The 120,099-nt window shown below is 39.2% G+C and overlaps 5 protein-coding genes and 1 long non-coding RNA gene across 9 annotated transcripts; 4 read left to right on the forward strand and 2 right to left on the reverse strand.

The window, feature by feature from the left end:
- Window positions 1-27,282: 27,282 nt before the first annotated feature.
- LOC128362101 (uncharacterized) lies at window positions 27,283-28,010 on the forward strand. The gene is made up of 3 exons (XR_008321618.1): window positions 27,283-27,297; window positions 27,393-27,518; window positions 27,901-28,010. It is a non-coding gene; the product is annotated as an uncharacterized LOC128362101 (long non-coding RNA).
- Window positions 28,011-30,282: 2,272 nt separating this feature from the next.
- Window positions 30,283-39,797, forward strand: ptprc (protein tyrosine phosphatase receptor type C). The gene is made up of 21 exons (XM_053323004.1): window positions 30,283-30,322; window positions 30,619-30,833; window positions 30,939-31,002; window positions 31,135-31,243; window positions 31,431-31,468; window positions 31,900-32,009; window positions 32,252-32,342; window positions 32,834-32,910; window positions 33,076-33,112; window positions 33,226-33,323; window positions 33,499-33,624; window positions 33,769-33,926; window positions 34,344-34,479; window positions 35,728-35,877; window positions 36,206-36,296; window positions 36,453-36,589; window positions 36,842-36,976; window positions 37,101-37,217; window positions 37,376-37,536; window positions 38,033-38,168; window positions 38,850-39,797. Exons 1-21 carry the CDS (start codon window positions 30,283-30,285, stop codon window positions 39,234-39,236), a joined length of 2,613 nt encoding a protein of 870 aa, XP_053178979.1. The 3' UTR covers window positions 39,237-39,797.
- A 2,315-nt stretch (window positions 39,798-42,112) lies between these two features.
- On the reverse strand, window positions 42,113-45,869 carry abhd8b (abhydrolase domain containing 8b). Its single transcript, XM_053323005.1, has 4 exons — window positions 45,073-45,869; window positions 44,061-44,231; window positions 43,668-43,884; window positions 42,113-42,397 (listed from the first exon to the last, which is right to left on the reverse strand). The coding sequence occupies exons 1-4, from the start codon at window positions 45,867-45,869 to the stop codon at window positions 42,113-42,115; spliced, it is 1,470 nt and encodes a 489-aa protein (XP_053178980.1).
- A 5,988-nt stretch (window positions 45,870-51,857) lies between these two features.
- dda1 (DET1 and DDB1 associated 1) lies at window positions 51,858-57,285 on the forward strand. 4 transcript variants are annotated; one of them, XM_053322749.1, is made up of 6 exons: window positions 51,858-52,163; window positions 53,875-53,955; window positions 54,592-54,643; window positions 54,846-54,907; window positions 55,075-55,702; window positions 55,755-57,285. In XM_053322749.1, the coding sequence occupies exons 1-5, from the start codon at window positions 52,155-52,157 to the stop codon at window positions 55,177-55,179; spliced, it is 309 nt and encodes a 102-aa protein (XP_053178724.1). In that variant the 5' UTR covers window positions 51,858-52,154; the 3' UTR covers window positions 55,180-55,702; window positions 55,755-57,285. The 4 variants fall into 4 exon arrangements, with proteins under 4 accessions (XP_053178724.1, XP_053178725.1, XP_053178726.1 ...); XM_053322750.1 differs by having other exon boundaries at window positions 55,075-55,698; XM_053322751.1 differs by having other exon boundaries at window positions 55,075-55,694; window positions 55,746-57,285.
- Window positions 57,286-59,550: 2,265 nt separating this feature from the next.
- On the reverse strand, window positions 59,551-98,566 carry ano8b (anoctamin 8b). The gene is made up of 19 exons (XM_053322741.1): window positions 98,237-98,566; window positions 81,008-81,118; window positions 79,796-79,928; window positions 70,853-70,991; window positions 70,671-70,767; window positions 70,307-70,423; window positions 70,034-70,161; window positions 69,388-69,549; window positions 69,153-69,305; window positions 68,755-68,881; window positions 68,458-68,513; window positions 68,253-68,327; window positions 65,305-65,552; window positions 64,875-65,034; window positions 64,256-64,693; window positions 63,560-63,751; window positions 63,111-63,242; window positions 62,004-62,114; window positions 59,551-61,567 (listed from the first exon to the last, which is right to left on the reverse strand). Exons 1-19 carry the CDS (start codon window positions 98,388-98,390, stop codon window positions 60,830-60,832), a joined length of 3,471 nt encoding a protein of 1,156 aa, XP_053178716.1. The 5' UTR covers window positions 98,391-98,566; the 3' UTR covers window positions 59,551-60,829.
- Window positions 98,567-101,995: 3,429 nt separating this feature from the next.
- On the forward strand, window positions 101,996-117,874 carry gtpbp3 (GTP binding protein 3, mitochondrial). Its single transcript, XM_053322742.1, has 11 exons — window positions 101,996-102,155; window positions 103,618-103,877; window positions 104,677-104,763; window positions 105,799-105,881; window positions 106,587-106,706; window positions 110,970-111,042; window positions 112,471-112,614; window positions 114,044-114,209; window positions 115,940-116,070; window positions 116,220-116,394; window positions 116,854-117,874. The coding sequence occupies exons 1-11, from the start codon at window positions 102,091-102,093 to the stop codon at window positions 117,083-117,085; spliced, it is 1,536 nt and encodes a 511-aa protein (XP_053178717.1). The 5' UTR covers window positions 101,996-102,090; the 3' UTR covers window positions 117,086-117,874.
- The last annotated feature ends 2,225 nt before the right edge of the window (window positions 117,875-120,099 follow it).

The following is a 120,099-nucleotide window of genomic DNA, read 5'->3' on the forward strand; positions in this document are numbered from 1 at the left end:
GAATGGAAGCAGCTTACTGTAAACGCAAGAGACAGTGCAAGACCAGACAAATAAAGAATCTCCAGACTGAACCACACCAGCTGCGAAGACACCCTCAACACATGCAGTGGTAAAGCACCTGATAGGCTCTTCAAAGCAAAGAAAGCTTTATTACAGCTTTCTTGCCAACCAAATACTAGAGGAATGGTTTGTTTGTATTTTGCTTACATCTAAAGAAAAGCGACATAGTGATGGGAATTCTGAATACTTCTCACCACCAGAGGGCAGCAACAACTAAAATCCCTACCTGTAAGCTACACTTGAATTGTTTTGATTATATTTAATAGAAGAGGACACCACACAATGCATGTTAACTGGGTTTTGCAGCAGTAAATACATACTGTAATCATACTTGATGAACCTCAAGTTTCTTCAGTTTATATTAGAAACATTGCACTCTCCCAAACTTTTTTCTCCATATTATTCTCTGAGTCTAAAGAAAGAAAACATTATGCCATTTGCTCCAGAAGTGAATCTCTCAATTTTTGCCATTCCATTAATTTCTGCTGTGTTGTTAGTTTGTTTGAGGTCATTAGCTGAGTGTTTATGGTCTTCTTTCTCCTTGCTTCCCCTGAGTACCCCCCTCCCGCCACTCCCTCACTCCGTTCTGTGGGTTCCCTCCTCTCCTCCCACCAAACTAACCCATCCCTCTGGGCCTGCAAATCCCAGTTGGCTGTGGAGCAGTGGGGGTGGGCACTGGCTCTCTCCCTGTAATGAACTCCACAGGGACTGCTTTTCAGTTTCATCACAGCAAAAATTGCTCCCATGGAGCCCTGAACACAGTGAAAACAAACAAAAGTAAATAACAAATTAATACAAGAGTTGTTAGGTGCTTCACATCATATATAGCCCCACCCTCATGGACTCCTGTAGTTAAAAGTATAGAGATATTTATATGTTGCCAGAAACTGGCTCTGCATTTTTGGTGAAATCATAAAAAAAATGATAAAAAGTTAGGCAGCATTCAGCTTTCTCTGTTTATATTTTTTGTTTTGTTTTGTTTTTTCTTGTCATACAGTACAGCCCAAATCCATGCATCCCTAAGTCCATCTTGTGGTGAAAAGTCTTCACTGCACCTTTGTTCCGTTCTGTAGAAGATTGGATCTTTGTTAAACGTACATTGAAATAATTTGGCCACTAGTGCTCATGAAGTCAGATATTTAGAGTTGATCAGAGAAAATTAAAATATATGATTACAGAAAGAAACATTTCACATGTACTGTTTTTAGCATGTCTATGTACATTTAATGGTGCTCACACTGCATGAGAGCAAGAATACAGAAAAAAGAGGAAGACATGCACTGCTTTTAAAATACAGTGTGTGTTTTGTGGTACTTCATAAGCATGGTTTGCATGTGTCTGTGTATGTGTAGATTAAAGAAAGAGAGTGAAAGAAATAGCAGAATAATCTCTCAGCTCATCATTTGTCCCAGGTGATCTCTGAGTGTTTTGAGGCAGAAAAATAGGGCCGTTCCAGAGGACATTGACTTGGATTTTTTTTTCTCCCCGTTTGTTTGTTTTGTTTTTAGAAGCCTGGAATATCAATATTTTTTGCACATTTGGAATAGCTTGTGGCGTATGCTTTGCAATGGCAGCCTGAGCTTCAAACATATTAGTTTGCTGGGAGAGGAGAATCACCAGGGACAGTCTCCAAACACAACCGGGAACAGCAGCACAGTCCTGTTCATCATTTGAAAGCTGCTATTGTTTGAACTTGAGTAACTTTAAACAGGTTAAACTCATATTTAGGATGAAACGGTTGTCTTGTAGGCTAGCTTGGTTTTTCAGGTTAGAATATTTGTCAGCAGCTGCTCTCCAGGGAGGGAAAGACTGTCCCTGCAGTCATTTATCAGTTGATAGCTACACCCAGCAGGCCACAACTGGCGTCACTCGTCAGCACTGTTCCTGACACACTAACATGTGAAGACACACACACACACACACACACACACACACACACACACACACACACACACACACACACTAACGCATACACACACAGACACAGACACACACTAAACACCACATATAATAAGCATGTGTACACACACATACGCTGGTGTAATGAGTGACTCTTGCTCTGCATGTCCTTAATCTGCAACCACCAGGCCAGCACAGAGGGGGCACAGTAAAGTACAAGCAGCCTGCAGTGAGCTGAGCCAAAATAAAAAGCCAAGTGGCTCACTAAACCGGTCAGGGGCTCTTAAAAGGCACGCACTGCTTCTCCCTCGTCCGTCCAGCAGCCCTACAGGAGGTTTATAAAACGCCAGCCAGCAAAACTAAACTCGGAAGCATCGGTCCAGCCTTCCGGAACGGGCGTTTTCACAAACTGTAAACTATTGGAAACAAATGCTGTCTTAAATGTGTTCAAAAGAAACCTGATCCTCTGAGAGAGGCTTTACAGGTGGCTGTGGGTGTGTCAAATGTAGACAGCCCTCCCCAACACACACACACACACACACACACACACACACACACACACACACACACACACACACTCATGCACTATTGCTTGTTTTCACTTCCTATGTGAGACTCTAGTCACCCACCTCCTCCCCTCTGTGTTGACCGGACTGCAGCCTGTAAATAGAGAAAGTGGTCAGGTCTGGTCTGAGTATTTAATCATATTCACAAAACGTACAGTACTGTGCAAAAGTCTTAGGCCACCACCATCATACAAACAGAAAATACAGGAACTATGTACACAAAATGTAACATTAATTATTAATTATTATTATTAATTAAGGTTCCATTCCATTAAGGTTGAAGAGAGCCAGGTTCCTGCTATTTCTCATGTGTATGGGAGGTCACACTAAATACTTGCCACTTGAGCCAAAAGAAGCTGTGACTTTTGCAAAGTACTGTTTATTAAATATAATCGCAATTATTTACTGTCTAATATATGCAGTATGAAAATATGTGAGCACACATGCCCACAACACCACAACGATAGCACCAGTTTATCCAAAATTACAATGGCTTCATAGTTTTGGTTGTCTAAAAAAATATTACTGCATTGATAATAGCACTCAGCTCCCAGTAAATTTCAATAAAATTCATGTGCATCTTTAAATTAATTAATGTATTAATACTGAGTGCACTGGGGGAGTTAGTTAATTTGCACAATACAAATTGGATCTAATCATTTAATGAAAATCAAATATTTAGATCCTGCTGACATTATTAAAATGGGGCTTATTTTGGATAAATACAGTCAAACTTTATCATCTCTGTTTTTTTTTCTTTTTGGTGATAAACATCAGGAGGTTTTATGTCCTCCTAAGTCTCCTATATTCCAACCTTATGCCAGACTTCCGAAAGGATTTCCCTCACTGTCACAAGCACATGTGCTTGGCTCTAGTAAAATAAGCACTCTGGCCATAAACTTGCCAATGAGCTGTCCCCAAATAACCACATCTGTCAGCTCAACTTAAACAGGCCCTAAAGAGTCACTTTTAAAGATGAAGGGACATCGCTGGCTACACATAGACCCAGTCTGACAAAATTATTTTCTCGGCCATTAAATAAACTAGATATCATGAGAAACATTCAAGTTTGTCTGTGATAGGTAAAGTTATTCTGCTCATGCTCAAAAAAACAGTTTAGAGAATTCTGTTTTCAAAATTAAACTGTTCTTTCTCTAAGAAATATGTCTTAAGTCCACTAGTTTATGGCACTTTCTGAATTGATCTATTGTCTTTTAATTTTTGTTAAACCATACACTCATACAGTATTATGCAATACTGCAGTTCCTCTCTAATTACCATGGTACTAGAACTGACTGGACTTTTATTACCAGCCAAGTTAAATTTAAACCATCACACACTTGCACACAACTTGAGCTCATAGGCAGTTCTGCATCTCACCTCATAACCGTAAACCCTGGGACAATAAACTGGTTGCTGGTCTCAAATTTAGGCCATGCAGTTTGAGTCTCAGGAGTGATTTAAGCACAGCTGCCGCTGGAGCCAAGACATTCGTGAGATGAGCTGAGGCCCTGTACGCAGGGGAGAAAAGCTTTGTATGAGTGTGTGTGCTGTGAGAGGGAAAAGGGGGGTTTGTAGTACCTGGCCACGCTGTATTTCCTCGTTCCCACGGTCCTTTCTGCGCTGCAGCCAACCCCTCCGCCCCCTGTGCCCGATCCCCCGTCTCCTGAGTACACTGACTGTACCTCCTCTGATATTATGAAACAAAATGTCCTCCTAAAACTCAGCTTTAAAGGTTGGTGGGGATAGATGAAAGAGCACACAGGGAATTAGGGATGCTGTCAGCATATCCCAGATAAGTTTTGGACGTCAACTTTAAGAAGCAGCTTAAAAATTAGCCTTAAGACGAGGCATTGTCTGGTAAAATAATGGTAGTCAGTACATCACTAGCTGTACCTGAAAGACAGGCAAGGAGCCAGACACACTTTTTCATGGTAAAAAAAAAAAAACAGGATAAAATAAAAACTTGGATCATTGTGAAATGCCGTCTGTTCTGGATATAATCAATAGCTAAAGAAGAATCCAGTTCAGGGTTGTCTCTCATATTTCAATCCCTGCTCTTCTGTGATCAATAAAAGTGAGCTGAAATCAAAGCGGGCCCTCTTTACTATTGTCTATTCAACGTTAGCAGACAAAGACTGAGGAGCCTTTGATCGCCCTGTCTGCAGGGCCCACAGCTAAACACAGACCCCATCCTCCCACTCCCACCCACCACCTCCAGGTGACTAGTATGTGTATGTGTGTGAATGTGTGAATGTGTGTGTGTGTAGGCTAACCAAATGTTTTTTTGCAAACACACACACAAAAACAAAAGCACTTTTTATAGGAATCACAGAGAGAAGAGCTATAAGGTTGTACTGTCAGCTGGCAGGTCATCACACGTGCTGCTGCACACAGTCTCACACTGTCTTCCACTGCATTACACTGCCTCACATTGTCTCAACCTGTCTTCCACTGCATTACACTGTCTCACAGTATCAATCTGTTTTACACTCTCACATTGTTCTCCACTGCCTCAATCAGTCTTACAGTGTCTCATACTGTCTCAACCTGTCTTCCACTCTCTTCCACTGCAGTGCACTGCCTCACACTGTCTCAACCTGTGATACATAGTCTCAACCTGTCTTACACAGTCTTTCATTGTCTCACAGGCTTACATTGTCTTACACTGTTTCACACTGTCTTACAGTGTCCCATGCTGTCTTATACTATCTTGTGTGGTCTCACACTATCTGACGCTGTCTTACACAGTGTTATTATTCATGTCTTTATTCTTGTCCCCTTATGTTTTGTTACTTAATATAGTGCTTTCTCTGTCATGTTGTCTTTTTTGTCCTCTTCAGGCTTCTTCCGTCCTGTTTTTTGTCCATTTGTCTCTATCATTTCCCATTTGATTTTTTTCCCTCTTTTGTCCTTTTTATCTTATTTTGTCCTCTTCTGGCTTCTTCTGTCCTGTCCCCTTCATTTATTCTCCTTGTTCTGGTCCTGTTCTCTTCTGACCTTTTTTTTCTTTTAATTTTAAAATAGTTTGGACTCTCCTGTCTTATGATTTGTCAACTTTTCTTCAGTTGTTTCCTCTTCCATCTCCTTTTGTAGTCCAGTCCTGTTCTCCTCTGTTGTCTCCTGCTCTGTCTTACTCCTTCCTTCCTTTTTTTAAAAAAAAATGTTGTTTTGGTTCCTTGTTTCTGTCATTCCCCCTTTTGATTTGTCTTCTTCTGTCCCCCCTTGCTGCACAGTTGTGTATTATCTGACAGCTCAAGGAGACACCAAAGCAGCCGGACCCTTTGACTCACAACATGCACCTTGTTCATGAGTCCTAAACGGCAGTCCAACTGGAGCCTCTTGTGTTAGAGGAAGGGAGTGGAGGATCTGGTCGCCCTGCTTGGGTTTACCATACACAAACAATCTTATGATGAGAGCCATGAGTTTCTTCAAGACAAGCTTATTATATCAAGGTGCACCAATGCACACAGGTGCAGGTGAAAACGGATGCTCTCTCCATCTGGCTACATTAGTACCACACCACTGACTTTACAGAGCAAAATGAAGGCATGCTGTATGTGTTGACACAAACGATCCCTGAGAAATTAAAACACCACCAAGTTAATTTTAGAGATAAGACACATGAGGAAGTTAGAAGTCCATGTATGTGTATGTGTATGTGTTTGCAATGTGCATTTGCATGCTTGTGTACTATTCCATGTAAAACACGACACACATTTATCCCAAACTCTTAATGAACAGCTTTGTCACTGCTCCTGCACCATGACTGGAAAAACTCTGCATCTTTTTCCGACCAGCCTTTTCTCACTAGTCTGCTTGCTTGCTTGCTTGCTACTTGTTCTCTAACTTGCTTATCTGCCACATAGGCGTGTTTTTATGGGAACCCACAGTGCATAGTGCGAGTGTGGTTTAACTCGCTCTGCTTGTTAAATGTGTTGTCATTGAGGAATTGAGAACACGAATGGACAGAAAGCCAAATTAAAATTGTGTACATTTCTCTCCACAACCTGGTTTAGAAAAGGTGGAACATAGTGGTGATTTATCAAAGAAACTCTGACTTTTAAACACAAATGTTTAAAAACTCACGTCCACAAAGCGAGAGGGGATTGTTTTATTCATTATTTATGAAGCGTGCCGCCAGGTCTAATAAACACCGAGATGTTATTCAGATGCCTCAAAATTAATAGACGTTGTGAACTTTATAACATTCTTCTGTCGCGTTGTTGTCTAAGGCAGAGTAGATGTACCCCACAGAATAAGAATCATATGCATTTATGCAAGTGAACAAACATGAGGCTGGAAGTGTGTTTGGTGAATTTGTTTAAAGGCCAATATTAGCATATAGCGACAGACAGGCAGAGTCCTGACTTCCATTCAAAATCTTTGGTCCACACTGGGTTCTCTGGTGCCAGTCAATCACCCCACACCTCTAAAAAGAACGGAGGCAGACATGAGGTGAATCTGTTCAAATCCGGGTGGAAGGTTATAACCTTTTAGTCACCAGTTCTTCCTGTATTGTGGCAGTGGAGGGGCCTTGGTGAGCAAAAACAGGGAAGTGAGAGTAGAAAAAAAGTTAAGAAGCAAGTTTTCTTCTCTCTATACACATAACCTTTAAGCTGATGCCCCCCTGTGACTCCTGGATTCCTGATTAGTTTACAGTATACTCCCAAATCAGCATAATAAAGCGTGTGATGAGGCTGATGAGATCTAACAGTCTGCTCTTGTTTACCCCGCCGCAGCCCCAGCTCTTTCTCTGCATGTGTGTGTCTGACCCCGAGGCACCGAGTCACTTGATGCGTCTTGCATCTATCTCCTAACACACATTTATACGCACACACGTACACACACACCCACACAACCCCCCCACTGGTAGAAATCCTAGTAGTGCTGCCGGATCTCATCGGAGGCCAGGAATCCACAACCCCTTTAGGCTAGTCCTGGGGTGCATTTACTCCACACACATGCAGAAACAAACACAAGACCATAAATATTGAATGTGCACGTACACACACACACATGCACACACACACACACACATACATAGACACACGTTGTATCTTAATGAGAGAAAGAGATGGTACTATGAAGGCGACAGCAGAATGAAACCTACTCACCAAGGACTGACCTGTGGTTCAGGGGCGGCAGCAGCTCAGCGGGGAGCTCCTCTCCCAGCACTGATCAGAGGGCTGCACCACCGAGGCTGCTCACGCTGACGGTTCTGGAAAAACCAACTGATTAAACGCCACTGTCGCCTCAGCTCAGCTGCTATATGGAAAGAAAGCTTCCTCTCTTTTATATTTTTTTTCACTCACTGTTTGTTTGTCAGTCTCCTTTGTTTTCTTTGTCCTCTGCCGAGACAGCGGTGCCGGTGGATTGGAGCTGTGAGCGTGAGGGATTTGTGCGTAATTAGCTGAAACGCTCACCCAAGCAAGCACAAAAAGTTAAATTTTAAACTTTTTGAACTATACTCCTTTTTAACGGTATTTCACTGACACTCTGCTTCACTTCCTAGATCAAAACCTTGCTTCATGGTAGAAAATATATTTTATTTGAATCTTTGAGTACATGGACAGCAAAACAGCTGCCAACTTGCAAGTCCTATTAATAAGTTGTGCAAACTTAAAATTGTGCAAAGTATGTGCATGAAAAAAGTCATGACTGTAGGAATATATGAATAAATACTGACAAAATGTTAACAGAGTGACAGACAAGAGTAATTGGAGCCACTGACCGCAGTTTTAAGATTGTGTGCTCTAAGTGCTATTTTGACTGTTTATTCAACAGAGAAGCTCAATGGGGGAGGGTGAGGGGGGAGGGGGGTAAAAAATCTGCTGTATTTGTGCAGAGTTTGGGCCACATGAAGGGTTTAAGGATACTGTTAAGTAATTTTGCAAGGCACCACTTTCTACAAAATTGCAGATATTACTAATTATTAAGTTTATTGGAACTTCCAGCAGAACACAATGAGCCAGTTTATGACTTAAAAACCTCAAATAAAAAGGTGATTAGAGGTGGTCCACAGGAGATGTAGCTGATGATAAAGCTTTGGGTCAGAGGTTGAGGGCAGCCTGGCTTGGCCTGTGCACCACACCTCTCCATCTGTCGCCAATTCCTCAGACCACAGAATAGGGATTGCCTGTCTCCGCCTGCCCATATAAGGTGCGGATGTAACAATGTTGAGTGTGGAGACATTCTGGCACAAATAAAGGGTTATAAGATTCTGCCCATTATCTGTGCCCTCTGGCCTAGTTGGGCAAGTCATCCAAGGATGGGCAGCGATTTGCCAGCCCGGGGCCAGACTTCACTGACTGCCAGCCCCCTCGTGCCACATTTACAGTGCTAGCAAGCCTTTGTTGGTTGGTCTTAACAAAGCTGTGTGATATAATGCAATACAAGTGAGATTATTTTGCAACAGAAATATCGGACTCATTTTAGTAGTTCAAGTGAAAAAGTTTTTAAAAGTATGTAATATTGAGGTAGAACTGCGTGCTGAGGCCAGTGTTCACTCAACTGACCTCTACCCTACTGTACTTCTCGCCCTTGACTGCCACAGTTTGGCCGGGGGATTCTCTGGCCAGAGTCGACAGATCATGGTCGGGCTGGAAGAAAGACAGGACGGGGGCAAACAAAGGAGGAAGGTCACTGCCATGCCCTTGAATGACAGAGAGCTGGTCTAACAGACACACAATAGCTACCCTTGATATCTAGCTAAGTTATCTTTTCATTTATCTTCCCAATAGTTTTGTCTGCGTTTTTTTATAATTTGAAAGTTTGTCCCTCTCATTTCAAAGTCACTGTCCACCCTTTGCCCCCACCGTGACAGCCAGGAAAGGAGTGAATATCTCTAGGCAAAAGAAAAAGATTGAGGCTGAGCATTATCTCATCTCAGCCAAGAGGCAGCAGAAGGAAGGAAAGGAAGAATAACGAGGGAATAGGGAAGGTAAAAAGGGGGCGTTCAGGCAGGGCCAGCTTCAGCAGGGTAGGGAAGCAATGGCTGGCAGCACAATGGATGGTTCTCCTTCTGTTTTTCAGCTCCATTAATATCTGAGCTCCAGCCTGCATATATGCTCATTCATTATTCATGAACCAACCAGGAAAGATCGCAAGCGGGGAGGAAGGTGGGAAAGCAAAGGGCAGAGATAGTTCCAATCAGTCCTGGTTTAAATGACACTGAGTGACAGAGCCTGGGGTTTTATGGCTCGCTGTTCAAATGAGACACTGCGCCACGGTAAAAGTTCCAGGTTTGCCTACCGTTAATGACCAGCAGGACATATTAGAGGCCACACCACTCGTAAAGCTAGCTACCACACTGAGTAGCAAATTTGCCCAAACTAACTTATCATGGTTCTACATAGCAACACCATGTGAACACTACCACATACTGTACTAACCTGAACTTGAACCTGAACCTGATCTAACCTGAAAAGCAACTGAAGGCCTGCAAAAAAAACTGTACAAAAATCTGCATTTTTTGGTAAGTCTGACATAGCTACTCTACATGACTGTCAAGACAACTCCATTTCACATTGCAACACTTAAATGAATATAAATCCTGTAATATTCTCTATTGTTATCTAATGAAAAGACTAAAACCAACAATTAATTGATCCTAAATATTGCCTACTGTATGTAACCAAAGCCTGATTCAGTTTATGCTATTGTCTTCCATTGTTTTCCTACAAGCATTAAAAACACATCAATGAACTACACCATGGTAAAGATAACAGTGTCCTTTTTTGAGGGTTTTCTTTGTTAACAATAAGAAAAATATACATACATATATATCACAGGCTTTTCCTTTAAATACCAAGTGGATTATTAGTACAAAACACTGTATCATATCAGACATCACGTCTTCTGTAACTCTTCTGAAACTATTGTAATTTGCCAAGACACATTTTTTGAAATCATCCTTCATTTCCCTAAACTCTAATGCACAAATGCATAACTCCACACTCATTTTCACAAACTTCAAACTTCCATGTCAAAACCAAACTTTCCACACAAAATGTAATTTTACATCTAAACCAAACTTTGCCTTCAGACATCCCACATAAGCCATCAAAAACATACACTAGAAAATAGCTATCACACATTGGTGAGACAAATAAAGACCTATTACTGCAATGAATTATGATGCTTTTCCCCCAGAACAACCTCTTTAAATAATGAACACAATATGAAGACACATCATGTATACATTTTCAAATTCCACTGTAGTAAAATAATGTTCCACATATTTACCAATATAAACCATTGGGGAAAAAACTGTTTGTACATAAAGAAAGAAATCACATGTATTTTGCCTAAGGTCTTTGTGGATCCATTGTTCCAAAACAAGTGAGCTGACCCATGGCCCTTTTATCTATCCTGATGTTCAGATCAGTGTGTGTGAACAATTTTGATTCTTAGTATTTCCTGGGGAAATATGTGTTAATTGGGTTCCAGCTGTGATGACTTGAGTTAATGATATTGAATGCCAGTGCTTTCTAAATGAACACATTAGTGAAAACAGGGGAATAGTGTTTATAATTTTGAGGAAATGGGTCTGTCTGTTGGTACGGGCGTCATAGTTCGGAGTGCTTAGTTAATGGGTCCAGTTATAGTGTGTAAGCAATCAAGAAAAGCTGTAATAAAACCTGCAAATTCTCCAAAAATATATTCTATAGAAATATTCTTTTGAAAGATTTCAATATTTTAGTTTTAAAATGTGAATTCTTTTTTGTGAGTACTTATTTCATGCATTTTATTAATACATTTCCTTTCTGTCTCTGTGTGCATAAACATTCTTGAATTGAACTGAATGTGCTGCTGATCGGTTAAACCACTGTCCCCTCAGGCACTGTTGTCACTTTAAAAGTGCCACATGCCTACCAGGATCATTGTTCGGAGATTAGTGAACAAAACTGAAAACAAGCCTTCAATGAATACGTTATAGTACAAGGGAATTTTTGAGCAGAATGAATAGTAAGCATTTTGCAAAAGACTCAAAAATATTTTATCATCTCATGGGGCAACTGGTGAGTATGCCTTTACTGTACAGTGTATGTGTGTGTGTGTGTGTGTGTGTGTGTGTGTGTGTGTGTGTGTGTGTGTGTGTGTGTGTGTGTGTGTGTGTGTGTGTGTGTGTGTGTGTGTGTTGACTGTATGTGTGTGTGCGTGTGTGTCGACTGTATGTGTGTGTGTGTTTTTTCCTCAAGTCTCAGAAATGGTAATGCCCTTAACCCCAGTGCAGGGGAGACTTAACAGTTAGTATTGACTTTGTGAACATTTACCATTGAGAATTCAGACTATTCAATTCTATTTCAACTGAGGGCTGTAGACGGAGAGGGAGGAAGTCCCTAGGCTCCATGTTGCTCACACACACAAACATACACACTTGCATACACAGGCACACAGCCGCACACACACTCAGACTGCATGTTGAATGTGTTATTCTCCAGTGATATCGACTCAATCGGATTTTAACCCCTCTCTGCTGGAGCCGTACAGAGACAAACGCTCTCAACATAACAAAGGCTTGTGTGTGTGTGTGTGTGTGTGTGTGTGTGTGTGTGTGTGTGTGTGTGTGTTTTGTGTGTGTGTGTTTTGTGTACTTTTTATGTTGTTGTTTCAGATGTGCAGCCCTTTGCCGCCACACACAGGGGAGAACAAATGTGCCACTTCCATCAACGCAAATCAAAATAAAACTATAATTGACATTTTTACACGCTTGTCTCTTCATTTTTACACCTTGAAATCAACTATGTCCTTAATGCTTGACTCATTTCAGTGTTGAATTAATATAATTTTTTCGTTGTTATTTTTTTTTAAACATTTCTTTAACCTGTCTTTGTTTTTGTTTTTTTTAGCTACTTCACTTCTCTCAGAGTGGATTATGTGATTTTCTGTCCCTGACTATTTGTCAGTCTGGCCTGGTCTTAAACGCCACCCATGCTCTCAGAGGATTGATTCCACACAGCCACATCCTACCAGGCCATTCACCCCACCACCACCACTGCCACCCCATCCACCCACCCACATCATTTATACATGTGAGCATTAGGACTTGTCACAGCCTCTCAGTCAGGCCCTTTATCAGACCAGGCCATAGATTCTCATTAAACGGGTGAATCCCCTGTCCCTGACACTTTGGCCATCACATGTCCACTCTGCCATCTCTCTGTCCAATTCAACTGGACAGATAGTATTGGAGCAATTATGCTATTTTTTGCAAGTATGGCATTTCTGCACTGCTATCATACCATACTGGCAAGCACACACTTTTAAACCTGCTGCAAGCAAGATACCTTACATTCCACAATTAAGTCAAATGTATACCATCATGAGCCAAAAAAAGTACTGAATGTGGATCTCTGCTGTGTATCTCTGCTTATTGTAACTGTAACATAAACTTGATTGGACGACAGGCTAATCAGTTTAACCAGTGGTCAAACACGGTCAGGAGATAGCCAGCGCTGTGTGGTCACTAGATAAGAGGCGCTACTCCTCGAAGGCTGGGCTAGCTGCCTTGTTAGTGCTGGGTCAGTGAACTGCCGTCCAGATTTCTAAATGGCCACTCAAAGCCCAGAAATGGATCTGTGTGTGTGTGTGTGTGTGTGTGTGTCTTTGCTCTTTCACTGGACTTTTTCACCAAAAGCTCACTATTTACCACAGTTAACCAAGTCCTTTCACAGTGTCTTCAGGGGAGGAAATGTTTAATTGGTATATTTGTATACCTACGCTGTTGTTGACTTAGATTTGAGCTGTGGAGTTTTTTCACCTTCTGCTGGGGATGTAGACATACACATGCTCCTGATGGGCTTTGTTGTAATATTGAAGCAGGTAAATACACACTCTTCTAGCCTTTACACCCTGTGTCTCTGTACATACACACACCCACACTTATCTCCAGCCCCTGACCTCCACAACAGAGATGCAGTGAGGTCTGTACTGAGCTGCCGCTGGATTGACTGGCAGATCATGTGTCCGCATAGAGAGAAAAAGAGCCAGTGTGTGTGTGTGTGTGTGTGTGTGTGTGTGTGTGTGTGTGTGTGTGTGTGTGTGTGTGTGTGTGTGTTTGTTTGTGTGTGTGTGTGTGTGTGTGTGTGAGTGTGTGTGTGTGTGTGTGAGAGAGAGAGAGAGAGAGAGAGAGAGGGAGAGAGAGAGAGAGAGAGAGTGTGTGTGTGTATGTGCTGTACAGGCCCAGTCTGGCAGCAGAAAGTAGGATCTCCCGGGAGGGCCGGATGTTGGGTCAGGAAGAGAGGAAAACCAGAGTGAAGGAAAAGAAGAGGGGTAGAAGAGAAAGAAAGACATGAATCCATCTGCGTGCATGTGTGTGTGTGTGTTTGTGTGTGTGAAATGTAAAAAATGGATGCATCCTCCACCTCCTGCTGCATTACGTATTTGTTTGGCATGTGGGAATCAAACATATAGCATATGTATGTATGTGGCATAGACTTTGATTTATAAATTCATCTCCATGTGGTGTACTGTACATATATTTTTTATTCTTATTTTATTTTATATTATACATCAACATTTAATGGCAGCAGGAGGCGGGATCCTGCACATTTTTTCACCCCGGTTTGAGTGCACCAGATCTGTCACTACACGGGGGGTAGAGAGAATGTCATGGAGAAGGTATGTCTTTCTTCATCGTATCCATCCACATAGTATTTTAATTGGGTTTACTCTCAACAGAAAAAGAGAGGGAACAGAGGTGAGAGGACGGATGAATCATGAAGAGGTGGAGAAAACGTGCTGCTCTGGGTTTCCATCTTTACCTCCCCAGCTATGCCGTCTCATCATTGTGGCCCTCACAATAACTACACACCAACACACAGTCTTCAGCCAGCCCTTAGAGGCATTATGTGGTGCTGTAACGTGCTTGTATTCAGCCTTATTGGACAATGGTGCGGCTGACATTCCTTCTGTGTTGGATAAGGCTGCCTCATAGAAACATAATAATGCTGCTAAACCTGAACCATCTCCCAGTGACTGTCAAACACTCCCTGAGCAATGGACAAACTGATTGAGCCTGGGAAATGGGACAGAGAATGTCTGCAGAAAGAGGGAGAGAGTAGATGTGTGTGTATAAATATAGGAGTGAGTGTTGCATGCATGTGTGTGTTTGTGTGTAGGTGCGTGCATTGTATGTTGATGGTTGATGTACAGGCCTGGAGGGCAAACGCTCTAGGCTGCTCTCGTTAAGAAGCTGTCAGTCATCGGCAGAGAGGAACCAAAAGGAGTCCAAATCGCAACACTGAGCGTGTGTGTACACATGTTTGTGTGTGTGTATAAAATGCATTCAGCCACTTGGCTATTCCCAAAAACAAGTGAGGAGGGAGATACTGTATGTGTGAAAAGGGGAACGGCTGTGGCGCAACATGAACCCACACTGCCCTCCAGTGGTTTTCAGTTGCTTTACCACCACAGATTAGGTTTAACTCGTAGACATACTCTAAACTCTGGAGGTGCTTTTGTTGATTAAGTAAAGCAACATGAAGCCTACAAGTTAATTGTGTGGAGATTCAAGAACTTAAAGTATTTAAACTGAAAGTTATAGCTCAGTATAGACGGTATACACAGTAGATGCATAAATAATTAAATAAAGCTTACTGGTGCAACTGTGTGCAATGACACCAAGTGCAGACAGGAAGGAAAAAGAGGAAGTGTAAAAGAGGTTGTTCTGGCAATAATGTCTTATACTCCTCACTACTGATACATACAAGTTGTATCATGTTTCCATTTGGTTTAACTCTTTTGTAGAAGAAATCTGGAAAGAAGCAGAGATCAAAGATGTTTGTGTGGGAATGTTGTTTTTTTATCTTTATGAATGCATGTTTTAAGTGGATAGTTTTGATTATTATTTATTAACATTGAGAACTGATAAGACATTTTTATCATTCAGTCATATTTTCGAGGCTGAACCAGACTGGTTTCATTTTGGTGTTTGTTAGCATGTGTTTATGAATCAGTAGAGAAAGCCAGACATACACATCGCTCCTGGTAACCACAGTGTGTGCAGAAACTGTAACACCTTACTAGAACTAGTGTTGTAGTTTTATAGCTCAATGTTTGAAGAACATACAACACTAGCCATAGTAACAGTAACATAAACAGAAACAGAAACAGTAGTGTACAACATTTATCATTTTTACCATCCGTCACCCAAATGTGCTTGCATCATAGCTGCCCTCTTTTTAATGTCCCCAAAAGTACCATTAAATAGTGTGTGAAAACATCAGGGACAGTGATGGAAAAAAGACTAAGACTTTATATTCCTATGATTGAGAAAAATCTGATATGTTGTATTTTATAATATAATGTAGTCAATTAACTTAAACTCTAAGTTGTGAAAAGCATCTGTTGAGAAAACAGGCAGATGGTGAATAAGATGTATTGCAGACCTGACTATGTCTTGAAACCCTTAACCCACGCAAGAGTAGGTGCACCCTGCAAAGAGTGGTGAAAAAATTGCATGCACATGGGTGTAGTGCACACACAGATATACACTTGCATTGCCTGTAATCCATTTTTATCTCACCTCCCTGTGGTCACAGCTGTGAATGCACAGAGGAAATAACTGCAGCAGATTCAATAGTCTGTGGACTCCCTACTCCACTCTCCTCATTGCTATTGTAAGACGCTATCGACATTAACAATTATCGTGAGAGAACATTAAAGAAGAGGAACATAAAGGAAGTAAGATAAAACTTTTGAGTCACAACCCAAGATTTTAGAAATTAAAGGGACAAAAAAAAATGAAATTGGGGAAGCTGTGACACAGTTTCTCATCCAAACCACACCCCTTCCTCAACCCCTACATAAACATCCAGAGCTTAAAATAGAGGCCAGAGATACTTTTACTGTTAACACCAACTTCTATGTTAATTCTCGTCACACAGTAGCTGGAAATCAATGAGAACTGCTGAGCCACTGTCTCTGCTTGTGACATTCATTAAGTTGATTGATAACAAAAAGTTTCAGTTACTTTTAGACTTGTGATTTTCAGTTCTTTCTACACTTATAGTAGCATTGGGAATGTACCTAATCTGAGCTAAGATCAGTATTTCCCCTTGAAATCTTACCAAACAAGTAAAGTTCAGATATGTGGGAGGAAAGACATCATTTAGTTTCCCTTCACCTTGCAGCCAGGTTTTTCTCTATGGATGTGAAACAGGCAGGTTGCCAAAACATAACCTGGGTTAATAAACGTTAAACAAGAAAAATATAGTTTGTTGTACCATAGTGTACATTGTAATCATGGATATGCTTTCATGGGTTTTGACAACAGATACTGCTCATAGTCAGTAAACAGAAACATACTGTATTACAGTTTTAGGAGTTTTGTGAAGATGAAATACATTTAATATGTATACATTTATTCCACACATACACAGCAGTATTATATATCTCACTCTAAGTTATTTGTGACAGTGAACAATGAATATTTGACACTGTTGAATAGTTAATGAGTGTTAGGGTTTGGTTCAACATAGCTGTGTATAGCTGTAATGGAAATAGTAACTGGGCTGCAACTAACATTTACTGACATTATCTTGCGATCTGTGGATTGATAAAATGTCAGAAAATAGTGGAAAAACACACATTATATTTTGCCTTAGCCCAATGTTAAAGTCCTCCTCCACTCAAAAATGTGTTTTGCTTATTGATCCCTCACTTGGATGTTTGAACTTCACTGTACTGGCAATTGAAGGATGTTTTCACATTCATCTGCTCAAAGTTTAAAGATTCTCTGAGTTCACAGAAAATCTGATTTTAAGATGTACATGTACGAGAAGGGTTTGTGACATCACAATTACTTTAGAGCCAATCCTGCTCCAGTACACAACTTACACAAATATTATGTGCGATATATAATGGACTTCACAGTGAAGTAGGAGACTTCTGAAACATCTAATCTGAATCTATGTACATATTCATAGGTTCTGGAGTTGTGATGGGAATGAGTAAATCTAATTTAAAGAGTTTCTTACCTTGTAATAGAACTTCTTTTATGGAAAAACCATATCAGACACAAATTATTATTCAAAGCAAAGTATTTGTTGTCTTAAAACATGTCAAGAGGGGATCTTTAAGTCTTTTGTCTGACCAGCAGTCTAACACCCAAAGACATTCAGTTGCCTATTAATGTCAAAGAAAAGCATCAAATCTTCAGATATGAAAAGCCAGCAAACGTTATATACTGTTGCTCAAAAAATTACTAAAGCAATGAATTGATGATCAATAGAGCTTTGTTTTCTGTCGATCAACTAATCAAGTTTCAGCTCTGGCTAATTGTTTTCATTTAGTGTCACTAAAACTACATTAAATTATTTACAACTATAATAGACTGTGAATCAAACTCACAGTAATAAGCCTTGATGCTCTATACTATCTAAATTGATCTCTTTTTAATGGGTAACATGTTAGCAAACAAACTATTTACCCATCGGAAACAGAGCAACATGAGCAGTACTCGCCACCTGCCAACCCAAGATTTGTATGCATGTTCACTGTGTCTGCTGACTTGCTCTGTGATTGACTTTCACTAACACACATTCAGCATAGGTTCATATGACATGAACTCTACGTGTTTTCAACCCTTATATTAATATGATAAAACTAGTCACTGGTTGTCAGTCACCATGAACAGAAATAATCATGACTGGTCATGGAAACAGGGCAGCTTCTCACCCTCTGTTCACCACAGGAACACGATGGTGAAAAATTGAGTCAAAAACTAAAGTTAGAAAGTTAAAGATCGTTGCAAAACCACAACCTTTATCAGAACGTGGGAAGATTATGCTCATGGTTGATTCACATAAATGTCGACAGTGACTAGTATGAGACAAAATCCAAACCCCAAGCCATATGTGCTCAAATGCTTAGACTCTCACTGACATATGTGAACATCATATAATGCAGCTGTGTTGATGGTATTGATAAAATGTGTCAAATTGATACAAAGAAATTTGAGAGTTCCTGATAAAGCAGATATTGGTGTCATGTTGAAGTTCACACTAGCACTAGAGGCACCACTGTCTGCTTTTCTAGCAAGACTGCCAAGAGAATACATGAGTTCCAGCTGAGAGCCTATACGTTGTGTCATTTTGTTTCTAGTGGCTCTCCATGTAACTTTGCCAAAATCCTGTGAAGCTGCACTTCTCAGCTATTCTATTCTCAGCTAAAAAGTTGCATTGAAGAAGATGTCATCCAGATTGCATGAACGCAACTCTGCTTCTTAAGAGCTACTTCCTTATTACAAGAATCTATACTCTCAAGAAGTGGAAATAGCCTAATACAAAATGTTTCACCGGTCTAGGAGGAAATTCATATTTAGATCATCATACTAAAAGTGTGAGCCGTTTGACAGAAACAGAGTATGTTCCTATTCGGTTTCGTGTTTTAAGTTGTTTCCATATAAATATCACATGGCGTTGAAAGAAAGCAACTGACACACATAATGTGGACACACATAATTCAAATATTGTATGTGATCTATGTGTTTTTGTCTATGTTGTGTACTATAGAGATTTACATCACTCTGCCTCACCCTATGGATTTAAAGTTTCTCTCTTTCCCTCTCTCTTTCGGCTCAGTATCCCACTGCATCAGCTCAGTTGCATGTATTATTTCATTTAACTGCATGAAATAACTGACTGTGTTTCATCCAGATTCACATCAGCACCCAGTGTGTGAGTCTCACTCCCTAGAGAGATCTCTACTCCTTTCTTTCCTCTTTTATCCCCTATTTTCTTGTGTATGTAAACAGAAGTAAAGCATTTTGGGCTCCAAGGCAGAGCACGATGATCAAACACTGTGGACGATCAATGACTTTGAAGAGATCTAACATCCCTTATAAATGCATTTCACAGAAGGAACAGCAGAAATGAAGAAATGCACTTCTGGAGCCAGTGGCCACATGTTTTCTCTTTTTAGACTACTAGAAAAAAAAACAGAACAAAGTTTGAGAAAGGAAAGACAGCATTGCTTTTCTTGGGCGTTGTATTGTTAGCTGCTCTCATGCAATTTTTGACAACATGGCCGAGCTACAGTACTGTTACTCGGCCTGTAAGCTTTAGAGCAAGGGAGGAGTTAGTGTAAAAGAAGATGAGCGCGAAAGAAGTTTCACTACTGTATGTCTCATGTCTGAAATAAAAAAGTTGTGATGAAGAATCTGGTTTTGAACAGAAGTTTTACCAACTGGACAGAAGACTAACATGCACCTCTATGTGTGTTAAAATGACCAAAACTGCAATTCTTTCTATTACCGTGTCTGTTGAAATGGGATTAAAATGAAATTGAAAACAGTTGTGATTCAAACATGTATCTAGAAGGCTAATAATATTGGTAAAAAAAATACAATAAAAAATCTCCACCCCAAAAACTTGACAGTTTTCACAAGCAAGAGGGTTTTCACACTTGAGTAAAAAAGCAAAAGAGGATAAGTTTATAGATGAGAAGACTTCCTGTTCTTAGCGTTGCTGAAATGAACTTCCTGTCACTAAACGTTAAGGTAAAGGCACTTTTTTATTCTCTGGTGTGACATCACTCCTACTTGCTTGACTTGAACCTAGAGGCGAGGTTTAGGGTTTGGGGAACAAGTGCAGGAAGCTGCGTCAACTGATAAGACAGAAAACATATGTAGCTTAAAATAAGACATCGTTTTTTGGCTCTTTTCTGTCTTAGAACTGAGTGAAGAATTGGGAATATAGGTTCAATTTGGTGTGTGAACATCTGCCTGTTGGTCCCCACTAGGGCTAAACTGTATGGTGTGCGACTGTACACACCCTAAGTCCTGGACATGGCCCGTCTCTGTGGTCTCAAGATCCTGCTGTTCTGGGCTGGAATAATCTGTTTAGCCAACTGTAAGTAACCTTCTTCAACTTGGTGTTCTTCTGTTGGAAGTCGATGGTGTTTAATGAAGTTGTGCCCTTGTCTGTGTCGTCTTAAAGTTTTCAAGAAGTCGAAAAAACGTCTGTAAATGATGCAAAACATGAATGAGGATGAGATTTCTTTATCTAAATTTCTAACTTGACTGTATTTTAAATATCATTGTTTGTTGAGCAAGTGATCGTGTTCATGAGAAAAGGTGAAACACGTTCAACGCCTCAGATAGAGACATGAATCTGTCAGCGCAAACGCTTGACAATTTGCTTTTTTTGAAAAACCAGGAAACATCACCACACAGAACGTAATCATTTAAAGTAAAAACAGGGGGCAGAAATGACAAGCTACAGTACATCATATCTTTGAGTTATGTCTCCGTTTGTGCTACATTTCTTAAACTTTCCAAATCCAAGAACACGATACAGTACAGCGCACACTTGTGATGTGAGAAGTCAAAAAAGTGACAGGTTCATGAGCCCCTTTGGCAAAAGAATAAACAGTTGTGTTCAATCAAAGAATGCTGTTAATAAGACGATGCTCTTTAAACGTGTTATTTTATTCAGTACAAAGCTACGGGAATTTTTGCAATCATGTTCTGCTTTGACATTGTATGTGTGTGTGTGTGTATGTATGTGGGGAAGAGGGGTGGGGGTGGGGGGGTAATGTCTGTCAAAGATGAGAGAATTTTTTGGGGTGTGTCCTTGCAAGTTCTGCAATGCAACCCCAGTGGCTGTGGGTGTTTTATATGATACATTTCTGAGTGTGTGTGTGTGTGTGTGTGTGTGTGTGTGTGTGCGTGTGCGTGTGTATGTGTGTATGTGAGTGTGTGTGCGTGTGTAGCATGCATGTTCAGTCAGACCCACCTTAGCTAACCCTAACCCTCTAGCATCACTCGCAGTTTTGCTACTGTTCAACACATCAAACATTTTCTGATATTTTCAGCTTAGACGTCAGTACTCACCAGCTGAAACAAGCCTTCATTATTTATTTCAGTCTATTGTCTTTATCTTTAGTTGGGGTCAGTATTTGTCATTTGTCTATAATATACAATATGTGTCAACTAGTGTGCTAGGTGAGTCACTGTGGTACACCGCATCAACATACATTTTATTTATATAACCTCCCTTTTAGAGTCATCAACCACTTTTTTGTAAGCAAGAAACTGAAGAGTGTTGCAAAAGCTGCAATAGTGCTATGCTTTTAATCATTTTAAATTCAATAATTCAGTTGTTTAACACTTTTATTATATAACCAGTGGTGGAAATGTGCTACTTTACCCAAGTACTGTACTTAACTTCTACTCCACTACAGCTCAGAAGGACATATTGAACCTTTTTGCTATACTACATTACTACTATACTACTATACTACTATACTACATTCATCTTACAGTTGTAGTTATCTTTCAGATTACAATTTTTTTAAAACTCATAAAGAACATAAAAACATACAGTTCATCATTATAAGGTTAATTAAACCACCCAAAAGTACATAACGTAGTCAGAATCAAAGCTATGTGGCCCAACTACTACACTAAAATGATATTTAAATGTAAATGTATCATAGTGAGCCAAAATAGTTTGATGTAACAATATAACTTGGGCGGAGGCCATTTTGCTTTAATAGTAGGTACTTTAATTTCTATTCTTGAGGTACATTTTGTTACTTTTACCCAAGTTCATTTATGAATATGAGATTTTTAACTTGTCATTGAGTGTTTTATAGAGGGGAATGGCTACTTTTACCTGAGTAAAGCATCCCAACACTGCACATGGCATCAAATGTAATATATGTAGTTACTTTAAAGTTCAACATATTGTTCAAAATGATAGCTGTTAATAGGGGAAATATTTAAAACAGTGAATCTTAATCATGTATATACTGTATAATATTTTCATTTAATCATTTTATAGTTTAACCAAGCAAAAGTGACTTCAACATCAAAATCTCTTCAAAGAAGACCTTGAAAAAAAAGACAGTATTAAAATAAAAATGTATTCACACATATGTATCACGGTATGACGGTGTTTTACCATATAACATATACGGAAGACAGTAACAAATTGATCTTTCTCTCAAGAGACATGCTCTTTTCAATCTAATTCAAACTTTTCAAAACGTCTTTTATTTAGTTTCCTTAGTTTGCTAATAATTCTTGTTGGTTAAAGTGTCAAAGATCATATGAGCAATGTCAGTTTCTTAAACAAACTAGGTGGAGATGTGCCCCATTTGGATGCAGATTTTTTAGCTTGCTTTAGCTGCAGCAGGGCAGAGTAATGTGATCAAAAAGTTGACCACTTCCGTGTTCCATTCTGAGTTGCCTTCATTTCCTGGCAGAGCAGGGTAGCGTGGGCCAAGCAGACTGAGACAGTGCACGTAAATGACTTGAAAATTCATGAAGAAAAGGGGAAGTACAATGTCTAAAATGAAGAAGTTAGGTGTTAAAAATGTTGAGCACACTGCACGATTAAAGCAGTTTATGGGAGGAGGGGGAGTGCGCTTGTCAAAACCAGGGGACAGTGTTCTGCAGTGAGTGTGAAGTGTTAGAGGAAAGGCGAAGCAGAGGGTGGTGGTGGGGGGGGGGGGGGGGGGACTGATAGAGAATACTGATAGTGACAAAAAAAGATACATGAGATCAAGACTGTTCATCAGTGGCTTTGCTGTGTATGAGGCAAGTTAAATGAATTCAAGGTCAAACATTTGGAGGAATTCAAACTCTGATCATCACTAAACTGTGACTGCTATCAACTTTGCACAACTGAATTTTTTTCTATGGTCGCCCTGCCTCCCTTCCCCTACCTCTGTCTTTTTCTACTTCTGCTTCTTTGCATCAAAGTCATAAAACACATGTGACTTAAAACAGGCTGATGTAACATTGTGGATATTATTTTTGTCACATTCGGCTCTGAATAAACTGAATAAGAAAGTATCCAGAGCGCTAGTGAGGAGTAAAGAAAAGAGTTGCATTTTTTATGCTTTTCACTGAAGCTATTCAAACCAGTCATCACAGAACTATTAAGAGGCATAAAGAGGCTGTTTAAAGTGGTGAAACATCATTGCAGAGAGCGTGCACCTCTGCTCAATACAGTGGAACACAGACGCGCTAAACCACATCCTGAGACTCATTGTTCAACTGTCCCCCATCACCTCTTCACTCTCTGCTTTTATTGTAATGTGCACTGAGGAAGGGCAAACAAACTGCAAAGACATACAGTAAATTAGTTCCTAAGAACAAGGATGTAGTGAACCTATGGATAAACATCCCATGTTGTTGTACAAAGATGTGTGAAACTGATGTAATATTAAAATAGAGATACATTTTTTTTTTTAATTTAATGGGGTCTTCCAATAAAATGTTGTTGTTGTTGTTGTTGAAATTTCTATCGACCAAAAACAAGGTTATAACAGAAAAGGTTGTGTGCTTCAATATAAGCTGGTCGAGTTGGCCAAACAGAAACTAATGTTGTAAGTATGGGGAGGTTCTAGGTTTGAGCGCAAAGCAGGAAATAGCGGTTTGCTTTCTGAAAATGCAAATGTGGCTCTTCGCTGCATTGTCATAGCAATCAGGTTGTGCAGCGCTGCCTTAGACAGAACTCATGATGAAAATGGCGCTTTCCTCTTTTTGAACTGATAGCATTTGGAAGAGTTTTATCAGTCAGATGGAGGTGGACTTTCTGATTAAACTTAACAACAACAAGTATATTCATAATCTGCAGTGTTTATGCGTGTAACAGGGGTGGTCTTACATAGGTAATGCATAGGTCATCTGACATATAGCATTTAATTGTCATTACAAGGTTTAACATGTGTAATTTAATTATGTCGGCAACATGTGCCATATCTTTACCTAACCCTTCTTCTATTTCATACTCTGTTTGTCCTGTCTCATCTCTTCATGGCCACAGCAGCATCAAACTCAGCATCTCAATGACAAAATGTAATTAAATGAGCATCATATTCAAATGGGAATATTTTACTCTATGCATAGTGTGTTAAAGAAATATCTTTTGTCATGTGTTTTTTAATTGGCCTGCATTTTAATGTCCCTTCACAATTTCAAAGTAAACTATATGCAAAAATGTAAAAGTTAGCGACATAATCAACTGATGAAAAGTAACTCATGTGCTTTTCATGTAATCTCTTTATTGTAATTGTAGTGTATCTTTTACCTTAGTAATGTAATGCAAAATAAGTTCAATGTTTTCTTCTTTGTGCTCATTTCCGAAGATTTTGCTTTGCCAAAGCCTAATTAACATTAAGTGTTCATAATCTTTCTTGAACACGTCTTTATGTTCATAAAAAAAACAACTCTACAGCATGCTTGTTTATTTGGCGGGAACCACATCCCCTGTCCTGTATCTCTCACACCTCTGCTGATATTGCCGCAAAGCTACAGCCAGTTTAGATGGAATGGATGTTTTAATAAAACAATACAAAGAACCTACAAAATCCCTGTTTGTGATGTGTGTATATTTATGTTATTCTGCATGGTTGTAGTAAACACACCTTCATTACATGTGTGTAAATCTCTTTCTCTTTTTTATTTCAGGTCAAGCTCCAGGTGAGTGACTGCAAATACATTTTCCTAATATATAACATTCAATTGTAATTCTAATGTTTATAATGTGTACTTCTACCTTCAACTGTGCTTTACCATGTGCTATATCTTCACCTCAGCCTCCCTTTATCTCAAGCTCACTGTCTCATCTCTTCATGTTCATAGCAGCACCAAAGCCAACAACTTGTCCAAAATTATATGAAATGAACCTTCAGAAAGGAAATGATGTATTCTTTACACAAAAATTGGCATAAGTGTGTTTTCTCAATTTCACTAGTCTAGATACCCAAGTTCTGGGAAGTTTTAGTTGCATAAGTTAAACAACGTTCAACACCATAAAAAAACTGAAAACTCCACCAAGCAAACAAGGAAGTATTATTTTAACTAATACACAACCAACTACTAGTTCCTCTACTCTACCTTCATAGTCCTACTCAACTCTGATACTTCTGTTTTTAAAAAATAATTTCTTATCCTTATTTATCCTTATTTTCAAGGCAAATATACAGTTGACAATAATGAGGTTTAGAAGTTTAGAGAATAAGCAACAACAAAAGAAACAGTTGATCACCGTGAGAAGCAAACTGCTACATGACACATCTTCAGTAATGTAGGAGATGTTTTTGTGATATTGTGTCTGTGCTCATTTTTTGTATTCTTGGAATGCAGATGTTGTTCCCATCTCACCCGCACCCACAAACACAAGTTTGAACTCAACTCCAGTAGTCAGCTCACCTTCCAACTCCTCACATCCACTCACCACCTCACCCCCACTCAACTCCTCAACTCCACTCACCACCTCACCCCCACTCAACTCAACTCCACGCACCACGACAACTTCTGCCGTGCCTTCATCCACGCAAGCAACTACCCACATACCTTCTTCCACCTTGTCAAAAAATGTCTCAAACGATTCAAGTAAGGAATCAATTTCAACTAACATATCTGCTGGTTGGTAATGTATTCAGCCTCAGTTTACAGTTATATTTGCCAAATTAGCATTTAGCATATTTTCCTGATATAGAAGTTAGGCTTCATGTCTGGTAAGGCTGTTGCAAAATAGAGTATTTCTGCCAGAATGTGACCTCCATGCTCTGCATCCTCCAGCCATCACTCCTCCTGCAAGCACCTCAAAAGAGATCTCACCCACAACCACTCCAACCAACAATGTTATAGACTCTCAGACAACCAGCAATCTCACTCAGACCTCTCTTCCAATCACCCAGTCTACCACCAAAGAGAATCAAACCACTGCAGGTTGGAATTTTCTCATTTATGTAGGATTGTTATAAGATTGTGTTGTGTATACACTTGCACTGTGGATGAAAGGGTTACAAATACTCTAAAAGCAAATGGTTTACTTTTAGTGTGCTTTGGAAGTATTTAAATGACTGGAGTTGTTTAATGATATATTCAATGTTTCATGATACATTATGTTTTCTATTTTAATTTTGTATTTTTAATTCTTTTCTAATTTCATTTGAATGCGTCCTCCATCCCCACCAGGCCCTCCACTGTGTGAGTATCAGTTTAAAAGATAATCTAATGTGTTTTAATGTTTCTCTCTTACTTTACATTGAATATGTTGAAAGTGAAGTAAACAGAATGATTCTCAGCATACAGAGGAACATGTTCAACATCTACATGAACAAGATTAAAACAAATAGCAGGTGGATCATCTAACTAACAGGTTTTACTGTGTATTGTTTGTGCAGGTTCTTACATTGTTACACCTTTCAAGACTGGCTTCACGGTCAACATCACAAACTCTCCCCTTGGCAACTACAACATCCATGTTAAAGAAGAAGGACAAAATGAGACTAGGAACGAAGGTTTTCTGCGCACCAATCAAAAATCACTGCATTATATCAGCAACCTGAAGCCCTGTACTGTCTATGAGCATACTGTGACATTTAGTAATGCTAGCATAGAAACACCAACAACCTGTGTGCCGCTCAATAATGAAAATACAAAGACAACAAACCCAATGAGTGAGTAAAAATAATTCATATTGCTGTTTTGTATTTTTCTTCTGACTTTAGAAATGAATGACAATGTGAGAAACATTTGTGCATCACTTCTGTATTTCAGTTAAAGGCGACATTAAACCTGGCAGCTGTGACCCTGGATCTCTTTGTTTCGAGACTGACTGGAACATTGACTCCGTGCAAATAACAGCAAATAATATTACAGCCCCAGTGATGCGATGCCGAAGTGACAATAAAGTATTCTGTATCAGACCTGGTTTCAATGACATTTGCACAGATTTGACGACAATCTTCACTGCAGAAAAATGTGGGAACTCCTTTAGCTTTACCCATCACATCAGTGCTGGTATGTAAAACACAGTCTACCTGTATTGTTAAATGCATGTTATGTAGACCTTCTTTGATTATGTTTAATATATGTGCTTTTTCTCTCTATTACAGCTGAATTTTTAAATTCAAGAGAAATAAAGCTGACTCCTCCCACTGGACTTCCTGGAAACATAACAGCAAATTTACATCAGACTTACCCAAACTGCACCAATCTCACCATTGATTACATCTGTTCTGGTAAGTGATGAGAATGAAAGAAGAGAGACTTTGTTGTTTCAGCAGCATTTAAATTTACATAGAAAAAATATTATTCAAATCTACATTTCTATTGTTTTATAGTAATAGCGTAGTAAAAGAGATGAAGAGAAATGTAGAGTGAAGTAATTTATGTAGGGGTAGAAAACTAGATTTTCCTCTTCACTATATTGACATAAATTGTGTCTTCCTGTATTAGAGGAAGGTGGTGGAGAGTTTTTGCTTTGTGCACTCTGTGAATCAGTTTTGAAAATATTATTTTTTGCTTTTAATGTCTAAATCTAAACTATTAATAATTGATTTTAACTTCTGAGGTACAAATATTAGTTGATGTTGAAATGTTGTGATCATTCTGTCTCCTTAGATTCTTACAAGAACTTCAAGACTGTGTCTGAGCTGGAGCCTTTCACAGGCTACAGATGTATTGGTCAGATCAAGGAAAACAATGTGACCATAAAAAACACGACTGCTATCCATGTCTACGTTAAATGTGGTATGTTGTTGAAATGATAGCTTGTAATCTGAGATATTAATGATCAGATTAGTCGGCTCAGTGTTAAAGATGTGTGATGTGTTTCAACAGATCTTGGAATTGGAATTGTAGAAGAAGAACAAACCAATACCTCTATTAAGTTTAGCTGGACAACAACCAGTCAGAACTGTCATGAGGTCCTTCCTGAACTTGAGAAGCTTTCATACGACTGCAGATGTGATCAGAAATCTGGACAATGTAAGAATTTTCTTTTTTTTTAATTGTTTACATTTTAGACCAATGTGCATCTTGTAGTTATAACATATTAACTTGCACTCACATGACAAGTGAGACATACTATGTAGACATTTGAAACTTCCAGTGGCCTCAAGTACATACATTTTCTTCTGTGCTCATATTTTAGCATGTTGAGTGATAGTAGGTGTAAATAAGAGGACATGAGGAAATGAGAGGAAACAACAAGTCACATTTTGGTGTAAAATATTAATGACATTTCCATTAAATGATACAGAAATCACAATGAAATGTCTTTAATTATGAGCTTAATTACCAAAATTGTGATTACAGCTAAAATTGTTGTACTTAAAGATTAGCTGGTTATTTATTAGATATAGTTTTTATAAAGTGTGATATAAGTCAATTCTCTCTTATAGTTTATACAGAAGTGTTACACTGAAGGACCTACAGTCACAGTGACACATTGATGATTTGATATCTATGTTCTTGTTGTTAATGACAAGAACAAATGTCACAAATGTTTCTTAACTTTAGGTTCAGTCTTTTCACATCTCTTTATATGTTCCTGTTGTTATTAAATCAAATATCAAAAACATCTAATGAAAACTAAACTGTTACAGTCACACCTAACAAACAGCAACCAGGAGGAACATGTGAAGTTTCTGGACTGACACCATTCACCGTCTATACCTGTGTAGTCCAACCCACCTACAACAACAGTGAAGTGCCCCAATCATCTGCCTCTGAACAATATAAAACTGATGTTGGAGGTGAGTAAGCAGCAAACTGTCTTTGAAAAATATTAATCAACGCTTATATGTAGTTATATATAGTTCAAAAGTGGTTAAAAGGTGATTTATTATATAATGTACATAGTTGAATATTATGTCAAGATAACCATGAGCCAGTAAAAGTTTAATAACAGCACTGAAACTGTAAATATTTGGGGAGAAAACGGGTGTCACATATTTTACTACAGCTCCATTAAAATATGCTTAATATGGTTTCTAAATGTATCATGGCAATTTTGGGCATTGACTCAACACAAGATTTGCTGATTTGTTTTGTTGTTTTTATTTTTTATTTAATTTTATTAAAAGGAGATAAATACTGATAATTAAACATTTCATTCCCTGATAACAATATCAATACTAATGATAATACTAACATGTAGTAGACTGCATATTATCCAAACAATGTATTTTAAACATCACACACACATCCAAACCATTACAATTAACTTCATAATGTAACTCAGATCATAACTGAAATAGGAGCCATGTACAAAACATAAATATACAGTAATTATAGACCTCAATGACCAACAACAAACAACAACAGTGTTTATTCTCTGAGTTTTTTCACTGTGGCTCAGTGGGCAGAAATCTACAAGCTTTAGTTAGTCCTGAGCTGTTAATAAATGAAGTACATCTGCTGTGAAGTACAAACTCTGGTTCAGGGTCTAAGGACAGAGGACTTTATGTTGTACTGACTGTTGAGCCCCTTCAGGGAAATCTTTGATATTGGGTCATACAAATAAATTTACTTGATTTGAAATTGACACTGTAGTATTAATAAACATTCACATTTTAAATTATAATCAAATAATAATAAACAATCAAAGTAAAAATATAAAAATCATATATTAGCCAAATAATAATATGTTCCTTGTATTGTCTTAAATAGATAATATTTCATTGATTTGATTAATTTGAATGAAGTAATAACTGAATTTGAATGAACTAAGTTGATTATGTGTTGATATCAGTTCACAGGTACTTCTGGATATGATATGTTAAAACTATGTGATTTAAGTACTCCTACACCTTACAGTTATACCAACAGGCCACAACATACATTGATAAAGGATCTATATCACAGTCTCAACAGAAGCTATCCTCATGTGTTTATATCTCCGTCTTCTCTACTTTTTTCTCAATTTTTAAACTTCTGTCCTCTGACAGCCTCATAATAAGACTCACCTTCTTCATGTTTGACATTCAGTCAGTTGAACAAATGACAACCTGTGACTGTGACAGTCCAACAACCCCACTGAGTATCAGACACTCTGATTAACCAGACTCCTCACACAGCTCCAGTCAACAAATAACAGCTGTGTGGGATAAATGAAATAAGAAAAAGTTACATTTGAAAAGCATTTTAAAATTAAAATTCAGTTATTTATCATTTAAAGAAAGAATAAGGAAATACTGATGCTCATGACAATCAATACAGTAACACTAACGAGTTTAATCAGTGGTGAAACAGCTGCTACTTTAAACTCAACAATCACTTTAACTGTGAATAAGCATAAAGTGTTGCATCTGAAGTTTTTTTCTCTCTCTCTTACAGTACCAGAAGATGTTAAGAAGTTGACGGTGACTGTCCCAGAGCATAACGTGATCAAAGTAACCTGTCAAACTGTGACAAATTTCTTTGGGCCTGACAGGTTATACATTGCAAGTCTTACTTATGATCATGGGGTCATTCAGGGATCACCACCGAAGAAAGAAAAATGTGAATTTGTATTCAAAGATCTAAGCTACTTAACGGAGTATAAAGTGAAGGTTTGTATAATCTGACTTTTTGATTTAACAATGTTATTCAGTTTATTCCTCATACTTATATGAGTCACATAGTTCCTACGTTAAAGGGTTATTCTGTCTTTTCAGGTGGTCGCTTTCAACGGAAAATTTTCCAGCAAAATAATCAAGAAGGAAACAGTTAGCACTCACTGTATGTGTGGTTTTAATTAATTTCACAAGCTGCTCAGACATACCATACATGTAAATGTCTGCACATTTTAAACTTTGACATCAATCCTACCCTTTTAAATGTTTTTTTTTCTTCATAACCATCATTTTGCAGACAATGACAAAGCTGTTATTGGTTTTCTGGTCTTCCTCATCATCCTCACATCTGTGGCCCTCCTCGTGGTCATCTACAAAATCTACATTCTTCGACACAGGAAGTCTCAGTAAGTGTTGTCCAGCATCTGAACTCCTGCATCAGTTTGCCTGTCAGCTTGCTTCTGTTTGTTGTTGGGTTTTTATTGTTATCCTTTCATTTACTGTTCAGGTTATTGCATTTGAATTACATTTGAGTCAGCTATTGGTGTAGCCTTCCTTACTCTTTGAAACAAATCTTCACTATTTTCTTTACAGTGACATGACTGAAAACCTGATGCTTATTTCACAATCAAGTGAGTAGATTTTAGTTGAATATTTTAGATTGCCTGTTTTGTTTACAACAGCTGTATGAAAGTACTTAATAGATAAGAGAGTATACAAAATTCTACAAAGTACATCAGATTATACAAATATATTCTTTTAAATTTTGTTAGATAATGCAGAAGCAGGTTTGAAAATAAATCCTTTACAACAATTGAGAAAAAAAATCAAATATAACATTACACTTTAAAATGTAAACTTTGAATAATGTTTGTAATAAAATTGATTTATTATCATTTATTATAATTATAAAATAGATGTATTATAATTATTTATTGTTGTAAGATCAAATTGGGTCTTGTATAATTACTTAACTCAATGTGCGAACATTGAACTAGAAATTGCAGAATTTCCTATTTCCATTTGAAGTGTTTCTCATTTGCGGGCTGGTTTTCTGTTGCAGATGATGAGGACAACTTGCTGACTATCGAGCCAATCGCAGCAGAGGTCTTGTTGGACACTTACAAGAGGAAACTTGCTGATGAGGGAAGACTTTTTCTGGCTGAGTTTCAGGTAATTTTTCTTTCCGTGTTTGTGTTATATTTTATTTGTTTGTTTTTTTGTATGGTTTGCAATGGGAGGACATGGAAAAAAGGAGGAGATGACATACTGTATACTGTAATGTAATTGGTGAATCCAACCACTTGGCCACCTACAGTGTACAAAGAATATGAACAGTACTCTACAAATTCATATATTGTATAGTGTCTTTGTCTTTGGCACTAGCTCATAACATAATTTGTCTCTTTTTTCAGAGCATCCCCCGAATTTTCTCAAGGTACACCGTGAAAGAAGCCAAAAAGGCCTGCAATGCCCCCAAGAACCGCTACGTGGACATCCTACCATGTGAGTGATAGTCTGTCTTATGTTTACTGTTCTGGTGCTGAGAGCTTCAGATTCAGGCTCTTTAGATAAAAGCAGCAACCAGATGTGTGTTGTTTATTTTTATCTTCTCTTTTTGACCATTAAGATGCACCAACATCACATCACCTGAAATATACTACCTTGTAAATAGCTTTTGATAATATGACATTACTGTGATGCTATGAGATAATAGACTGTAGTAAGTAAATGTATATGTTATGGCAAGACTGGATTCATATATTTTTACTTGAGTATAATGAATTACCTTGTTTTTAAGGAAATACATTTATAAAAGCAGTTGAATTGGACATTTTACCACACTATATTGTGATGTACTGTGCTACATATTGTTATATAATTCATATACCAGCATACTGATTAGACTTACACATATGCATTCACAAAAACACATTCTTTCATTAAGGTTGGTTGAAGATAATATATGTGATGTTGTTTTGTCTGTCTTGAAACAGATGATTATAACCGTGTCGGGCTGACCACAGGAAATGGAGAGACAGGATGTGACTACATCAACGCCAGTTTCATTGATGTATGGAAAACAACCAGATCATACTACTTTTGCTCATAATACTGTTGTCACTGTCATAAAAAATATATGCATAATAGCAAGTACATTTTGTCTGAATAGTATATCTACACTAAATAGATACAAAGTTCATGACCTTATTGAACATGTTTCATTTCTAATTTGCAGGGATACAAGGAATCCAAGAAGTACATTGCAGCTCAAGGTAAAATAATGCTCTCTATTCTCTATCTCTATCTCTAGCTCACTCGGTGAACTTGCATTAGGTTTCTGGTCGATAAGTACATACGTATGTGTGTGTGTGTGTGTTTGTTTTAGGGCCGAAAGAAGAGACAGTGAGTGACTTCTGGAGGATGATCTGGGAGCAGCAGTCCTCTATCATTGTCATGGTAACACGCTGCGAAGAAGGAAACAGGGTAAGAACAGTAGTTTTGCCATTTTGTTGACTTTGGATAAGAAACCCTCACTATTGTGCAGGATGCCCTATGTATGATTGATACATTGGTATGTATTTTTTTAAATTACTAGTTAAAAACTGTGCTACTTGAATTTGTCACTGACTATCTGCACTTCTCACACATTGTGTCACAGGTCAAGTGTGCGCAGTACTGGCCGTCTCCAGACCGAGAGACAGAGATCTATGAGGAGTTTGTCGTGAAGCTGAACTCAGAGGACCACTGCCCTGATTACACCATCCGCCATCTCAGCCTGACTAATGTGAGTTAATGTCAAAGATAAAATGTTTTTAAAAAGGGCAGTATGTTATAGTTTAGGCCACAGTTTTATGTCTGTGTATATTTCGGGGGGGAAAGCATGTCCATGGATGCATAACCATCTAGGTGTGTGTGTTTGTATGTTCAGAGGAGAGAAAAAAATTCAGAGAGAGAGGTGACCCACATCCAGTTCATGAGTTGGCCAGACCACGGCGTCCCAGGAGAACCCCACCTTCTCCTGAAACTGAGACGGCGAGTCAACGCTTTTAAGAACTTCTTCAGTGGCCCCATCGTCGTCCATTGCAGGTACGTTCAAGATGATGTTGTGTGGTCAGTTTATCTTCACTTCCATGAGTTTAAGATATTAACATGAAGCAGAGCACTTCAAGGCCTTTAAAACCCACATAATGTCCTCATTATTTGACACCAATGCACGTGATATTCATGTAAAACAAGCTGGTTTCCTAGTTAGGAAAAGTATAAAAGGATGACTTGCTTTCTACTAATGACTACAGTACTTAGATTGTCTCATGCACTTGGTTGCAGGACAAAATATTTAAAAGATCCTTCTCTCCTACAGCCATCAGGCTGTCTAATTCTTCAATAATTTACAGAAAAGCTAACAGACTAATTGAATTTCCCCTCAGGGATAAATAAAGTAATTTTGAATTTGAATTTGAATTTCGAATAAGTGCCAACACATTCCTATTCTCTCATGTGTAGTGCTGGAGTGGGCAGAACAGGCACCTACATTTGTATTGATGCCATGATGGAAGGTCTGGAGGCAGAGGGCAGAGTGGACATCTACGGCTACGTTGTCAGACTCCGCAGACAGAGATGTCTCATGGTTCAAGTCGAGGTAAAATGTCTGCTTAGTTCATGCGTGTGTTTATGTGCCTGATTAGCATCAGAGTTAAGTTTGTCATCAAGTATGTTGAAACATACAAGGAACTGGACTGCAGTTCTCAGTAGTCCTCATGTGCTTACACACAGTTTGCAAAAAACACACAGGAAGGAAACCAATATGAACACACAGCTAAACAAAGATAGTACAGCTAGACAAGGATACAGAAGCATAGATACAACCACCATGCACAGAAAATGTACGTAAGGTATAAAAATAGTGAAGTAGCAACAGCAAAATAAACATAACAGTGTCTATATACAGCTTGAAACTTAATAACTTTGACTATAATGTAACTAATGTATAATACTATGTAATTATACAAGTAGTAGTAATTATACAAGTAGAGTGCATGGCAGTGCAAAGGACACTGCAATACATATTATTGGGAAGAACAATGAATTACTGTATATACATGGTGGCTTCATATGGAAATTAGTAAATGTCAAATCAGGAAACAAAGGAATTGTATCTACCATACAATTGTGTTATTCCATTTACTATGTGAAGATATTAGTGAATGAAATAGCAAAAAGCAATAGTTTTTTTTTAAAATATATTAAAGCAATTTTACTATTCCATTTTAAATAAAAAATAAATAAATAAATAAAATTGAATAATATATTGGCAAGTGTAATTATTTTGTTCTTTTATTCTGAGTTTATTGATGCATTATTTATTATGAGGCATGTTCCATTATAATTTGTAAGATATCAATATATGTTTGACATTCAGCATTGGAAGGTTATTTTACAGGAACTGTATAGAGACCTCATATATATATATAGTAGGCCTATATTTAACTGGACATGAGTGTGGCCGCATGTGGAAACAAACTGTTCTTGTGTGTGGTTGTTTTGGCGCACATTACTCTCTAGCGCCTACCAGAGGAGAGGAACTGAAATATGTTGTATAGGGTATGTGTATGATCATGTACTTCATTTTTTAAATTATTCTGAATATGTACACTGAGTGCAGAACACATTAAGGAATCTGTCCAAGAAGAACACAGATGATACAGTACATACACAATTCTGCACCAATCACATGGGAGCTGGCATAGATAACAGAAATGGATGATTTAGACTAATCTGAGATGTGGATTGTGCAGAAGTCACTGCAGCTCAATTGTCTTGTGTGTGCATTTGCTTTGTTTCCAATTGTACATCTGCTATATTTAGATAAATGTGTTTGTCCTCACAGGCCCAGTACATCCTGATTCACCAGGCACTGCTGGAGCACAACCAGTTTGGAGAAACTGAGATCCCCCTGTCTGAGCTCCACAGTACACTGAGCGTGCTGCAACAGAAAAACTCCGACAATGAATCCACCTTGATGGAAGAGGAGTTTGGGGTATGGCACTTTGTTATGTATAAAGTATTGTGTATGAAGTATATTATATTTTTCGGAAAATCAATGCTTTATGTGGATTAAAGGAGCCTCTATCAAGTAGTATTCGATTACATTTGATCAAAGTAAGCCAAATAACAATGATGTTTCCTACATTTGATTTTTGGAAAACTGGAAAACTGTGTATTTTACATGTATTTTGCACACTGTGTGAAAGGGATTATTGTAAAATATTTCAAAAGGTATTGCCATAGCTCTATCCTGTTACCGTTATATGTATCCCTATTAATTACTTGATTGATGATTTTTTTTTAATGTTGTCTTGCAACAGAGACTGCCAAACTTTAAAAACTGGAGGACATTCAACACAGGGATCACAGAAGAAAACAAGAGCAAGAATCGCTCCTCATCTGTTATCCCATGTAGGTATCTGCTCTAACACGAGACATATTATATTTAACACTATAGAAATCCAACTGTCAGTGTATGTGCAGTTTATATTCAGTGTTCATACATCTTATATCCCAGAAGAAGTGTGTTAATGTTTTCACTTGCGTCTCAACATATCAAACCTTCAGACGACTACAACAGAGTGTTGCTGAAGATGGATGAAGGACGCAGTCATGACAGTGAGCACGATGACGATGAAGAAGAAGAGTCATCGGACGAAGAGGATGACGAATCCACAAAATACATCAATGCGTCCCAACTTGAGGTATGTTATCTTACTGATATTTGACATTGAGATTTATTTCATAAATTGTTTCTGTTTAAAACCTTAACCTGGAAGACAGGACAAAAATAACAAAAGCACAACAAACTGTTTTCCTCTAACTATCCCTCTTGATGTAACATCCCATTAACTCTAGATACAGCCAGCTAAATGTTATTTTTTTAAACCTTTATTACACCTTATTTGTTTGGGCAGTGTGCACCAATAGATGGATGTGTTTTTTTGTTCACACAGGGCTACTGGAGCCCACGCGCCTTCATCGCAGCACAGACTCCACTGCCAGACACCATCGCTGACTTCTGGAGCATGATTCACCAGAAGAAAGCATCCACTGTCGTCATGCTCTCAGACAGCAGTGAGGGTGATGAGGTATGACAAATGTCTATATAGAAAGTTTCAGGTTTTATTCATGCCTTACAACTAGCTGATAAACCATACACACTGATAGTAGATATGTTGTGAGTAAATGTCTTGTGTATCTTCTTGTTCCTAGGACTCTGTGTATTGGGATAAAGAGAAGAAAACATTTGGGGAAATTGAGGTGGAGGTGACAAGCACTGACATCTCCCCAACTTTTGTCAAACGCAACATGCAGATCCGCCACGTCAAGGTAATGCAACAGCCACCTATTCGTATTCAAGAAGCTTTAAGTTGTAACAAAGCCTGCTCTGTTTGTATTTGTCACTATTGTCCTATAATGTGACTTATCATTTCACCAGGATTTTAACACCACAAGCTTTTTTAACCAAACAACACTTTTGTCAACAGAGGAAAGAGGGTCGGTCAGTGAAGCACTTCCAGTTCCTCAAGTGGGTGAACACAGACCTGCCAGAGAAATCTCAAGATCTGACAGACATGATCAAGGACATCAAGCAGAGTTTTGGCAGCGGCAAATCACAGGGAAGCGTGCCCATTGTGGTCCACTGCAAGTAAGACAACCACAGAGGAAATGTCCTCTGCCTCTCTCTGACTCTTTTCATTTCAGCATTTCATATTGTTCACATCAGCATATCCAGTTTTTAGCATAAGGATGACTCAGCTTTACCAGAAATCATTTTTGGGCCTACAACCTCTTTTGAATCCAAACATTCACTTAGTTTAGTTTCAAGACATTCCTAAGTTGTGATTCTAAAAGATCGTCTAAAATTGATTGATAAAGGTCACAGACTTTTTGAAAATCCTTTAACTTATATAATCGCACACGTGTAAATGTAATGTTTATGAAGAGAAAGACTTTGTGCATCAGAGTAATGGTAGATTTTTTTTGGAACCCTGAATTTAACAGAACTTTTTAAGGGGTGTTCTCTACCATGCCTCTTATTAATTTGAGCAGACTGTGGGTATAAGATATTGGGTAAAAGTTATTAGTAGAGTAATACTCAAAGAGAGTGTGTGTGTGTGTGTGTGTGTGCTCCTTTTCTTCAGTGATGGCTCGTCCCGTTCGGGGATTTTCTGTGCTCTGTGGACCCTGCTGGACAGCGCTGAGAGTGAAAAGCTACTGGATGTTTTCCAGGTGGTCAAAACCATACGCAAGGAGAGACAGGGCATGTTCAGCAGCATGGTAAGGAAGGAAAATGAACCTAACCTATGTCTACACACACAAGCACTCAGATTGAAAAGTATTATAGCTCTTGGTTGGTCAGTCAGACAATGCTCTGCACAGGTGGACATACTTAGCTTACAGGGCTTTTTTATGTCCCTTTAATATTTGTCCATAAATATGTTCTATGAGATCTTTCATAAAGACTCACAGACTGAAATTCTGTCAATATTGTGTGGTTAATTGGTTTGACTCCTGACTGATAAAAAACGTCTTGGAGGAAACAACCAGGGGGAAATGTCATCCCCACATGTTTGGTGCTTTTAGTAGTGTAGAAAGCTAATAATAGCTAAAAATAATAGCTGTCTGACAGATGGGTTCCATTCTGGGTATAGTTTTAGGGTTTGTTTTATATGTATTGTTTTTATAGTTAATATTCAATGTCTGTTGTATGGTTCCTGTTTTCAGGTTGAACGCTTATGGTCATAATTGTATTTACAGTGTGTAGATTTTCACACGCCAGAAAATTACATTTCCTCTTAAATTCAGTTTCTTTGCTTGTAACACAATTTAGAAAGAATGAAAGTTTTTTTTGGTGCTTTAATCTGTCTACGGTCACAAAGTGAATTGAAAGTGATTTTTTATTAGAAACTAGCACTGTATCGTTATTTGTCCACTCAAACCAGTCTGTGTCTTTAACAGGAGCAGTACAAGTATTTGTATGATGCAGTGAGGTTGGTCTACCCTGTCCAGAATGGGGAGGTGAAAGGAGTACAGACAACAGCACAGGCAACAGTACAGGCAACCTCCTCTGTCCAGATTGTAAATGAAACCGAAGCAACACAGCAATCAGCTGAGAAGGCTGAGAAGGCTGAGAAGGATGAGAAGGCTGAGAAGGATGAGAAGGCTGAGCAGTCAGCCAGCACTACCATCAGTGAGCAGCAGGGGGAAGCAGAGAACACTCCTCTGGTGGCTGATGGAGGGAAGGAAGACAAAAAACAGGAGCCTGAAAAAGGGTCCAGCGGTCCCACAGAGACAACACCACTGGAGGACACCAGCAACGGCACCACTGTCACTGTGGAGGTCTGAGGATGAGCAGGTGCTCTGCAGTCACTTATGAATAAGCGCTTTGGTACAATGCTTTCTGATTTTGAATGTATAAATGTAAAGCTTCAACAGTGTGGTTTTGGGTGTGATTTGATAAGAAAATTGATCAAATGTTTTCATGCCAATCTCCAAAAAAATATGATTTAAGTTATACTTACTTACTTATACTATATTTTGTGAGTTCACTAGAAATGCTGTTGTCAAACTTTGAGGTCCTTGATTCACATTTTGAATATATAAGTTTATTATAGAAGCTGTTCTGCATTCCACATTACATTACATTGCATTTTAGTTTTGAGTTAGCTTTTATATCATTATCTTTGCTTAAATAATGGATGCTAATTGGTGTTATATACTGTATTCAATTTATGTGGTTAAGTTTTGAATTTGTTACACTGTCAATTTATGAAATGAGAGTAAGATAGTCTTATCTATGCAGTAGCCTACTTGTTTATTTACTATTCACCATTTTACCTGATTCATGTAGTTAAGGTCTTAATTTGTAACACTGTAATTTCATTAAATAAGAGTAAGATAGCCTTATCTATGCAGTACTTGTTTATTTACCTTTACCATTTTGAACTTTTGTTTTTCATAATTCTCTGTTGAAGCTGCGTGTTTATGTTTATACTTAATCTGTATGTATCACGTTTATGGTCATTGGTCCTACTCTCAACAAAACACCAATGGTCATCAGAAGACACAGGAAGCTAAAGTTCAGAACAGAACACCTTAGATAAAGTTAGAATACGGTAAAACACAGTATAAAAGGCATAACAGTTGAAAATTCAGGATAATTTACTAAAAATAAAATAAAATAAACATTTTTTCATTTCTGAAGTCATAGTGAAAGGCAAGTAGTTACAAAATTTAAGACACACAAAATATAAACATGGATATTTTCCTGAAATTCAGGACAATCATATCTGCAAGCCATCCATGTCATTCCTCTGTCATGTGGGAAAGATTAGCTTTCATGAGCTTCAGTCTCAATTTAAAAAAAAAACACAGCTGTTGCATTTCTTTGACTAGACCTGCATCTTCAATTGATTGAGTGAATTCCCTGCTACAATTAATTAAGTCGATCAACAATTACTAAAGAGCCATCACAAATACAAGTACAATGTATAAAAAGTATAATTTACATTTTGTTTTTAAAAACAATCAAGTACTATTAAATCAGAGAGAAAAGAATGTAATCTGGACATTACCTCCAATTCTTACAGCACAAAACATGTCAGCTAATTTAAAGACATACAATTGCTGAGGTCAAATAACAGACAATTTAACAGTTTCTTGGTGCTGTTTGTCTGATCTGGTGTTGACAATAAACTGTTAACAAGTTAGGGTAAGGGTTATTTAGAGTGTAATAACACAATGATGCAATCACTGTTCTGCATGAGGACATTTATCTTAACTCTTTGCCTGTTGTGATTACACCCAACACAAAAATACTTAGAAAACAGAGAGCGGAAGGGAGGATGTGTCTAACTACAGTTTATATACTAATATATTAGTAATATACTAGAGCTTAACTTTCCTTTTCCTGAGTGTAAAAATGTCAGTTTAGCATAATTTCGGTGAGAAATAAATGCTTAATAGTTATTGATCATTTGAAATATTCATTAGGGCTAATCTTCTTGCAAAGACAGGCAGTTACCCTAAAAAAAATTAAACAAAGGTTTATGAAATATACAACATATTTTAAAGCTGCAAGGACAATGTGTCTTGCAGGAAATAGATGTACGAAACAATAAAAATAAGTATTTGAATACTGTATGGAAATTGTTAATAAAGTTCTGGGGATTTGAATAATAATAATAATAATCAAAGATACCACATACCACAGTTATAACTGAATATTTTCAGAAGGCATCAGTACAGTCATGCAGACAGTCTGGGTCCATTTCTGTTGTATAATCCTGCTTTTGCATTCACTTGTATGCAATTACAATATGCAATTGCAAAATATTTGGCCAATCCTGTCTATGAAAGGTCATAATTCATTGCTGACTGTTGCTAAATTTAGCATGACACACTTGACTGAACAAATATTTGAATTCTCCACAGACACCCCAATCACACCTCCTTGTTTTACTGTTAAATAGCAAAACCAGCTACATAAATCCCATAACTATAATGAGTCTGAGGAAATGCAATTAAAATGTGTGAATGTGTGAAAAATGTACTTTATAAAAAATGGCCAACATACTACATTTACATTTTCAGTGAAGAGATATCAACCCACACAACACAAGACAAACATAGAGAAACTCTGTGGTTCAACCCAGGTGTGTTATAGTTTTATATTACACCTATAATAATGATCAAGTCAGTTTCCAGAGATCTGTTTTACAAAAAAAATCATGCAAACTGAGTACATTGCTTTGCTCAGAAATGGCAAAGACAAATGACTGTCTGTATCTGAGGCATTCAATTGTTAATTTTTACTGTACATGGTTTGGTGCTTCCCAACTGCCTCACCATCTTGGCTGCATGTTTCAGTCTCTTGGTGCACTTACTCTCACGTCATGACCACACACCACCTCAAGGCACAATCTTCTCTAGTGTATGTTACAGACAGGAAGCTGTAAGCATCCTTGTCTGATGATGTTATTGGAGCTCCTTCTTCTCTGCAGCTGAAGTAGCCAGATTCAAAGTCCTTGTACAGCATTCCACCTTCACAACTCCAACCTTTAGCTGCACCAGTTCAGACAAACTGGCGTTTTTTGGCTCATCATCAGGTTCAACAGCTCAAACTAGCTCAGTTCCTCAGGACACACAGAGTGCATGGCCAGCCATGATATACTGTACAAACCATTGGAAGCTTCAGCTTTAACCTGAGTCAGCTTTAAGCTTCATTTTTTGGCCTGGCTGTCTGGCTTCTCCTCTGCAGCAGCATTTGATGAGGATTGCCTGGCAGTTGCAGGTCGGACGTTGTCAGGGTCAGATGTGGCCTTGGGGTTGTCAGATAGGGCCCTGGCAGTCTCTGGACGCGTTTTGGACTCTTTCTTCGGTGGTGGAGGGGCAGCGGGCTCCCAGAGGAAAAACTCATGCAGAAGTGTGTTGACAGGCTCGGGACATTCCATCATGACCATGTGACTGCCGTCCTCCAGAACCTTTAAGAAGGCCAGGAGGAGGATCTGAAAGGAAAGCAAAAGGAAAAAAAGAAGTTTGGAATCATCAACAAATCACTGCCTCTTTACATTTGGTTCAAAGTAGTTGTCTATTGCCAGACCTCTGAATCACTGCCCACATCAAAGAACAGTGAAATCAATCTAATTTTCAGGGTACCACGGGACTAATGTAGTGGAAGGAAATCAAATTCTAAAGTCCCCCTCAATTCAAAAATATGTTTTGCTTATGGTTACTTCACTTTGATGTTTAACCATTGCTGCGTAGAATGATGTACGCTCTGTTCCATTCATCATTCATCTACTAAAAGTAGAACATTTCTCTGAGCTCAACTTAAATCTGAGCTAAAGGCATTTAAGCATGATATGTGACATCACATCAATTTTGGAGTCAATTGTCATTCATTGTGCAAATGTGCAACTTACACATGTTTAATAACGGAAACCTGAAGTCTCCAGTGCACATACACTGAGAATGGACTTTACAGTTAAGTTGGAGATTACTTTTTCAATCAGGGTGAGAATAGATGTAATTTTAAGGATTTTTAAGTAACTGGACTTCTTTGTGGATAAATCCATATCAGACATTAACTCTAAGATTCAATATTAACTCAGCCAGGTTGCAACACAGCAGCGTCACGGGAGACAACTTTCAGAGAATCACAGAATATTTTTTATGTCTTTATATGTCTATAACTCTAATTTACACACACTTAGAAAGGACAATTCAGTGAAGTAAGAGACCCATAGTAAAACATCCCACAGTCAGATGTTTGTTGTAATCAACATTTCCATATTCATAGATTCTGAGATTTTTGATGAGGGAAAAGGAATAGATATGTAATGTGTAATATGTACTGTGGTTCAGGAGGTAGAGCGGTTGTCCACCAATTGGAAGAATGGCAGTTCGATTCCCGGCTCCTCCAGTCCACATGTCGATGTGTCCTTGGGCAAGACACTTAACCCCAAATTGAATGAATGTGTATGAATTGTTAGTTTTGCAGGTTGGCACCCTGCGTGGTAGCCCCTGCCATCAGACATATCAGACACAAATTATTATTCAAAGCAGAGTATTTTTATGTCTCAAAACATGTCAGGAGGGGACCTTTAAGCTTCTTGTCACATCGGTTTGGGTGGAGCACCAATAATTGTAGTAGGGTGCAGTCAACCGTGGTATGTTGTATTGTAGAGGGGAATCCTTTGGGAGTCTTTTTCCCCCCTTTAGTCTGTTTGCATTACAATATGACAAATATTTACTTCCCCACTTTGGATCCTTTACCTCTGCCATTCGTTGGTCTTCTTCAATGGGGACAAACTTGTCATGCATGCCATGAACCAGCAGGATGGGCACAGTGAGCTCAGCATGGTAGACCTCGTCCCCCTCAGGCCAGTACTGCCCACTCATCATGGCACGCAGCACAAAAGACGACACGTTGAAGGCATTGTTCTCTTTCAGCAGCTGCTTTTCCTTTGCACCCTGCCGAGCAAAACCAGCCCTGTAGAGTGCAGAGAAGAGGAGGCGTGGAAAAACGTCAAAAGTTACTGAAGGCATGAAACTGATTTAAAGGTAAGTTTGCTGTTAAATTTGCCCATGGTCTTTTTTTTTTACAGACCAAGTGAACCACAAAGTCAGTGTTGGTCTCTGTCTGTGTCACACTGCTGTCTATCTTACTTGAGAAAGCTCCAGGCTAGCAGCGGGGAGAGGCAGTGAAGCACACAGGTGGGCAGATTGAAGATGGAGCAAAGGCTGGGCTCCAGAGCTGTGGGACCACCTCCGTTGATCATCACCATCTTGTGGATCTGTTCTGGATACTCATGGGCCAGGAACGTACAGAACGACACACTAGGCAAGCAGAACAGAATCATGGTTAGAGCACAGGGTGTTGTTTATTTCCTGGTACTGATACAGAAAGTCTGTTGGGAGTCAAACATTTTTTATGTAGTATTTGGGGAACTTCAGAGTGTGAAATCAGACTGCAACAGTAAAAAAGCCTGTTATAAGTAACAAATTAGGGCTACAAGGCATGATTATTTTTATTTTTGTTAATCTGCTGATTTCATCTGATGTATCTTTCAGTCTTTATAATGTTTTAAAGTAGTGAAAATGCCCATCACAATTTTCTCAGAGCCCAAGGTAACATCTGCAATATGGCAGCAACTAACTATCAGAGAATCTACATAAACCAGAAAATATTTACATTTCAGACACTTGAGATGAATACTTAGATCATTAAAATAGTTGATACATTTTCTGTCAATGAACTAATTGACTAATTGTTGCCACTCTGCACTCCCTTAAGATGTTGAATTTAAAAGTCTGAACTTGACTAAACATAGACAAGGGATTGTTTCATAACAATTGCATGAATGTTTCCTTAATTGATAGTTAATGTAATTACTAATTACTAATTACTAATGTAAATGACAAACCCTGGCATGTTCACATTGTCTGTCTAATCTTCCCAGTCTACTTCTTAATATCATGGGAAACCAAAGCACAGACATGCACAGATGAAAACATAAGTTTTTGGCCTTGTATAATCTAAAATATCTCTCTAACTGAAGATTTTAGAAAGGTATGGTGACATTGAACCAGATCCCCTGATCCCCTGAACCCTCCTGGATGCTCTCCTTCAGTTCAAAAGTGTGTTGGTGAAATGTGAAGGATATGATCTTAAATTTACCCATAAGAATGTCCTATGAGAATATTCCTCTTGCGTGCGTATCTCTTGAAGATAAGTCTTATATCCTCAGCCAGGGCATAGAAAGTGTATGCTGCAGCTATATGTGGTGCTGAGCTGGCACCGTGACCTGCCAGGTCCGGAGCGATCACCTCATAGCCCAGACGAGAAAAGAAGTCCAACTGGCTTCCCCAGATATCCAGCGAGCCCCCCACTCCATGGATGAAGAACAGGGCCACATCTGCATGACTCCCTTTACAGGATGATATCCTCCTCTCACAGTCAATTATCACAGTGCGCTTGGGCTTCCGCCTGCGCTTCCTGAGTTGCTGTGACTGGTCCAGCTGTCCGGCAGCAGGTGCCTCTCCTCCTGCTCCTGTGTCAGATGCCCCATCTTTTCCTGCTGTGATAGAGTTAGATCTGGAATTAGGGATACTGACGGGCGGCGAGGAGTTGCCACAATCTGTCAGTTCGACCTCCAGAGTGCTGTTGGGTTCTGTCTCTCCATTCTGGCAGTTTTTCAGCTCTGGACTCGCCCTGTCACCTAAGTTCTCAATGTATAGCTGTCCATTACGATATACTGTGATCCTCCGCTTGCAACTGACACTTCCAGCCTGCCCTGTGGGTTCCTCCACCACTGGCCTGTCAGGGATGATATGTCGAACCCGTAATACCCGGCCTGGTTTCACCTCTACAAACTCATAGCCATCAGCAGGTTCTGAGGTGTCTACAGGAACCACAACGTTGACTGACTTTGTTGTTAGGCAGCAGAGAAGGCCCTCCATAAAGCTGGTCAGCATGGCTGCCAGTCTGTAGGGAATACATTCAAACAGAAAAACACATATTTATCAGCACACAAATACAAACATGAATGAAACGGTCAAAGAAAACGTTCCCTACACTCACACATTATATTATAGTAGTCAAAGGCACAGGAGTTATTCTACACACCATCTAACTTATGTTAAGTCCATTGTTTATTATTTTTTGTGTCTGCTAGGTCACCATGTCTCTATGTCAATCCTTGTTTGACATGTTATTTCACAATAAAGTTCAAAAAAGTTATGTAATGAACCCTATTCACTGGCAATTACTCTATTTAACTATACAGACTATTAAGATTGGTAAAAGTTGTTAGTTTGTAGTTGTAACAATCCAGTTTAACATGTCTCTGTCTGTTCATTATTAACTTTTTATCACGTTTTAATTTTCTTTTGATCTACTACTTAATTGTTACAGCTCTTAAAAATAGCAAACTTGGCATAATACTTATAATGTAACAAATGCGATATCAGCAAAGAATAAGGTGCATATAAAGGTGCATAAGAAAGAAAGAAAGAAAGAAAGAAAGAAAGAAAGAAAGAAAGAAAGAAAGAAAGAAAGAAAGAAAGAAAGAAAGAAAGAAAGAAATACATTAGTCAACATATTGTTATCAGAATTGTTATCTGCCCTGAAATCAGTTTTCCACCTTGTTAAAAAACACGTCTGTTTTCATTTATTTTCAGCAAATGAGCAACTGGGTAATGTTAAATGTACCGTTTTGAGAGGTAAACATGTTCTTGTGCCTTTACGATCTGGCGTCTAATTACAACTTTAAACCTTTCCACTTTGTGTCAGACGTAACTGAGCAGCGTCTTCCTTCAGCGTAGCCTTTGGGAGTATTTATAGCCGGGGACACTAATAGCTCGGTGAGTTAAATCTGCCAGCCATGTGATAACTCTGCACAGGGCTACACTGCTGCACAGACAGTCAAAACCTCACAACAGCCATTAGACAGTACTTAATGCTACTTTTAGAAGTTTGGTACAGTGAAGATTCATGTTCCTTAAATTGCATAACATAACATAAAGTTAGATTATTACAGTGTCATAGCACTCCTGGCATGTTATAATAAATGTGTAGGAATGATAAATGTGCACAACAACATGTAAGGATATTGATTTTAATGACTCCTTGCTTTTAAATGATCTGTTTATGCTGCACTTTTACAACCACCTACAGTAACAGCTTGAGCTCTAAACCGCCTCTTCTAAAACAATTTTTAAAAAAACATAAAAAGTCTTTCCCATCACAATATACTATCAGATAAATATTTTTTCTTCAGTATAGATGAGACTATGTCTAATGCAAGTCTCATTCACAAAACAGGTACAGTATACAATCTGTGTTGGGTTGTCAGTTAATTATCAGCCTTGGCAACAGCACTGCAGCCAAGCAGGGTCTGCAAGTCTCTGCTGGTGGCATTATCCTGCCTTCCTGTTGCTCCCCTCCCTACTAGAAGAGATTATACTTTCTAAGTCCACACAACACAATCTGTCTACAGTGTATCTCCTCTCTCGATTGAAACAGTCACACTGTACAGCAATGGTTTCCCCTCCTTTGTAACATCTTTTTCTATACTTGCAACCCATCAGCTTCTGCTTTCATCCAGGGATTATAGGCACAATGTAATAGAGCGTTCCTGCTTCGCTGGCTATTCTCGTGCCCTTTCTGCTTATACTTGCACATCCTCTATCCAAACAGCAGAGTTGTACAGTGCTGTGTGTTTATTGACTGGAGGAGGCTGAGCAGGCCATTTTGACATTACCGAGGGTGACACATTCACCCCTAATATTATCCTTGCATCAAAAGGCAATCACTGACACAAACAAAAATGCTTATTTTGAGGTCTATATCAATTTCAAAAGCCTTTAAATACCCCTAAAAAGTCCAATCCATTAATCAGCTGCCATGTTTAAGTGTTAAGTCATGTTGTCCTCATTCACCTCAAATGTTAGAATCGGAAAAGTCCTTGCAGGGAAACATAGAGACAGAAAAAGTGAACAAAACAGAAGACAGACTGTTGACCTAATTCTGTGATTGGCAAGTCACTGACCAAAAGGTTCTCTGATCTGACAACATAACCGTCCCACTCGTCTCTAAATCGAGGCTGAGAGAGTAGGCTGCACCATGCATGATGTGCCAACATGTTGATTCATATTGCATGTCATAATTCAGCCAGATGGGTGAAGTACACCGACTGTCTTTAACCATATCTGTAATGGTAGAGATTAGTTGACTAATTAATTCCATTTCTGTTGGCTGCTGGTCAGGTGTCGTCTGTCTTGTTTACCTTCGTCAGTGGGTAATGAGGGAAAGGCTTCTCATTTACATTCCAGCTCAGTTTAATAAAGCTCGTCCAGAGATGACCCAGAAATTAACCAATATCATCACAACCCAGCTACCCTTTAGTAGTATCCTAGTGTTACTGATGTGTTTCATACATTACACCTTTACATTACTGCTATCCTCTCTAAATGCTGTAAGTGTGTGTCTTATCGCAGTCTCTAAGTGACTTCTGTTGACAGTGGCTGCAGGAGGCTGTTATATAACAATCCCTGCAGGTCAGACACATCCACAGTGGGGACTGGTGCCCAGAAAAGACTAGAGACTGTCACAGGGATTAAAAACAATTAGCCTACAGTATAGTACAGTACAATCACTGTTGGTAGCACTAATGTGATCTACTATCTTCAAAATAAGTCTTTCTTAAGAACTGCTGCATGGACAGAAGACAAGATACAGCATGACTGAACTGCACATTTTAAGAAATAGATCATCACTGTCTGCATGTTGCTTTATATGACGACAAATGCTCCAAACACAACTGTTGAATGAAATTTAAAAGTTGTTTTGAAGCATTTAGCCACAGACTGTTGGGACAGATGCATCATTTATAATGTCAATATTCTAATGTATTCAAAAATAAACATATTTTGAGTAATTTCACGCATTATGATTGAAAATCTAGTAGTCTGAAATTAGACATTTTAGTGACCATTCAGCAAAAATGTAATGCTGACAGATAGGGCCTATAATTTAACACATATTAGCCAACAGAAAAAACAACTTTTCAAAAAAGGAAACGATATGAGGCCTGCATTGCTCACTATTATAACTTTGTTGTCCATTGTAGAAGAATAAAATATATTTTACCTCATGTTTTACACGAATCAGAAGGACCATCTATTCATAAATAACAATCCGAGGTGAATAGGCCACTCACTGGCGTCAGATGCTGCATAATGAGGCAAGTGCCAGAATGTCTTTCTCTTTTAGTTCAGATTCATTTCAGAATTGTACACTAGACACACTAAATAACCTGTTTACCTTGGATAATAAAGCGCAACTTGATATGTAGCGACGTACTCCTTGTTGTCAAACATTATACTGTAACCAAAATAAATGTAGTCCAATAAAAACAAAACTACATGGCAATGCAGCAAAAAACATACCTTTATATTTCCGAAATTCCGTTTGAAATATGATCAGATTGATACTGTTTTCTTATGAAGCACCGAGGAAGAAGGGGAGCTATAATCTGTTGCAGTCAATCCAATAATCTAATTTATCTCTTGTCCTGTAGGTAGCATCCACATGGCGGCCAGTATCCGCCTGATGACAACATATCTGTCTACTGCTCACAGGCTCCAGATATCTGCGCGTCCCGGTACTCCAGTTCCATGTTGGGATACTGGTGAAGGCGCATGGAGACGCGCCGGAGTTTAGCCGGATGTCATCGGTGTTTTTACTCCATGCATCAACTGGACTAGTTGGTGCGTCCGACCCACTGAAACGTCCTGGTTGAGTTTATGGATGTGTAGAGCTGCCCCCTGCTGCTGTGTGACGCAAGACAATCAGAGGATAAGCTCATGGAAAAATAATAATAAACACTGCCAGTGGTGTAATTTTTACCAATTAAAAAATTTAAGAGAGAAATGTGACAACAGCTTGTGTCTTATCTAAAATATCCTCACGATGAGTTAATTAAAGAACTATTCAAATGAGAATCTTTAAAAAATACTAACATTTTAAAAGTTTGCAAACCTCTCAACATTATAACTGATATATTGGGGGTCTATTAAGGCTAATGCAGTGTGTAAGTGTGTAGATGTTTTCACTAACTTCAGGAGCTGATTCTGTTGTCAGAGTTTGTGGGTTTAAATTATGACTGCACAGAAAAGTTTAGAGGAGATCAAGTTAGCTAAGTCACTGTCTTTTTTGTTTCTACTAGGCTATATATTGTGCTTAACAGTGTAGTTGTTCACTTTCAACCCATGCTTGAAAAAGTTCCTATTGACAGTTTTACTTGATTTGTCTCATTACAGCAAGACAACCCCCTTCAGTTATTAGTCATTTTGAATTTTAATCAATATTTTCAAGTTACTGTGGACAAATATTCCCTGACAGCAAAACATATTCACTCTGTCTCATTCACAAGGAGCTGGTGCTGTTGCAGTTGCCATGGCTGGTGTTGCTAGGTAACTACTGTATAAGGAGCCCGTGAAGGTAGGTGCTAGGGTGAGGTGAGAGAAGACCACAGACATCAAGACTCAGTAAATCTCTTCAGTGGCTGTAACAAATTAAGGTTAATTCAAGGGCAATCATGATATACTGTATGTTGGGATATATTGATACTAATATTGATAATGCTGCATGTTGTAGCTTGACATAGCTGAAACAAACATATTGAGGTATCAAAGAAGATCAAATAAAGGTAGAGTCACTCCCAAAAAAGGACAGAGGCATTGCTTCAAAACTGTTTTAAAGTAATGTCTGACCAAAAGCTTGAAACTGCAATGCCTCTGTACTGTTGTGTGTTTTAAATACCAGGGGCTTTCCATAAAGTGCAGTCTAGACCTGCTCTATGTGTAAAGTGCCTTGAGGTTACTTTTGTTGTGATTTGGTGCAACATTAAAAAAACGATTGATTGGTTTGACTCTTTGACTCTATTCAGTCATTTGAGATTTCTGCTGCTTTTCTTCACAGGATGTCCTGCACACATTCACAGATCGCTCATTAACTAACTCAAATCCAGAAGATATAATTATTGAATAAAATTTTATTAAATACCCCAAATTGTGTCTACCTCCAATTTGCCCATATATTACATCATTAATAGGCTACTGAAGCATCAATGTGTAAGCAACATGTAACTGTTGTAGCTGCTGGAGGTGGAGCTGGTGGGTCCTGTGGTTCCCACCTTAGAGATAAATCGGAGAGGTCATGAGATGATTTATGGGAGAGGAAAGAAGAAAAAAAAACTTCTACACAAATCTGTTTTCAGTTTTGGACTTTTCCTCTAATCTTTGATATCTGGTGAAATATTACATCAGTTGAACATTTAATAAAATAAAACCATGAGAGAAGTTTAGAGGGGGAAAAAATCACTATTTGGTGAAGTTGTTAACAACTCATAGACTTCTGAAATATGACCCCGACTACACACTGCTTTTTGTAGATGTCAAAAGCCAAAAAGGCTGGAAATCACTTTAACTTTAACAATGTGTTTTATTTTGAAGCATGTTATATTATTCATTGTGTCAAATCTTCATCTGAGAAAGAACTAAAGCTGTCAAATAAATATAATGGAGTTGACCGCAATATTTCCCTCTGAAATGTACTAGAGTGTGTGGTGGAGTGGAAGTATAATGTAGCATCAAATGGAAATAATCAAGTAAAGAACTAAAAGTAACATTAAGGTACGTCAAAATTTTAAAGTCGCCTCCTTGAATGAATATTTAGTTTTTCTCCCCCACTGTTTGCATCTATCAATAACATCACATGTTCAGAGCATTGCTCTTCAAGCTGTCTAATGTGCTGTGACGCTTTTTTCATGAAGCTGCCTGCTCAATATTTTAGGGAGGGGTCAGTCTTTTTTCTGCTCAGTGATTGGCTGTTTGGTCAAGGGGACGACACGTGGGGGAAAAAACAGCCAATAAGCGCTTTCCGAGGCGTGGTTAAGGAAGCGTCGCTACCATCCAGCCATCATGCTAGCTGAGGAAGTCCTGTGTAACTAGCTTTACCAGCTTATGGGCTATTTTTTCTTGAGTTAATATAATTGTTTTAGTGGCCGCCGGGATCTAGAATGGAAACAGCAACTTGTGTGTGAACGTCGTTGTTTTCTTTTGGAAAGAGGGGCCCGACAGGACAGCTGTGTGTCGGCTAACTGCTCAGTAAGCTAGCGCGGCTAACCGTGAACGCACTCGACAACAGACGCCAAGTCACAAGTCGGCGGCTCGACGTTGGATATTTCAACCACTACCATGGAGAAGGTACACACTACACATACCGATACAGAGCTACTAATGTCTACTCAAGCTGTCGTATCGATCTGAAGGGGTATCATGTGAGTTAGTTAGCTGCCTAGTAGCTGCTCGGCACACCTGCCTCTCCTGCTGGATATTCATTCACTGAAGGCCGGTTTCGTTTTGTGCTCGCTAATTTGACACCACTTTGCTGTCACGTTACATTCAATCTCATGTCATCGCCTGCAGTTTGGGAGGTTACCGGGAGTGTTATGGGGGGTAGGCAGCAGGCCTGTTAGCGTGCACCGGGTGTGAGGGCACGCCCAGCCCCGATGTCTGTGTCCTGCATCCTTAGCCTGCCTCCTCTCTATCTAATAATCTAACATGTAGTGCAAAACTGAGGATACCTTTAATGTTAATGTGTTGTAACCAGTGGTGGAAAGTAACTTCGTCCATATATTCATGTTCAGGGTAGAGGTAATTGTGTTTTTATTTGAGTATTTCCATTTGAAACTACTTTAAAAAATAATATTGAGATGTTTTTATTGGGTTTTTATCCATAATATACAATGCACTGCAACAACAACAACTACTACTACTACTACTATGCCGCCCCCGCCCCTGAGAGAGTGGCCAGCTCATGCAGAAAACAGAAATGATGATGATAATAAAATAATAATAGTAACAATAAATAATGAAATGTCTATCAGTAGTGTATACCAATGATGATAAAAATAAACAATACTAAAAAATAAACCATAAATAAAAAATTGATCTTCAATTACAGTCATTAAGTCATTTGATGCTACTTTATACTTCCACTCCACTACATTTCAGAGGGAAACATTGTACTCTGTACTCCACTACATTTATTTGACAGCTTTAGTTACTTCTCAGATAAAGGTTTCACACAATGGATAATATAACAAGTTTTTTTGTTTGTTTGTTTTTTTTAAATACAACACATTTTTAAAGATGACACCAGTGGTTTCCAACCTTTTTGGCTTTTGACATTTTACAAAAAGCAGTGTGTAGTCAGGGTCACATTTCAGATGTCTATGAGTTGTTAACTGCTCCAACAAATAGTGATTTTTCCCTCTAAACTTCTCACATGGTTTCATTTAAATAAATGTTCAAATGATCCAATATTTCACCAAAAATCAAAGATTAGAGAAAAAGTCTAAAAACAAAAAACAGATTGGTGTATCAGAGCTTTGTTTTTCTTCTTTCCTCTCCCATTAATCATGGCATGACCTCTCTGATTTATCTGGTGACCCTTTGGAGGGGCCCGACCCCCTAGGCTAGAAACCACTGGACTAAACTAGCTATCTGTATACAAAGTAGTTGAAGCTAGCTCCACCTCCAACAGCTACAGCAGTAACATGCTGCTTACACACTCTGATGCTTCAGTATTAATAATCTAATGTCACATATTATAATATACAAGTCAGGGGAATGAAATTTGTACTTTTACTTTAAGTAGGATTTTTCATACATGACTTTTACTTGTGATTTTTTTAACATTGCTATATTGGTGAATACTTCGCCCACCACTTGTTGTTGCAGTTGCTTTATAGTTGAATAACCACGGAAATGGGTCTACACGCTAAAAGTAGAATCACTATGGGAGATAAATAGGCATGAGGTCAATGTTTAGGGTCAAGTAATAGATGGAAGGAAATATATTCAGCAGTCCACAGCTGCAGAGTTAACTGATCACCTCACCTTCTTCCCACAGGCGGATTTTTTGAAAGGACTCCCTGTCTACAATAAGAGCAACTTCAGCAGGTTTCATGCAGACTCTGTTTGTAAAGCATCTGTAAGTAGACTATGATAATATGTATTTCATCACACTCTCATTAATCCCAATACACTGTTGGAAAAGATGCCTAACAGTAGTCTAATACAGGGGGTTTTAATGTCGGAGACTGTGGGCCTCCCTTCAGACAAAGGTTGGAAAAAGGCACCCCTCACCCCCCTTAGTTTACTTGCTTAATAAAGTATTGTTTTATTCAATTCCTAGATGCCTACGGTATCATTCTTATGTTATTTGATCCCATAGACATTCAACAATTGAGCCAAGATAGCCTGATATCACTGTTTGACATAATTCAGACTAGACCAAATACATTAAAATCTGTCCTAAGGCATTTATTAGTTTCTGACTCTGGGAGAGTTGGAAAGAACTACTGTATCTCTGAACTATCTCTTTAACCAAATCACACACATTTAAGCTATTCTATGTGATCTCTCTTTTGATCACTAATCTAATATCTTTTCACTTCCATTCACTGAGCCTCCCCTGAAACCTGAAACAAATGTTTGCACATATATCAAGATCAAGACAAATAATATAATAAATGCTGTGATTGTTCCTTGATTCATTTATACATTAAGAATACAAACGACAAATGCATAACTGTAATTCGTAACCTCTTACTGCCCTGTCTTACAGAATCGAAGACCCTCTGTTTACCTTCCAACACGTGAATACCCCTCTGAACAGAGTAAGTACCAAAAGGCTCAAAGGTCAAAACTGTGGGAGAATAGTCACTTAAAACCATACATTAACAGAAAGGGTTTTGTAGTTTATCACTGAGGTGTCTTCACCCAGGCTAAACTGGCATTGTTTTTTGGGCGACTGTGCTCTCAGATGGTCAGCTTTAAACTTAATTTCTCAGTAATATGCTGATTGTGTTTTCTCTACAGTTATTGTAACAGAGAAAACCAACATCCTCCTGCGTTACCTCCATCAGCAGTGGGACAAAAAGGTGAGCATGTTCTTCTGAACATCTTCTGAGTTAAATTTCGAAATCTGTGTTTACTTGTTAACCATCTTAATTTGGTCTCAGTTAATGCTGAGACTCATAAAACAATGATTCATATTTGTGTGGTGTGTGATTTTACTGACTGCTTTATAATCCTTTGTGTCAAACAGAATGCAGCAAAGAAAAGGGAACAGGAACAAGGTGAAAGCGACAGCCCAGCGCCCCCAAGGAAGATCGCCAGGACAGATAGCCAAGAGATGAATGAAGACTCATAAGTGTGTGTGTGTGTGTGTGTGTGTGTGTGTGTGTGTGTGTGTGTTTGAGTGTGTGTATACACAGGACATAGTCAATATAAACAAAGAACAGAAAGGATAATCCCACCTGAGTAAAGACTTCTGGCCATTCTCTAACATGGCAGGATGCCTTTCCTGGCATGAAATTAAGGGTTACCCACAGAGAATTGGGGAAATTTCCATTAACAAAGCAGTCTTTTATAGCCTAAATATCATGTACATGGAAAAATGTGAAGATAAATGGTCATAAATGCTGTAGTTGGCTTTAGGAGAATTTTACACCAACATTTTTTCCTGAACTGTCCTTAACTCACTGTTGGTCAGTGACACTTTAGCCATGAGGATAGGACTCCGTACTGATGATTCTTTAATTTGTATTGACCATATCCTGTGTGGATTCATGTATGTGCATATGTTTGTATGAATGTTGAGCTGTGAGTGTGTATTGTGTGTTGTACTGTGTGTGTGTGTGTGTGTGTGTGTGTGTGTGTGTGTGTGTGTGTGTGTGTGTGTGTGTGTGTGTGTGTGTGTGTGTGTGTGTGTGTGAGGTGAATGAGTAGTAAAAAAAAAAAAAAGAATAGATCAGAATAGATTCAAGATCAGCAATGGACTTGACAGATAAAGTCAGACTTGACCCTAAAAAAAACTGTCTCATACTGGTACATGACTTGTGTAGCCTTCTGTCAGCTGGAGAGTCTGTCCTGATTTGTGCAAAGATAACATTTTTATTACTGTTTTAATTTTATTATAACTATTCTTGTTTATGTATGGCAATGCGCTTCCTGCCAGCCACAGTGCCCACCCTCTCAGTTTCACTGCCTACTCTGCAACCACATGGGGGCATTGCATTATTTCTCCACACTGTTTGAATCAACAGAACCAAGAATGCACTGTGAAGAACAGCACAAAGTAGAAGCAACTCTTCCACATTTCCCCTTTAGACGTGTATGTTTATGGTGAATATGCATATCTCCATTCTATCCGGGAACTTGTGCTTTTAGGACTAAATGTCGTCTTGGTGTTTCTGGGAAATATTTTTGCATCTAGCACCACCCTCTGGCTAACTGAGGCTAGTATGAATGGGATTGGCTCTGAATTTTAGCTGTTCTGTCATCAATGGGCGTAAAAAGCAAAGAAGAAAAAAAGCAAAGAGTTGATCTTAAATATGAAGTTGTAAATCCTAATGTTGGATTTTATTGCACAACTTGGCAACAGCACAGATAGTGAGGAAAAATATGTATAGTAATGTCTGAAAAAAGGGATAACAAATACATTATGATGTGTGTAAATAATTGCCAGTACCAGAATTAGTTTATCCAATGAAGTATCTTTGTGTCTGCCTTTTTGTAAAGTAACACATGCCCATGGATACAATAAGAAACAACTCATGTGAAGGTAAAGACAAGAACCCCATTGCCCAGTGGATTTTATCTTGCCTTGCATGTTGATGTTTTCATGGCTGGGCATTATATTCCTGGACTAGTAATAAAACTTTGGGTTTGAGGTTGTGGCGCTATCTTGTGTGACTGTGAAAGATATTAGAGGCCTTACAACCTGTCATCATGGTTTGGACCCTTTTCCTCTCCCAGCTCAGGTCCAAGGAGTTGTTCTGTACGTCCTGTACTTGTGACAGCCCTGGGTGGTTTTCGTGTGAGAGCTGGTGCAATGGAACATAGGAGGCTCAAAGGGGTATTATAATTTCAGCCATAGAATGCACAATAAGCATGCACAGCAAAGTGCAGTCGCCATCCTGCCTTGTTCCTGAGATTCAGTTTGTATTGGTGTCACATACTGAACAACACTGAATAAAGCTTCTTTTTTTTTTGAGAAAAAATGTTCTTATCACTGCCCAGCAGAGTCACATAAAAGCATCCTGTCCTTCTGTGAGTCTATGCTGCAATGTGGGTTGACAGTGTGGTCATCTTCCTACCTACAGTGTAAATAGCCTGTCTGTTTTTGAAGTGTAAAGCCACATTTAGCTTCTGCTCAGACTGTTCTACGACACCCTAGGCCTTGCCCCCATCTCATGTGTGTTAGATCAGATTTGTTCTTTTTAGCTTTACTGAAATAAAACTGGACTGAAACTGGGTATTTGTCATGTGGTACTTTAAATGGAAGATTATATTGCTAAAATTCTTGAATTTAGGAGATACCGTGAGGCCTAAAAGACAAATGAGTGAGAAAAAAAAAACGGATTTTGCAGGAACAAATGAGTCACAACACATGAAATGCATTTGAAATAGTTTTATTAACTATTTTTCAGGTCTTACAAAAATATGACAAAATAAATTAAAAGAAATAAATAGTCCCATTTCCCAGTATTTTTCTTTAAAAGATTTTTTTTGTACAGTGGTACATTGGAAGAGCATATGATGTTCAGTAAGTGAGGCTTCCATGAAGATGTCTAATCTTAAACTCTGACGTTAGGGTCAGAATTTAATGTAGCTGTGGTGAGAATCTCACCTGTTCATGTCCACTCTTAAAATCCAGAAGACTATATGTTCACTAAATTCATTCAGTCCAATCCCACTGATTTCACATGTTTCATGGTGCTTGTTAAGTCTAAATGAGCCAAAAACCTTGTAAAGAACCGCTGTTGCTTTGATAGTGAATTTGACACGGCTGATGAAGCGTCTTGGTTGTCTGAGCTGATGTCCTTCTGTAACGGACGCCTGTGCTGGGCCCGAGAAAACAGTGATGGTGCTGTCTCTGGTGTGGGATGCCTCTTGAAGATGTTTTCTACGATATCCAAAACTATCCAATATTTAGATTTACTTCAACCAAAACTTATTTAAAGACCTCCATAATAACAAGAGTCAGAAGAAGACAATATGCTGCTGCCAAAAGTGCAAGGATGAAAGAAGTAATAAGTTGGTTAATCCATTTCCATTTTATGAAGTTGTATGTTTTCCCTGAATAAAGGAGGAACCTACATGGAGGCCTAAGCTCAGATTCACTGTGTTGCACCAATGTCAGCCCATGCCCTTATCGTCTCTCCTCTCATTTAAGTCATCTCTGTTTTGTCGCTGGCTTCTCCTTTCTACACAAACTTTTAAATGATATATGGACTCTATTGCATCCCTGAAATCCAAATGCTGCAAGAAAAAAAAAAGGTTTTGATGAGTCTAAGCTCAGCTACGTGATACCGTCTTGATCTCTATCATGTGTCTCTTTAACAATGACCAGCCTGTGAGAATGATACAAAAGACACTGATCATATTGCATTCCTCTCAGCCTTGCACATCTCATTTTACATTTGTAATAAACAATGACCTCTAAATATAAAAAAGAACATAGATTGACAGAAAAATGATACTGAGACCATAGAAATTAATGTCCTGTCTATTTCCTTATTGCATTTAATATAATTAATAGAGTCTCATATTTTTGCCCATCTTGTCTGTTGATGCATGTGATTGAAAAAGTGCACTAGACTCGTTAAGTTGTTACAGATATTATGAAAAGCAGCAGCGAAATGCAGAAACTTAAAAGGTCAATGTCTTCACCAACCTCAGGTGAGAGAGATTCTGTGAACACAAAGCGGTTGATGGATGAGATTATTGGTATTATTATTTTAATAGTGAGTCAGGGGAGATTCCTTGCATTAAATATGAGACAGGAGGGAGCTGAGAGTGTGCTGCATTCACTGACATTGACAGTGAATACTGAGCAGACACAAAGAAAAGGTTTTGTAGCAGGAACATGGTGCATAGAGTCTGGCTGGGGATAATGCAGGATTGATGGGTGCCGTGGGTGGAGGGGTTAGTCTAGACTTATACTGTAGTATTACAGATAAGTCTCCTGCAACTCAGTGTTATTGCCAAAATCCTTGCCAGAGGAGGTGGTATTGAAATGCATAGTTAATGTTTTTGTCTCTCATCCTATAGTGTGTATATGTACCTTTTCTAATGACCGTCTTATACTTTTTTCCTTTCAAAGTGCTCTTAAACTGCAGTCTGCTCCCTTTGCTGATCACACACTGATGGCATGGGCAAGTAGTCAATAGCACATCAACATAAGTGGTTCAACAACACAATTTTCTATGCAGGTAAACTCTGGCACCACCCTCTGGAGACCCTGCAGTAGTGAAATACCGCTTAATGGTAGATGATGGGCTGGATTACTCAAAGAACAATATATAGTATATCCATGATGTACATGATCAACAGAACATACAGCACATACATCTTGGGTTAACAGTATAATCCGAAAAATACCGCTTTGGTTAAAAAAGGAGATCCCATCATCAGCACTGCATTAAAGCAACGCAGCACATGGCTCGTATAAAAAAGATACGGAGCTCAACAGAAATAAGAGCAAGAATTATAAAAAACTAAAACTAAAAACAAAACAGAAAAGAAAAGAAGCCTAATCTGAATTATTTAGGAAAATCCCTTTGTTGCTGAGGGCAGGGACAGGTGAGTAGATAGCATGTTCTGTGTGTGAAAGGAGGAAATCGGAACAATCCAGCTTTTGCATAATGTTATGAGGCAGGCTGGTGTCGGCCCTCTCTCCTGCAGAGAGAGATACGTTTCTATGCAGGGTGTAAGGGTTTAGTGCAAATGTATCTTCTTCAACTCTGCGCTCGTGGAATGGAGCACCATCTGTGTTTACAAGGCGGTCTACAAGCTCGGACGGGGGGAACAGCAAGCAACAGGCTTCCATGCTCCATTTTCTCACAAATTACCTGCGTCTACTTCTGCATTTTTATTTTTTATTTTTTTTGTTTGTTTGTTTTTTTGCCTTTTCTCTTGGGAAAAATACTGGTATGTGACAGCTTGACTTACTAAGCTCTTTACTTTCTTTTCAAACAGATCTGATACTGCCACAGGATGGGAAGAAGTGTACAAAGCTCAGACATCATCACCTCTGCTTTGAAAATAAAGCTGGTGATATATCAGGGATGCTTATTAAGGGGAGGGTTTATGTGATGATTGATAAGAATTGAAGTACTATTTATAATTAAAACACTGATTGATATTGCTTTTCCATTTTTCCACTTCAATATAAAAGTGAAGGGCCCAAGAATTCTTCACAGTTAAAAATGAGACCGTTATCTAATAAATCACTTGTGTTGTGATGGCTAAAAACATCCTCAGTAGTTATTTGATGTACAATCGGTGATCCTTTCATACCACTGTATACTTTTTTTTTTCCTTTTCTTTTTTTAAATCTTTTTCCTCCACGACAGACTGTTACGTCCTAGTGGGAGGCCACCAAGATGCTTACAATTTCTGACTAGAAGAAATCAAGAAACACAGCTCTTTGCTTTAAAGGCTTAAAAACATTAGAAACGCAGCTCATGCATTTCTTTATGTATTGCAGACAAGGAAGGATTCGTATGTTTGTGTGTGTAAGGGAGTGTGTGTGTGTGTGTGTTTTTTCTGTCATGGTAGGAGGGTTACGTCTTTCTTAAGAAGCCTGTTTTTTTTTTTTTTTTGTCTCTCAGCGAAAAAGCAAACCAAATCAACAGTCACCTCTCATCATTTTCAACTTTTCATTTCTCTGCTTCAAGTACTTCGACACATGGCCTGTGACAGCACAGAAGGAAGGTTAGGCCTTTCCTCACAGTAAACACATCATTTCTTCAGTTGAGATGTAACCAAAGACAAGTTTGTTCAATCTGGAGCTACTAGACTTTCGGACCAACCGGGTCCAAGTCTGTTGAATGTCCATTTTCGGACCCTTCCCCTCCAGGAGAGGGGATCTCGTCCGGTACGCCGTTCAAATCAGACCTGGAAACTTGTCTATCTGACGTCTGTGATGATGATCCTTCCCCAGACCTGGGCAGCGGAGCCCCATTCACACATGTCCCTCCCTCAGATTTCCCAAAATTAAACAGTTTCCCAGGGTTGAAGGCTTTGCTGGGTGACTGAGAACGCTCCTGAGAGCTGCTACCTGATGATGAGGATGATGATGATGCTGTCGCTGTGGCATTTGTGGCTGTGGCGGCAGACGACGAAGCCGCAGCACATTCCTTCTTATTCTCAGGTGACTTGAGGAATTTGAAGCTCAGGAACCCGGGCAGCTTTGGCTCACTGCCGGTGGGTGACTGAGGGGAGCGGGCACCACTCGAGGAGAACTTACTCTGGAGCGGGATGATCTGTTTCAGCTTCATCACATTATTGTTGGCCAACAGAGAGCTGGGCCTCTTGGGCTTGTCTGACCCGCCGCCCCCGCCTCCACCACCGGGGCGTGACTTGCTGCTGTGACTTTTGTCGTGGTGGTGATCCCCAGAGGAGTCGCCTTTGCCGTCCTCCCGCTCCCTTTCCCTGCGGGCCATATGCTCCGCCTGCCTCTGCCTCTCCTCCTCCTCCCTCTTCCTCCTCTGCAGCTGCTGGTAATGCTGCTGCGCCTGCCGCTCATGCTTCTGCAGAGGAAAGGAACCATCAGTGTATTTACTAGAATCAGCACTAACCCAGCTAACCCATTACAATACTGCAGTGCTACCCGTAAAACAAATACCTTATCAAGAGTCCTGCATTAGTACAGCAGAGGCCACCACATCTTTTCTTATAGTGCAACTTGCTGAACTTACAATACATTTGAAGGCTTGTTGCTAAAATTTGACCACTAGTTTAAAACAAGCAATTTGTCTCCAAAAGAATGCTGCACTGCTGCAGTACATTGTAATAGCAGCAGCTGCTGCTATTGATTTTATTATATTACAGTACAGAAATGACAATACAGTGCAATACAGTACGCAAACAATAATAAAGGTCAGTCCGGTGAAGGAAAAACACATGTACGTTGGCTTGTTTAAAATGCCTGAATAAAACTTAATTTCTCTCCTTTCCACAACTTACCTTAAAGGCCTCCCTGCGCTGATAATCCAGTTTAGCCATCTCCTCTCGAACCCAAGTAGGAATGTCGGGAATGGCCACATGGATGACATACTTCAGGAGGATTGCAAAATGCTGCAGATAGACAGGTAGAAAGGAGGTTTTGAACAAAAAATAGTTATATGAAAATACAATGTCATAGAAGACAATGTCAGAAATACACTCCAAGAATATGATACTTGAACTAATTCTGGCACAACAACATTTGTGCCTTCATATTCTCCCTCTGATAGGCCTAACTTATCAGGCCAAGACAGAGCTGCAGGCTGTTTACCTTTTTCCGAATATAGGCAGCCACAGAGTGCAGAGCTGACAGAGCCAGAATCTAAATATGTTACAAGTGGTTGGCGAAACATGAAGAGAGCCTCAATTTACCTCTTCAGGTTTATGCAAAAGAAGCCGGGACCCATCCCACATTAACTACTTTTGATCAGCTTCATCAGCATTCATGTTGCACTTCCTTCATTCCTTTGGATAAAATAAGTTAGATAGTAGATGATAAGATAGTTGTTTTTTTCGGCACAACTGACTGATCCAACTCGTGTAGATTACTGACTGTATGTTAGCTATTTATTTAATTTTATTTAGTTAGTTTAATTTTTTTTATTATTTATTTATTCATTACATTTTTATCCAACCTCTGGTGTTTCCTCATTGCAGATTCTTAGGAGTTATGATAGCGTTTCCTGAGTTCCTATTTTTAATAAATTCGTATTTTTAATGATTTTTTCTCCCTTTTGTTTGTTTGTGCTGACTATGTAAAGCACCTTGTGTTACATCACGATGTATGAAAAGTGCTATACAAATAAAGTCTGATTGATTGAAGAGATTTAAGTATGTTCTGCCATACATCTCTCGTAAGTCTCTGTAGGCAGAAAATACTCTGTATATACAATAGTAAACTTGTTTGTTAGCTTGTTTGCAAAAACCTGGCACATTTTCTGATTAGCATACAGTTTGTACTGGGTCATGAGAAAAGGTGATATTGAAAATGCTGGTGCCCAGAGAAAAAGTTTGAACAAGCACTACTCTAAACACTTCAGATTGTCTAGCAGGAACAAGCTGCGTTACCTCGAGGATGACGATTGAGATGATGGCCATCTCAGGGCTGAGCCACGGGAAGAGACGCTGCAGCTGACCACACTGACCAATCAGGTAGCAGTTCACTATGATTGCAATCAGACCCATGGCTTCCATTGCAGTCTGTGAAGGAGTAAAACAGAAACCCACTTAGATTCTCTTGACACTTTATGTGGTGCTAAACACAAAAGGTAGAATAAGAGAATAATTTCTGTGTATTTCAGTTTAATTTTGTTAAGTTATTCATCTGAATTTATAACTTTAAAACCATTATCAAATGGTTATACTGTTTACATAATTATCCATTGTACTCAATCTTCAAAGTCAGTGTTTCTGCATCTTGTCAGCATAATGTTTTTAACTGTCTTCAGGTGACAATCAATTCAATCAATTTAGGACTCAGACAGAAGTGCCTCACGAGCAAAGTGTGTCTTTCTGACCTGCCACTGGCCGATGCTCTCCACTCTGAGTCCAAAGGGCCTCTGCAGACCAGTGCAAAGCTTAAAGGCATCACTGCGGATCTCAATGATGTTGTTGATGAGAGCGCACATGGCAGCCAGGGGAAAAGCAGAGGAGAAGAGCACCACGTAGCCAAACTGAACAAACATCTCTTGGTAGTCCTGGAAAGTGTCCTGAGGAAGCAAAGTGGATTGTTACACCAGATCTGACATGTGAGTAACAGTACTAGCTACTACTACTAGCTAGAAGACCAGACTGCTTTTCTATGGTTCAAATCAAACACACAATTATACCAAATACCAAAAAAAGTTGTTGAGCTGTGATATAGTCATTTATCACTGCCCTGTTTCAAAGTATACAGGGTAACTACTTTGAAAGAAAGTAGATCAAATGAAAACAGATTTTCCAACCCTGGAACAGTTTCTGAAAGATATGTTGCTGTTAATCTTTTAAATTTTTATATGGTGTGGGCATCACAAATTAAAATCCAGTCAGCCTCTGAGAGAAAGATATCTTTAAACCTGGGTAAATACCAGTGGGGAAAACACACACTACCACTGCTTAAGTAAGAAAATGTATTTCTTTTGTATTTTTAGTGAACTGATCTTTGAAATATTTTTAAAGAAAATAATTCAAAAACCAATCTGTTTCTGTTTTGGTTTATCAGTTCTTCTTACCTCATAAGTCTGCATGCAGCTCTCTATCTCTCCCTGGGTGAGTGTGGTGCTCTCTTTCTCCTCAGGGGGGTCAATCCATGAATCCCTTTTCGTTTTAGGTTCAGGCCTCTCTATACTCCTGCCTCTTCTTCTGTGCCGCAATGACGTGCTGCTCTCAGCCCCAGAGGGTAGCTGGGTGCCACTGGCACTAGCCGCAGCCGCAGCTGCACCAGCACCAGCACCAGCACCAGCAGAAGCAGCAGCAGCATTACTTCCTTCTGCCGCACCTGTCCCTGCCCCACCTGACTCTTTCACATCATGGATGCCATTATCATCGTCGTCATCACACATCTCAAACACAGAGGCAGGGTCCATTCCTTTTTCCACCATAGTGGGGCTCCCCTCCTCCAGGAAACTGTTCTCAATGGGTGGCACACTGCAGGCTTGCCTTTTGTCCACCTTAACAACAACAACATGATTAGCAACATTGAACAACACTATTACTAAATAAAAACTACTAATTGTTGGTACTATATTTGTATATAATATATATATATTTTACAAATTAAAAAAGTGTTACATTAGAAGCATACGTAATTAACATCTCATAAATTAATTATGTAATTAAACTGCTTTGTACCTTCTCTATGAAGCTGACTTTCCTCAATTTCAAACCGCAGTCAATCAGACTTTCCTCCTCCGTCTCTCCTTCACTGAACCTCCCGCTGTCAGCCTCGTCCCTCTCACGTCCTTCCTCTTCATCAGGCACCCCGCATCCCCCATTCAAACACTTTTTTTCTCTAAGAGGAGTAGAAGGAAGAGACAGACTTCAGACAAAATGTGTGTGTTAACCACTCACGGTGATGCTCTAATGGTCTATTTACTCAGAGTCCAGCTGGTGTGAATCATAACTGCATGCAGTGCACAGATAATGACACAAGCAGATAAAGTGGATATCTTTTAAAGCCCAAGCTGGTCTGTTTACAATGACTTTTCTTTAATTTAATGTAAGTGTTTCTTTACTGTATTATTTTTACTGATTCATTTAAAGTGTAAGTAATGAGTGTGACCTTCTGTCTGTCTGCCCCACCCCAGGCCTGGTGCCCCTCAGGCCAGGTCCTGGCATGGTCTGGTCAGTGGGAGAAGCCTGGGCTTTTCCAGCTGCCAGCCGGGCATATTTCATCAACACTGAGAGCAGCAGATCCCACACAGCTCGCAGTGTAAGCTCCCCCAGCTTGTGGCGCTCATACAGGTAAGGCTGCAGCACTTCCTTCACATTTTGAAGGAACTGGCGTATAATGAGAAGAGTGGCCAGCATCTGAGACAAACAGAAAAAGAATATACTGTCAAACTAATCAGAACATTAAAAATGAACACTATCCTGGAAAAATGCAAACAGCTTAAAATGCAATGAGTAGAGATAGGTGGGAGAGCAAGAGGAGCACCAAGACAATCACACAGACTTAGGAAGCAATAGTATATATCTTCAAATAAAAAAAGCAATCATTTTTTGGCTACTATGCAAATACTTTATCCAGAGGCAAATCACATGAGTCAGAGATCTTTTGCTGAACTTTTAGATACAGGTTCAAACTTTTAACTGTGACATTTCTGGTTTGAGTGTCAAGAGCAGACAGTTTTCTGCCCTTTAAGACCACTGAGACTACTTTTCAATGACACAAAATGCACAGAGGCTAATGACAGTAACACTTGTACCTTACAGAGCAAATGCAAATCACACAAACACTTTAAGACACACTTAAAGAATGATGCCAGTTTTTTGTTGTTTTAAAACATTTTTTAAAATAGTTTTAAGCTACATTGCTATGACTAAAAAACAACTCATCAAGTTGCTGAGATCGGGGAACATGCCAATATCACAAACAAGTCTGACAGATCAAGCAACACTAGTAGACTGTCATACTGGTTTTAAACAAATGCTCCAGGTAGTTTGTATTTGGAAGGGGAAAAAAAGATAAACTGGAAATGAAATTTACAACCAACTTAGTTCAACTTTAACCTACTTTACTTGTTGTGGTCATTTTTTCCTGTGTATTGAGTATATTTTCAGGTGGGGTCACTTTCAATTACACCCCCAAAAACTGTGGTTTAGATAATCTGGAAGAAATGTGTCATTATTTTCTTTCTTCTTTCCCTGGTCAGGCTTTACAGTGTTAATCATAACAAACAGAAATGATAACCCAAACCATGAAAATAATCTTCAAGTGGTAATACACTAGAATTATCCTTTACCACTCAAAGATGGGCAGGGACTATTTCATCAGCCATTTAATATAAACCCGGAGGATAAACATTTTCAAGCATTGCAGCATCACAAAGCTCACTTTCTTTTATTGGTTTTAATTTAAAAAATAAACTGTTTCCAAGTCAAATAATGCTGATGCAAAATATACTGCAGTTTCTTGCTACAGCACAACACAAAACCACAGTGAGTTCCTGACAAGGACATAGACATGATGTTATTTTCAGTCAATGAAGGTGACATCTTAAATGGAGAAAAACAGATACTGTTCTCCCACTGCTACTTACTGAAGGAGTCAGAATAGATGTGTCAGAGTCAGACAGTGGCAGAATGAGGCTGACAACACCAGATGGTTTTCATTTCAGATGATTAAAAGACCAAACCAGTGTTTTTTTCAAATGTTCCAGCTAAGTTTTTCTTAACTTTGATATCTATTTATTGTGCTACAGTATTAAAATGAACATAACAAGCCATGGCTGCTTATACTGTAAGGTTATGTTTGTGGGCTGACTGACTTGGCAAAAATGTAAAATGTTCTGTGACAAATAAGTGTAGAACATGGACTTTATTTGTTGGGATCCAGACATGGGAAAACTATGAAGGCAGCTGATGTTAACAGATTATGAAAAACTCAATGAGGTGACACACCAGGCTGAGAGTGTAACAGAAGCTGACAAAGTGAGAAATTGAGGTGTGGGTGATGAGGGTTGTATCGACAAAAGTATACGCACCAACTGCACAGAAGGAAATAAATTATTAAAAAACTCCACATCGAGTCTCAGGTGCATAATCATCATGTAGAGTGGGTGGGTGGGTGGGGATTCACGTCCCCTCCAGTATATGAAATATGGAAATGATGAATACTGAAACACTAGAAAATAACCAGTTACATCATTGGATCCCTCTAAAAGCTAAAAGACAGCTTTTTCCCCCTCAATGTCCAGTTTTAAACCAGCTGGGACAGGCTGGAGAAATATCCTTTTCTGACAGTCACTTGCCTTTTTAAAACTGGGTGTGTAGTTGTTACTAAGCTGTGTTGCTGTTAACCAACCAGGTAATCACATGATCCTTATTGCTCAGAGTACTGTGTCTTCAGTGTTTTACTGTACATCCAATATGTAGCCACTGACATTATAAGACATCATCATATTTCACATGGTGACATTGTGAAATTACACTTCCGCCATTGAACCTCAATGTTGTCGAGATTTGTTTTTCTCAAAACAAAAACATCAAAATGACCATATTTGAAATTGCAAGCTTTCACCACACACCACGGAGACAATCTAGAGACAAACCATAATATTTTTGACAAAGCAGAAAGGTAGTTAAAGGCGTGGTTGACAGGACATGCCACACAAGGAATGACGGGGTTGGTCATACATTGACCTCTGACCTCCCACTCAGATAGAGAATGTGCAGGGATCATACTTTGGATCTGAGTAAGGCCCTGAAGAGCCAGGGAACAGAAACCACAAGCATCTGGGCCTTGAGGATGAGGAAAGGCAGCACATTGACCCAGACCTGCCTCTGTAGGCTCCTTAACAGAGACATCACCAGCAGCATCTTCCACAGATGGACAAATGGATGGATTAGGTGGAATGGTGGATGTGTTGAAGGACGGTTATGGAAATAAATGCATTTCAGCAGAGAGAGGATGGGTCATTATAACAACACATGTTGGTAGACAGAAGAATAACTGAAGCTAATGTGTGATAGAGAAACATTAGAGCTGGGATTGTGATGGTGTCTTACCTCTTTCAGCCGCTCCATGTCTTTGAGGTAGAATCCAATGTAAAAAAGGCTGAGATAAGAATTTACAAACTGAAACTGCAAGAGAGAAGAATTAAAATCAAGAGAGAAAGAAATGTGTGAACATGAATTTGAAAAACAGTTTATGAAGTATGACTGTAAATCAGATGGTAAAGTTAGATTAGTTATGAAATGAAATGTCACTCACAAGAACCATTTTGATGATGAGATTTTTCTCATAGGCACTCTGGAGTCTATAGTTTTCTGGGGGGGAGAAAAAAAAATCATCATTTAGTGCACCTACTGAAGCACTTGTAATGTACTCAAAACTGTTAATAGAGTTTACAACAGATTATCAAATATCTATAAAGACCATTCAATGTTTTCTGATAAAAGCAATCTTTTTTCATTCTTCACATTTATTTCATTGACCAATGTGAATGTTTGCAGTGTGAGACGTCTTGCGCTTAATGATTTGGATCAGTCTAGGCAGCTTCACTCTTACCCATGTCATTGAGCCAGCAGGCAATTTTTCTGTACACCTCGTCACATGCGGTCACAGTGATAGCTAGCATGATTTTGGGGATGAAGCGAGCTAGCCGAGGCATTTCCTTGATCCCCATCACAAACTCCTGTAGAGACACAATCACAGATTTTCATTTTTCGTCTCCTAGAAAAACATCAAGGGCATCCAGGGAGTTGTATCCTTGAAAAACATTTTTAGGAAGAGAGTATCTCTTCTTTTTCTGGATTATTTTGCATTATTCATAAGCTGCACTCATAGTCTGGTTCAATACACAGCCGTCTGCATCTGTCCTTTCTAAAGATTTTCACCATCAGAATTATTTCTGCTATATTCATGCGAGCAGGTGACATAAACAAAGATGCTGACAGCTGACTTACCTGCAGCTCAAAACAGATGAGCATGACCAGGAAGACGAAACAGAGACAGAGGATACAGATGGGCAGGCTGACCAGCCACCTGAACACACGTCTCCGCCATGGAGGATAGTAGAACTCCTCACATCCTGTTATAGGACTGCAGCGCTTGACTCCCTGCCGAGAGAGAAGAGCATGAATGGGCCTGAAAGAGGAAAGAAAAAGAAGATGAAGCAATCAGAGCTTTAGTATTTCTCACCCTAAACTGAGGCCGTGGTTCCTCCAGGGATTCAGAAGGCGTGTCCAGTGTCCCCCATTTGTACGCCAGCTCAGCGCCCCTCCTCTTCCATCGTTCCAGAAACAGAGTGGCCCACACCACATTGAATAGTGCAAACACCACACAGCAGATGTCACGGCTTGTCTGAAAAACCCCAAACACATACACGTAGATACTTTAAACTGTAAGGGCATATTAATGACAAATTTCATAAAGTAAGTTATTGATTTACAACCCCTTAAAACCGGGCCCTTTTTTTAATTTATAGCAAGTAATCCAAAGTTTCAAAACATACAAAATATGTGCTGAATTTCGGTGTATTAAATGATGCACAAGAAATGTGGAATATTTCAATTTGATGGAATGAGTTTGAATATTTTACTCATTACGTTTACATATAGCTTTAGTGAAGTTGAAACAACCTGTACTATATTGTGTGAGTCAACATTGTCAGTCAATGTGGAGGGGAAACTGTATGTTATATGGCTGACACACTTGTATTTATTTGTTCATATATTTGTTTAGCATTAGCCATTAAAACCCCTGGAAGGTTGAAGTTGTTTGTTTTACCTACAGTAGATCACTTCTGGTTAAACATGCTTTAGGCTACAGCAGCTTCTCTCCTCACCTGATCTGACTCGGTTAGCATCCACAGCACAAAACCAATGACAGCAGGATATAACATTGAAGTGGTGTAAAAACCCAGCCAGGCGAAATACATGGCAATCTTCACCCCAAAGTAGTCACAGATATCATCTGTAAACACCATAAAAGATATATTTTGAGACAGACATCTACAGTATATATATATATATATAGTATAGGATTCAAACTGTGTCATTATTGTACTATAATGTGAATGTTACAGTTTCGTTATATGAGTGTATCTTGTTCTACTGACCTAAAGGTTGTTTCTCACAAACAGCCTGGACCCAAGACTTCATCAGCTGACTCAGGATCCTCTGCTCATGGAGAGGAAACATCTGCTGGATCACACCTCGTGCACTCAGCTCCGGGACTGCAGAGGCATTAATTAGTTAAAGTTACTGTAAAATTAATTTGATCAAAGAGAAAAACATAGACAGAAGAAGAGAAGATATAGAAATGAATCTACCGAGTGCAGTAAAATATCTGATTCATCACATTTGGCTTCTCATTATTTCAGACTAGACCAGATCATTTCTAAAGCCTGTCAAGGAAGCTGTTTAATTTAGACAAAAATTGAAGCATCTAGTAACACCACACTGATAAATGAAGCAGCTTACTGATTGGCTGGCCCTCCAGGAAGTTGATATTATGAAGCACTTCCCCATGTTTGGCACGTAGATTGTCCAGCCAATATTTAATGATGCTCTGTCTCTCCTGTAGCAAATAAGAGGAGGGCGTAAATTCCTGTAATGCATTTTGAGCACGTCTACATGTCTGCATGTGAGTGTGCGAAACCGACCTGTGAGGTGAAGAAGCACAGCTCACTCTCAATGTTCTCATAGATGTAGTCTTCCTCACAGGAGAAGCTCCGTGTTCCTCCTCCAAACTCAGGCTTCACTGCTTTCCTCAATCCCATCTCCTCAGCACCTCGCAACAAACTGCAGGACAAACATACAGTCTATAAACACAAAATCTACTCTGTATATGACTTCAGTCTGTGATTCTACAGTAGCAGGTTTCTGTTAATCAGACAATGCCTTATAAATGCAATGCACTCTGGTCTACCGTTGTTGCAATCACTAAAGAAGTTGGTATCTCTTTTTGAGCAGAGGGGTTTTTTTGTATGATTGTTGTGTGTTGGTGTAAAATGGTCAGTCCTTAAAAATGAACTTAGCTCATTGTTCTTGAAAGTGAACGTTGTTTAATGTTGGTGTTTTAGAACAATTAAAGAATTAGCCATTACTTTATCAAACAAAAACACCAACTATTTGCTGCTTTTAGCTTCTAAAATATGAGGCCTTTCTGCTTTTCTGTCTTTTTGCACTATTAAATTGATTTTCTTTTGGTTTCACACTGTTTATTGGTCAGAAAATGGAGGTTTGAATATGTTACACTGCACTATGGGAAATTATAATTGGCTCTATTGTACATAAATAAACTCTCTTTTAGCTGTGTAAGAAATGTTTCCAGTTTTTCACAGGAATAAGAGACTCAACAGCCACCAACAAAATTAGCAGATATGTATTGTCCTTCATGGTGTTAAAGTCATCTCAACTCTCCTCTAATGCCTTAACCTCATCACTCTCATCATCTGGTTTCCCATCAACCCCTCCTTCACATCTCCTCTCCTCCTCCCTTGTCCTCCTCCTCCTCCTTTCTCTATCCCGTCCTCTCCCCTCCTCTCTCTCTGCCCTCCCCCTTTACTCTTCATCCTTTTATCTCTCACAGTCCTCTCCTCTTGTTTTCTCTCCACCCCCTCCTCTACTATCCCATCATCCTCTTCTCCTCTCCTTCTGTCCTTCCCAGCGGCTTTGTGCTGAAATCGCAGTAATAATACAACACCACGCCCTCTGTTCCCTACTGGCTGACAGCTCACCTCTCTCTTTCATATGTACGTGTGTGTATATATATATAAATAACACACAGACACACACACACACACACACACACACACACACGAGAACATCCTAGGTGGGCCTTTAACATCCATCCATCATGCAGCTCTAGGCACATGGAGGAGCAGCACAGTGAGGTACACTCGGCACCATGATGGATTACAGCAGAAATGTGAGGTGTAAGCTTCTGTATCATCACTGAATACTGCTTAGTGTGCAGCACCATCATATTAAAGGTCCTTGTCAGAGAAAAAAACAAGACACTATCTATTTAAACCAACTGTTTGGTAATCTAAGCCAATGACTGCAAGGCCTTTAAGAAGGTGTGCCAGGAATCTTAATGAGATTCCCCCTCTCTTATTTAATCAAAACTTTATCGCCTTTTACACACACTCTCTCTCTCCCGAAATTCAAGGAGTCTTCTTTTAGAGACAGTGTCAAAGGCAATGCGTGGACAGAGCTAACCTTGTAAGAGAGCAGAACACTGCTGAGGAAGAGCACCAGCGATGCACGCAAGAATTATGCTAATTTAGCAAATATCTATCAGACGTAATGTAGAAACTCAGCAGAACAGGGTGGAATATTGTAAATTGCCTGGTCAGAGTTGAGGTCTGAATAATGGATGATGTGTCAGGTAAGAGGAGGAGGACATTCGTGTCACACTGAGTGTATTAGTTATTAAAATTGTGCTTCTTGCTAAAGTTGTTTTCAAAGCAATAGATGGAGCCTTACTGAAAATAACACACAGAGCAGCACTGAACGTAAGCTGTCCGGGACTGCATTGCACCAGCTGCACCAAGTTTGTGCGTGAAGTCCTTCTGAAAGTTCTTAGTATATACCAGCGAGTTTCAGAGAAGTGATTTTGTAAATTCAGTTGCATCATCAATTCCATTTAGTAATGTTTAAATTGGTTGCTAGGAAACAACTGTAGTCCAATAAGAGGATCTAAATAGGGGGTTAGTGTCACATCATTTCTGGCCTCCAAAAGACAAAATAAACAGTACCAGTCCAGTCAAAGGTTTGGACACATTTTCTCATTCTAGTGAATGGGAAGAAGTTTTTTGTCATATTTTCCATGCAATTTAAAGTGCCAGATCAGATATGTCAACCTTATTCCTTATTTAGGCTACCTACTCATTGATCTGGTCTGATATTAGCAAGCTAAAGTTAGCTCAATTGGTTGATTCATCTAACTTGTAAATATTCAGTAACAACTAAACTCTACTTAACCACTTAACATACGCCCCTGTTTTTTATGCTGTTAGCCTAAACGACATGCCCAAGTTGTGAGCATCACAGATCCCACATAGTTTGAGACTCAGAGATGTGTCTGGTATCATTGGAAAGGAAACACTCTCAGGATTCTTGTAAAAGTGTCTGTGTGATTCTGTGACTTACGGACAAAGAGTGGCAGAGGTTACAATGATGGGGTTGTTTACTCGCCCATAGGTTTGCCTTTACAATGACATGTGTACAGACATTCAGGGACCTCTCAGCAGGATATAGACACAATGAGGCCACAGCCACAGGTCTTGGCTTCATGCAGTCCAAATTTGGAGTCAAAAGACCAAAAGATGAATTTTTCAGAATTATTTTTCAACAGGTATGTCCATGCGTTTTCCTTAGGTCCTTTTTGGAGACTCCAAATGGACACTTGGTTACCATGGTTACCATGGTTACCAAAGCTGTATAACCACAATCAAACACCTATAACTTCACATCCCCTTTGCCTACAATCAAAATCTTGGTCTCTAATGAAAGCTGACACCATATTATTATTATTATTATTATTATCATTATTATTACATATAACCATATTTTTTTTGTTTGGCCATATCTATCCATCTATCTATCTATCTATCTATCTATCTATCTATCTATCTATCTATCTATCTATCTATCTATCTATCTATCTATCTGTTTATTTTGCTATAAGTCATATGTCAAGTCGAAGAAGAACCAACCGTGTACCAAAATGCCGAGTGCGTAATGATATATGGTTCAACTCTTTTACGCACCGGGCGCACGCCGGTTACGCTTGGAGTTTGTTTATGGACAGCCAAACTTAATAGCTTAGTGTCATACACCGTTGGAAACCTCTGACTATTGGCTAAAAGGTTATCAACTTCATTTCACCGAATATTTCCATAGGCTAGAACAGCAGTCAATCAAAGCCATGTCGTCATTGTTGTCGGTCACATGTCCTCATTGGCTTTGGAGACATGTGCTGCCTAATCCTAAACACCGATTGGCTTGTGTGTGGTGTCGTCAGAAGCAGAAGAGGCACACGGTCGTAAACATCTAGTCACGTGTACTCTGATATGGACGTGCGGGTCAGGAAATGACGTAAACGGACCGCGTATGGTTTGTTATTTGTGTTATTACGTTACGTGTTGGACTAAATACATGGACATATTGAGGAAAGTATTTCGGTTTTATGGAAACGGATTTCATATTTCACAAGAATGGATATTTGACGAGCTGTACAGAAGGTGCTGAGTCATAAGATGATCGTTGTGGATAAAGGGAAGACTTTGAAGGTATGTAGGCATTATAGCTTTTCTTACTTAGCTCAGGGGCTAGCCGAGCTAATCGCTAATACTATTACGGCTGTGAGCAACCATATAAGTCGTGAGTGGTCTTGAATGAATCAGGACAATCTAAGCTTTCCAACGATGTACGGCATGAGTATATATGTTTAAGGGTTGGTGTTTAAAACATTCAGAATAACGTGTGGCTACCTCCTAACATCCGTACCGTCCCGTAGACGGAACAGCGTATGTTAAGTGGTTAAAAACTAGTCAGTATGAACTTATAAAAAGCTGGTGCAACCGGCTCCTGCTGCTTATCTCATACTCTCAAAATTTCTACATTGACTACTATTCTCCTTAAAAACAACACATACGAAAAAGAGCAATGTAATTTCACTTCATAATACAAAACAAGCCTACATTTATTAAATAACACACCTGGACCTCTCCTGTTATGTTAGTTGCATTATAGAAAGACAGAGAGAGAGGTCAATTCTCCCTAGTTTAGTACACAAAGAGAATGACTATTCAAGGTGAATTTGAGAAGATGGAATACTTTCTAGGTTATCTTTTCTATCACGTAAAATGTAGGTCAACCTATCTAACAGCAGGTGTATGTGTGTAGAGAGCGAGAGAGCAAAAGAGAGGAGAGTGTGCTTCGTGTCACACACAGCAATCATTTCCTTGAGCATTTCATCTAAAACCCACTGGCACACTTTCAGAAAGCTCTCTCCATCCTCCCACCACACTACCCTGCTTCTCTCCTTCATTTTCCTTATCTTTGTCTTTCTGCCTGTCTCTTTTTTTTCCTCCTTCTATTATCTCAATGCTTCTCTCTCTATCGCTTTCTTTCTCTTTCTTCTTTCCCTCTGGCCATCTGTCTATTCGTATTCCATTTATGTGTAAAAAGGTTTGGTCAAGACTCTCAGGATTTTTTTTGGGAGGCTTGTTGTTAAATGCACAGTCAGCAGAGAACTAAATATTTGTCAAGAGTTGAAATGCAGTATGGAAGAGCAAGTGCCACCCAGATCTGTTGTCCAGATTTGTTTTGGTGCCTGTGTTGCAGTGGGAGAGAGGTTACTCTGGAGCACTGGCGCATTCTGGCTGCCGTTCCTCTTTGCTACATAGACAATTTACTGTGATCTTCACTGCTTGTGTGTTTAACGTGGCCTTCCTGCATTTTGCTTAAGCTTTTTATGGTTTTCCAATTTCTTCTTTCTTTGATCGCTCCCGGAGTTGGAGTATGTTCTATCAAACTGGTGGACTTTGGATTAATTTAAGTAAAGTCATGCCAATCTCCTCTACTGGGATTTACGGATTTTGGATTATTCAACATGAAGTGCTTCCTACCTTCTCTACTGGGATCCCTTTTCTCTGTAGGACAGCGGCTGTCTCCTCCAGCTCTCCTGCACTCTCTATCAGTACGGAAACCACCCAGAGGTGCGCTATAACTTTTGTGATTGGGGTTTTTCTTCAACTGGAGCTTCCCTCATGTTTATGGTAATGATCTCTACTAGTGTGTGACTGTTGCTGTTACCAAAGCTGCATTTCTACCCAAACAACACAACAGGTTTAATTATGATAGCCTGCACTGCCACACAATTATGGAGTTAATGCAGCTTACATCCGACAAGGGGCTTTTAACCCCCTGCCAAGAGTTTGGGATTTTGAGAAACAGACCTTGTTACATCCATAGAGGCTTGCACCATGGCTTCATTGTGGAATACAGAAGTAAACCAAACCTGGGTCTCATAATTGGTCACCAGCTTCCATGGAATAATTTAATGCACTATCTCTCACTGATAAATCTCATACATGACAACAAGTGGCTTGATTTCATGTGCCTTACTACTTACTATTCGTGGCTATATTTACATGGGAAAAGCCTGCAGCTCTGGTCATGGTGGTGGTTTAGCAATCATACACCGGCCTGAATTGAAACTGTCCCCTGTCAATGCCTCATCTTTCTTCTATTGAATGCCTTATTCTCAAATGTGAACCAACATAGTCTATGACTTCTAATCTACAAAGGTTTTGAGTCTGACTGAGTGTCTCGGCCTGAAGCAGCATGTTGATGTCCACCAGGGGGGCATATAAATGGCCTGGTCATCACCATCCCTTACAATCTGGGGTCAGACAAGGTAGTCTCAATGGATTTGACATTCCTATGCTTTTTCAGAACTGGAACAGCATAGGCTATGACTATGGACCTCCACCACATCACATCAGCTTCTGCAGTCAGTGGATAAACTAGTGGCAATACATCTCTGAGTAGGGTCTTTGATCTTGATGCCCCTGTCAAGATACGCGAGGTCAATTTTTCACATCCTGCTCTCTGGTTCACTCATGACCTGTGAAAAATAAAAACAGCTGGATGTGTCTTGCAATGACGCTTCAAAAGACTCTGGGATTGCTGTCCTTAAACTAGCCTTCTGTGAACATCAAAGGACTCAAAGTCCCTTCAAGATGCTCAGTCACAGTTCTACTCAAACCTAATGAATAACAATCCTGGCAACCATATGCATTTTTTTAAATATATTTTTAGGGCATTTCTGTGCCTTTATTATAGCAACAGTGGAATAAGAAGGGGAGAAAGAGGGAGAGATGGGAGGTGAAATACAACAAAGGTCCACGGCCAGAATTGAATTGCAGACGTTGTGGTTACGTATCATGTGTCTTATTTTTTTGACATTTTTAATGGATTGTGAAGCAATAGAGAGGAAAGAGAGATGGGTATGGCATGCAACAGGGGTTCATGGCTGGAATCGAACGAGGGGTGTTGCGGTCATGTGGCATGTTCAGTAACCATTATTCTACCAGTGTGCTTCTCTTTTTTCCCACCATAAATTATCTCCTGAGGCCACAATCATCTTCCCCAATTGAGGCTGCAGAATGTATGATGAAAGGGCCACATTGACTTTTTCAGAGCCAAGGTCAACAACATCCGCTCTCCGTCCAGCTCTTCCTCTCTGCCTTCCTCCTGTCATCGACCCTCTGTCTGAGAGGTTGCCGACTCTACCCCATTTTACTGGCATCAGGCCAGATTTACAGGTACTTGAGCCCAGGACCCCATTCCTACAGCTCTGCTCAAATCATACTAATGTCAGCCTCTGCCTTCAAACTAGAAGCATTTCATCTACCTTCAAGGTCACAGTCATCCACTCCCCCTCCTTAAGCCTACCTTGGACCCAAGTTTTCGTTTTATTGATGGCAGCTGATGCAGGGTCTCCCTCTTTCCTGATTCTATGGATCACACTATCCTCTTAGAGAACTTCCACACCACCTTTGGATCATTGAGTCCCCTCTGGTACGACTGAGTATGTCTCATTGGGAGGATGCAAGTCTAGATCCCTCCCTGTCACCTGTGGTGTTCTGCAAGGATCAGTTCTTCTTTATATGCCTCCAGTGGACGTGTCATCGGCAGACATGAAAAGTTTTTTCATTGCTATGCTGATGATAACCAGCTGTATATCAAAACTGCCATGTCATGCCTCAGCACCTGTCTTAAGGAGATGGAGGCCTACATGAGTACACATTTCCTCCAGATAAACCAAAGTAAAACTGAAACTCTCTTTATTGGCACTACTCACCAGATTCAGTCAATCTCCATACCTCATCCCATCTTTGATGTTCCCTTACCTCCCTAGTAACTAATCTGGGTGTCACGGTTGACCCGCAGCTCACTTTTGATGACCATATGAGACACCTATGCAAAAACTCTTTCCACCATCTCAAACCCAAATTGCTAAATTCTGTCCCTGCCTAACCCTGTCAGATGCAGAGAAATATGCCAATGCCTTTATCTCCTCAAGACTGGACTACTGCAATGCAATCTCCTGCAATCCCTGGCAGGAGAGTCCAGAAAACAGAAAAATTCTGTTTTCATTGTACTGGCTCTCTGTTTCCTTTAGGATTTACTACAAAGTCCTGCTACTCATATTTAAATCCATCAACTGACATGTGCCTCCCTATCAACAGGAACGGATCATCCAAAAACCAACACCTGCACCCTCAGATCTGCCAGCAGCTTGCTCCTCTGGGCCTCTAGCACTAAGCTTCGCATCATGGGGGATCAAGCCTTCTGCTCTGCTGCACCACGCTTGTGGAACAGCCTTACTGACAATCTGAGGGAAGCGTAGTCTCTTTTTAAAAAAGGCCCACAAATCTTTCTATTCAGGAAGGCTTTTTCATCTTAACTCTTATTTCTATTTTCTATTTTTTTATGTTATTAATAACTTCGAGTCTCACTATGAATGAAAAGTGCAGTACAAATTAAATGTATAATTATTTATTAGGTCACTTGGATAGTATTTCTCAGTATTTGTACACCAACGTCAGCACTGAGATTAAAATGACCCTGGGCTCATCCACAACTCCCCTGAGGATTTTTTTTTTTAAAAAAAGGAGAATGCTGAACTGAGTCTGAGCAGTGTAATCAGAGCGAATACAATCAATATTGTTTAGCCTGACTCTAACCTTCTGAAAAACTTTAAATAACCTACAGCACAGCAGCCATAAGCAGAAGTGTGTTGCAGTGCAGATACACAAGGCAGCATGGCAACTTCACTAGTTGCAGCTAAATATAATACTATGATAAAAACGAAGACACTATTTTACACCAGCAAAGAACAGCAGGGATATTTTGGTCTGTAACATCCCGACTTCAGTAGTAGCATTTAAATATATCTAAACCTCAAACTACCAGGAGAAGTAACATGTTCTGTATTATTCATTAGGCAGTTTATTCCCTTTCTGCCTCTTGCTTGTATTTTTTCCACTGCAACAGAATGATAAATTCATATGCATACAGATAAAACAGCAGTAACCATACTGCCATTAAGAGATCATTACAACAAAACAGAAGATACACAGTGAGTTGTTTTCAGATCTAATGTTCAGAAGGGTTGAATATTGTTCAGCTGTAGCTAACAGTCTTCTACTTTTATAAATCTGATGATATTTTAATCTATTTCAAGGAATTAGTAACTTAGTAACATTTTTTATTGTATTATATCATATCACATAACATATACTTGTTCCAGCTTCTCCAATGAGAGAATATTCTGCTTTTTTCTGCTGTCCGTGATTGTATTGAATATCTTTGGGTTTCGATCTGTGGGTTATACCAACACGTTTAGTACATTATTGTTTCCTGGGAAACTGAATATTTTCACTCTGCATTTTATGGACCAAAAATGTTGATTATTTTAGAAATAGTTGAGGAATTAGCTGCAGCCCTTCTGTCAATAATATAAAGCACATCAAAGTTGAATGAGTAAATACACCCTTGATATATATTAAGTACAGCGTTCTTACTTTTCATATGTGGCGGTGACGAAGAATGCGTAGACACGTGTGTGCTTATGATGTCGGATTTGGATGATGAGTTCTGGGATTCCCAGCCGGATGTGGTTCAGTAGCCATAGCAACGTGTGGTCATCTGTAGTGTCTGTGGCAAGAAGTGAAAAAAATAAAAATACATTTTCAAAACATACCCACGCATCACTGTACTCAGGAGCTGGCTGAGTACTCCCACAGTTTTAAGCTATTTATTCCTGAGCAGCAGCTGGAGGTGAAGTGTTGACACTTGAGAATTACTCTTCTCCTCCGTTCCCTCTGTTGGTTTAGGGATTCAAGCCAATCATAAACCTATTTCTTTGATATTAAGGCCAGGCTAAGAAAGTTTAAAAAGTAGTGTTATCAACATCACAGTCATAATCTCTATCTTCATAATCTACAATTAATAACTGTATTGACTTCTACAGTTTCACATAATAGCTGAAAACATTCTTTTGGGTTGCTCTTTAATAAATACAGAACCATCTGAAAATTATTTAAATGGAGGGAGTTAAAAGAAACAATAAGACCACTACTTCCTTCTATGTGATCATGGAGAATTTAAAGATAAATGTTGGAAAGTTGAAAGGGAATTATGAATTTAAAAAATCACATCTGACATTTTCCTGCAACACACTAGAGGATAAGTGGTATAGAAGTTGGATGGATGCACGAATTTCACATTTTGTAGAGCATCAAACTTAAATGATGTTTCATGTGCCAAATTTGTGTTAAATTGCACAGTACAACCATGAGTATGTGCTCTTATGCATCTTTATTTGTGAGAATTAATATTATATCAAAAAATTGAAAGTGAAGATATTTTGGAAAAAAAAATCTGTCAGGTCCCGACTTTTTCAAAGGCTGTGCGAGGGTTAAGAATTGATTTTAGGGTTTAGAAGAGCTATACAAAATTAGCTGAATAGACAGAAATGTAATAATTCAAAGTGAGGATATGCTGATTTTCTTTGCATTTAATAGGACACTGGATATATTTAGGCACAGTTGCACAGTTAAAGACAAGCAATAGGAATATATTACCTTTGACATTACTTAAAACTCTGGGCATGTAGTTAGGGTAGTTAAGATTGGGGTTAGATATTATGGAAAGCATTACTGTCTGTCAATGAGGGCCCTCACAAGTATAGAAACGCAAACGTGTGTGTGTGTGTGTGTGTTTGAGTACTTGACCTGCAAATGTCATGAGCACATCACAGTTCTCTGTGGGCACCGTTTTCATCCAAGACTTATGAGACATGATGTGTCTCCCAGCCTGCAGCAGCCGCTTTCCAAACAACTTATCTGAGAGGGCAAGAAGAGGAGAGAGGGGGAGAAAAAAAAGAGAGAGAGAGAGAGAGTCACCTTTTCAAAGGGAAACAGTGTAAGGAGCAATGACATTTCTAACATTTTCAGCAAAACCCCTCCTCCAAATCTCTTACCCCCGCTGCCCAAACACACACAAACACAAAATCGTCCTTCTCGATGGGACAGATTTAAATGTCACGCCCCTTCACCTCACAACATGAGACTGACAACGCTAATCCTGCCCCACCAAGAGAAGAGGCCACACATTGTCCACACTCTCTAAATTGTCACACATTCGCTCAAATCAATCAATTCAGAACATGTGCAGTCTCTGTTTCTGTGTGGTCCTGAGTCTCACGGACACCCACTGAAGAACCCTCTTCAAGGTTCACAGGAGGACAGCTAAATATTTCAACTATGCTGCATAAACAACCATGAATCCAGCTGCTGTGTAGAATTACCTTGTCTCTATTTCTGAAGTCAACAGCACAGCACACCAAAAATAGCTTTACCATAGCCACACAGTAATGTCACATCATAACACCGATGCCCTTAATGCATCAGTCTGATGGAAAATAATGCACGGTATTTAGTTTGTCTATGGTTACGTCATGGAAAAATGACATTCTTGTCTCCAGGCTCAAATGAACTCTATCTTCAATTTGACACTTCAGTCATCTGTCACTGACCCACTGGAGTCTCGTATTCTCACAGACATGTACTTCAGATAGCCAGCAGTGCCAACAGTTTAAACAGGACTAAGACATCCTTTAACCAGTGCAACCCCAGACCCTGCTCAGCTGTCAGAGAACAGTTTGTGAGAAATATTTCCCGGGTCCTGAATAATAATGACAGCACCCCGGAGAGAATGCCTGTCCCACAACAGCGATGTGATCACTGAGGCGTGGGTCGTTAGAAAAGCCGGAAAGTGGAACACTTTCCAGCAATCACACACAGGCACGTTAGTATCACAACATAAATCATTTAGATAACACATACTACTTGTTTATTTATATGGATTTGAAGCAGAAGATTATGTTATATATAGAGTGGAAACAAAAAGAGACCATTATGACATATGAGAGTTACATATCATTTTACACATGGAGTTACTGTACATACGGTCACTGGTTTAAGTAGTATTGCCTACATCGTTAGAAAAGTGAATGCATGCCACACAGAAACACACAGAAAGATCAAGGACATGGAAGGCTGTAAATTTAACCATGACACACTACTACTAGCATGTTGCAGTAAATCATGCAATATCTGTGTGTGTTCCCGGGATCCAATAAACACCTGTCACATAAAAACATAGTGCTGCTGTTCAGCGTGTCCTCCTCCTACTTCCTGGAACAGAGTGGTGACAGACAAAGAGCGACAGAGAGAGGTGTCCCACAAACCAAATGGTCTTTTCCAGAAGATACACTTTAAATATATTTGTTTTCAATGTGTACAGTATGTGTGCACATAGACACTACAGTATGACACAATTAAATCATTATTTAAAGTCAATTTTTCCATTTGTCATTGCAGCCTATTATTGGAGAATCTATCTATAGGAGATCTATTGGCATTGTATGTATTTTAAAGCTACAGTAATCATTTTTTTAAATATATAATATAATATCCGTAATAGCGCAGAGTGGATCATCCACTAATCAGCAGATAGGTAGTTCCATCCCCGGCTTCTTCAGTCCATGTGTTGAAGTGTCCTTGGGGAAGATACTGAACCTCCTCCTGATGAGCACGTTGGCACCCTGCATGGTAGCTTGTGCCATCAGTGTATGAATGTGTGTGTGTGTGTGTGAATGGGTGAATGTGGCATGTAGTGTAAAACGTTTTGAGTGGTTGGAAGACTAAGAAAGCACTTTATAAATGCAGTCCATCTATCATTGAAAGACTATTTATTACACAACTCAGCTCCTCTCAGATCTAACAGTCTTTTAGTCTATTTTTGAATTCATGTTTCGATTGTCCCGCCTGTAAAATCAGTTCTGCTCAGTCTTGTTTCCAGAAACAGCAGGCAACTATCTTTTTTAGCTAAAAAGTTCAAATAGACCCAAGATACACTACTTGGCCAGCAACAGCAGACAAAGTTACCATCTACTTAGTAAAAACAGAACATTTATCCACTAAAGAGCCATACATCATACTCAGGAGATGATGGAGACCAAATTGACCGTCTGTGAAGATTCTCTGTTATTCACGTCATGATTATCCATCTATCATCCATTCAATAAAATTATTTCAAATATGTATTTTTTGCTCACTTGTCACGTTAACACATCATCACAGTATTTTGGGATCCTTTGTTGTAGTACTTTGTGCAAGTTTCCTGTAATAAAGATCATCTTACAATTTTTATCCTTGTGTTTTATGGTTGTAACTCATCCAGATCTCACTTGTAATTTTATTCCTTTATGTACACGTATCTCATCTTGTTGCTCTTTTTGTTCCCCATTTCTTCTCTAGAATGCACAATCTGACCTAAATGCACATTATAAATAAAATGAAGGTAAAATAAATAAGACACATGACAGATGCAGAAAGGATGCCAACCACATAAAAGCTTTACCCAGTCAAATCTGAAGACATGTTTACCCTGACTGAGGATATTTTCTGTCATGACATATCAAAACACATTGGTACCTGCAAAGAGAATTGGACTTGAAGGTTGCATTACTATTAAAAGGATCTCTCTTAAGTACTTACAAAGAGGTTGTGACAACTTTATCTGGTTCCATGCCGCTTTTCCCTTCTGAAGAACATTTTCAAACATCGCAGCAGGCCGAACAGGAAACAGAGTTATTTTTGACTTTTTAATCTTGAGTGGTACTCCTAGGTAGCCTTCCGACTGGCAGCGCCAATGTGCTTTAGATGAAATGCTGCAGGCAGTGCTGCGACATGACAGCAATTCTAATGAGTCCTGTATTCATCACTGAGGGCAACACACTCAGCACACATACGCAATCCTGGAACAGCCACCAGATTGGTTTCAACACTCTCACAATGCTTAAATTTATGAGCCCCAATACTGAGCGCGTGTTTGAATGGTTAGCATACATGTGTGTGCTTGTTCCTTGGTTTTACATGAAGAGCATTTCATACATAACCCATCAAGACTCAACTGCTCACATCAGACTAGTCTGACAGGTCTGTGTAAGAGTGTTTTTTTACATTACTTTTTATTTTTCTCATGTAACTACAAGCAGTTTACAGAATATAAATGTATTCTAATCATCGTGATTTGGACTCGTAGCCCATTACTTAACATTTTTGAACTCATTTGTCTCTCATTATGTCTAGCCCCCCTCTGTGGTAGATCTAATAAGGGTAATCAATTGGTACTGATGGCTTCTACCTCATTTTACATCATTATTCTTCATGAAAATAGTGCCACAGATATTTTGTATGTACACTGCATGTTGGGTTTCAACTATAAAAACATTTTACTGTGATTGAAAGTATGATTTAAAGTAGAGTTTCAGGTTTAAAGTTATTTTAAAGTTTACCCAGTTCTATGTTTTTTACATTACAGCCCAGAAAATATAGAAAAATAGTTGGCAATGTTGTTTATGTTGGCAAAATAAGAGACTGTCTGAGTTTTGATAGCAGCCTTTTGCCCTGTAACAGAAACCAGGTCGCTATTCAGCAGGTTGGCCCCGCACTCACAGTGATACAGATAAAGCCTGTATTACTCACGGCCTTCACAGGGAGACCGTTCCAGGGTTAATGCTTATCAGACAGCAGCCAGGCAGGCGTAACAACCGGGGTGTCTTTCTGTGATCTGAGTCGCTCTCTGAAGCGTTTCTGTGGGGTGTTTGTGTGTATGTGTGTGTGTTCGTGCAGGTATTTGTCTATGGCATGTGTGTGAGGCTGAGATATAGAGTACCAGATTAATAGGGTGTAAGTCAGTTATGAAACTCAAAGCGAAGCAGTAAACTGAAGGTCACCGACACTTAATGAAGGACCTGATGATGCATTTACCACCCTCGTTGGCTGTGTGAGTGTGTTTGATAAATGGCTGATCTAAAGCCTCGACTGGACAACCTTTGGGTCAGTTTTTACTTCATCAGGTGCAGGTTTGGGTTATGTTTAAAGAATATGCATTATATTTATGAATGTCAATCAAGTCAATCATATTATTGACTGTGTAAACTGGTTTAATTCTAGTTGGAAGATATACAGGGCACAAAATTAGCACCGGCCACCAGCCAAATGCTGGAAAAATATGCAAGTGGCTGGTAGATTTGCTTCACTCACCAGCCAAAAAAATGAGGCTGTTAAAAAAAAAAAAATTTCAAACATAAGATATATATATTACTACTGAAAATACACCTACACCTATTTTGGTTCTTGTGTCATATACTGACTAGGGTGATTTATGAAATGTAGACTTCAATAAAAAGGTACCCTGCTGTCAACTTGAGGACACCTGAACACAATATGAAATAAAAGAGGATCAAAACATGAGTTCATTTGAATCTTCCTCGAAAAGAACAAAGTGTATGATACTTTAAGCCTTTCTGCTTTTCCTAAACAGAAACACCATGGAGCGGTTTTACACAGTCCTGCCAATGAGTTCACACTCTTCCAATGATCAACAGGCACCAAGAAACACAGCAATACACCAGCAAAGGCAGTTAAGAGGAAGACTGCAAGTGAAAGAACCCTAACCCTAATCCCAAACACACGTTTGACCTCAGAGATACAAACATGCATTTTTGTCAATAAAACTAAATACTATAAGTTATATTTGTTTAAAAGTAAACTCCAAATCAGTTACATCATGTGGATAATGCAGTGTTAGATGGAGAGAGTGCAGTAGAAATAAAGAAGGACTTTATGACAGAGAGCAATATTAATATTTTAAAAAAAGAAGAAGAATGCAACTGAGACTACCTTACAGCATCATATACCAAAGGATTGCAGGACCTAAAACCTCAGACGTAGCCTTGGGCCTTTGCAGACCACAAATTTACAACTTTATAAAATGACAGATAAGACGACAGATCTCGTTTCAAGTTCACATCACTTTCCTGAGGGCAGTTTATGGAGAAGGTCATGGTTGTACATTTTATCTGCCTTATTACGAACAAGATATGGTTGTTGAGTAAGCAGGCGTAAAGCAACACTTTTGCAGCAGAGAAGTTAACCTTATCCAACAAATGACATTACTAATAGTGTAGTTATGCTTAAACTTGAATATTAGAATTAAATATATATATAAGCAGGTCTTTGGGTAATGTTATTTCTGATATGAGGAAAACAATATGATCTCACTCTCTCAAAGTTTGTTTGACCAAGCATCCAAAAATGAGACAACAACATGTTTGCTGAATCACTACCAATGGTCTATAATTACAGGTGCACTCAGGTGATTATTTTACCTGATGACTTATTTGGTAATTGCATTCACAGCAGTAAAGTGAAACAAAAATCAATTTACCGTGCATGGGTAGCAAAGCAAAAGTTGAATAGATTTTGAATTCAACTTGGGTTCATATCAGGTCAAAAATAACAATATACTGGAATACTTTTTCTGCTTGTTGTGGATGCATACAGCATTTGGCATCATTTGGGGAGACACAATGCTACCCTTTCTGACTTTTTGAAACCTGCAGTGCTGGTTTACTGCACTGATGTGAAGCTGGGAAGTTATATTTTCATATGCACCTCTAGAAAATAAATGATGCCCTCACTTAATGTGCCTGGCAACAGTGTGTTTTTCCTATGAGGCTGGAGATGACGGCAGGATTTGACTGTTTTTCTCAGCCAAGAAACTCAAGTCATTTCAAAGTCCTATCCACACAGACTAATAGAGAGAGAGACACAAACAGGCAGACACAGTGACGGCAGGAAGACTGACAGATCTCCCAATAGACATGGAGGAAGGAAAGCAAATAAAACAGGCAGAAAACATCGTCATATCTTGAGAGTGTGAGAGAGAGAGTGTGTGTGTGTGTGTGTATGTGTGTGAATGAAGCAAATGACCCTATTAGAACGATTACATCAGTAAATGAGACTAGATTAGGGCCTAACAGAATATAATAATATACAATAATTTTCTTAATTGGAATAATCTCTGTCCCCGACTCTGTACTGTATGTCGCCATCCTGTGCAGTACACACCCAACCACACTGGACAACAGTGTGCAACATCACTGATACACAGTGCCCTTTCTAACCTGTTCCCAACTCTCCACCTGTCCACACACACACACACAACACAGAGAGAGATGCAGACTCAGTCACACAGTAAAACATGCAGACAGCATCACTACATATGTATGTACTGTATACAGAGGGCTCCAACAATTACATATACATAGTCATCACATAGTGCAGCAGTCTTCAATAAATACCAACTAAGACTGTTCCACCTGTGAAGATAATGCACCTGCAGCCCACGTTTTAGGGAAAAATTCAAACCATAATCCCACCTTCTCTTATCTGTCCCTCTCCCTGTTTCCCTCTTCCTCTCCCTCCCTCTTTCTCCTACTTCCAAACACTGACTCACTTTATTGCTTGTCGCAACGGCCACAGCACTGCACCCTCCTGATGCAAGGTACTGTGCACAGTCTGCTTACATTCAGACGCCAAATCGAAAAAAAACACAAACACCCCCCGTTGAACATTGCATCTTTTTTTCCCATTGGCAGCTGCACACACAGATGTGTTTAGATGATATGAAAGCCCCTCTTCCCATTGAAGCAGAGCACTCCTTCTGTCTCTCATCGCTCTCTTTCTCACCTCAGCCTGTTCTTCTCTTCCACACCATGGCCATCTCTCTGTCTTTCTCTCTCCTCTTTTTTTGCTACAACCATTCCTGCCTCTCTCTCATCCAAATCCTCTCTTTTAGCCCCCCCTGGACAGAATCCCTCAGTCATTCATTTTTTTCTTTCTTTCTTTTTATTTATTTTTGCTCTCTCAGCTCTACTGCTTTCCCTCTCACTCAGGCTGTCTCAAGAGTTATTTGTCATCACCATGAACATGGAGCTCTTACATATGATGCCTTCAAGCAAGGCAAAGGGGAAAAAGAGGGTGACTGTTTGATTCTGATACAAATAAACTTTGGTTAAAGGACGTGGAGATGCTCCAGTGGCCAAACACCAACACAGCATTTTTTTGCAAGTTTAATTTCAGGAATTAATGGGAGCATTATAACTGCTGCAAAAAACATTACACATCACTTCAAATACTGACCTTGAAAGAAATGAACGTACATGAAGAGAAACATGCTGCAAGTTTGTTCTGAAAGACGAATGCCAGCCTGTGTTCAGAACTGGTTTCCTGTAGCTGTAATGCAATCAGTCCGTAATCAAGGCTGTCCCTCATTAACAAATCTCAGTTTCTTCCTTCTCCAGTCATTAATAAATGCAGCTGAGGTAAGCTTGGCATCATATTATTATACAAGACTCAGCTACAATGCAGTCCTCAAAAGGAAACTTAAATGCGAAACAAGACTAAGAGTCTAAAAACATGCTTGCAGCTCTTCAAGGCTGTCCTTAAGCACTAAAGTCAGCATGCTAACACAGCATGCTCACAATGGCAATGCTAAAATGTTAATGTTAAATAGGTACAATGCTTACCATGCGCTCCATCTTATACTGTAAGATGCACTAATAAGCACTCAACACAGGGTACAGCTGCGGCTGATGGGGATGTGATACATTTTGCATTGGTCAATAATTCAAATATATTGACCCACTGATGGTGATACAGGATAAGTTTAGGGATCGCCAAAGTTATCACAGTTAATTTTTAGTGTCTGTGCCAAATTTCACGGCAACGCATCTAGTAGAGAAACCCACTAATGTCAACCTCATGATGGCACAATACAGGGAAAACTTAGGAGATCGCCAAAGTCAGTAGAAATCATTCTGACCATGCAAAATTTCAAAGCACTCAATCTAATAGTTGCCAAGTTATTTCACTTTGGACAAAGAAATCGACCAACTAGACAAAATCCCTAGACAAATTCATCAGTAGAGAGACCTCTGTGGTGATGAGACAACCTGTGAGTGGTAGTAGTTGTGATTAGGATTGTCTTTCTATGGCAGGGAGATGGGAGGTGTCTGTTCCACCTTTGTGACAAATGGGATGAAGATGTCAATACCGGTGGATGTCAGAACTCTGGTTTCGTCATTAACAGGCACAGGGAGGATTATGGGGACTCGTCCTTGGCTTCAAAATAACAATGATTACATGTGACACCGGAGCCGCCCGAGGCTGAGAGCCAAGAGAAGGACGAGGCAAGACCAGGCAAGAAGAGCCACAGTGCTCTCACAGCAGAATAAATGAAGTATCACCTTTCCCCATCCTGTCTTCTTTCTCTTCTTTACATCACTTTTTTGTCTCCGCTCCGCACTTAGTCTCACTAAATCTGCCTCCTTCATTTCCCACTCTTTCTTTCTGCGGACCAGATTAACGTCTGGTACATAGGCTAGCTGGTTAATTTGGGTTAAAAAACAAAGAAGCCAGGTTTGATCTGTAATACGGGTTACACTGTAAAGCTGAGGTTAAATGAGGAAATCAACTCCGAGGCAGTGCCGTCTGCTGTGCAGTCGGGTAACAATCATGAACAGAAGCCAGTGTTGAATCCCTTTAATGCCCAGTCGATGCAGACTATTCCCTCAGACAACCACAGGCTGGTTATCTAACTGGTTGAATTGAGTATTGTCGGGAGGGGGGGGCGGGGATTACGAATTATGAATACGCGAGTGGTAATGATGAATATAGTGGAGTGAATAGCAGCCTTTGTGGAGGAAACAGACCTCCTTGTTGAGCAGTGGGCAACTGCCAAAGTGGAGCAAGGGTTTTCTGATGAATACACAGAACAAAGGGACACAGATTACACTTGTGAACACACATAAGTGGTCATTTTTGTCAGGGAGGTTGGAGCAGGTTAAGGGTCGCACAAGATGCTGGCCAAGTACCTTGTAACAAATTAAAAATAAGTTGATAACAAAGTCTTAAAGGATAAGTCTGGTGATGTTCTTTATTTTTCTTAATGTCAACCAGTCTCATTATCAGACCAAAACCAACAATGGATTAACCCTACTACCATGTATTATCTGTGCAGCTAAAGCCTGATGTGGCTTATTTCTCTGTGCCTTAGACCTCCATAGTTGTCCAAACACTACTGAAAACACATCAATGAGCTGCTGTCCCTTCATCATCATGAACATGCTCCTTGTCCTGTACATTTTTGCTGGAGTTTATTAATCTGGAGAGGAAAATAATCCATAACGTACAATTTGCTCCTGTTTTAGTAATGTTTGCTAAAAACTACAAAGTGCAGCTCTCTTAGAAAATTACTTAGCCTTTTTAGAAATTGTAACTTTGTATTTGTCATCCATTTTTAAGACTGTCACAGTGTATAGGAGAAAAATGGACAAACATATATTGGTTTTGGTTTTTTCGTTGCATTTGTTGACAGTCAAAAGTTACAGAAAAACAGCAGCCTTCTCCTTTAACCTAAAAACGTGTGCTGAATATGTTTTAATTCAGAGCACACTAAGTGTCTGAGGACCTAACAACTCAGGCATTCAGAGAAAACATACTCATACATTTTTAAGAAGTTTTAACACAGAGCTGAGTCTCTAATGTAGATGTGTTACTGTACCACGCTTAAACACTATTTCAGCAAAAAAAAGAAATAATTCAAGGCTACAGAAAACATTTAAGAGTATTTTTCGCCACACCTATTTAGTGAAGGTTATGAGATGAAATGTAGGAATGAGATAGCTTTTATCAAAATTGAGGGGGGATCCAGCCTGTGCCAGTGTCCCAGCAGGTCATTCATAATTATAATCATTAGATAAACAGGCACTTTCGTGTAGTGAGAGATTTCAATACTGTACATGTCACACAAATTGGGTATTTCTACTCACATCGGAAATTACCACAACAGAAGAAGAAAAGATAATAACAGAGTGAATTTAGAGGAATACATTCAGATAGTGTAGCAGTGACTCGGTCTGTCTGACAGCTGTGCACTAACCAATCTGTACGATGGCACGATACTCTATTCCTGGACAGGAAAGATGGGAAGAAGGCTCAGAATCAGATCAATACCCAGAGGAGCCAGAGATTATTGTACATTATTCCTACACCATTCCTCCCATTTCCTTTCCCGCTCAATGACAAGCAGAGGAAGATATCATTAATGACTTAGGCAGCTTTGATTTCTCATGTCTTTCAAAAAGGAGCTTTAGGAAGATCTATGCAGCATTTCACACTGACTTATTTAGCTCAGCAGTTTCCACAGTGCAACATTAGGGAACGCTGTAAACTACTATACAAAATGACATAAGAAGACATATACAGTACAATATACATTCTTGAGTAAAAGCAGTAGAAGTATTATGAGTGTAGCATAGTTCTTTTATTTAAATGCGCACTGGGTGGTTAATCTGCAGCCAAGAGCAGGGTTGATAAAATTACTATACAACAAACAGGAGCAATTTCCAAAATCCTTGTGCATGTAACTGAGCAAAACCTCATCATTTAAAAAGGAAAATTAATTAATCTCCATGTGAACGAAGACTGTCAAAATCAAGGACCTTCACACACAACAACGGGCTGTTGACTGCTAACGATCTGGAACAAAAATGAATAACTGGAGATATTTCTCTTAAATGCGTATATACAGGTCTTTCAGCAGTGGCAATGCGGTTTATTTTCCTTGACTTCTCATTTCTTTAGGCATCATCAGAAGCGCTGCACAATCGCAGTCCTCTCATGCTGAAGCACTTGAAATGAACGGGAGTAAAAAACTGCAGCAAGCATAACACAGAGGACCAAAATTGGGAGTGCTGACCATATGACAAAAAAAAAAAGTGTAGCCAAACAGATGCTGCAGTACATGACACACACACATTATATGCATTTTTATATGGAGATTGTATGGCTTGAACTGTAAGAAAAAAGGTGAGGAGAAAAAGAGAAAATAGAGGAATAAAAAGGCACAAGGAATATAAGAGAGGGAAGTATAATAGCAGCCTATATTTTACTGTTGTAGCCTCCATCAGTCAACATTGACTATGTGCAAATATATGAGCTAGAACAACGTGTTCCTCTCAGCTATACACAGACTTTCACCACATCCACATTCTTATTAAAAAGGCAGGGACCAGACTCTGACTGGGCTTTTTAGACAAAGAAGAAAAGCTGCAAATCAAAACAGTGCTAATAAGACACTCTAACCTCTTCAATCCTACTGAACCAAGGTTGTGCAGCAATGCTCTGTTTAAACCCACTTTACTGTAACCTCAACCCTAACCCTACTTTACTTTACTTTACTTTACTAAGTTAGTTCAAATTCTTGAGGAGATCCTAACATTTTCAAAGATACCAAATGAGTCTATAATAAACTATATGATGATGATGATGATGATGATGATGATGATGATGATGATGATGATGATGATGCATAAAGAATATTTCCATTTGATGAAACAACAAAAAGCTAAACTATAGGATGGTTGGTCCTTGGCTGATTTTTGAAGGTTAATGGGATTGGCATTTTAGAAAGCTCAGCAAGCAAGGACCAATAAAAATAATGTAGTGCCATAGTGACAGATGTTGCTTCTGGCAGGCATAAAAATAAACACTGAAGTTAATTTAAAGGAAAGGATGGAAAGCATGGAGACCTACAGAATAATACAGGCTGATTGTGCTTTATAATTCCCTTGCTTATCATTGACTGGATCTGTGCTAACACTGACATGGATAATATGTCTAGTTATTAGAGGAGAAAGATCTTCCTCCCCCCTTTAGCTGTATGTTACACATCCACAGCCCTTTAGCCTTCTCTGGAGGCTAAAAACAGCATTCTTTGCCATGGCCATTGTATTTCTCCTGGCTTTGCTTGCCAACTACAAAAAAAAAGGAAATAAAATCCAGGCCTAGTCGTTAAATTCACAGAGGATAAACTAAGGACAGGGTAACCGAATGCACTACAATCCTACTTTCTCCTTGAGGAATGCAATATCAGTTTCACACAGGAGGAGGCTGGTTATTGACTCTGCTTTGATCATAGTGAATGGAGCTTAAACTTACCGATGAGATCTCTGCGACAAGCCAGTGGCTCCACACAACACAGGATGCAGGCAACACCAGCAGCTCTCACATCTGTGCTTCGAATGCAATAAGCTCTGGAGTGTGCATTATCATTTTCTGCTTACAGTTTGATAATCTTCATGGCTATAAATGGAAAAGTGCAAACTTCCAGAGGGCAAGAATGGGGATTTAGAAGTTGGTTGGCTAGAAGCAAAGAGGCATTAAGGGTGATATGATTAAGCCATTTCAAAACTTGAGAATCTGGGGCAAGTGAATCACCACTGGCAAGACAGATGGTTTATCACAACTCAGGGGAAGTATTTGTAACTTCCTAATACATTCGCGCATCTAATTGTTGGATGAATATGATATACACAGCGGCATAGTTACAGGGGGATGCTGTCCCCTGAAGGACTAGAGGATAGCACAGGTGGTACAAGTATGGCGTTACCTCTGCTGCAGCTGCAGGGTAGCATCTGGAAAACCAAGCCAGCAAGAATCAGGTAACAGACTGTGCTGCTGGTTGGAGGGTGTAGCCACATTGATCTGTCACTAAACGGATATAAGTTCTACAGAGCGTGTTGCTCTCAATTTGTTTTAGGATTATTTAAGATCACTAAACTCATACTTGACTCAACTGACAAAACACATGATAGGAGCACATCAACTGCTTCAAAAATATGTTTACTTTTTTCTGCTGAAACAGCATAAAAATCTAGGAATGACTGTTGTATCATCAGCTCTGTGCAATAAACACAAACCTTCCTCAGTAAACAAAAGACATTTGTTCAATTTGTCTATTTGTCCACATCCTCTCTGTGTCGACCAATGTCACTGAGGGTTTCAGATCAGACTTTAATGGAGAAAACCACACTAGAGAAGCACTAAACCAAACTTTTCTCACAATCTCTGACACTGATTCTGACACTTTGACTCAGATCATGTACGAGAAACTGATCCAACCCCAGTGCTCTCTTTTTCCTGATTTTTTCCTGTATGCCTCACTTTGTGGGACTCATTGGAATCAATTTTATATAAAGTAACTTGAGTCTGGGGTTTGCTGTGGCACTGAAGACTGAGCCAGAAAGCCCACTGTCACTGCATGAATGTAACTGACTCTGAAAAAAAACTGGCACTGATGAAGACACTGCATTTAATGTGAATAAGTCACACCATGGCAGATGGATATCCGCCTAATATGGTCGGTACTTAGCACAGTATTGATGAGGTGATGACTCTCATGTTTCTGACAACAGAGAGATCAGTTTGGGGAGTTAGCATGAGCCATATACAGCCACTATGCCCACAAATAGACCACGAAACAAGTACCAGCCACATAGACGCAACAGGAAATCTATCAAAATGATTGCAGCACTAACTGCAGTGTTTACCATCATTTGACCAGCACCTGCTTTACTGTAATGATCTCAATTTTAAGGCAAGCTGTGCATAATAAATATGAAGTATTATCACAGTAGAGAGCTGGCCACTTAATTTTATAGTTAGCCTTATGGCGCGCTTAAAGCATGAAATGTCTTGCCCCATCAAGAGCTGGTTCACATAAGTAATCAGTCAGTTGTGTGTCTGACTGATCAGGTAAGGTTAATAAAGCACCGACATTACTAACAGCAAGGTCATCCCACATAAAGGCGATTTCTCTTGATCGCTAATGCAGCTAATATGCAGCTCAGCACTCACTCTAGGAGGGGATAGGAGAGGGAGAACAAGAAATATATCTCCATGGAGCATGCAGTGAATACCAGTGAGATAGGCAAAGAGAATCAGAGAGAGAGGCATTAAGTTCGGAGTCATTAGGCACAACACACTGCTGCCATTATATCATACTGCATTACATTCATCAGCCTCTTCATTTATGAAGCTGTGGGAGGGCACAAAACCAGTGGCTCAGTCTGTCTGCTGCTGTGAAAAACAGCTCTTCATTTAGGAAGTTCAGTGCTTTTTTCTCTCAACACTGCCCTGCCTTACACTGCTGTATTTAAAGCAACCTGTGTGACACTGAATCTAACTAAATCTGTCTGAAGCAAAGCTGAGGCATTCCACTTGCTTAAGAAACACAGAGTGAGAGGTAGAGAGAAAGCAGAGCCCTGTCCAAATGGCCATACTTAATACATTTTTTCTCATGCATTTTGCAGATTGTAAAGTGCATAATGCAAAGCATTAAGAATGGAGCTAAATAAGTTTACATGGATGAAAATGGACCCTTCAGATCTCACCACCAACTCACAACAGACCATCACTTTCAGATCAGAACATGGGTGAAAAAAGGGTTTAGTGCTTTGGTTTAAGACTGGCTTTACTTGCTAAAATCAGCACACTCTCACATATTTTACACAGTGAAACTTAACTTGTATAGTGTAGCTGTTGATAAAACAAAGTAATAGGATAGGCCTATAACACTGACTGTCCTGTAACAGTGTGACAAAAATGTCAAATTTTGCAAAGGCCAGTTAAGAGTTAGTTTCAGAGCTGTTGTGAAAAATCAGATTGCATGAATCACTCGAGAAGTTTGGACACTGTTCTGATGAGACACACTATTTAGTTTTCATCTACACACCAGCTCATTAGGCTTCAAGCTGCAGCAGTTTCCAATGAAAAAACTGAACTAAACCTGGTGTAAAAAAGTAATCTGAAGTAAAATGAGGTTAGTTCAAATCACATGAGATTTACAGGAAAGTATGCAGGGGACACAAATTTACAGCTGCAACATATTATCATCACGTCCTCTCGAATGTAAGAATGAATCTCACTGTATATCCTGGCAAATGTCCTAAATCCTAAACCTCTATGCTGTCTGATTGGACAACCACAAATTACATGACCTGATTTCCATAACACAGAATCTTATCAACACTGGCCTCAGAGGGAACACAAACTAATTGGTGGGACTTCTGCGTTGCTTTTTCTAATGATGGGCGCTTAATTAATCTTTGAAACATGGGCTTGAGAGTGTTGAAGCTACAAAGGAAGATGGCTGAGAGGATCAAAGTCATTCCGGTCTACTGTGATGGGATTAGGAAAATACGGTGGAGGCATGGAGACAATCGAGCATCCAAGCCTCCAGTGAGGAAAATCCTTCCAGGCTGCAACCAAAATCTCGGCTAGAGAAATCACCCTGCAGTCATGCTGTGCGAGCTGACTGACACAGACACATGTGAGGGTCGTTATGTGATATCAGGTAATCCTACTGAAGTATCCAAACCCAATCCTTCTCTCTCATGACCTGCGCAAAGGAAATAAACAGCTATGTGGGAGCAGGACGTTTGAAGAGAGCAAGACACTCACTGCTTTTTACATTTCAGATACTTTCTTATAGCAAATGATTCAGCTGTGACAGTTTTCTGTTGTCTGGGATTACTGTGTGCATGTATCAGGAAATATGCTTATTCACCTTCTTGCTGAGAGTTAGATAAGAACATCAATAACACTCTCATATCTGTCCATTCAATTATATGCTGGAGCCAAGAGGCGGCTAGTTTAGCTTCACATAAAGCCTGAAAACAAGGGGAAATAGCTGACGTGGTAAAATAATCTGCCTACCAGCTCTTCTACACTCACTGAACACATCACATTTATTTGAGTTAATCCATAAAAAAATACAAAGTGTAAAAATGACTAGTTATGGTTTGACTGGGACTAGCAGAGGCTCCAGGAAGCCTATTATTTTTTCAGAATAAAATTGGAAGAATTAAAGAACCTACTAGCTACTAGAATACTAGCTGCAACTAATATATTTCTATAGGTACCAGAAAAGGATTATTAAGGGTTTGGTACCCAGCAACCATAATCTGACTATGTTTGGTTACTCTGGCTTGTTTACCATAACACTTCTTCCTATACATTACTATCAGCTGACCCCTTAACTATCCTGCAACCCATTCTGGGACCTAAGCAGGCACCACTGAACTCCAGTTTGCTAACCAGGTGCCACCTTCTCAACAAGCTGACATCAGGCTGTTCTTCCATTCAGCAGCAGCCCTATCAGGTTACCTCGTCCAAGTGTGGAAATGAGCACTCGGTTGACAGCCCACTGCTCCACTGCATCACTCTGCAGCAGTACTCACAGAGAGCACAGGGGCTGTGTGTGCACCCAGCACACAGCAAAACAGCCCTGGCTCGGCAGCTGAGGCTATACCCAGACTAATATTGTGGTCTGTTCCAAAAATAGCCTCACTTGCAGTTCTTGCAAGGAGACAAATTCAAATCCACTATCCATGTCAAGGAGTGTAAACAGAAAGCATGCTTTCCCCCTTTTTTTTAAAGGCAGATAAATCAATGATTTATGGGATGAAAAACACAATTAGCTCTAATGAGGAATATAAACCACACACACAGTAACAAATTGTGTGAATTTAAAGGGCACCTGCCTGTTATCCAACAGCATGGTAACTCAAACTGAGGCAATAAAAGGGAAGTAGACAGTCTGTCTGAAGATCAAGGCTGCACTGGATAGTTAACAATAGCCTGGATGACATCAGGAAGTTGATAAACATTTGGTTACCAGGTAGAGAGGCTGGCAGATCTCACACATAATAAAACAACTGAACAGAAACCTCTTCAATAAAAACAGCTAACAGCTAACAGAACAGTCAATCATAGCATTAGACTACTAGTATGCTATGACTGGATAAGGATGCTATAGAAAACTACAGCAGCAATGACTCTTAAGTGCCAATATAAATACTGTGGAAATGGGCTCATGAATGATGACAGGGGGGTAATTCAGGCTACAATAACCATCAAAAAGGTTAAATATTGCAATTTCCCGAAGAAAAAAGAAGAAGACACTGCATCAATAATACTGCGATAGGACTATGCAATACAAGTCAAAGCCATTATCTATAGGCCTGTAGTCTAATCAATTGGTAATTTTAGGACGCCCTCGTGGAGACAAAAGAACAGTGTCTCGAGGTGTCTGATGGTGCTAGTGCCGTCTCCCAGCATCACGTCCACCTGTCCTCTCTTTCTTTAGAGGCTGCCTAGTGTTTAGCCGCATCGTCCGAGCCAAAACAGCCATACTCGACTCACCCAGTACACCGGAGGAGGCTTGCGGCGGGGCAGCGCCCGGCTCCGGCCTCTCCGCGTCTCCCTGCTGGGCTCGGTGTCGGTGCCGGGAGCTCTCGGGGCCGTCGCCGGCGGTGGTCGCAGCACTGGCGGCCCCCGCCGACCCCGTGTCGGGCATGCTCTCTATCAGCGAGGAGCAACTGAAGATGAAGATATTCTCCGGGAAATTGTGCAGTGGTATCGCATCTCAGGAGGAGGGCAAAGCATGGGTGTAGCGCGGCGGCCGGCGGGGGTCCGAGTGAGAGGGGTCAGACGAGTGTGAAAGTGAAGTGAAGGTTGTCGGTGTCAGTGCGGCGGTGGATCATCCTGGTCTGGAGCAGGATGCGCGGATAGATGGAGAGAGATCCTCCGACGAGTCAAGAGGAGGGGCAAAGAGAGGGGGAGGAGGGGGAGCTGAGTGGCAAACACACCTAGGACAATACACTACCGTAGCCTAAATTTGTGAGGATTTTATAACCTCAAAAAAAAAAATCACATTTGTAACGCTATTAGAGAAATATACATATCATAGTCAGATTAGGTGAATATGTGATCTATTATAAACTCACTTCACTTTAAATTCACTTTAAGTCTCTACAGGAGTATTTTTGGAACATAATCGTAATTTTCCATGAATGCATGTCCGTGCAGTCTCTATATTTATCGTCCTGCGGTGACCTCTGCCAGAATAGCCTGGATTCAAATTGATGCCAAAAATAGATCTGCTTTATTATATTCAAGCAAACAAAAATAAATAAACAATTGAGGACGCTTGTTAATTGGCCCCGTGCCCATTCATGTGGTTACCAAAATCCTGTTAATGAGTAGGCTAACATATGACAATGTGTTTATGTACCTACCTTTAATTCTCTCAGCTGTCCTTTGTATCAGGCAGGTGGCTTATCCTCCTGTCCAGCAGGTAGATGAATGCTCCTCTGTGAGTGTGACTGCACTAGCCTATACCCTGCCTTCAAAGATTAAATAGACTATGACTTATTTATTAATGCAGAAAATATCTTCATAGATTAAATTTTTAGTGACACTCAGGTCTTGGGACAAGTTGTGTCTCCTCTATTCAGTCCACTGGACACTCAGTACACTAAAATATACTTTGCAGGTAGTTGTATAATATTCATTTTTGCATGCACAGCAGCTGGATGTAGTCACTGTACTTCATACCATCCACATCAACAAACTATAAACATGCAGACTTTATTTACAGAAGAAATTTTGTTGTCATATCTGTTCATATTTGCCTTTTATGTCTAGGAAGGCAAATAATTAGTCAACTTCAGACAAAGTAAGCCTACACCTTAAGCAAACTCACAACCTTCAAAGCAAACACTGATGATGATTAAGATGCAGATTCAGTAATATGATCCACTACAGGCAAACATATATTTCTCTCATAAATAGTCCTGTTTGTCAGTTTAAACTGACAGGTTTAAAAATACAAACTGTGTGTTTTGACCATTGATCTTTTATCAGATCAATGGTTTAATTAACAGTCTTTTTGGTCAGAAGAGACAAATATATTTGTGCATTGATGTTGCTCAACAGCTGTGGGGTGGCAGCTGTCAGGCTTTGTGGCCACACAGTGCAGACTATAAATTATTGAGATCCCAGGTTAAAGATTGCCCGGCGGGCCTTAGGCCGTGTCTCTTTGTCATGTACACAATCTATCTCCTTGGCTGCCCCCCCCGGATGCCGTGTTTCACTGTGCAGCCATGCAGGCAGGCAGCCCTCCCCCTCGTAAGGCCCAGAGCTCAGAAGTATCTCATCTGCGAGCAGAAATTCTGCTTACTCACCACCCTCTGGGCTGACAGCTGCAAGGATCTGTGGAGGGGCACACACACCAGCGCAAATGTAGACTACACTCTGTGTTTATATTCAGTGATATGCATGAGATACTGTATGTAGCCTATGAAATACAACAGGCCGCAACACCAATAATTTACAAGGCAAAACATATTCTAAGCATGCAAAGCAAAACACAGGGTGACAATAATTTGTAAAGTTAACACAGTGACAGTGTTTTGTTTTGTTGTTTTTTTAAAGATCAATTTACACATAAAATCCACTTTTTTAGGGACACATAGCCCAAAGTAAGATAGTCTTGTACAACGGCTCTACAATAGCCTAGATAATGCACTCTCTGTAGCTTATTTTTATGGTTCTTTTGGAAGTTGTAGTTTGTAGTTATACTGAAATGCATTTCCAATATTTAGTCTACCCTTGTTGATATGAACTGTATGAGCAAAATATCAGTCACATCCTTGAGTATAAACTGGAAAATGAAGCACCATCTCGTCTCTGTTTCCTTAGACAAATAGACACTTTTCATGATCTCTAAGGATTTTCCCCACCTCTCAATTTTGGATAATAAAATAACCATGTTAAAGTTGAACCAGAATATAGGTTTGTCCTGTACTGTACTACAATTTACATCCAGCATCAGTCATTTTGACCCCTAATAAACTAATAAAAATGATGCAACTTCTCCATTTAAAGAAAATTGCAACATGACTGCCCTTTCAACATCAGTCATGAAATCTTTCCTAATATTTATTTATTAGAATTACAGTCTTGCAAGACTGTAATTCTGTTTTGCTTCTGAAATTCATTTTTTCTATCACAATTTTCTCATTTAATTGGGTGTTCACATTAAAAAACAAATAGCACAAACATGATCTTGTAGTACAGTGCACATAAACAAGTAAAAAGAAAATTATTTCATGATGTGTACATAAGGTTTTGCTTGTGGTTAGTCAATAAGTACATTTATCTATATGTACTGTAATCTACTTTTTAACATAAAACAATGTGTTACAGTTTTAATTGCTTTTGGTTTTAGGGAGGATTGAATTTAGTGAATTTGATCTCATTGCTAAATGCAATAAAGCTTCTTACCTGTAAGTTTACACTTATAGATATGGAATTTGGCCATTATGATAATAAGATTTCTCCTATACTAATGAGATTGTTTTTTCCCCTTCACTCTGGCCCCTAATAACCCACAAAAGATGCAACAAATGCAACTTCTCCATTTTAAAGAAAATTGCAACACGATTGCATGTTGGTCATGAAATCTTTCCTAACATTTATTTATTTTCATTTCATTGGTTGTTCACATAAAAAAACTAAATAGCACAAACATGATCTTGTTGACCATGTTGCACAGTGCAAATAAACTACAAGTGAAAAGAAAATAATTTCAAGGTGTGTGCATATGCACGCATTGTTTGCGGTTAATGTATAAGTACATTTACCTAGGCTATATGAACTGCAATCTATTTGTCTAACAAAACTACTATGTATCTATCAAAAATCAAAAGTTAATGTTAAATTCATATCAAGTTCTCCACAACTGCAAGACAGTGCAGATAGATAGATAGATCAGTCAGTGACGTAAGTGTTGTGAAGGACAATGGGATCCACACGGACAGAATTTGACGGCGCACAGTAGGCGGGACTTACTATAGATTGACAGGTCCGTCAACAAATGGGATTTAAGAGGCTGCCGCTGTCCTGGAAACCGTGAACCAATCACAACCGACCGGGGAAGCAACAGCCTCACCGTGGTAAATGTAAATGCCAGGAGCTGTGATCATGGATATGTTGGCCTCTTTAATGCTTAGAAACAGCTGTGGATGATAAACTCTCTTTTTTATCAGCTAACGTTACATTCACAGGTTATTCTGACTTACAGGGGGGTAGTAAATATCATGATCTTGTCAAGGACAGAGTATGTTTCTGCAATGTCAGTCCCTGAAATCAGCCACATGTGAAACAGCAAGTACATTAAACGTTTGGTTTTAGTATTATTAGTGTCTTATATCATGCTGCCACTTCCGTCCATGTATCGTGGGATATGGAGAGCTGCTGTCCACACACTAAGGACAAGGTTTGTTGCTAGATTTCTGTTTTTTTTTTACCACTACTTCCTAAAAACTACCACTTACCTAGTAGTGTTTGGATCATTTAACGCTAGAAAAAGGTACCAACATATGTAAAAATACTCCTGAAGTCCTGCATGAAATATGCCATTGAAGTAAAATACACAAGTACTACATGTACTGCACTAAAGTACAGTAAATCTAGTGCTTTGGTCCCTCTGACTGATGTATTTATAATATATGACATCATTAGATGATTAATACTGAAACATCAGTGTGTAAGCAGCATGTTACTATTGTAGCTGCTGGAAGTGGAGCTAGTTCGAACAACTTTACAGATGGATTGTCAAGTCCAGTTGTTACCAACTAAAGGATCACCAGATAAGATGATTAATAGGAGAGGGAAGAAGAAAATCAAACTTCTGATACACAAATCTGTTTTCAGTTTTTGGACTTTTTCTCTAATCTTTGAGTTTAGGTGAAATATTGGGTCAATTGAACATTTATTGACATGAAACCATGTGAGAATTTGAGGGGGGGAAATCACTATTTGGTTCAGCTGTTTACAATTCATAGACATCTGAAATGTGACCCCTGACTACACACTGCTTTTTGTAAGACATCAAAAACCGTATGAAAAAAAATGGTTATAAATTACTCTGTTAATCTTTAACAATGTGTTGTGTTTTAAAAGCTTGTTATATTATCCACTGTGTCACATTTTCAGTAGTGATTAAAGCTGTCAAATAAATGTAGTGGAGTAGAGAGTAAAATATTTGTCTTTGACATGTAGTAGAGTGGAATTGTACAGTACCTGAGTAAATGTACTACTTTCCACCACTGGTAGTAGATACAAACACTGCAGCAGGGAAATATTAGCGTTTAGTTTGTTTCAAAGGAGATTTCATGTATATTTCAGGACTTGTTGAGCTCCAAAACAGACAAACAAGATTGTCAGATGAGTGTTAGTTAAATCATTCAACAGGATGTAAAAATAAATATATATCTTTATACTTTTCCTTTATCCTTCAATCAGTTTGTTATTAAATGAGAAAAGCTTTTTGTATTTTATTACTACTAAAATTATTATCATTATTATTATTATTATTGAATTAGAACTTATTTATTTTACTCTTCTGTTTATCTTTTACCAGCTCATTTGGAACACATTTAATAATTTATTGTTTTCCTTTTTTGTCAATGCAAGTATTAAACTTTATATTTCTTATTCACTTGATTTTTTATTCTAACAGTATTATTTTCTGACATACCTAGCTATACTTTTGCTGTGATAACATTCACTACCCTCTGTCAGATCCAAGGCTCAATAAATACAGGGTTGTCTTTATATAATACAACTTATCACATGTCTATATGATAAATAACCAACATATTAGACCATATATTAGACTTAAATACTGAATATATAATTAGAAGTTACAGTGTGTCTGACCATTTTCTTTTTTCCAGCAGAGGGAGTCCACATAGCACCCACAGTGGAGCCCCAGCTGGACTGGTGGATGCTGACACCATCTTTGCGTTGTCATCAGGCCACGGGAGATGTGGGGTGGCGGTGGTACGGGTCAGTGGTCCCGCCTCAGTTACAGCGCTGAGGAGTATGGCCGGGCTTACCCGCAGCCTGCCTTCTCCACGCACAGTCCTGCTAAGGAGCATCACAGACCCCCAATCCAAAGAAGTGCTGGACCGTGGACTTGTCCTCTGGTTCCCAGGTGTGCTCACTTGGACAACACACACATTTCCCTTCTTCACCTTTCATCTGTGCTCTGTAAGGTGGATGTAATACAGTACAGTGTGTTTTAAGGGACTTTTTCTCATGTCATGTTGTGCTACATTAAATTTCCATATGTCAAGAATATACATGGATGCTCAAGCAAATTTCAAGTCTGTGTGTGGATTTTTATGCCATACTGAAGTGAAAGTAACATACCATATAGCATAGTAAATGGGTGAAATTGGTAATTCTTGTCACTGTGCATCAGAGAGGGATTAAAATTCCACCAAACTTCTAAGGACTTAAAAGGATACAAATCACTTTGCAAAACAGGGCTGAGTGCCCTCTCTGCAGCTACATATTATTTTGAATATAAATGAACCAGTCGTTATTTTTTATGATTCATTGTTTAGTTTATAAAATGTCTAGTATTAGAATTTCTAGGAGATGTAGGTGACATGTTTTCTCAGTTTCATCTAATCAATTATAAAACTCTTTTTTTTCAGCAGTATTTGGAATCTTTTAGAGTGAGGTGATGCCTGAATAACATTGTTTCTAAATATTGATGTTAATTTTCATCTCCCATGTTAGGAATATTAAGATCAATCATCTTTGACTGTCTGTTAACACCCTATAAGCCAGAGCTGATATATTTTAATCATCATCACAGTATTATCAGTATTATATCTTCTCCTAGTAAATATGACATGGAGTATTTCTTGGATTTTGAGCCTCATACATATTTAATAAACTAAAGAATATTCAGCCTGTTGTTTCTCTTGTGTTCATGTCTTCAGGTCCTCACAGTTTCACAGGAGAGGACAGCGTGGAGTTCCACATTCACGGCGGTCCCGCTGTCATTACTGCTGTCTTACAGGCTCTAGGTAACATCCAGTTGTCGTTATAAGTATGATAAATATGTGTTGTGCAACTTGATATAATGCAGGATAACACACACATACTTATTTTTTGCTATGTTTGTGCCTATTCTATTCTATTCTGTTCTATTCTATTGTATTATATTATATTATATTCATGGACTTCACCCCTCAAATTTTAAGCCTGCATAAATATTCTAAAAACAGTCTCTGGTCGAGTCATGTGACTGTCCATCAGTGTGACTTAAAAGGGGAAACTGACACACGTATTCCTATTTCTAAGATACTTATAATATGAGTCTTGGCAGGCATGTCAATCTCACCGTGACCGACAAATACATTTTATACTGCAGTTCTAACACTGGCCTGCTAGAGTGCAGTGTTGCATAAATCTGCAATGTTAATGAAAGATTGTCACCAGTTAATATAAGGTCATCATTAATTATGAATAGAGAGACAAGAAAACATTACAGTGCATGCAAAATTCATTTTTGAGTAATTCTTAATTTTCAAAACTGAATGAAAGGTAGTTAAACTTTTAGAAGGATAATAACCAGTCAATATATTGCTCCGGTTAACAGATCGTGACCTCGTTTGGCTAAATCTTTTGGTGCTTACTGTTGTGTGATGAAATTTGAAAAATTGTCATGAAAACAATGAAATCGTGACCTCTTTAACCTGCACAGTTGTCTGTTTTTATTCCAAGTGAACTCTGAGTGACACATTGACTCTGCGTTTGATCCTCTTTGGTTTTTGTGTGTGTGCGTGTGTGTGCGTGTGTGTGTGTGTGTGTGTGCGCGTGTGTGTGTGTGTGTGTGTGTGTGTGTGTGTGTGTGTGTGTGTGTGTGTGTGTGTGTGTGTGTGTGTGTGTGTGTGTGTGTGTGTGTGTGTGTGTTGAGTGACACATTGACTGCGTTTGATCCTCTTTGGTTTTTGTGTGTGTGTTTGTGTGTTTTGTGTGCATGATGCATGCCAACCACCCGGCTCATACATTTGTTCATGTTTGTATGCTGTGTGTGTGCCTGTGTGTTTGTTTCTCAGGAAGCGTGCCTGGCATGAGGCCTGCTGAAGCAGGGGAGTTCACGCGGAGGGCCTTTCAGGCGGGGAAACTTGGCCTGACAGAGGTGGGTCAAGAAGAGCATGTGCAAACACATCTCAGCAGATTTGTTTCATTGTTGGTGTAATTATACAGGGTAAACAAGGAATAAACAGGGTCAGATATAAACGGGGATTTCAAGTTCATAAAATGCCAGCATTGAAATTTTCTACATATTTTGCCCTTTGTACATTTCTTTCATTGGATTGTCAAATATTTATGCATAAATGCAGCTGTGGGCCCCCAGAAAAAGCCGCCAAGTATGCAGCTTTAAACAGTATGCAGGACTGATATATTCAGTGTTTGTTTATCAGTGGGCAACACAAATGTATTTTTCTGTTTTCATTTCATAACAGAATTGCCCTTGAAAATGATGACGATGCTCTGTAAAATCAAGGACAAGGAAGCAAAATTCTTCCTGAGAGAATAATAAGTTTGTGATTTTTAAAATATATATGATGTGAGATACGATAAACTTTATTGCCCCTGGGAATAATCTTTAATTGTCAAGAACATAAAAACAGTGTCAGCAGCATACGTCGTGCAAACAGCAGCATCACATGCTTATAAATGCATATAACTGGTTTTATAAATGACATGTTTGAAGGGGAACCTTGCGATCACACAGTTAGTCATAACAAACACAGTATTGTTGTATCAAGCTTTATAAAAATAGAAATAACAGTAACAAAGTGTTTATTTTGTACTGGTTCATATTTAATGTTTCTTGAAGGTTGAGGGGCTCGGGGATCTGATCCATGCTGAGACAGAAGCCCAGAGGAGGCAGGCTCTCCGGCAGATGTCAGGAGAACTGGGACGCCTCTATCAGGACTGGACTCACAAACTGAAACGGGTAGGTGGTCCTGTAGATACTGGTGGTGTAGACAGTGGTTTCCTCCTTAAAGAACAGATAGTAGACCTGCAGACAGACAGATGTTTCATTAGGAGTGCAGCTGTGAGGTAAAGGTGTAGTGCTTTATGTGTGGCAGAAGTTCTATTTCTAGAGTCTGGCTTCAAATCAGGTTTTGAGCACTTTTCTGACATTGTGGTTTTGTCTTGATCTCTGATGCTGCAATATTGAGTCACCTTTCTTTTTTACTTTTGTATATGATACAGTAATATTTTTGATTAGCGATGTTCCAGGACTACAAACACTGAGCGACTTTGTCTCGACTGTAGAAACTGTGATGAAACAGGTGAATGTCACACTTCTGCTTCTCAGACACAAAAGCAAATTTGCTCAGGGCTTTAACTCATCTCGACCACCTTTGGACCTGGTCTTGACTCGTAATCTGCTAGCTAAAATTTTTTAACTGACATTTGGACAGGAAGCCGCTTTCTTTATGAAAACAACCAGTCTAGTATTTCATTCTGTTTTGTCTCGACAACAGAAACAAGCTGAGCTCCTCCTTTCCCTTGGAGAGACTTTGTCCATGTTCATGATGTCTGACATTTCTCCGAAATCAGTGTTTTGGAAAGAACCCATCAGTGGTGTGCTGTAGGTCAGGCCTCAGTAGTTTCCAAAACAATGCTGTCTCTTTTTTTTTCTTTTGTATCTCACAGTGGCTTTTGCAGCAGACTGTTGATAGATTAACTAATGGGAATCAGAGGCTTCCTGTTTTCATTTTGGCTGTCGTACACAACCATTATGTCCATCTGTTCAATACTTAGAATCCTAATATTTATTCCTATGATCCATTTTATGGTTTAGGGGTCAAGATGCCAACCATGAACTGCACAGTCTGGCTTTCCTGTCATCTCTCAATTATCAAAATCAAGTCAAGACATTTATCTCCGACCTTATTTAGCACTGAAAGAACACTGAGAAAAAAAACACAGGGAACGATTCAAACAAATTTGAAGAAAGAAAAGGAATACATTAGATCTAATGTCACTTCACAGTTAAAAACCCGTCCAGTGTGCTGAAATACTGAAGTACTTTAAAAGTCTTTTTTTTTCACAATAAATACTTGATCCTATAATTGTAAAAACAAAGCATTTTCAGTAAACTTTTTAAAAATCCTATTAAAATAGTATATTTCCCAGCAGATTGATCTGATTTATACTAATGTTGATCTACTGAAAGATTTTTGAATTTCTTATAACAGTTCATACATGCTGCTGTTGTTATTATTATGTGACTAATGTGGCTGAAATGATGAGTTCAGTGACCACAATACTTCCTCTGATCAGCGCTGTGTAATTCTGCTCAGTCCCGGTATCCGAGTCAAAGCTACTGAGGGTCAGAGACCTTGTTAATGTGGACTTTCCTGAGGAAAGCAACTTATGCGCCTTTCCACCATCACCCAAGTGACACGCACTCAATGTTTTTTCTTCTGAACAGCTGGTTTTGCATTGTTTTGGGAACTGTAATGCCAAGCACAGCTGTTGTGTATCTGTCACTCAAAACAGACACGCAAACAAGACATGAAGATATTCTGTGCAGCAGTATTGTTTGTATAAATGGTATCCTGTATACAGCATATATAAATAGTTGGTGGAAGCTGATCCACTCATAGATACATTAGAGTGGAGGAAGAATCAGTTCAACTGTAAAATTCACATTACTGTACAATAGTCGAGTACAGGAGTTATTGAATATTGTTGAAAGCTTGTAGTGTATTGTACTGTTTTTAAGGATCAGAGCAGGATGTTGGCTTCTTCTGCACCACCTCATACTTGAGACAGCTCTCAAAGAGGTTCAGAAACTTTGTATTTGTGTTAAATTTCTGCATGCAAGTTGTTTGCCACCTTGCATACAGTGTCACATTCATTAGAGACTTCCAGATAATAACATACACATGCTTATTACAATGATGTGGTGGTATATTTGGTGTGGCTTATTTCTGAGAGAGTTTTCTTTTCACACCATGTTAAGACAGTTCAGAGTAGCAGGTCACTGAACGCTGGTGAACTCCATGACTGCAAGCCAAACCCTCCTCTTCTGTGAAATGTTTTGGAGAATATGGAACGGTGATCAGAAAATACTTTGGCACCAGATCTGACCTACAAGTCCAGGTGTTCTCCCTTGAGAAACTTTGTTGAGCTGCTGGTCGTTAGGTCTTTTAGGAAGGTTCCTTAGAAGCAATTCAAAGGTGGCTTCATTTTGGACAAAGGTTCCTGGGAATCCAGTTTAATCAGAAGTATACCATCTGCATGATGCATTGTCTTAAACCCTAACTTGATGTCAAAACAATGCAGCATTTTGAACCGCTGGCTTCCCACTTGTGTGAATGGATTAAAGTATGGGAATATGATGCTTCCTGTTATTGTGCAGCTATACTACCGTGTGTATGTTCCGCACTGTCTGAAGAACATTATTTTTTTTTAAATTGTTATTGTTATGTTTTCAGGCTGTCTGTCAGTCCATTCTATTCTCGTGACCATGATATCTCAGCAACACTTTGAAGGCATTTCTTCACATTGGGCACAAATGCCATAAGTCACAGTTCATACGCTAATTATAAAAAGGTTCACACAAATGTCGAATAGGATAAAACAATTAATTAATAACGTTTTATATCCAAAAGGTCAAAGGTCAACTTCACAGTGATATCAAAATGTTCTGCAAAAACATTTTTCTGGTCATTATTTAACGCCATAACTCAGGAGCAGAAGGGGAGATTGTGACCATATTTCACATTTGATCAGATACTGAATTGGTGACACTAATCTTGGCTGCCTGCCTTGAAGCTGTGGTGTGTGTGTGTGTGTGTGTGTGTGTGTGTGTGTGTGTGTGTGTGTGTGTGTGTGTGTGTGTGTGTGAGAAGCATCAAAGTTTTATAATTTGTAGCTTTTTTTGCAGCAACATCCACAAATGAAGCATCATCTATTGTCTTTGCTACAAGTGCTCAATGAGAATCAGCTTTATTGGGCGAGCAAGAGAACATATAGAAGGAAAATACACTTAATAAATGTTATTTAATTCCTTTAAAACCTTCACTACAAATGTTATATTTCTACATTGACAGTTGACTTTAACTGTTTAACTGTTTTTTTTTTACAAACATTCCTTGACAACATCACAAATTATTTATGACAGTGCTGAAGACAAGAAGAAAAAAGAAAAAAAAACCCATTGGGCCCCAGAAAACAGAATAATACTAATGAGTGAAAAAGAATAAATAAATAAATAAGTGGACAGTTAAGATATTCCAGCATACCGTGGGGTTCCCCTCAGTTAGAGAGGTATCTTGCTATAGGTATCCACCTCCTCACAAAAACATCAGACCTTAATTGTAATTGAGCAGTTAAAGCCTCCATTCCATACATCTCCCTCAGCTTCTGTTTCCACTGTGCCACTGTAGGTGGCTGTGGATTCATCCATTTTATTGTCACCATTTTCCTAGCAGTCTTAACTGTTTTTTTTTCCTGACTGTTTTATGTTTTTGAACATTTAATGAATTCATTATAGTAGCCTATACGTACATTACGTATGCACAAGTATCACCAGCAACATGGTAATATGTCCAAAACAGAACCAGTTACGGCAGCATCAAGATATATTGCCTGTTCACTGTCGCTGACATCTGTGCTACTCACCTTTTAAGGTTTCAACATAGAATTGAAAAAAAGCTCCCATACACTGTCTTGCTCACTTGTGTAGTCAACATACAAATAAACTTGGAAGTATCCATAGATTTTTTTTTAATGCATTTGAAGCTTTAGCAGTCTGGGTTCAACAAATCATCATTCTATTTACTAGACATATACTCCTCGTGTTACTATCTGTCTGCCGTGGCTCAGCAAGGAACACTGTCTGTAGAAACATGGACAGGGAATTTCACTCTAAAAAGATAAGTAACTTTTAAGTGGGTATCTTACAACATGTGTCCAAGTCAAACAGCTTCAGGTTAGCTTCGACTGAACTTGAGAAAGCGTTTTTGCATGGAGAAAGGAATTCAGGTCTTGCCTTCCATGTCTTACAGTGAAACTGATGTCTGTAAGAACGGATCTCTTTAAATGGAGAGGAAGAACAATTTTAGTAACTATTTATGCTTTTCAATGTACATATGGGCATGTAGGTTATTTAAATATTCAGTGTATTCATTAACTGATTTAAGACAACCTGCATTTCACTTCACCTCCCTTCTCTCTGTTTTGTGTTGTCTCACAGTGTCTTGCCCATGTGGAGGCCTTCATAGACTTCAGTGAGGATGAGCTCATTGAGGATGGGGTCTTAAACCAAGGTATGTATACGCTTTGTCCTCTATGCTGTTTCTTTCTAAGGAGCGAGGAGTCAGGCTGGCTTTCCTGTTTGGATCTTTAACTGGCCATCGTGTGAGTTTGCTGCAGAGCAGGGAGAAGCCATAGACATCAAACTGCTTAAAAAACCATTTCCTTTTAGGAAGCGTAGAGAGAAGGCCAGGGGGACAGTACAGGCATTCGTGTTGCCTTCAAAGCCAATCTGCCATGTCACTCACAGGAATAGTACTGTCAGCAGCACCGCGTGCCGCCCAACTGTGCTTTCTATGCATTGGTTTCCCATGCTCGCAGTGTATGCAAAGCTCAGCGTGTGTGTATGTGAGAGGGATGTCCCCCTGAGCCTGTCGCCTGCTGTCTGGCACTGGCAGAGCTCTTCAGATGCCTCAGATGTTGTGAAGTTTCTACACAATAAAGCCTGGGAACGATTGCTTGTTTTGATGGCATGGAATGTTGGCTCACGCCTCGGAGGCAAGCTGCAAATAATAATAGACTTGTTTCCAAAAATAGAAACCTCTACCGTTGAGTCTTATCTGTGGTTATCTAAACTTGGGTGAATTAATGTTCTCAATTCAGGTTCATAAAATTAGATAAGATATTCCTTTAATAGTCCCACAGTGGGGAAATTTGCATTATTACAGCAGCAAGTAGACAGTAAAATAGAAGAGCATCAATAAGAAAAGAATAAAGAACAATAAATAAGTACGAAAAATAAGAACAATAATAGTAGAAATACATTAATTTTCCAAACCGATTATCCTCTCTAGAGGGTTGCGGGGGGCTGGAGCCAATCCCAGCTGTCATTGGGCGAGAAGCGGGGTACACCCTGGACAGGTCGCCAGTCCATCACAGGGCTCATTCACACCTATGGGCAATTTAGAGTCTCCAAGTAACCTGAGTAACCTCCTAAGCCTGAGTACCTGGAGAACCCTAGCAGGCACAGGGAGAACATGAAAACCCCGACAGATTTTTTTTTCTTTTTTTTAATTATATATAATAGTATAATATAATAAAAATAACATTATTTACATTATTTACAAGAGTAATATTGGTATTAAGTGGTAATATACATATTGCACTGATTATTTATATATTTCACAGTTGAATTGAAATTAGTAGTATACATGAAATATGAATATTGCACAGCATTGGATATTAAAAAGTGCAGTGTGTCAAAATTTGATGATGCATCATATTGTATAAAAAAACCTTTCCCTGTCAGTCATGTGTAGACATAGACAGGCAATGACCTATTTTTCTTCCAGACAAAAAGTGTCTGACACCGGAGAACAAGGCCTTTTTCCTTCAAAGGACAAAAAATCCTTTTACAAGGCCACGAAAGTGAAGTTAAACAGTAAAACATCGTCATGTCCTGTTCTTTCCTTTGTCTCTCTCTCTCCCTTTCACCACCACAGTGGACAGATCATTGTATGATCTGCAAACAGAGATGGAGCGACACCTAAAGGATGAGAGGAGGGGCGAGAGGCTGCGCAGCGGAGTCCAGGTGGTCATCGCAGGAGCCACTAATGCAGGGAAAAGCAGCCTCCTTAACGCACTCTGTAAGAGACCCAAGAAATCCAACACACACACACACACACACACACACACACACACTATGAAGTGATTAGGATTAATATGTGATACACTATCTTCTAAAGGCAGACTTAAGTGTTGAATCATGTGGCTGTCAGTCATGACTTGAGAAGAAGGTAGAATCAGTCATACATAAGCAGCATGATTTAAAAAGATGTTGTGAAATGTAGAGTAATTAAAATGCAAACACTGTGTGCACAGAAGGTTTCCTTGCCAAGACAGGATTTTGTGGAGGAGATAAATCTAGAAACAAGCAGCAGTCTGACTTAGAAACCAGACAGCTTGAAAGTCGACGTGCAGATTAGTGTTGTACGCTTTGACCCTCAACTCCAACATTCAAGGTTTGATTAAATTTGATTAAAAAAAAAACTGAGTTTACATTTTGAGCAGAAGTTGACCATGGTCCTCTTGCACCACATCTTGCAGCTTTTTGTCACTTCTAAACACTTCCTCTCATGTTTGGTGTCACCCTAAAACCCTTGTTGTTTATGCTGTAAGGTTATATTTGTTTACAGTATCATATCCTGAAATCATTTAGAGTCATTTATAAACTACTTAGAGTGGAGGCTTGGCAGGGGCTCTTCACAGCTTCCTATCAGAATAACAGCAGTATTTGTCAAACTTCAGATAAAATCCTGTTATCATTTCCTCTTCCTATTAGTCCTACCAATGGCCTGAGCTCACCCAGTCTGCGTTGACAAGTAATAATGAGCTATTTGAATTGAATAAATGAAGATTCATGAGTTATTTGACATAGGAAAAACAAAAGATTAAGAAGGGCTATTCTTTTTCTCCGTTTTGAGATTTTGAGACCGGCTTTTAGGGAAAATGTAGAAAAATTATTTTGATGATCATGTTTTTTGAAACTTAGGGGTAATTTGGGATTTTATTTATATATTTTGTTTTCTTTTTGTCAATAAATACATGTAAAAACCAAAACCAATAACATTTATTGTCTGTGTAGCCTACTGTATGTCTGATACAACTTCTGTTGTTGTCCAAAAACATTTGTGAGTCACACCATTGCACCAGGAGACATGTTCCCCTATTATGATTAACATGGGAACTGTCATTTATTTTGAGTCGATCCCATAAACGGCATCCTGCTGCTGTAAATACTCGCTAGAGAACTTAAACCTGCTGATAAAAATAGTTGTCAGCAAATGCTCTATTTACTCCTGATTAACATTTTTTTAAAAACTGGTGCCCAGCTGTTATAGGAAATTACTTATTCTTTTTAAAGAAATGATAGTATGTATTTTTGATCCATTTTTGAAGATTTACTTCTTCAGAAGGAACATATTTGAGCAACAGACAAACTGGGTAAGCTGAAGGGTATCAAGACATGGAATGTTGCCAGCCTCGTCCTTTAACCTTTAACCTCCTTAAATCCAGGCCAGAGGCCTGCAGCCATCGTGTCCCCCATTGCTGGGACCACCAGGGACGTAGTGGAGACAGCACTGGACATCGGTGGCTTCCCTGTCCTCTTGAGTGACACAGCCGGCCTCAGAGACAGCCCAGACCTGGTGGAGAGGGAGGGGGTCCGACGGGCTCGGGAAAGGTAGTAGCACATTTACAATGCTGCTCATGTGTAGCCCATGTGTTCCTAATTTGAGACTGAACAAATTAGTCCTGAGATGGATGCTGTCCTGGAGAACAAAGAAAGGAAGAAATTAGTCATTCCTTCCCCCTGTGCATCATGTTATATGTACTATAATGTAATGTCTGCGCAGCCTCCTGAGTTTATATTATTGCTAGTTATAAATACATGGAACAAACACCCTGAAGAGGTTATGTAATGCTGAGCCACCTTTCCTCATTGTAGAGGATTTACCTCAAGTGGTATGATGTTGAAAATTGACGTGGCCATTCACTTGACAGCTGCTTCCACTGTTTACATCAGGGAAGAATAGTAATACTCATTGCACCCGTCATCACTGCTTTATCATATGCAAGCAGGCAAACAGACAGAACAATGGACGCCTGTGTACGCACATTATTCGATTTACTTTTATACACTTGCATGTACACATGACATTACATGACATGACATGTTATATCACAAGTACTTTGTGTTTAATTCTAATTATCACTTTTTAGCACGTTAACTCACTTAAGTAGAAAACATGGTGAATATTATAGCTGCTCAACATCAGCCTGTTAACATAATTGAGAACTTAAGGACAAATATTCACTATAAAGTATGTTAATTTACATGCCAAAAAAAGACAAATGTCAAGTGTTTCCCCAGTACTTGTGTTCTTGGCAAGAGGGAAAGCATCTGGTGCAGTAATAAGGCATTAAATCACTACATTCATACCAATACCAGCTGCACTTGTTAAGTGCTAGAAGATGTAGGGAACTGACTCGCCTTTTTATTGGGAAAATATACTGTTTGACATGTCCTTTTTAATTTGAGAAACAACCAAGGCATGATTTGTTTTGCAACTAGTAAAATCAGATGAAAGACAAATGAAAATCCACAAGAAAACCTGACTGCACAAATACAATTTTCAGTGCAAACACTTTCTTTAATAACATCTATTATGAATTGTGTAAGTTATTTGGGTGACCTGGTGGCTCTATAGGAAGGGTGGGCAGTTTGTGTTCTATAGGGAACGTTCTGTGCAGGGAGCAGGTCAGAGGCTCGTGACCTGGGTCACTGCAGGAAGGACGTGGTAAGTACAAGCATCCGCTGCTGCTGCTGCTACCTCACAGTGAGACCCGAGGTACAGCAGTGGGTCGGTGTTGGTGGCAGCAGCAACCTAGGTATTCAAAATGAATAACATCTATATTGATTCCCTTACCAAAGATAGAGACCAGGGAGCCACAATTCTGCTCTGAGTCATCATATCGGTACAACCTGCAGCTGCTGCCGTCCCCAGAAATATAATTCCAACATTCCATATTTCTCAAACTTTGACTGATTATATTTTAATATGCAAAAATGCAATGATGTAGAAAATGTACTCAAGTATCCAGAAAAATCTCAGTGGTTTTTTTTACAGCCAGCTTTGAAATAATGTACATCAGTAGTTTGTATATCATGCCCAAAGGGTGTTTGTTATTTTACACACAACAGTGTGATCAGTTCAGAGACATAAGAACAGGCAACAGGAAAATTGTAATGTGATATCGTAGTGAGTCTAGTCTAGCATGATATTGATATGATATCAGTTGGATAGGTTGGATCCATTTGACCTATAATGTAGAGATTAAGATACGAAAATATTCTGTATTAAAAATAAAAAAGCTGACTCATGAAATGCTTTGTTTTCTTGTTTTCTCCAGGATGGAGCAGGCAGATCTGACTCTGGTGGTTGTGGACTGTGCTCCCCTTCCTTCTGATACCCAGCAAGCTGTAGCCTTCCTTCAGGAACACTTGAGGAGTGTCCTGCCCTCTCAGGAGCAGCATCACACAGGTATCATCACTTGACTTCATCTGTTTCTTCTTCTGCTGGAGAGAGACTTTCAACTGAATTTTGAAGGACAGTAAAAGGTTTTTTTTATCATCATCATTTTTACATTTCTCATCAAAAAATCCTTTCTCTACCTATCACATTTCCTGTAGACAGGTGTCTCTTGGTACTGAATAAGACGGATCTGCTGCCTGAGGAACAGAGGCAAACGTTGGACAGGGAGCTGAGAAGGATCTCTGGACTCCCTCCTGTCTGTCTCCTCTCCTGCCACACAAATGAGGGACTGCATGATTTCCTCACCGTGCTACACAGCAGTGTCAAGACTCTGTGAGTTCCTGTAACTTTTTATAGTATCAGGGAAATGATTTATGGGAAAGACTGTCCAATGATTGTTTCATGGGGATCTGTGATGATTTCATAAGAAATCTTAAAGGAATACACTTCAGTTTTTTTACAGATTAAATCAATGACATATAAAGTGAAAACTAGGGAGGTTCAGAGGGATTGATAAGTGGTTTCTTTTTCTTTTTTTTAAATCTTTGTGCAGAGCCGAGTTAGCTGTTGCCCCTTGCTTCCAGTCTTTATGCTTACTGACTACTGTCTTCAGTTTCATATTAAATGGACAGATATGACAGCGGTATCAGACTTCTCACACATTTAAATCAGATTTTTTTTATTCAATGTAATTGCTTTGTTTTCCTAGATTTAATTTTTAGTATAAAAAAAACACAAAATAATGAGTCTTTTATTGCTCCGGTTCAATTTGTACTTTGACTTCCTCTCTAGGTGTGGCGACCCTCTGTCTAGTGCCCCCACCCTGACCCAGGCTCGCCACAGGGCCCACCTGCAGCAGTGTGTTGCGGCCCTGGCTCAGTACCAGCAATACCGTGATACCGACCTCGCTCTGGCAGCTGAGGGTGTCCGGTTGGCTCTCACCAGCCTGGGCCGGATTACTGGACGGGTTGGAGCAGAGGAGATCCTGGATATCATCTTCAAAGACTTCTGTATTGGAAAATAGTCAGATGGGTAGCAGCAAAAACATGAAGTACATGTAATAATAGCCTGCCCAGAGAGGAAGGCTGTGTTCTTGTGTGGTCCCAGAGTATCGGTAGAGAAAATGGGACAAAAGGGGCACAGCATCGGCATTATGCCAGCCTTCGAGGCACAGCGAGAGTAAGAAGAATGAAATTCCTGTTCTTGGCTGCAGAATCACGCTGATCCCAAGACACAGAGATTTTTATTTTTTTTAATACACTGAAAATAGTTGAGCGTGATGACAGGTGCCTCAGAGGCCTCGTCTATGCTGGACAAGTGTTTGGAAGTCGTAATTTAAAAATAGATTTTGAAGGCCTTTGATAGGTAAATATTAGGCTCTTGGGTTGCAACTGAACAGCCAAGGTAAATTTTGTACTGCAAAATAAAGTCAGCTCCAGAGACCTGTGCAAGGCCATGGACTCCGAGTTTGGATGTTTATTTGTGCAGCAGGACAATGAAGAATTAGTTTTTTGGGAGCAGGTATCGCTTCAGCTGCACTCCTTCGTGTGAGTGTATGTTCTATTCTTGAGATCTTGTATTATTTATGGGTGTTTTTGCCTTTTATTGACACAGATGGTGGAGAATTAATAATAAATAAGAGGAGAAAGATTAGGGATGACATGCAACAAATGTTACCTGGATTGTCTTGAGTGATGGATGCTACAACTACATGGTTAGCGTCTTAAACCCCAGATGCCTCCATTGCACGACTGTGATGAGAAACTAAATCTGAATTTTTGCATTTTTCTGACTTTAATACAGTAGACACCGGTAGTGACTATTTGCTGCAACTAACATTGCAACTAACTTGAAAAGAATTTTTTTTTAATGCTGTCTTGCTGAGAATAAGTGAGTGTGGGGAACGAATTTCTGTTAAGTAAGAAGTTGACAATTAATAATCATATTTCCCAAAATGTTGAACCATTTATTTAACATGTGATTTCTCCTTTAACATGTTGACTTTTAATTCACATATGGGATCTTGCAGGCAGATGATTGTTTGATCCTTTAGATTTTAGTTATACCATGCATTGTCATGTTACTGTAAGTCTTTATTTTGTTTTTTTGCACTTTCCACACTTGCTTTTACAATTCAATATTTCGTCTTCCACTTTCACATTATGTACTGGCATACAAACACCTAATGCCAAGACACCAAGAATATCTTAACTTGCCAAACGCTGTATCTAATGTGTGATAAAACCCTCATTAAATGAAATATATGAATGTGATTTATATTCCACAAAGGCTTACTCATTCTTGCAAAGATTGAATTGCCCGTAGCTCACACTAAATTAAGAACATGTTGTGAAGGCTTTGGTTTCATTGTAAACTTTATCCTTAGTCCACCTCCCAGCATAAAGCATAAATAAATATACAGTATGTAAAGAAAGTTAGACTGACCCAGCTCCCCTCTCTGCTCTGTGGGAAAGGGACATTTTTGGAGGCGATGCTCTATGTGGCCTTTGTTCCCCTGTCAGTCTGGCCTTGATCAAATATTTATGTTTCCTTGTTGAACTCCTCACCCTTCTTCCCCAGTTGGTTTCTTCTCTCCCAGTCTCTGACGACATTTGCCCCGCTGTACACCAACATAACTGCCCGCATCTCCCTTCTTTTTGTCTCTCTCCTTGCTGTTTCTGCTACCTGACCTTTCCTCTTTCCGTACTGCTCTGTCAGCCTTTTAGTCCTTTCATGTTCTCCTTGATTAATTACAACAGAGGGGGAGTTTGAGCTAAAAGTGGGACTTGCTGTCATACAAATCAGTACATTTGGGAGCCTGGTTCATCTTTGAAGTACCTGAACTATGTACACACCAAAACAACTAGGTTCATTTATTCCTTTACAACAAAATCACTTTTTTCTTTTAGTTCTAAAATGTTGTTTAACCACAAGCAGCTATACAGGAACTTAGCCATCATAAGATACCCCAGAATTCGATTGTTTTTTAATTGAAATCAGGAACTATTTGAACTATTTGAAATGTAATTATTTGTTATCAAGGTAATGAATCTTCCCAGAATGCCAGCTTTCAATATTTGACAGTTTTTAATACTTGGATACGGATATATTCTTATGCACCATATATGCACTATTGAGGGTTAAGGATAATGTGCTTGGGTTAGAGCACTTTACAGATAATTATTGGTCTCTCTATTTAAGAAACTGTTGCATGGCAACTTATCAACACCTACAAAATGAAAAACAAAAATATGTAAGTAACAAACTCCATGTAGCACTTTCAACAACAAAGCGGTTCAAAATGCTTAACCGTATATAATGTAAAATGGCAGTTAGACAAGATCAAAAAGAAACACAAAACCATTTAAAAAGACGCATAAATAAGATTTTAAAAGAATAAAATAAATTATAAGATAAAAAAAGCTAAAATGGAATAAAACAACAATAAAGATGTGCAGGTATATTTGAATAAACAGGACCAAATGCATTTGAATAAAATGCAGCGGCAAAGACAAGTCTAAATTTAAAATAATTCATACAATGTTAATAGTTAATCATAACAATCATCAATTTGTAGATTTAAGTGGAATAAAAATGTTTTTAACAAGTACAAAACTTTTAAGAGTGTCAAACACACAAGGGGGCAAGACATCTACCATAAGATGCTACTTCGCTGTTTTGAGTCTGGCTTAGGAACCTTTGCTTCATCACCTGCTGTGTCGCTACTGTCTGTAATACAAACATAAAAATAAACATACTCATTACTCATCCCATCCTCCTTGAAATTTTATACCATGACTCAACCAAAGTTTGTGTCACAATCTGATTTACAGCTGACTAATGAGCGGTACTTTTAGCTTCCTGTATGTCAGTTTCCTTTAGTTTGGATTAATGGAAGTCCTGACGATGCAGTGTTGACGTAACCGGGTCCAGTGTAGCCAGTTCCACCCTGTTCTCAATGGCCTTAAAGTGTGTGTTTGTGTGTGTGTGTATGTGTTGTGCGTCATAGGCTACTTTTGGTGACAAATGACAGAATTC

The sequence above is a fragment of the Scomber japonicus genome, chromosome 7, assembly GCF_027409825.1.
Source record: "Scomber japonicus isolate fScoJap1 chromosome 7, fScoJap1.pri, whole genome shotgun sequence".
Classification (NCBI taxonomy): Eukaryota; Metazoa; Chordata; class Actinopteri; order Scombriformes; family Scombridae; genus Scomber; species Scomber japonicus.

Coding starts and splice junctions, on each gene's coding strand:
- ptprc (XM_053323004.1), top strand. CDS start 30,283: ATGACAACCTGTGACTGTGACAGTCCAACAACCCCACTGA. Junction 33,625..33,768: donor GCCATCTCAGCCTGACTAAT/GTGAGTTAATGT, acceptor TTGTATGTTCAG/AGGAGAGAAAAAAATTCAGA. Junction 37,218..37,375: donor TGCAGATCCGCCACGTCAAG/GTAATGCAACAG, acceptor TTTTGTCAACAG/AGGAAAGAGGGTCGGTCAGT.
- dda1 (XM_053322749.1), top strand. Junction 54,644..54,845: donor TGAATACCCCTCTGAACAGA/GTAAGTACCAAA, acceptor TTTTCTCTACAG/TTATTGTAACAGAGAAAACC. Junction 54,908..55,074: donor ATCAGCAGTGGGACAAAAAG/GTGAGCATGTTC, acceptor TGTGTCAAACAG/AATGCAGCAAAGAAAAGGGA.
- abhd8b (XM_053323005.1), bottom strand. CDS start 45,869: ATGCTGACCAGCTTTATGGAGGGCCTTCTCTGCTGCCTAACAACAAAG. Junction 43,885..44,060: donor CTAGCCTGGAGCTTTCTCAA/GTAAGATAGACA, acceptor TGCACTCTACAG/GGCTGGTTTTGCTCGGCAGG. Junction 42,398..43,667: donor AAGACCAACGAATGGCAGAG/GTAAAGGATCCA, acceptor CTTTCCTTTCAG/ATCCTCCTCCTGGCCTTCTT.
- gtpbp3 (XM_053322742.1), top strand. CDS start 102,091: ATGCTGCCACTTCCGTCCATGTATCGTGGGATATGGAGAGCTGCTGTC. Junction 112,615..114,043: donor CAGCCTCCTTAACGCACTCT/GTAAGAGACCCA, acceptor CCTTAAATCCAG/GCCAGAGGCCTGCAGCCATC. Junction 116,071..116,219: donor TCAGGAGCAGCATCACACAG/GTATCATCACTT, acceptor CATTTCCTGTAG/ACAGGTGTCTCTTGGTACTG.
- ano8b (XM_053322741.1), bottom strand. CDS start 98,390: ATGCCCGACACGGGGTCGGCGGGGGCCGCCAGTGCTGCGACCACCGCC. Junction 81,119..98,236: donor AGCCTCCTCCGGTGTACTGG/GTGAGTCGAGTA, acceptor TTGCCCTCTCAG/ATAAGTTGTTTGGAAAGCGG. Junction 69,306..69,387: donor AACCACGGCCTCAGTTTAGG/GTGAGAAATACT, acceptor CTCTCTCGGCAG/GGAGTCAAGCGCTGCAGTCC.